Source organism: Carassius carassius, chromosome 27 (genome assembly GCF_963082965.1).
Source record: "Carassius carassius chromosome 27, fCarCar2.1, whole genome shotgun sequence".
Classification (NCBI taxonomy): Eukaryota; Metazoa; Chordata; class Actinopteri; order Cypriniformes; family Cyprinidae; genus Carassius; species Carassius carassius.
Window position 1 is genome coordinate 29,057,238 of NC_081781.1, and position 144,179 is coordinate 29,201,416.

A 144,179-nucleotide genomic window follows, 5' to 3' on the forward strand; every position below is an offset into this window, starting at 1 on the left:
CAGGGTCTTATTTTGGCACTAACACCACCAAACAACACTGGCCAAAAGTGATGTGTGGATTTTTATTTACCCCACATTTTATAACCCCACATTTCACTTAAACCATTAAAATACAAAAGAAAAAAAAAATTAGTGACAAAACACTAAATTGCCACACTGACTACAACATACTTTATTTACATGCATACATTAGTCCTCTTGTTTTTGCACGTGTTCATAATTTCTTTGTATTATTGTAAAATGATGACAATTTGGCATGTTTTATTGCATTATTATCACAAATAAAACAACTGATTAAGCAAGCAGTTGTGCAATTTGCTTATTAAATCTTGCAAATTTTGTATTTATTTTTTTAATTAAGGATGAATATGTCAAATTTCATAGGCCAGACATCACTTTTGGCCACTATTATATGACAGTTTATTGACTTTCCAACTGATTGCCAAACCATGCTGCAAAAACAAGCCACTTTTGTGAGGATTGTGGGCTTTCCTGGAGTTGTTGATGTTCACATCATTGATCCAACTGTAAACGAGGACACATACCACTAGAAAACAATGCATCACTAATAATTTGTGATAGTTTTGCACAATGCAAAGCATAAAAAAATACAATTAAATATAAAATATTTCAGTGTCTTAATTAAATGATTTTATTGTAGTTAAATTAAATGATTGGTGTTGTGCTGCTGTGACTTTACATGAATTCATGACACTTGAGTCAACACTTAAGAATCTATCTCACACTTTACTGAAGTTGTGTTTAGCTTCTTTATAAGGGTGTACTCACACTAGGCACGGTTGCCATGAACCGGGCCCGAGTACGATTCTCCCCACTCCCCCTCTGGCCTGCACTCACATAGGAGGGTTTCAGCATTCGTGCCGGAGCACGCTTACGTCATTATGGTGCGCGACGGTTTCGGGATAAACAGGAAGAGCGGCGCTCTCTGAACACAATGGAGTCCATCGCTGTTTTCTTTGTGGATAATTTTGTGTCGTTTGGTCCACGGTGGTCCACAGCCCTCTCACAGCCTGTTGTTAAACAGATGTGTCGCATTAGTGGCGCGAAAATTTTCACGTAATCGTGCTGCTCACACTGCATGCGAACCGCGCCCGAGTCCAACTGAACCGTGCTCTGGCCCACCTCTTCCAAGCGGGCCAGGGCCGGCCAATCGAGCCGCGCCCGGGCACGGTACGGAGCACTCACACTAGTCAAACGAACCGCGCTTTGGTGGTCAAACGCACTCGGGCACGGTTCAAACTGGCTAGTGTGAGTACACCCTAAAAGTGTCCTACTCTTAGAAAAGTCCTACTTTTTACTAAGAATTTTTTGACGCTTAAGTAAAAGCTTAAGACTATTCTTAAGAGCATTTCTGAGAGGTTTTCAACATACGGGCCCTAATCTTCAACAGAAATGCAGACATTAGCTAGGGCTTGGTTGAGATAAAGGTAGTCTAAGACTTTTCAGTGATAAACATGAGCTTTTAAATTGCCATTCAAGGTGTTAAAAAGACAAGTTAAGAGCTGTCTATGGTAATGAAGGATTAGATGTATGATGTGACAACAGAACCAGCTAGTTTGGTGAAACTGAAAAAAATGCTGAGGTCTGAGTACAGAGACCTGTGGAACTCAACACAGTCATTAAAAGGTGTTAAAAAATGAGGAATCAAATTTTCCTTGATCATTTTCAAAGAGGAAAATTCTGTCATTAATTATTCACCCTCATGTCGTGCCAAACCCTTAATTTCATCCCTATTTCATCTTCGGAAAGCAAATTAAGATATTTTTGATGAAATTCAAAAGCTCTCTGACCCTCCATCGACAGCAGCACAACTGACATGTTCAAGATCCAGAAAGATAGTAAGGACATCGCTAAAATAGTCCATGTGACATCAGTGGTTCAACCATAATTTTATGAAGCTATGAGAATATTTTAGTTATCTTTGTGCACAAAAAGCAAATACTTTATTTAGCAGTTTCTTCTCTGACAACCACATAACAACACTGAAATAATGCACAGTTTACCTGTCATTTATCTGTTACCCAAAGTCCATTTTCTATCAGAATCATCATTGGCCAGTTGAAGGAAAGACAGAGCACATAACATTTTTTCAAACTTTGCAGTGTTCACATAGCGCAGTTGACACATTGAGGCTCTCCACAGCGCAAACACAAATAAACATGGAGCATTTGCCAAATCTGCTTTGCCACTATCCTATTATTTGAGCTTCAACTGAGGGAGTCTTAGCCTATGACTGCTGTTATTAATGTATCAGTAACACTTCAGTGTGGTTGCACATTAACATTACACAGTGGTTACTATGAACTAGTGAACAACAGCATTTTTAAATCTGGGTTCATACATATATTTGTTTTGTTTTAAAATAAAATAAGAGTATTAGTATGAACTACCATTATCTAAAATTAATACATTTAAATAAATATAAATGTATTAATGTACATGTTAATTATTAGTATCTTTTGAAAGTGTACTGCCCCAGTGACAGATTTGTACCTTTTATTCTGAGAGTGAACAGCCCATAGGTCACAATGGGATGATGATAACAAGGTAAAATTAGGGGACTATAGGATAGATGTGAGATCAACCACTGGATAAATTCAATGGTAAAAAAAAAAAAAGTTTTTCAAAAACTTTTGAAAAAGCTGCTGACTCATTGCATGGCCACTGCTGAAATTTCATGGGAACTTTTAGCGGTTTTTTTCTAAAAGTTAAAATATTGCACAATATCATGTTGCAGGAAAAATTTACTGGGTCTTAAGTCATAGTTGATACTGCTTTTTTTCTTTTTGTGCATGATAGCACATTACAGAAACAGAATGAAGATTATGTAACATTCCTGCTGTAAACAGGAGGAAGTAGGATAAACACTGCTATTGCTAAAAAAAACAGAAGCCCTAACCAAGAGTAAAATGCTTTCATTTCTGTGTGGAATGTTTTGTGGATGTATCACAGTGTAATGCAGCTTTGCACAGAGGCTGTTATGGACTAAAGGATGAGATTCTGTGCCTCGGCAAACTCCACTAATAAATATCCCATAAATATTTGTGCTTATTTGTGTTGGACTGAGTTATGTGCTGTGCATTGCCTTCACCACAGCAGAGAATGCATGGGCAGTGCTTGATCTTTTCTCTTACGTCTGAGCTGATCTCTGTATTGTGATGATCCTCACTTTCAAATGTGAGGGATACGTCAGTGCCACTGTTTGTCTTTCTCTTGGTCCTTATCAGTTTGTTCTGAAAAGACTCTTAAGGTGTGGCCATAGTTGAACAGACTGATCTTGAAACAGGTTCAGCAACCTCGTCATGAACATCCACAGCAGTTTTACAGACCAAAGACAAACACAGAAAAGATATCTGTATGGTTGATTCTCTATTCGCAGGAACTTTTGATTTCCTCAACGTTTGTAAAATGAAACATTTTAAATACTGGATGTTTATCTGTTATAACATGTATCATGTGTTCTGAAATGAACATGTGCTCATTGTCTTCGAAGTTTTGGAGTTTCATGAACTATGCACAATACACAATATATTGATAAAGAAGTCCTATGAATACAAATTATTGCTTTAAGAAAAATAACTTTTGATAAAATACATAACATAAAACAACTCTTTCTTTTTTCCCCTTTAACTGTCAACATTTCCTTTGCTTAACAGTCTGGCCCCGTAATTCCAGCGAGGGCAAATCTTCAGAGGTGGGTAGTAACGAGTTACATTTACTTCGTTACATTTACTTGAGTAATTTTTTGGGGTAACTTATACTTTTCGGAGTATATTTAAAGATGGGTACTTTATACTCTTACTTGAGAGTCAATTAAACCAATTGACAAACGAGTGAATTGGTTCATGAATCAGTTTGAATGAGTCGTTCAGTTCCCTGCCGCACACGCTGAGCGTCTGAAGCGGTTCACTCAGAGTCAGAGTTGTAACGTTTAAGAACAGAAAGAGCGTTGAAAACGTGGCTGGAACTGCACTGAATTGAAATCTGCAAAGGTTATTATTTGCTAGCGATGGAGATCCTTATTAGATGAACACCGCGTGTGCTGTCTACTGTTTAACAGGTAATAACTTGGGCTACATTCGATTACAGTACACGATACCACTGTGACATTAGTTTGTTGCACGTGTGTGGCTTATAACAGAGGGGAGTCAAGTTGAATGCAGCTTCCAAAAGACAAAAAATAGCCAATTAAGATTTTATTAATTTTAATACAACCACACCGGTGCAAGTACGTTCAGCGAGTCATATTATCAGCTGCTAAATTCAGATCTGTGATTGCTTGCTGGCGCTTAGCCAGAGATAGATGCGTTTATACAGCGCTGCGCATTATAACAAATCACACATGATTCTGTTGAGCTTATTAAAGCATTGGCCAATCAGAGGCGTTCAGATGAGTCATCGCTAAAATGCCGGTGCTTCCTTCACTCGCTCACTGACTGAATACCTCTTTCTGGCGAATTCTCTCGCAGGAACAACAAAGTGCAGATGTGTGTACGAATCTTTAATTAAGATATTGATTTCACAGTGTTAACAGTTTCAGTGATTTTAATGGGAGTTTCTGAGAGTGATTGAAATCTAGACTGTCAGTGAAAATGATCTTTAATAATGTAAATGTTATTTGCTCTCTTTCTGAACAATGAAAGATTTGTAGCAATAATGTTAAATTCACATTTAATATAAAGTCAGTCGTATTAAAAATGTTATGGAATGACACCTATATCTGTTACTTAAGTAAACAGACTGGGTTTTATAATAAATTACATAAATTGGAGTAAAGGCTGATGAAATATATACACACACACATACATTACATACATTTTATCTATATATCTAAATAAAAATAGGCTCAGTATATATGACCCAAAGTAACTAGTAACTAACTACTTGAGTAGATTTTTTATCCGATACTCTTTTACTCTTACTCAAGTAACTATTCAAGACTAGTACTTTTACTTTTACTTGAGTAAATATTTCTAGAAGTACTTTTACTTTTACTTGAGTACAGTATTTTGGTACTCTACCCACCTCTGCAAATCTTAAAGCTATGTCACCCGGTGACATATTGGAGAGGCTTTGCTTCTTCATAACAATGTCCCTGTGTCATCATCTAAAATGACAAACATGTTTTGAATGAGATGTGAAGGGTGCTACAGTAGGTCATTCTTCCATATGGTGGTTAAGTAAAAAGAATCCACTGCCATTGATATTCTGGTATCTAGATATGGCTTGGCACTGTGACTTTTACATCTGTTTCATGATCTGTGAGGTTAAACTTATTTTTATTGTATAGAATATATACAACCTCAAATGCAATAACTATACCAAAAACTAGTTTATTCGCTTTACTACACCTCTACATGCCAAGTTTCTCAAAGTATTGATTCAGTAGCAGCACAAAGGGCCCAGGCCTTTCCTGAGATTGAAAACAACGGCATAACAACATTGTTGTTGAAGTTGAAACGTCATGGGTGTAGAGGTCTCAGAAGGCCACATTATGAGTCACAGCACTGAGCATTGTTGTTGCGCTACTTGCAGACAATTTGTTCATTGAATTGTGTTTGAACTGTTTAAATCCAAGCGATTCTTTGTGTAGTATGTTGCTGATAAACAGGTTACGCACTGGCGTCTGACTACCTGTTTGGACTTAAGTTGTTGTTACCATCAAACTAATAGGATCAAATACTCTCTTTCTCAGTCTCTGAATATCTGACCTCTCTTTCTACTTTGTTGGAAAGGCAAAACAATAGTCATATTGTTCCAGAGCTGGGTGAAATGTGTTGAAGTTTATAGAGGCATATGGTTAGCAAAAAATGTACATTTTCCCATACCATATGTGCAACATTTAGTGCAAAATGAAAATTCTAATATTTAGTAGGGCTTTGCGATTAATCGAAATCATCATAAAATCACGATTTGAGTATATCTGAACATATCTGAACCAGTCAGAATGAAGTGCGCCTAAATGAAACACAAGAACAGAACAAACTGGGCATATGCCTACATAACACCAGGTTCAGACTAGGGCTGTAGCTATCGAATATTTTAGTAATCGAGTATTCAACCAAAAATTCCATCGATTAATCGAGTAATCAGATGAAATGTGTTTTTGCTTAATTAAAGTGCAATATTAATTATGCAAGATAAAATAAGACTCCTGGGTCTTGTGACGGTCACGGAGGGACCGTACGTTCAACATGGACGTTAATACGCACACATACGCACAAACACACACCGAGACTGTTTGGTGATACAAGAATTAATTGTAATTATTGATCAGAGAGTGAATGAAATACCTGTAAACTATGTGTATTGTTCCCGTGTAGCGTTTGTCCCAGCGTTAGATTTTTAGAGTCCTGGTAAGAAACAATGGCAGGAATTATTGGTTCCGCTTAGGGTGGGAATCTACCATGTATTAAATGAGCGTGGGGGTTTCAGGGGCAACTTGGCCGAGTTGTTGCTGTTATTTCCTGTTTAATGTGAACAAATTAATAACATCAAAGTAGATTTATAAAGTAGGACATCATGCCAATATGTTTCTTTCAGACTCTGTATATTTAAGGGAACATGTGTAAAGTGTTTTCTGTGAGTTTGTCCCTCCACATGTGGTAATTGTTGCTGTCCACCAGTATTAATGTGAATGTCATTGTAATGGAAGGTAGTCTGTGTTTGTTTCTGCAGTGTAGAGTGTGGCCTAAGGGTTGCAGGTATTTTATTCACTCTCTGCTCAATAATTACAATAAACTATTGTATCACCAAACAGTCTCTGTGTGTGTTTGTGCGTATTAACGTCCATGTTGAACGTGCGGTCCCTCTGTGACCGTCACAGGTCTCTTAAAATGAACAACTAAGTTTCCTTTTTTAGAATTTTTTATTTTTATTTTTTAAATGCATAGAATGCAATGCATACATCAAAAATAAACATTTATTACCCATTGTTTCTCTGTCTGTACTTGTACTGTAAACAATGACAATAAAGTTGTGCATTTAAGTGCCATTCAGTTGGGATTTTAAATAAAGCATTTTCTGAGATGCACATTATACACATAAAACATTAATTTAATTTATCTTTTAATTATTGAAAATTAACTTAACTTTTTGGTAAACAAAGGGGATTTACTATTAAAAATAAAACATGGAAGAAATGTTGTGAGATTAAGGCCCGGTTTCATAGACGGGGCTTAGCCTAAACCAGGATTAGGCCATAGTTCAATTAGGACATTTAAGTAATTTTTATAAACATTCCTTCGAAAAAAGTATTACTGGTGTGCATCTTAAGACAAAATAAAAGCACTGACATGTTTTAAGATCAGTCGGTGCAAGTTTCTTTTCTATAAAACAGCTCAGATTTACATTTTAGTCTAGACTAGGCTTAAGCCTTGTCTGTGAAACCGGGGGTAAGTCTTAAAAAAAATAATGTTTGATTTTTTTTTAGTAGTAGGCTATGTACATTCTGCTGAACAATAGTCTTTAACCGGACTTTTATTTTGACGGGTTGACAGCGCGTCCCTCCTTCTCCCGGGTTTTGGCACCACTGTAACGAATTAAACCTTCACAATCATCGGGAAGAAGGAGGCGGGAACCGGCGGACAATCAAATGATATTTTAATGATCAAAATAATCACAAAACAGCGCGTCAGCCCCTCACAGACTACTGACGCGCACAAATAAAAAGCAAACACAAAATAAAACCCAGGCCTGGTCCTCTCTCGTCCTTCACTGTCGTCGCTCCAGTTTTATATCCCTCCATCTCCTCCGTGGGACTCGACACCGGTGGGTCGAACAGGTGTCGCTCATCTCCAATCAGTCCACCGGCCTCACTCTGTTCCCACGTCTCTCGGCCACGCCCCACTCGTCACACAAACATACTGATAAACTAATATTAAATATAAAAATACTGCATTTAAAACAGCTAGTTCATATATAGTCGGATGCAACTGTCATATCGTGCATCCTGTGACAAATTTGCCGCATCTGCGCACAGCAGTTATCAGCCTGAATGTCAATGGTGAAAATCAATAGTATATTTAATTTAAAGTCCAACAGTTTAACACTAATATTGGACATAAACGAACACGTTAAATATAAAGTATTCAAAAGTTCAGTTGAACTGATGCCTTAAGCCTGTGTTATATTTTCCGCATGAACGATTCGGATGCGCTCATGGACAGCGTGAACGCGGACTTCTTCCAATTATACTTCTGAAAGGTAATGCTGATGGTGCGCTCTGCAACAAACATGTGAACATACAATTGCCCAGAATTATTGCACACGTCTTTATATTCTTTTATTGACAGATTGCACAGGTTCGAATAGCAATGGGCTTCTTCACACTGCCTGAACATGTGCAATTGTGCTTTTGAAGCCTACTGACCAGATGGACAAAAATGGGAGGCGTGTGGTCATCCACTCTCCGATGATGATTTTTACATCACGCCTACCTAGCGGTCCATAGCGGACTCGCGGATGCGGAAAGTATAAACAGAGGCTTTAGTCATACAGTGCGTGCGTGCGTGATACGCGGTGCTGAAGTGAAATAGCTGGGCAGTTTGAGAGCCGAATTATAATAGGCTGCCTAATAAAAATAATAATAGTCATTATTATAATTGAATACATTAATAGGAGAATGAGCCTAATATCATCTTGACTATCGACAGAGACATCTGCTATCATCGATATTTCTTACCATCATCGATACACGATACTATAGTCTATCAGCACAACCCTAGTTGTGATACGATATGTTTGCGATACTGTAAGCAAGGCGATATATTGGGATATTTCTTATTTTAGGAATAGTATATATTATAATGAAAGCTGTCATTAAAAACACACCACCATATGCAAACCTTAGCAATAAATACATAAATACATTTTTTAACCAGAACACAATGATATCTGCATTTGCAATAATCAGTCCCTGTAACATTCAACATTATTAAACCACTTTTTGAGCAGTTTGAGTATAGAAAGATAAATTAAAGTGCTTGCAGGATCCTTTAGTTAAATGTATAATACGTATAAAATGTATTTTTATAAAAAGACCACACATATATGTATATGGATATATGTATATTAGACCCTGCTTTAAAGGTTCACAGTTTCAGTGTACAATTGTGTCACAAAATTAATACAGATATTGAACCTTTCCACTTGGATTTTACAGGTTTACACATTTAGTCATTTAGCAGATGCTTTTATCCAAAGCGACTTACAAATGAGGACAATGGACGCAATCAAAATTAACAAAAGAGCAATAATATACAAGTGATATAACAAGTCTCAGCTTAATGCAGTACACATAGCAAGGGCTTTTGAATAATATAATAAATAAAAAGAAAACAGATAGAATAGAAAAAAGAACAGAGCAAGCTAGTGTTAGAGGTTTTTTTTTTAAGGATTGAATTAGAATAGTGAGTGCTAAAGTTATAGAGTCAAATACAGATGGAAGAGATGTGTTTTTAGCCAATTATTGAAGATGGCTATGGACTCAGTTGCTCGGATTGAGTTGGGGAGGTCATTCCACCAGAAGGGAACATTTCATTTAAAAGTCCGTAAAAGTGACTTTGTGCTGCTTTGGGATGGCACAATCAAGCAACGTTCACTTGCAGAATGTAAGCTTCTAGACGGCACAAAAGTCTGAAGTATTTCCATTTGTATTTATTTTCTGTGTTGCATCCCCGAAACCGCGACGCGAGCGCCACACAAACTGCACAAAGGGCCCCTAAAATGAGAGAAAGCTGCTGTTGCGGGGCGAGCACCATAGTCCCGCAGTGGACGTTACCACAAAAGCCTAAATGACGGCACACTTCAGCTTTGTACACTGAAACATCAACATTTCCTGTCACTCAGGATTTGTACAGAGATGTAGACTGCCATCTAGCTCTCGGGAAATAAACTCACAACGAAACTGCCATGAATCTTGTATTTTTTTTTTTTTTTTTTTTTTTATCGATAGTATCGATATTTTCTTACACCCCTAGTCATTTAGCAGTAGCTTTTATCCAAAGTGACTTACAAATGAGGACAATGGAAGAAATCTAAATCAACAAAGGAGCAATGATATACAAGTGATATAACAAGTCTCAGTTAGCTTAACTCAGCACACGTAGCTAAGGCTTAAATAATATAATGTCACAGTGTCTGGTCCGTGTATCCCTGGGTGTCCACTAGAGGTCTCAATTCCCCATATCGTCAACCCACTTCAGGAACTGCATTTCCCAAAAGCCTTTGTCTGGACTCATCACTGTTCACACAGCTGTCCCCACTTACATTGTTTGTACATGTTTATAAAAACCCGGTTTGTTTATTGTCATGGTTATGGAGTCCTTGTTTAATGTCACCCTGTTTTTCATGTTTCCTTGCCATTGTTCATGTTTCTTGTTTTTTGACTGCTTACCTGGATTTCGACCTTTGCCTGACTGGATTATTGATTTTGGATACCCTAATAAATACTGCATTTGGATCTACCTGTTTGTGTGCGTTTCATGACAGAAGGACTCCATCATGCTCAGATCCAGCGGTGTGGGATTTTGAATCCGTTCCCCAGCCACCATGGAGGAGCAGAGGGGGAGACTCCTGAATTTAACCACACTTCGTCAAAGGGGGTGTGAGGTGGGTGGTCTGGCTCAAGTGTTTTGAACCATGGCAGTAGGGCTGGGGTATAACGATGAGGCATTGAAGGACTTGTTTAATCAATGCCTTGATGACCCTCATTGGGAGCTGAAGGGGCTTGAAATCCTGGACTTCTGGGGTTTCACCAGATACCTACACCATTGTAAACAATGGGATACATCAGCCACACCCGTCTCTCCAGACACGATGGCCGACGACTATGCCTGTGTCTCCAGACAAGATGGCCGATTCTACGCCTGTGTCTCCACACAAGATGGCCGCCAGCCCAGCGCCACTGTACAAGATGGCTGCCAGCCCAGCTCCTCTGCACAAGATGGCCACCAATCCAGAGCCACAGCACAAGATGGCAGCCACAGTTGATCCTCCAGAGTCAAGTCAGGTCCCCGTTGACTCCCCAGAGTCAAGTCAGGTCCCCGTTGACTCCCCAGAGTCAAGTCAGGTCCCTGTTGATTAGGTCCCCATTGACTCCCCAGAGTCAAGTCAGGTCCCCGTTGATCAGGTCCCCGTTGACTCCCCAGAGTCAAGTCAAGTCACCGTTGATCTCCGTGAACAAGGTCAAGTCACAGTTGATCTTTATGTTCCCAGTCAAATCACTACCGTTCTTCCAGAACTTCATCACATCTCAGTAGATTTTCCAGAGCTTTGTCATACAACAACAGATCATCCAGAGCCTTGTCACGTCTCAGCTGAACTTCCAGAGCCTCGTCACATCCTGTCTGTTGCACCCAGCAATGTTCTCTCAGCCTGTTGTATTGCTGTCAAGGAGACTGTTACTGCTGCAGAACCTTGGGAGGGTTCAGTAGTTTCCTTCCATGAACTCATTGCCTGTCCTGTTATGGCCATAGAGGCCATCGGTGAACTAACCGCCTGCCCTGTCATGGCCATGGAGGCCATCTACCATCTCATCACAGCCACGGAGTCTTGCTGTCCTGTGCCATCGTCTCCACTGTGGTGGTCCTATGATCTGCCCTGGGGGGCTCCTGTCTTGTCTGCTCGGCTGTGGTGGTCCTCTGCTCTGCCCTGGTGGGCTTCTATCCTGTCTGCTAAGCTGTGGTGGTCCTCTGCTCTGCCCTGGTGGGCTTCTGTCTCATCTGCATGGCTGTGGTGGTCCTCTGCTCTGCCCTGGTGGGCTTCTGTCTCATCTGCATGGCTGTGGTGGTGCTCTGCTCCGCCCTGGTGGGCTTCTGTCTCGTCGGCTCGGCTGTGATGGTCCTCTACTCCGCCCTGGCGGGCTCCTGTTCCCCATGTTAGGTCCAAGAAGGGCTTCAGTTCCGCCTGCTCCACCCTGGCTTCCTGCTGTGCTGTCTCTGTCCTGGTTCCCGGCCACTCCACTTCCACACGGACCTGGCCCTCCGTCCCTCCCCCTGATCCTCCACCTTTCCACCACCCTCTCTGACTCTTTGGTTTGTTTTTTGTTGTTTTTTCAGAGGAGCATCTGGAAGCTGCTCCTTAGAGGGGGGGGGGGGTAGTGTCACAGTGTCTGGTCCGTGTATCCCTGGGTGTCCACTAGAGGTCTCACTTCCCCATATCGTCACCCCACTTTAGGAACTGCATTTCCCACAAACCTTTGTCTGGACTCATCACAGTTCATTGCACACAGCTTTCCCCACTTACATTGTTTGCACATGCCTATAAATACCCGGTTTCTTTCTGTCATGGTTATGGAGTCCTTGTTTAATGTCAACCTGTTTTTTGTGTTTCCTTGCCATTGTTCATGTTTCTTGTTTTTGGACTGCTTACCTGTATTTCGACCTTTGCCTGACTGGATTATTGATTTTGGATACCCTAATAAACACTGCATTTGGATCTACCTGTTTGTGTGCGTTTCGTGACATATAATAAATAAAAAGAAAACAGAATAGAAAAATAATAGAGCAAGCTAGTGTTAGAGGTCTTTTTTTTGCTTTTGTTAATTGTATAAGTGAAAAGAAAACGGATAGAATACAAAAAGATTAGAAAGCTAGTTTTATACACACACACACACACACACACACACATACATACATACATATATATATATATATATATATATATATGATACTCTCTTGGTCTCCAATTGATTTTACGCCACTCTATAACTTTCCACCTCATCCAGCATCCTTGTTGGGCTTTGGAGACTGCTCTAGCGCATCTAGCTGCTTCAACCTGATGGCGTACCTCCTCCATCACCAGGTGTCATTGTTCCTTTGTTGTTGCCTTTTGCTATTAAGGTGTTATTATTCCCAACCCAAGTTCCCCTCTACCATATTGGACTTGCCCCACCATATCCTGAGGGCTGAGGGATATGACGTTGTTAAAAAATAACATTATTTTATGTATTTGGTGTAATGCAATGTGTTTATGCATTTTAAGATTCAAAAAACATATTATTTTCCACATACTGTACATTATTGTTGTTCCTCTTTGCCCCCCCCTTCTGAAACGTGTCGATTTTTAAAAAGCTCATCGGTCTGAAATGCAAGGTGTACACTGATTGGCTAGCTATCCAGTGCATTTTGATTGGCCGAATAACTCAAGCATGTGATGGAATTGTCACACCCCTTAATATACTGTCATGTGTGTCCTGGTCAGAACACCGCTGCGATGAGACAAAAACAATAAAACCCATTACAAACGATGGCATTGTAGGCTACTTTCCCAGGTTCACGAAAACAGTCCTCCATAAAATGCACTGCACACACTTAAATATTTGGTTTGAGCTGTTCTGGAACAGTGTTGTAAATACAACTTAACCACTAATTTGTAGTTGTGTCCTCTTTATGAAGACCAAACAAAGTATTTTCATTTTCACAGCAAATCACACAGCGTCTACATAACATGCAACAGCGATAATAAAAGTCAAGCTTTCCTTCTTTGCGTCAACATTTGTGTGTTATGCAAATCTTCCCACACAGTGACGTAGAAGTGGGGGCATGTTTAAACTAGACGTTTAAGGAAGAGCTGTACCATTCTCTTGAGTCCACTGGCTGTCTATTGCCTGAGTTGTTCCACCTGTTTTGAGTTTGTAAGGTTTGCAGTGTACCAACGTCCAAGGCTTTTGATGGGCTTTTCCATGACCATTGGTATGGGTTCTCCTGCTATACAGAACCTGTCATTAGTAGTTCAGTAGTTGTGCCAACTTATATTTGAAAGTTAGACCTGATATAAGTTGGACGTGATTTGCTCACCCAAGGGCTCAATAAGCCAAGTTGGAGCTGTGAAACAAAGCACTGAGGTGGATGGTTGAATGTTCCAGGTTGTGCCCACAAGTCTGAATTTGTGTTATTTATGTGTTTTTGGAAAGACCTGCTAGTGTTTAATGTTCACAAGGGCTTTTGTTTACCACTGTGCTAAAGAGGGTTCATGGATAGGTTGTGGCCACATGAATGAAGTCAATATACTATATGTTACTTCACTCAGTAAGTAATTTCTGTGGTAATTCATAGTACAGTGGTAAGTAACGTCTTACTTTTTCATTATAAGCATGTACGATGCTAGCTACAAAAAACTGTGTATGCTAGTGTATAGTAACAAATTCGCTCTGAGTGTATAAAGTGTATAAAAACAAACAAAAGTTAATATCACTTAATTTCTGTAAGTGTTTACTTTTGTTATGAACTGACAAAATGTTTACCTGTTACAGAGTTGCCATATGGGCAGTTTGGGCACGGCAAAAATGGCGTTGTCATCACAGCACTGGAAGAAGTGCAGATTAACTTTGTTTCATGCAGTGGTGTGCAGATTTTTTGTAACTGGAGTAAATGGTGCAGGCAGAGTTGCATTCTTTGATTAAAGACTTTCACTTCCTTAAATGTTGCAGAAACATTTTGTAACAAATGGACACTGGGACAGAAGGTAAGAGCGTGTTAGTTTATTTGATGTTGTAATGGAGAGTACGGGAGAGATGCAGAGATTGAGGTTGGTTCCGGCAGGACAAACGGGATGGGGGAATCCACAGCTGTCAGTGGGGGGAACAGACACATTGCACACACCTCAGGGTTCACACAGGAGGGGAATCTTGGAGGATGGAGCACTGGAGACACATGGGAGAGACACTGGCGTAGTCCGGCGGCCGCACGCGCTCCCCTCTTCGGTCCGGGGCGCGAGGGGCGGCGGCGGCTTCCTCTAGCCGTTCCTCTCGTTGTCCACGGCGCTGGCAGGGGAAGGACGGCCCGGCATCCTGGCCCGACGGCCGTGTAAACGGGTGCAGTTCCCATCCGGATCGTGGGTCCGGCAGCTCACGTCTCTGGTGGCGCGGGAGTCCCTCAACGCACCCTTCCTGGACCCACGAGGACACCAGTGTGCATGCACGGAGAAGAGACCGGTCTTCCGAGGAGAGGCGCGTTGGGCTTTTAAACAGCGCCGGTGATGAGGCTCCATGGCTCCATTTCCTTCAGGTGTGCCCCATCACACACCGCCAGCCCTGACTCGTCCAGCGCCCCTCCTCTCACACACCCACTCCAGTCGGGAGCCTGGTGAAGGGGTGCGATTTAGGACGGGGTGCCGGTGACAATCAGGGAGGAGGCAGCTGACTCGTCACAATATATATATATATAGATAAGAAACGTAGACCAATCTGCAAAGTGGTACTTATTAAATGGAAACAAAACACTCTGGACCTTGGGATCACAGGAGAAATGCAGAAACATTGCAAGCCATAGGTGAGACTGGACAAAAGTGAACTGAAACACGGGTCTGTAGATACACCAAAGAAATGAGCAACTTAACACAGGTCAATGTAATCAGTAACTAAGGCAATCGACAAGAACACATTCAGAAACCTAGGAAATCATGAAGTAAACACATGAAAAGAGAAAACAAGAACAACGTAATGAAATAAACTTCGAAACAAGATCTTTAGGAAACAAAATCACAGTATTGTTCTAACTTTTTTGTTAATGGATTGTAGTTCCTCTGGAGCTACCTGCCTTGCTTTAGTGTTCAGTGGTGGTTGTTTACGAATCAACTCTTATGGGATTTGAACTTGCAGATATGCAGTAACCAGCCCAAATTCTGTAATCACTTGACCACACCATGTCATTTGATTGAGATACTTAACAAAGATTTTGACTTGTATTACAGTTGTTGTCAGAATTATTGGCCCTCTTGGTAAATATGAGCAAAGAAGATTAAAATTATTAGCACCCTAGAAAAAAATAAAAATAAAGTCTGTAATCTGTAACTTGGATTTCATTGAAATATTCTGCCTCAGATTTCATAGTCAAGTCAAGTCACCTTAATTTATTTAGTGCATTATACAATACAGATTATGTCAAAGGAGCTTTACAGTCTGTGTTTATAATGTAGGAGCTGTTATAATACTTCGTTGAAGTTAAACCGCTTTCTGTTTTCTCAAATATGTGCCAAGACAATTCAACAGTTTTATGGAAGTTTAAATGGAATTATATTGTATCACACTTTGGGTTTGTTTGACTAAGACAAAAAAAAAGAAAAAACACAATGACCTTTGTGTAAACAACAGAGTGACATTGTTTACACCTGGGATTAACATCCATCTCATGTGCTCCGATCACAAATGGACAAATAAGACAAATCACCTTGTCATGTTAATCTCAAATGTGCCTCCAGAAGGGAAGCGTTTCTGATTTCTACACCCATCCTGCACTCAAACACAGCCAGGTCACTATTATGCTTTTACACCTTTAGTTAGTCTGTAATGTTGCTGTTTGAGCATAAAAAAGATCTGCTAACTTACAAAGCTCAAAGTCCAATTTAAAAGGAGATATTTTATTTAACACAAATCACTTTTCAAAAACTACGATGAATGACTTCTTTGGACTACCAACGCATATTGTGATATCACAAATATTGATGAATGGCACGAGACCTGTTGAGCTGTTACAAATGTTATCACTATTTCAGAGACACGCTAGCTTTCCTGCAATATTAACACTGAAGCTCGCAGGCTGCTATGGTAAGGGGCATGACATTTCCTGACCAGGCGCAGAGTGGAGCCATTCACAACACACACTGGTCTAGCTAACCAATCACAGTACACACTGGCGTAGCTAACCAATCACAGTACACACTGGCCCGGCTAACCAATCACAGCACACACTGGCCCGGCTAACCAATCACAGTACACACTGGCCCGGCTAACCAATCACAGCACACACTGGCCCAGCTAACCAATCACAGTACACACTGGCCCAGCTAACCAATCACAACACACAATGGCCCAGCTAACCAATCACACCATACACTGGCCCAGCTAACCAATCACACCACACACTGGCCCAGCTAACCAATCACAACACACACTGGCCCAGCTAACCAATCACAACACACACTGGCCCAGTTAACCAATCACAACACACACAGTCACAACACACACTGGCCCAGCTAACCAATCACACCATACACTGGCCCAGCTCACCAATCACACCACACACTGGCCCAGCTAACCAATCACAACACACACTGGCCCAGCTAACCAATCACAACACACACTGGCCCAGTTAACCAATCACAACACACACAGTCACAACACACACTGGCCCAGCTAACCAATCACAGCACACACTGGCCCAGCTAACCAATCACACCACACACTGGCCCAGCTAACCAATCACAACACACACTGGCCCAGCTAACCAATCACAACACACACTGGCCCAGTTAACCAATCACAACACACACAGTCACAACATACACTGGCCCAGCTAACCAATCACAGCACACACTGGCCCAGCTAACCAATCACAACACACACTGGCCCAGCTAACCAATCACAACACACACTGGCCCAGTTAACCAATCACAACACACACAGTCACAACACACAATGGCCCAGCTAACCAATCACACCATACACTGGCCCAGCTAACCAATCACACCACACACTGGCCCAGCTAACCAATCACAACACACACTGGCCCAGCTAACCAATCACAACACACACTGGCCCAGTTAACCAATCACAACACACACAGTCACAACACACACTGGCCCAGCTAACCAATCACAGCACACACTAGCCCAGCTAACCAATCACAGCACACACTTGCTCAGCTAACCAATCACAGCCCATTTCGTATTTCAGAAGGCGGGCCTTCATTTGAAACACGAACTATTCGAGCTGTTCATGCCAGACTGGGGAGAGAGGTGCTGTAATAATGTAAAATATTTGAAAAAATATTGTGTTTTTTGAACAACCTAGTATGAGAGCCTGTTCTAGTACACCCACAAAACAAAATCAAGACTTTGTAGAAGAGCATAATAGAACCCCTTTAACACTGTAAATGTAAGCGTCACACACCTTTATGATTGAATGCTTCACTTGGTCACCACATATGTTTTGATTGATTGGACCAGAAGAGTTTGGGGGTTGCTTCCAGTTATTTCTAGCTGTACAAAACCACTCGTTTTAACTGGGAAATAAAAAGAAAAAAAATATTTGGTTTAATTTTTCCATTCTTGCATCTACACCATATGGTCTGAAAATTTAATTTAGATCAATGGACCAGAGACAAATATGTCTCTCTGTCTTCCTGCAGTTGCTGAGAGAGTTAAAGCATCCTAATGTCATCGCCCTGCAGAAAGTATTTCTCTCTCACAGTGACCGCAAAGTCTGGCTCCTCTTTGACTATGCTGAGCATGACCTGTGGGTAAGTACACACATGTCAAGTGTCTGTGTCAAGTTAAAGGAATTCAAAGACCCTGGCTTTGTTTTCTTCATTGCAATCATCATTGCATTTCTGCCATTTGCACGTAAACTGTACGACAGTATTGTATTGTATTGTATTTTAAAGATAAAATGTGTTGTGTAAATGGTAATCACTATGATGTTTTTTATGTATCATTAATGTTTAAAACACATTTTTAAATTGTTAAATAAATTAATTGTTAAATGTGTTTTCGTATGGTTGAGTTGAGTTGTGCATCACATTTCACTATCTGAACAAACATCGCCATGTTAAAAGTTAAAATTTTCTGATACATTAAGACACTTAGGGCCAGATTTATTAATAGCTTCGCCAGCGCGAACCTTCTTTTAGTGTTAAAAACGACTGTCAGGATTTACAGTTTCACCATTTAAGATGTGCAGTGAAAGTAGCAATGAAAAGTGTGAACGCAGTCATTTTTGTGGCTGATCTTCCTGCATAGGCATTTTGTAAGTGTTTCCCTTTGAGATGCTAAATTAAATGGAGAAGAGTATTTAAATGAACGATGCAGCGTGATTTACTATGGTTTGCACTAGTCTATTTACTGGTATTATAAGCCATTATTTACTGCCCAAATATAGCATGCACCATTAGCATTTGTTAGTAGATTGCATGCACCAAAATATCATCGAATCATCATTATTATGGAACTGATTAGGGTGCATCTGTTCATTTTGTGCGTTGTCAGTAAATCACCCGCAGAACTTTCCACTCCCATCTACACTGTTAAGGGATTATGCTGTAATGCTAATTTGCCCTGTTTAGTAAATCTGCTGGCCCTTATTGTCCTTGACACTTAGGATCTGCAGGGCCCTCTGTGTGATTAGCATTGTTTCTGAAATTTGATTGCTCTGATGGTTGCCACCTCATCAGTTGAAAAAGTTGAGAGTTCAGCAGAGATCTAGGGCCCTATCATACACCCGGCGCAATGTGACGCAACACTCAAAATTGGTCTAAAGTCTGGCGCAATGTTTTTTCTTTGTTATTTAAAGAGCGTATATATATAAATGTCTACATGTCATAATGGATAGTCATTGCATGTATCAGAATTAGGCTATTTGCTCGCACACGAGCAGCTCCGTTTCATCTCGCAGACGCATTCTGTCTTTGCACTTGCCAAATTCCACCATGTAAATAACAAATCTGTCATGGCACAAGCGCAACTGGCTCTTAAAGGGAATGGAAGATGAGACTCTGATTGGTTTATTGCACGTTACGCCCAAAAAACACCCATAACTTATTAAGAGAATAGGGACAACACATTTAGACCATGCGCCTGGGCGCGCCAACCGTTTTTCCGTCGTTAAAATAGCACGCGTCCTGAGTGCTCATGCGCCGTGCGCTTTACACTTTGCGTTTAGATCGTTAAAATAGGGACCCTAATGTTACTGATCTTAATTTGGTAGTGCGTGACCTTAGCAGCAAAAAATCTATAGGAAAGAGGTTTATAGAATGTGAATACACAAATTTCTTGCAACTTTAACCTTTTCTTATGTTGTAGCACATCATAAAATTTCATCGAGCATCAAAGGCCAACAAGAAACCCATGCAGCTACCGAGGGGGATGGTGAAGTCTCTTCTTTACCAAATCTTAGATGGCATCCATTACCTTCATGCCAACTGGGTCCTGCACAGAGATCTGGTGAGTACAGCCTGATCACACTGCAAGGCATGATGTTTAACTCTCATAATTATTTTTTCCATTCCCATTTATTCCAGCAGTACAAAGTAAAGAAATAAATCTATGCACTGCTGTGATTTTCAAATGAAAATGAATTACAGCAGTAAAAGAGAAAGTGTTGACAAGCATTTTGTCATTTGATGCTGGGGTGTAACACAAAGCACAGTGTTATGCATGCAGATTAATTTTTCAAATGTGAAAAAATATAAGTGTAATCGCATTGATATGTCTGCCACCAGTCTGTGAAAAGGCTCTCTGCACCTCCGTATCATCATGGTCTGTGTGAACATGACTTTTAAAAGTACAATATTAGGTTGTGATTATATTCTGCATTTTGTGAAGGTGTGTTTTAGCTTATTTAAATCACTGGCTACATTTTCCACCAATGCAAATAGTTTTATGTAAGAAACTATTTGACAGTCAAAGTAAGAAGAAAATAAAGTTGGCAGGCTGTAGCAGGCTCCCTCTCTCTTTTTTTTTCAGTAAATCAGTTTTTGCTTATATACCTGATCCAACAATGGATAATCCAGTCTTATCTTAACTAAACTAAACTATTTGTGCAATGTTCAGCTGGTATTACTGTTCGTCAAAAGCATCAGCACACAGACTGGGACTGATATGGATTGAATCCAGTGGAAAGAGTCACACACGGATTGTTTCTGCACCGTGATGTAATCCCATCAATCAATAGCCCACTCCATCATTAACCTAGTTGTATATAAGAGAAATAGAGATTGTTACAGTACTCAACAGCTTGTTTGACTTAGTCAACATCAAACAGCAACAGGAACAGCAGGGTATTCAGTGCTCTTGTATTTATTTGTTTATTACTGTTGTGTAAAAGTAAGTTCAAAAGGGAGAGGTCCCCCAGAAATGAAACTTCTGTCATTATTTACTTAACTTCACTGGTAAATCAGTTTTTGATCAGGAAACACTAGTGTCTTATTAGCATGGATATTACACACATATTAGCTGTTTATTAGTATTTATAAAGCACATATTAATGTCTTATTCTTCATGAACATATTTTAGCTCTAATCCTTTAATCCGACTCCATACCTAAACTTAACAACTACCTTACTAACTATTAATAAGCAGCAAATGAGGGGTTTGTTGAGGTAAAAACCCATAGTTGGTAGTGAATATGGGCTACATATTAAAGTGGTCATTCTAAACACATATGTTAGTATTTTTTTTCATGCAGCTCTTTTTCATACAGCAGAGGTTGTCATTAACTGTATGTCAAGCTTCATCCTGTCACTTTCTTTATAGTTATATGGAAAAGTGATGTTTGTTTTTCTCTGAAAATATAACAGCATATGGTTTACTAAAGAAATAAGCCCAAAGAAGCTGTGGAAAGGCATGAAACAAAGTGGAGCGATTAAAACCCTTTTAGCTGTTATTAAATTCCATATACGCAGTAAGGTTTCACAGAATAAAACTTAAAAAAAAAGTGTAATGACATTAATAAAACAGTATTCTTCCACCAAACAATGTAGTTCCTCAGAAACAGGTGTGCTTCTAACAAAGTGGTTGCCGAGCAACACACAGAAGTAAACAAAGGTGTGTGTTTGTAGAGTAATTTACAACAGCTTCGAACGCGGCTCAGCCAATCAGAATCAAGGACCAGAACTATACGTTTTATAAATAAAGGCAGGTAAATAATTACAGATTTGCTATTTTTGGATAAACTGTTCTACTAACAGAGGCAGCCAAGTTATTTTGGTAGAAACTACAAACTTGTTACATAACTCAACCTTTTGTGTGTGTATGCGCACGTGTGTGTGTTTGTGCATGTGTCACAGTCTTCAGCTGGTGTGCCCGGGAGGGCCACCAGATGACACTGTCTTTTTGTGAGAGTTGTGTTTCATTTGGTGCCATATGCTCTCTCCTGTCTATTTTCTGACCCCGCCCCTCTTGTTATCTCATTATTGTTTTAGTTGTTCCACCTGTGTTTCTCCCTTTCCTCTGGACTCCATTTCCTCTAAACTCCACTCACCTGTTCTCTCGTTACCTTATTCTTTGATTTAATTTGTCCCTGTGTTTTCTGTTCTGGGCTCGTTTGTCTCACGTACTGTATGTACTGGTTCATGTCTTTGATGTCTGGCTGTCCTGTGTTCAGTCTAGTATTAAGAATGAATGCTATTCTAGTGTTCCTGTAGCTCAGTTGGTAGAGCATTGTGCTATCAAGCGCAAGTTTGGGGCTTCGATTCCCCGGGAGCACATGATAAGTTAAAATTGATAGCCTGAATGCACTGTAAGTCGCTTTGGATAAAAGCGTCTGCTAAATGAATAAATTTAATTTTAATTTAATTTATTCTGTTTTTTCATTTCATTTTCATTTGTTTTTGTTTATTTTGGTAATTTATAAATAAATAATCCTCATCTGCCTGCACTTGAGTCTTCGCCTCTTACGATCCCTGACAGTATAAGTACGTGTGTGTGTGTGCATGTGTTCATGTTTTAGTTGCTCCTGTTGAAATGGAATATGGGTAAGGTTAGGGCAGGTTTTAAATCATAAAAACATTGTCTATTTTTGTGTTCAGAAGAAGAAAGAAACACAAAAAAGCTTGGAACGGCATAAGTATTTTCATTTTTTGGGTGAATTTTTTGGGTTTTGTCCCATATATATATATATATATGTAATGTTATATATCATTGCTCTTTTGTTGATAGCTTCCATTGTCCATTGCTTTGGATAAAAGCATCTGCTAAATGACTAAATATAAATGCAATGTGCTAGATAAACATTGTTTTAACATTATTGTAGAGGCATGACTAGTGTCTGCATTCAGTGATATTATCTTAACGTAAGCATAAATGGTAATTACTGAAATATTATTGCTTGCTTTTCAACATTGAGGCCTGCAGTTTTACAATACACATTTGTTGAAGTGAGTTATTGTGAATCATAATAGCAATTTTGAGATGGCAGTATTGTGGTGTGAATTACAGAAACCTTATGGTTGCTGTTCCCATAGCAACATTATCTCATTAAGGCTCATAGAAACTAAAGTGTCTCAGAATAATTAGAAGACATCATTACTTACTGAAGCAACAGCCAGTCACCCACGATCACATACAGATCCACAACGTCTCTGTGTTTCAGTCTGTCTGATCCATTTCGATGTCCCTTTATAAGCAACAACATTTAGTATAATGAAGATGCCATCTCCCATAAGTGTTGCAGTTAGAAGAGCGATAGCTCAGCACCTGCCACAGCTTCCCTGTGAAAGAATATTTCCATAAACAAAATGAGTGTCATGGATATGTGGTTCATGCAGGCAGGGGCGGACTGGGACCAAAAAGTGGCCCTGGACTTTCTGGCCCACAGCAGCCCACCACATCAAAACGCAAACGCCCCTGTTTTGATGTCATTTATTTATTTGATATTTAAGTATACTGTTTGGGGATTTTAACCAATAGGGCAACTGATCCTCCATTGAAAAAAAAAAAAAGAAAAAAAAGATAACCTGCGTGCTGCAGCTGTTCATTTAGCGACTCCTAGTGAGCGATACATGTTCATCACGAGACAAACATTCTCCTAGAACTCACACTTTGCATTCAGTTAACAGATGCATGAATATGCGGTAATATAAGTTCATGATCCGATTCGTGTAAAATCTTTTCTTTTTACGTTTTCTTGAGTAAATCTTTTAAAATAATCATTTATTTTGTTTAACGAAAACATTGTGGAAACCAGTGGTTCACAAACTGGATAGATCTGAGGTGCAGGGCTCGCAAAATCGCTAGCCCGACGTCCAGGGGCTATTGTGTTTTGCAGTCGGCCTCCAAAATGTATCACTGCTCTTCCCGACGGGCTATCGTGAATAGTGATTTAAAATTCGCGTTGTTCACTCGCTTGGAGGGGTGAAATGTATCGTAGTTGATCGTTTTCACTTGTTTCTAAATCTTGCTGATTCAACTTTTTTAAACAATTTGCGCGCGTTCGAAGCTTGCGTGCACTCGTTCAAAGCACGCGCTGTGAGCAGCATTTCAGACAATGCGCGTACAAAGAATTAATTCATCTTTTGGGTATCCTAACTTCTGAATGAACAAATACACACACAATTATTTCAAAATAATTGTCTCTGCAAGTATTCTCGTAAACACAGTCGGTTATGTTTTAAGTGAACGTATACAGTGGCCTGCTGCTCAGAGAAATTCGCTGTACCAGATGAATCTGTCTCTCTCTAAATTAGACAAAAACGCGCTTGTTGGCTGCGCGATCGACTCACTCATCCATTTGCGTAGAAAAGAGATGTAATATTATGATTTCCGTCAATTAAAAAAAAAAAAAATATATATATATTTGTGTACCGGGTGGGCCGGCCCACATTGGCTAGCGGCCCACCGGGAAAAGTCCCGGTGCTCCAGATGGCCAGTCCGCCCCTGCATGCAGGTGTGAACAGATAAACAATACTGCAGGCTTCAGTGTCACATGATCTTCAGAAATCATTCATATATGCTGCTCAAGAAACATTTCTGATTATTATCAATGTTGACAACCGTTGTGCTGCCCAATATTAATGAAGACACCCTGTTATACTACCATTCAAATGTGTTTGTGTGTCTTAATAGAAATTAACCCTATTATTAAGTAAACAGGCATTTAATTGATCAAAAGTGACTGTAAACACATTTATAATGTTGTGAAATCTCTTCTTTTGAACCTTCTATTCACCAAAGAAATCTGGAAAAAAAAAGTTTCCACAAAATATTAAGCAGCAAAAAAAAAAGTAAAAAAAAAAAAAAAAAAAAAATTTATGCATTTAGCAGACGCTTTTATCCAAAGCGACTTACAGTGCATTCAAGCTATCAATTTTTACCTATCATGTGTTCCCGGGGAATCGAACCCACAACCTTGCGCTTCATAGAGCAATGCTCTACCAATTCAGCTACAAGAACACTGCCATTGTTACCATTGATAATAAGAACCATTATTAATAACTGAGCAGCAATAATAAATGAGCAACAGATCAGTAGCATATTTTGATTAAAAAAATGCAGCCTTGGTGAACAGAAATGACTTCATTAAAAAGATTTAAAAAGTACTGTACAGAGGTGATGGTTAATCAAGTCTAAACTACTCTGATTTTAGTTAAACATCTGTACTGTTCTAGAATGATTCTGACAAGATTTTATTTAAAATTTTGCACATCCATTGGTTAAAGATGTTTTGTCGTAGCACCAAAGCATTACATATCATTCTGAGATCTTTGTCTTTCAGAAACCTGCCAATATCCTGGTCATGGGGGAAGGCCCAGAGCGAGGAAGAGTCAAAATTGGTAAAACATACTGACTTTGGCATAGGATTGCAACTGAAAATGTGTTTATTTAAGTTGCAAATTATAAATGAAGAAAATGAGATATAATGTAATTCTCCTGAAGCATTTTTGGTCTAATCGTTTTCTTTTTAGGTGATATTATCATGGTTTAGAGAGCTTAGGCAGCTGTAGGGCCAGTCTTAGCAAATGTGAAGCCATTGTCTTACATAAGAAACTATTCTGGGAACTATTCTGTTCAGGGCTGTCAACACTATTTTTACCAGCCTGTGGAATTTGGTATTGTGTTTAGTTACACTGTGGCTTTCAGTGTTATACTCATTTGAGTACTGGAGCCGCATCATGTACAGTAAGCAGAACAACTATTTCATCTTTCATGGGTTATGACAAAAAAAAGGAGGGCGTTTTGCTGTAACTGTGTAAGAGTAGCCCAATTCAAGAGGAAACCACAGACTTGGCAACACTGATGAAACACTGATGAAATGGTCTCTAGAATGTTCTCAATGCAAATGTTATGTTATGCATTATTTAAACACTATTTCAATAATACACTTATTATTATAATTATGATGCCACATCGTCACTTCATGACCCCTGAAACCCACCCGTTATTAATAATATTAAACAAAATGCATAGGTCACCTAGGGCTGAAATGATCTGTAAACATGATCGGAGTGGGCTGTTTATGGCTTTCTGTGTTTGTGTGTCTTAGCTGATATGGGTTTTGCCCGACTCTTTAACTCTCCACTGAAGCCGTTGGCCGATCTGGACCCAGTGGTCGTCACATTCTGGTACCGAGCCCCAGAACTACTGCTCGGGGCGAGACACTACACAAAAGCAATCGGCAAGTTGTGCACTGTGTGTATTCCAGGCTGTCTGTCTGTATTCTTTGATATCTCTACTAAATATTCTTTGACCTTTTTTTTCAGATATTTGGGCAATAGGCTGTATCTTTGCGGAGCTGTTGACGTCAGAACCAATCTTTCATTGCCGACAAGAAGACATAAAGACCAGCAATCCTTTCCATCACGACCAGTTAGATCGCATATTCAGCGTCATGGGCTTCCCAGCAGGTGACTGACCTTAACTTACAGTATCTTATGGCCACCTTTACTCTGCCTCGCTGAACTACTCTCAGGAATCCATTAGATTTAGAAACATTTTTACATCACTTGTGTTAGACTGATCAGTTGAGGTTAATATAAATCAGAATGACTGGTCGTGGCAGTTTCTGGAAAAATAAACTTACTAGATTTACAATTTATGACTTGCCTCTTGCATTTCCATTAAGTTTAAATATTGTATGTTTTTTTTTTTTTTACTTTCTATAAAGCCTGAATTATTTTGTCCTTCCCCCTTTGATATATTACTTGCATATATTAGTGTTACTGTTTTGAGTCATTTGTTTTAACTTAAGTGTTACATAATGTGAAGCTGTTTGCACAGTGATCATTGACTCATCATTGATGGTGCTGTTTTGTGGGTTTATATGAAATAGATTATACCACAATAATAGACCAGAAAATGATTGTACAGAACACAATAGAAAATATTAGACAATATAGATTGCCCATCCAAAAATGCTGATATTTCATAGACATAACTCAGAAAACAGAGCAACATATTCAGTTGGACTTCTGGATTGTCATGCTGGAGGTGTTGTGAGTGAAGCGCACGATGAAGGAGAATTTGCTATAACAGTCTTAAATATATAAAGCCACAAGAAAACTGCAGAATACTCGCTAACCACAAAGTATAGCTGAAAATGGACAAATACTAAAGGAAAACTGAGGTTTCATAAGCAGGAGCCAAACACATGGAAACTAATGTGATAATCATACAACAGGTAAACTGAATGATTAATTAAGCAGATTAGGGAAAACTAGGTCAAACAGAGCCAAAACAAAAACATAATGCCACAGAAAACAGAGCACATTTTACATGGATATGTAGGACCAGATTTTTCTAAAGAGGGTAAATTTAAATAATGCAATCTACCAGTGCAAATTAGCGAAAGAGCAGAGCCGATGATAACCAGAAATGTGTAATCTACTACAAACACAGGTGTAGTATGCTTTTTTGGGTGTGAAATAATGGCGCAAATACCAGTAAACTGGCTACAAAACCTCAGTAAATCACCTTACATGATTTATTTAAATACTATCTTCCCTTACACTTTGCATTTGAAAGAGAAACTTCTTCAAATGCATATGCAATAAGATAAGCCGCAAAAATAACTACCATGACTTTTGATCACTGATTTCTATCGCGTGAATATAGTTTTTTAACACTGGAAGCGTGTTTGCACCTAATTTGATGCCATGTGCTTCTGAAAAACTCTCATTGAATTTACATTTTCTGCTACTGAGGTTATGATACAGGTAGAGTTTTGTGTAATAATAACAGATGTTATTGTACAGTACATGCTCTTAGGGGTACTTACAGTGTACTCACTTTTGAAAGCACTAGGTAATATAAGGCAGTGGTTTTCAACCTGTGGGCGATGGTATTGCAGGTGGGCCGCCAATTACTATTAAAAGAAATAATAATATTGTTCATATATGTAAAAATGTCTAAGTCGTAACATAACATCATTTCATATATATAATTAACAAAAAATAAATATTAAACAGTAAAATATGCTTCCACTATTCAAGCTCGCTGATTGGTTTAAGAAGAAACCGTCAATTTATCTTAAATATTTTTGCTGCATATGCTACAGAACAACAGCAGTTGTGCCAAGCGGGGCCAGCCCGAGTTATTTTCTGTTTATTGCCAGTTCATTCAAGAAAGACAGTTAACAATCTACAACCCGAATCCCGGAAAAGTTGGGACGTTTTTTAAATTTTAATAAAATGAAAACTAAAAGACTTTCAAATCACATGAGCCAATATTTTATTCACAATAGAACATAGATAACATAGCAAATGTTTAAACTGAGAAAGTTTACAATTTTATGCACAAAATGAGCTCATTTCAATTTTGATTTCTGCTACAGGTCTCAAAATAGTTGGGACGGGGCATGTTTACCATGGTGTAGCATCTCCTTTTCTTTTCAAAACAGTTTGAAGACGTCTGGGCATTGAGGCTATGAGTTGCTGGAGTTTTGCTGTTGGAATTTGGTCCCATTCTTGCCTTATATAGATTTCCAGCTGCTGAAGAGTTCGTGGTCGTCTTTGACGTATTTTTCGTTTAATGATGCGCCAAATGTTCTCTATAGGTGAAAGATCTGGACTGCAGGCAGGCCAGGTTAGCACCCGGACTCTTCTACGACGAAGCCATGCTGTTGTTATAGCTGCAGTATGTGGTTTTGCATTGTCCTGCTGAAATAAACAAGGCCTTCCCTGAAATAGACGTTGTTTGGAGGGAAGCATATGTTGCTCTAAAACCTTTATATACCTTTCAGCATTCACAGAGCCTTCCAAAACATGCAAGCTGCCCATACCGTATGCACTTATGCACCCCCATACCATCAGAGATGCTGGCTTTTGAACTGAACGCTGATAACATGCTGGAAGGTCTCCCTCCTCTTTAGCCCGGAGGACACGGCGTCCGTGATTTCCAACAAGAATGTCAAATTTGGACTCGTCTGACCATAAAACACTATTCCACTTTGAAATAGTCCATTTTAAAATGAGCCTTGGCCCACAGGACACGACGGCGCTTCTGGACCATGTTCACATATGGCTTCCTTTTTGCATGATAGAGCTTTAGTTGGCATCTGCTGATGGCACGGCGGATTGTGTTTACCGACAGTGGTTTCTGAAAGTATTCCTGGGCCCATTTAGTAATGTCATTGACACAATCATGCCGATGAGTGATGCAGTGTCGTCTGAGAGCCCGAAGACCACGGGCATCCAATAAAGGTCTCCGGCCTTGTCCCTTACGCACAGAGATTTCTCCAGTTTCTCTGAATCTTTTGATGATGTTATGCACTGTAGATGATGAGATTTGCAAAGCCTTTGCAATTTGACGTTGAGGAACATTGTTTTTAAAGTTTTCCACAATTTTTTTACGCAGTCTTTCACAGATTGGAGAGCCTCTGCCCATCTTTACTTCTGAGAGACTCTGCTTCTCTAAGACAAAGCTTTTATAGCTAATTATGTTACAGACCTGATATCAATTAACTTAATTAATCACTAGATGTTCTCCCAGCTGAATCTTTTCAAAACTGCTTGCTTTTTTAGCCATTTGTTGCCCCCGTGCCAACTTTTTTGAGACCTGTAGCAGGCATTAAATTTTAAATGAGCTAATTAAGTGGATAAAAGTGTAAAATTTCTCAGTTTAAACATTTGCTACGTTATCTATGTTCTATTGTGAATAAAATATTGGCTCATGTGATTTGAAATTCCTTTAGTTTTCATTTTATTAAAATTTAAAAAAACGTCCCAACTTTTCCGGAATTCGGGTTGTAGTTTCTGAGTACTAAGTTATTAACCCTACAATAGCGGGGTCAGTTAATTTTTTTTTGCAGTGGGCCGCGCAAACATATGTGTTTGGTTGTGCGGGCCACGAGTTGAAAAAGGTTGGGAACCACTGGCATAAGGTATGGGAGTAGGATGAGGTTTAATATTTAGTTATTAACCCCTTTATTGTAATTACTATAATAAGAGCATGTACACGCAGGACTGTTCAGTAATCAAGAGCTAGCAGTAAGGGCAGATTTTTTAACTGTAAGTACAGTGCATCAAACACACAATAGTAGCAAATAATTGTATAAAGTGCATACATTTCAAAAGTAAATAGTAGTTAGAGACACATTACAAGTGAGTCCATGTGTTATCATTCGTCCTTATTTAGACTCGTAGCCTTGTTAAATGTCAGTGTGCACGATTATATTATGTTTATGTGTAATTCCTAGATAAAGACTGGGAAGATATCCGGAAAATGCCAGAATATCCAACTCTACAGAAAGATTTCAGAAGAACCACGTGAGTGCGGTGCTCTGTTCCAGAGTAACAGCAAATTTATTCTCAACAGCAAAAACAAAATAAGTGTTAATATGATGTCATGATTTGTATTCATATATGTGGGTGTTTAACTGATGTAAATCTTTCTAGCTGTATACACAAAAACAGCAAGACAGTGCATCCATTCAGTTCTGTATTTTTTAAACTTAGTATATGTGTTATTTTGTGTACAGACTAGAGTTGTATCACTGAGAGTATATATATATAATCATTCTTTGAATGTGTTTTGCAGATATGCCAACAGCAGTCTTATCAAATACATGGAGAAACATAAAGTCAAACCAGACAGCAAAGTGTTTCTACTGGTGAGTCTATTGTACACTTGTTTCAAACAATATGGAATCAACTAAAACTTATATAAAAGACACAGTACTGTGAAGATAATAAAAAAATCTTAGTTTTAAGGTGGTTACTTATGTAAATCATTTGGTTTATTGTTGCAGTAGGGCATTTACATTTTAGACATTCCTTTTGCAAATATTGCAATAATCCAGTAAAATTTGTGAACGAAGAACAGCTATTGGCATAGTCCACACAGAGATCTGATGCCACCATCACAGAGCCATTCTTGGATTACATGAAGATATATATGTATACAGTCAGGTCCGGAAGTATTGATTTTTCAAATGTCAATTTTTTATATTTTGTTGAGAATCCTTTGCAAGCACTGACTGCCCTCAGTCTGGACCTCATGGACATCAGCAGAGACTGGGTTTCCTACTTTGTGATGCTTTGCCAGGCTTTTACTGCAGCTGCTTCAGTTGTTGTTTGTTTTGGGGTCTTTCTGCCTTTAGTTTTGTTAGTTCATTGCAGAACGTGCCACCTTTTTACCTTCACAAACTTCTGGGTTGCTTTTGCTGTATGTTTTGGGTCATTGTCCATCATCCAGCACTGTTGTCCTCTAAGGATGTCCTGGCCTTTTTATGTTGCTGAGCTCACCATTGTGTTTTTTTTTCTCTCATAATGTACCAAACTGTTGATTTGGCCATATCTCTAATGGATTTGTTTAGTTTTTGAAGACTAACATTTGTCTTTTTCACTTGTATGAAGAGATACTTTGACTGCATGATGTGGTTCACAGCAACAGCTTCCAAATGCCAATGGCACACTTAGAGTCAACTCCAGACCTTTAACCTGCTTAATTGATGTAGAAATAATGAAGGAATAGCCCACATCTGTCCATGAAGTGGCTTTTAAGTCAGCTGTGCAATTACTTAAGATCCCTTGAAAAATGGGGAGGCACATATTAAAGAGCTGTAATTCCTTAACCTTTCCTTCGATTGTGATGAGAATACCTCCAAATTAAAGCACAAATTGTGCACTTTATGCCCATATTCTATGCATATTACACCACTCTAACTTGAATATGTTTTGGTCAGTAGCTAAAATAATACAAATTGTGCCTGTGTCCAAATAATATGTGGACTTGACCATATAAATAATTTTGTTATCCTGCTCTGTATTAGAGTGTTTCTTAAATATAAACTTCAGAAATAATTAGTTAATGTTCTATCTATCCTTTCTATAATATTTATCTATCTATTTGTTCAGTATTTTTTAGTTAGTCTATTAAATTGCCACACTTGTCCAATACATCCAGTTTGACCAAAAACATGCCCGATCATAGCTTCAATACCAACTAGTCAACTAATGATCTAATCTAGTTCATCCTTTCCAGAGTAATTAATCTAATCTAATCTAGCTCCAGAAGTTGCTGACTATGGATCCCACCAAAAGAATCACTTCTGAGCAGTCACTGCAGGACCCATATTTCCTGGAGGATCCATTACCTACGTCTGAGTAAGACTCATTCCACATGCACACACATTTAGACACATAGTAATCTCAGAGTAGAGAACTCAGTGACCAGAAGTGAGTGGACACCCAAACACCACACACATACAGTCATGCCCAAAAATATGGACACCCTTGGTAAATATGATCAAAGAAGGCTGTGAAAATTAATCTGCATTGTTAATCCTTTTGATCTTTTATTTTTTAAAAATCACAAAAATCTAACCTTTCATTGGATAATAAGAATTTAAAATGGGGAAAATATCATTAACATATATGTTTTTCTCTAGTACACATTGGCCACAATTAAGGACACCCTTTTATTTAATTCCTTTTTTTAAACCTCCATTTGCCAGTTTAACAGGTCTAAATTTTCTCCTATAATGCCTGATGAGGTTAGAGAACACCACATAAGAGATCAGAGACCATTTCTTCATCCAGAATTACTTCAGACCCTTTAGGATCACAGGTCCATGTTGGTGCTTCTCCTCTTCAGTTCACTCCTCTCATTTCCTATAGGGTTCAGGTCAGAGGAGTGGAATGGCTATAGCAGAAGCTTGGTTTGTGCTCAGTGACCCATTTATGTGTTGTTTTTGAGGTTTGTGTTTGGATTATTGTATGGTTGGATGATCCAAACATGGTACATTATAAGATTTCTAACAGAGTCAGTCACTTTTTGATTTTTTATTCTGTTGGTATTTGATAGAATCCATGATGCCATGTATCTAAATATAGGCTCACAACATCAAAAATACAGCAGTATATTTCATTGTACACATGGGGTACTTTTATCCCTGTTTTCACCAAACCCATCTTGAGTGTTTGCTGCTAAAAGCTCATTTTTTTGTTTCATCTGACCATAGAAGCCAGACCCATTTGAAGTTCCAGTCATGTGAATATGCTGGAGTTTGTTTTTTGGATGAGCCCACGTTTTGGACAGCACAAGATGGCCGCCAGCCCAGCGTCACGACGCAAGATGGCCGCCATCCCAGCACAACAGCACAAGATGGCCGCCAGCCCAGCACTACTGCCCAAGATGGCCGTCAGCTCATCGCCACTGCCCAAGATGGCTGCCGGCCCAACGCCACTGCCCAAGATGGCCGCCAGCTCATCGCCACTGCCCAAGATGGCCGCCGACCCATCGCCACTGCCCAAGATGACTTCCGGTCCAATGCCACTGCTCAAGTCGAGTCAGGTGCTCGTGGACCATCCAGAGTAAGGGTTAGTCACCGTTGACCTTCCAGAGTCAAGTCACCATTGACCTTCCAGAGTCAGGGCTAGTCACCGTTGACCTTCCAGAGTCAGGGCTAGTCACCATTGACCTTCCAGAGTCAGGGCTAGTCACCGTTGACCTTCCAGAGTCAGGGCTAGTCACCATTGACCTTCCAGAGTCAGGGCTAGTCACCGTTGACCTTCCAGAGTCAGGGCTAGTCACCGTTGACCTTCCAGAGTCAGAGCTAGTCATCGTTGACCCTCCAGAGTCAGGGCTAGTCACCGTTGACCCTCCAGAGTCAGGGCTAGTCACCGTTGACCTTCCAGAGTCAGGGCTAGTCATCGTTGACCCTCCAGAGTCAGGGCTAGTCACCGTTGACCTTCCAGAGTCAAGTCAAGTCACCGGTGATCTTCAAGAACAGAGTCAAGTCACCGGTGATCTTCAAGGACAGAGTCAAGTCACTGGTGATCTTCAAGGACAGAGTCAAGTCACTGGTGATCTTCAAGGACAGAGTCAAGTCACTGGCGATCTTCAAGGACAGAGTAAAGTCGCTGGCGATCTTCAAGGACAGAGTCAAGTCACTGGTGATCTTCAAGGACAGAGTCAAGTCAAGTTCCCTCTAAGGACCTGGCTCTCCGTCCCTCCCCTTGATCCTCTGCCGGTCCACCTCCCTCCTGGACTACTTGTTTTGTGTTGCACTTCTCTTGTCTCTGTTTCCCCATTTTACCTGGTCCTCTTGCCTCTGTTTTTCTCCATTTTACCTGGCCCTCCATCCCTCCCCCTGGTCCTCCGCCGCTCCACCTCCCTCCTGGTCTCTTTGGTCTTCCCTTGGGTTCGGGTGGAGCATCTGGCAGCTGCTCCGTGGAGGAGGGGGTAATGTCACGCTGTCTAGTCTCTGTTTCCCTGGGTGTCCACTAGTGGGCTCACTTCCCCTTAGGCACTTCACCGTAGGCACTAGAATTCCAATAGTCTTGTCCTTTCATCACAGTAATTGCACTCCTGCTAATTGCACCAGGTGCCTTCACTTAATTGTCATTAGCCTCCCTATATTTACCAGTCTTTTCATGTTGTCTGTATGGAGTCCTTTCCTTTCGTATCCCAGTCTTCTCGTCCTCCGAGATTCTTCGTTAGTCTTCTCGTCCTCCGAGACCCCTCGTTTTCCGAGTTCCCGTTCCATTTCCTTTTCTGTTCCTTCCTTTGTTTGTTTGTTTTTGGACTGCTTTCTGGTTTTGACCCTGGCTTGTTTTCATTACATTTTGGGTTACCCCAATAATAAATCATACCTGCAATTGGATCTATCTCTCTCCCTGTGTCTTACTGGAACGCGATCGTCACATGTAGGTGCTGTTTGACAATATATATTTTTTTAGGTTTTCTGACCCCGAGACTCAACTATTTTCTGCAGTTCTCCAGCTTTTGTCCTTGGAGAGTCTTTAGCCACTCAAACTCTCCTCCTCACAATGCATTAGGATGATATAGACACGTCCTCTTCCAGGCTCTTCTGTTGATTGGAAATTCTTAACTATTGCCCTGATGGTGGAAATGGGAATTTTCACTGCTCTAGCTCTTTTCTTATAGCCACTTCACTAATTTGTGACGCTCAAATATCTTTTGCTGCACATCAGAAATATTTTCTTTGGTTTTTCTCATTGTGTTGGATGATTAAAGACATTTGGGCTTTGTTTTCCCCCCTATTTCTATTTCTGTGAAACAGGAAGCAATGGCTGGATAATTTCATGTTCATAATCACCCTGGAGTACTCAAAATTGTGAATATGAATGGGAATATACTTCAGAGTTTTTTTTACTCATAAGGATTTCTAGGGATGTCCTTAATTGTGGCCAATGTGTATTAGAGAAAAACATTTATTTCATAATGATATTTCCCCCAATTTAAATTCTTATTATCCAGTGAAAGGGTAGATTTTTGTGTTTGGAATCAATAGATAATATATATATATATTTTTATTTATTTATGGAACTCAATTCATGGTTAAAGAGAAAAGGACCTAATTCTCTAGAGTGTCGTTCTGTGCCATTGCAATAAGATTTGCTTTCACTGGAACTTTAAACCCTTAAATTAGAAGCGGGTGTCTGCTTTCTTTTCACTATGTAGTATAGCATACCACAAATATTTCCTGTTTTTCCTCTTTCAAACAGCTTCTATAGCAGCTTAAACAAGAGCCATAATTGTTTACCTGCAATTAATTTACCAGATTTGTATAATAAACAGTTGTACTTCCTATAAAAACTGCTTTAAATGTTTTCTTTGTGTGCATTTGTGTGTTTTTAGTGTATTTGCTGGATGTCAGATTCCCTACCCCAAACGAGAGTTTCTATCTGAGGATGAACCAGAGGAGAAAACAGAGAAGGTAACAATGGCTGATTTAAAATCTTAAATTTTCTCACCACATCCGGTTCTGATTTGCTTTTTAGATCTTGTTTTGATGTTTGGATATGTTGTCGATATCCTATCTACATTGGTTGCAACGACAAAAAACATAAGAAGTAGACTAGTATAGTAATGTTTATATCTCTAATACGATCTTTCATATAACATCGTATTGTGATAAAACTTGATTGTATTTGCATGTGCTGTGCAAGAACCATTCACTCATTCACCATTCAATACAATAGTGAATGTCACATGAATGTAAATGTTATTTAGATCTTCTGGACTCTAATTCTTCAGTTACTGATCCTACTTATGAGCAAGCTAACTCTTTGGATCTGTATCTCTAGGACTTCTGAGCTAATAATACTGACATTATTAATAATCGTTTATCTGATCATATACCTGTTATGTTTAATGTTTTCTATCCATGTAAACCCTCCACTCTTCAGCCTGTTTTGATCTGTTCCCATGTTATTATTTCATCCACAGCACTGGATTTCACAGAAGTTTATATAGCCACCTCATTTTTTAGTTTTATTAGGTCTGCCCACCTTCTGTTGCTCCAGAGGAGTTAGTCACAGTTTAACTGTGTTTGTACAGACATCGTTGACTCCATATAAAGTCAGGAAATATAAAATTCATTCAGAACCATGGCTTCAAGAATCAAACTTGCATCCTAGAACGCTGAATAGAAATTAAATAAGAAAGAGTTACAAGTCTCTTTAATGTTTTAAGGAGAAGAATTTGATGGAGAGCTGTGTAGGTTTAGATATTTTTTTGCACTTTTAATGCACCTAGAATTTTGTTTTCAACCATAAATAGATTATTCATTTCAGATGGAGGGCTGCATTTAAGTCCATCCTCATATTCCTCATGTTCCTGGAATAAATGTTGGAAAAATGAATGGGATTAGACTTAATTATTAGCTTACTTTTTGTTTTTGAGATGTGACTCCGTATTCCACTGGACTAGAGTTCAAGGGACAAGGGTAGGATTTTTTCTCTCTCTTTTAAAAAAGATTATGGTCCTTACTATCTATTACTTTTGGGGTCCCTCAAGGATCTGTTATAGGACTTATGCTATTTTCTTTGTAAATGTTTTCTCTGGCCTTCATTTTTTTAAAATTTAATTATGGTTTAGATAATGTGTGGGCTATACTTGCTTTTCAGACTACCAACGACTGAACTTGTTTGATTTCATTTTGTGGCCTGTCTGAACAGCCATAGGTGGTTAGTTAATACAGTGGTTATTCTAAGTATGAGCAGTTTTGAAGCCAACATTAGCAAAGTTGTAGGTCTAAAAACTTCATAGGACATTGCACTTTGGTAGATTGTCCCTGTAAAATGTGTACTGCAGACTACTTTTGATAAAAGCATCTGTAAAAATGGCTGCTTTCTTATAGTCTCTAATGCTAATTTGTAATGTTACTCATTCCAGTGGAACTAAGTGGAAAGCTGAGAGTAGGTGCAGAAAAGAGAGAGCAGCAGAGCAAGAACTCAGATAGCACTGTTGTTAAGCTGTGCACTCGGTCCCTGAAGGATGAAATGTATCTAAGCAAAAGGCAAACAAACAAACACACATACAGCATAAAATAACCATCTCACGTATGCAGTGCTGGAGTGAGCCAATATTTACTTGTACATTTAGGGGCTTTGGCCACACTATATAATGTCCATGTAGCTGCTGCTTTTCTTTGTAGCACAGTTTCAGTATGGCTGCGAGTGTTTTAAAGGCAATTCATCTTGCAAACATATCCAAACCATGCATTCATTATCACAGAGACCTACAGACATGGATTGGGTTCCTACCACACAAAGTTACAAAAGGTTTGCATTTACAAAAAATATGCACACTTGACATCACACAAAAAAGCTGCATCTAATAACACTAGTCTACTTAAGATTGCACCTTTTACTCTCTTGTGCCATTTTCAGTGGGTTTCCCTTGATGAATTTGGTAATTTGGAACATTTTCTCATTCATACACAAAACACAAGACACTGTCATTGCATATGCATTGCATTCATGCAAAGGCTTTGACGATCTCAAACTGTTGCTGCCCAGAATGTCAACAATCATCTTAGGTGACATCCGAATTGTACAAACAGAGTAATTTAGAGAATGCCAATAATTTGAAAAATGCCAAAATTTGTCAACATTTTAGACACAGAATAAAACTTAAGGTGTTCGATACAAGCAAAAACTTAAATTGTAATAATTTTTTTTACCTAATGTAGAGCGTAAACATTTAAAGAATTTAAGATTTTTTTTTTACACAGTCATGTATGTTGCAATTATACATTTATAAGAATGACATCTTTTATTTTTACCAATTTAATTTAGTCTCCATGTTTTAATCTAAATAAAGTTGGCCGTCTCTCTTATTAGTTGACACAAGCATGAATGTTTTCTTTTTAATGACCTCTCTTTTATACATTCTTGTTTTCATGTCTTTATAGCCATTCCTTTTTTGTCATCTCTCTATATATACTTAGTTAATCCTGATGTTATTTAATATATCAATCAAATACCAATCCCTTCTCTCTTCATATATGCTGGCATAAGACAAGTGTGAATAGTGAAACTTGACAGCAACTAAAGGGAAAGGGCTAAATGGAAGAGTAGTTCTTCAACAAAGAGGATGCATTTGAATATAAAGTGGAGTTGTATCAATCCATGATACAAATTATATTTGTAAAAAAATAAATAAAAAAGAAACTATATTCACTAGTATATTGCACACTGAAAGAAAACTGTTATCTATGTACACTCTGTCACTGTAATGTTCTTGTTCAATGTGGTCTTACAAAATTTTAGTGTTTGTTATTGCAAAATAATAATATTCTGAAATTAATAATGAACGTTTTTGTTAGGGAAAGCATCCAGTAACATCAATTTGTTATAAAGTTTCTTAGAGACACAGACTAAGCCAGAAGGATTTAAATTATTATTATTATTATTTTTATTTTTAAGATCCAATATCTCCTGATTCACACTCCAGCCCAGTCTGTGGCGGTAATGCACCGTTAAATTGGTTTGCCAACCGCCATAAAAAACAAAAGAAGAAGAAAAGAAGAAGAATGAACGTTAAAATGGCAGTCTTGCTTTCAATGCCAAATAATCAAAGGTAGCATTCAAAGCGATGAGATATGTTGTGTTGTTTGTATGTGGTCATCTGTAGAACCAGACGCAGCAGCACCAGCAGACGGCTGCACAGACGCAGACACAAACGCAGACACAGCAGGCTCCAACCCAACAAAGCTCAGCGCAGACAAACGGCACATCAGGCACTGCAGGGGCCAACACGGGCCCCTCCATACAGCATGGACAGGAACAGGGGCCACCAAACAAAAAACCTCGCACCTCAGGAACCAGTGTTCTTCAAACAGACTACCAGGTGAAAGAAGTGCATCAAGGGGGTGCTGGGGGGCAGAGATCTAAATTCTCCATTCATCTGCATTTCAGATTAAAAAAAAAAAATGTGTATGGTAAACGAGCATATTAGTGGTTAAATAGATCATAGTTGATCCGTTATCTGTACGGACCAAGCCCAAAAGTTCTGCATTTATTGCAAAATTTAACCATAATATAGTAGAATTTGTTTGTATTTACACAAGCAAGCGCATTTGAAACAATTCCAGAGAGAAAAGGCCGAAAAGGAAATTGATTCATTACTCGCACGTTGTTCACAGCAGCACACACGAAGTGTGCACTTGCGTTTTTAATGGTGCATGAACATTCATCCGAATCCTCTGATCGGACGAATACACATACAATTATGAGAAAATACTAATCTCTACAATAATTGAGATAAACACAGTCAGTTTTGTGTCAAGTGAATGAAAACACCTCAGAAATGGGATGTGATATGTTTCATTATATGGGATCTGTGCTTCAGATCTTAAAGGGACAGAGGTCTATAAATACTGCTGCTGTCATTAATGATCATCAAACAACAAAACTTAATTGATACAGTGAACAGTCTGCAGTGTTATTTCACCCCAATTATTACATTTCTATTTTTTAATGCCAACCTTATTTTATTCATAACATATTCTTTTGTATTTTTCTATGCTTGAAATTTGTGTATTTGTTCTTATTTTTACTGGCTGTTCTCTTTAATCATGTTTAAACTTTCTTAGTTAATCTAGCAGTATTTGCTGTGGTATCAAAGAAGTACTTCACTTTAATTAACAAATGGAAAGCAAGTTAAGTCATTTCTTGCGGAGTCAAAAAATGATCTGATCCATGGGTCAAAAGACATAATGTGATCCGAACCATGACATTTGTGACCCATTGAACCACTAAAGCATAGCATCTCATTATCCTCCAGAAAACGGTTCAAATCAGCTTGCTGCACAGTATTTTTGTGGAAACCAAGAAACTTTTTTATAGGATTCTTTGATGAATAGAAGAAAGAACAGCATTTTTTAAAAATAAATATATTTTCACAAAAGATAGTGCTTCATTCAGATCATTAGGTCATTAAGTGTTCATTTTGTTAATGAAGACTATGACGAAAAATGTTAGTTGACGAGATTTTCTTCCATGATAAGAAAAAATTAGACGAGACTTAAATATATTCAAAAAGCTAAAAACTTTACCTAAAAAAACTATTTTTATTCTCATTTAAATAGGAGAAAATGTTATTGCGGACAGCTCTAAACTCCTCTTCTACGAGAGCTTTCATAAGAGCGGTTGCTAGAAATCACGAGTATTAATCTTTGAATCAGAGCTTCTCTGGTACAGTGATACATTATGTGCCCGGTGTGTTTTGTTTATTTCAGGCAATCTGGCAACCAATGCGCTCAGTCCTCATTGCGATGAGCGACAAACCAGCGACAAACCTGCTGGAGTTTAGCATCTATATAAAAGAGTCATTCAGCCGGTCTGTGTTCTGTCATAAGACCTCTCTATATTATTTGCGAATGTGATCGCTGTATAAATGCACTTACTCAATCGCTGTAGTTTTAATAGAGAAATTGACACTTGCAGTTTTGGAATTAGTGAAATCACTAGGAATTTCACTGTTATAATATTTTTTGTTTGTTTCATATGTTTTCATAATATAGACAGAGAGATTGCATAAGTTTTTGGTATTCATCTCTATAATAAAAAGCCCATAATGAATCAGTACACTAGAAGAGGTAAAATACACTGAGTCCACATTCTACTGATTTCTGCTTACTGGAGAAAGTGCAATATCTGAAAAGCAAAAGTCAGTTTCTCAAATGACAACAATCATTATGATTATAATTTTATGGGGAAAAAAAAAAATCATAGACCAAAACCTGACTAAAATGCTCATACATTTAATTGAATAAACAAAAACTGGACAAGTTTGTCTAAAATTTACATTTGATTAATAATGGCTGCCAAAATTAATACTGCTGTATGGTTAATTAATAATAATCTTATTGCTAAAATGGGACTAAAACTAAATAGGATAAGGTTGACTAAATATGATAAAACCTAACAAGGACATTTAACATGAGACTAAGACTAAAATGAAAATAGCTGTCAAAATTAACACTTAAGCAAACACTTAAAAAACTTACACTTAGAGATTTAACATAAAAAAATGTTAATAGACCTTAGTCAGAATAGAGCCATATTTCTTTGATGGCAGGAATAAAAACAAGACTGTGAAAAATTACAGTGTGTTTAATGGACTGTAACAACATACTGATAGTTCAGATAATGAAATGCCTTTCTGATGTGCAATTAAAGCCAAAAACTTTATAAAATGATATATGATACTTATTAGCCAGTTATTAGTTCAGGGACCAATTCTCTCTATTAACTAGTTGCTTATTAGCATGCATATTACTGGCATATTGTCATATTTGTTGCCTTATTCTGCATGAGCACATTATAGGTTCCTTAATCCACCCCATTGCTAACCTTAACAACTACCTTACTATTAATAAGCAGTAAATTAGCAGTTTATTGAGAGAAAACTGCTTTGCAGTGCCAAACATGTAACGTGGCAAACAGTGCGGTGTGGGTATTTTTCAGCTGAATGATTAGAAGACACCCAGCAGACAGCTGAACAGTGTGAGCCTCATATCACAAGCTTTATGGTCAGAGTTTCATCTTCAACCTAAGATAAAGCTCCACATTGCACCACAGTGGTAACTCAGTGCAACTGAAATGGTTCTGTATCCTAACATCCTGGACATTAAAACCATGTCAACCCTCTCACTTGACAGCAGCAGTTCATATGCTAATATCCTAACACAGAGAATAGCCCTAAATAATGCAGTTCCTCAGTCTTTCTTCTTCAGACACCCTCCTGAAAGCACTGCACGTGTGTCCTAGCACAGCCTAGCGTTCAGCCAGCGATAGCACCAGTGTAATGGGCGTTAACAACTGAAACTTGTCAAGTCTCAATCTGAGTACTTATAACACAAAAATCTGAACTTTACATTTTTATTAAAAGCATTGAGTAATCATTTATAATGTAAGCAGGATTGTGTAAGTGTATTTAGTATCTAGATATCATAGATATTCCTCCATCAAATGTTTCCTTTACTTGTTTGTAAGACTGATGTTATACCTGACATTGAGAGAGAATTCTTTATTATAACATAATGCAATCCAAACTCTATTTAATGGAGTCACCAACACTTGAAACTCTGTCAGTTTGTTGATTTAAAACTGTTTTGATAAGATATCTTGTTTTATTCACATGTGTCATATTTGTAAATGGTGATGTTATTACTATTTTGACCACCCAACAAAAAAGGCATATAAAATAATCAGAAACACATGTAGGCCCATGTTATTGTATTTTTATGCATATATTTACTTTTACCACATTGTAAGGATGCTTCACAATATTATTATTATTATTATATTATAAAAATGTACACCACTGCCTGTTATGATTATTTTATCCCACACAATGCAGTTTCGGATTTAAAAATAAATAAAAACATTAAAATTGCTAAATAAAAGAACCACCAAATCAAGATGTGTAATCAAGAAAAAAACTATTTGACGAAATTACAAACATAAAAATGAATGATATTTAACACATCTCTCATCAGAGTAGTCAGAGACAAACTCCTGAGTCACTTGAAACACATCCGGTGTGTAAATTAAATAATATTTATTATGTAACAATGTACAAGTTAGTTGTGTTCAGTTAGGGCTCATCTCAGTATTACAAAAATCTCGGTCAATGCCAGATACTTGATAATTTTAAGAATTGATTTTCTTTCTTGATTGCAGCACTCCAGCTCGCGGCTCAGCTACCAGAGCAATGTCCAAGGCTCTACCCAGTCGCAAAGCACTATGGGATACTCATCCTCATCTCAGCACTCTCATCAGTCTCATCGATACTGAGACTCAAAATCCTACTTAAGCACTTAAAATAAATATTAACCACAAGCATTAAGCCAGGCAAGTCAGAGTTGTGATTCAAATGAATTGCTGGCCCCATAATATGGCCCCAACATAAACATAAAACCCAAGTGTATTCTCTTACAAAGCTATCTGTCATCCCACAACTCTCAGCAAGTGCTACTCCAACCAAAGCACAACTTTACAATCCCTTTATTTCGCTCCTCAAGAGAACCAGAGCCATAATTGGGTATTTTCCTCAATATCTCAACAGTTTTTCAATTTATTGTAATAAAACTTCCACCAGCTCCAGCTCCAAAACCAACCAAACCTAATAGTCTGCTGACTGTTTAGCATCTTTATGCATTCTCAATTCATTTTACCATGGTTAGACCCAAACAGTCTCAAAATGATCAGGCAAATGCTATTGGGGTCATAGCTACAGATAGAAGTGACATGAGGCTTGTTACAATGGGGTCATTAAACTGGCGTCCCACTGGTCGACTCCAAAAAACTAGCATTTCATCAGAGCAATCATAGCTACCAAATCTGACCATTTACAGTGTTCCAGTGACAAGTAATTTTCTCTATCATCACTGCTTCAAGATGTGTCCCAGATATTTGATGCAGAGTCATGAGGAAACGGGACTGTCATGGCTGAGACTGGTTAGAATACGAATCTCAGATTAACTTGAAAGAGAAGTCACACAAATGAGATCTGAGTTTGCATTGTTATGACATTGTGTTAGGATGCAGTTAATGGAATAATTTGGCCCTATGAATGCGTGAGATGGTGTATCTGTTCATTTGGGTCTGATATGTTCATACAACTGAAAATTGACTAGTGGGACACCAGTCTAATATATATAGTCAGTTACACAATCCAAACTTTGCAGCTATTGCGTTTATTTATTTATTTATTTTTGACTTTACCACCCATTATTATAGTGGGTTTGTCATCTCGAGGTTTTGTGAGATTCCTCCGTTTGACAACCCTGAGACAAATCAAATAGAGACATCTGCGGTATATAAGCAATTGTACATAGGAAGCAAAATCCCCTTTTATCTCTCTCCCAGTGAAGGGAGCAGCCTGCATGTACAGACTGGATTTGTGTAACGTGTGCATATTTTAAAGACTGAACAAAGAGCATCTCTCATAGCTATCATGCACCACTGTATTACTACACAAATCTTATTTTGTTGTGTAAGAGATTGTTTGATTTTTTGTAAAATATACACTGATATACTTTTCATCCCTTTTTTGCATTAGTTACAACAGGAACAACCAATAAAAGTAACATCAGTTATAAAAGTACATGGACATGGTTTACTCTTTCTCTTTGTTGTTGTTTTTTTTTTTTTTGCAGAAGAACATGTTTTAGGATTTTGGTCTGGACTAAAATTTCTAAATCTGTGTGAATGTGTGTGTGTGTGTGTGTGCGCGCATGCGTGTGTGGATATACTTGCATGTGTATGATTTTCCGGGGCAGCTAGCATTTGAAATGCTTCTGTGACTGTTATTTCTTGTCTCCTCTTTGTGTTTCATATGCTTTTATAATCTGTTTATTGTTTCAAAATGCAGTTATTTCTTTGTGTTATTTGAGCTCAGTTTGTGGACTGGAAGTGAGAGGTTTTTTTTTTGCGCTGAATCAAACAAAGGGCAACTGATTCGCTCCTCTGACAAACAATTGGATATCTCATCAGGCAAAGCTGGGGACAGCTGTGTGTATTACAAGTCTGTCCAAGCCGTGTTTGAAACACTCAATAACTTGATGGAATATATGAGCTCAAACAGGATTCAACAGAAATCTTTTAACATCTCTTGTTTTAAGCTTTATGGAGGAGAGTCAGGTGAAAGACCCTGAAGGATAATGTTACATGTGAGCGGATTGCAGTCACCCAGCGTGAACTGAGACTGACAGATTTCAGCCAAAATGTTTGCAGAGCAAGTGTAGTGCCATCATTCTTCTTGGGTTTCTCTTCTGTCCCATCTTAAGATTGCTTGTTTTTCTGTAATGTGCTGTGTATTTCTGGTAAAAGCAGTCAAAAAACAAGTGTTATTTCACAATTTTTCCACCCTTGTGAGTTGTACAATTGAGGTCGAAATGTTTTTAACTTATATAAACAAAGATTTATGATTTAAAAAATGAGGTTATGACATATGTACCTCAGGATTCTTCAGTCGCTGGGGTATATTTGTAGCAATAGCCAAACATTTTTTATTTTTATTTTATGCCAAAAATCATTAGGATATGAAGTAAAGATCATGTGCCATGAAGATATTTTGTAAATTTCGTAAATATATAAAAAACTTCAATTTCTTATTAGTAATATGCATTGCTAAGAACTTAATTTGGACAACTTTAAAGACTATTTTCTCAATATTTTAAAATTTTTTGCACCTGCAGATTCCAGATTTTCAAATAGTTGTATATCTCCCAAATAAAGCTTATTTATTCAGATGATGTATAAATCTCAGTTTTGAAAAATTTGCCCTTTTAAAAATTAACTGTTTTTGTTGCCCATGGTCACATATAAAGCATAAATATTTCAGATTCGCTTAATGAAATTTAACCAGATTTGTCATTTTATGTTAATTAATTAAATCCAAATGTTAATTACATTCTACAAAAGTCTTGCTTGCTTTCTTTCAAGATGTATCTTGTCAGATGACATGACAAGGGAAGTGTGTGTGCTGCATATCAAAAGAAATGTGTGTACTTTGTTTTTCTATTGTACTTTTTAATGTAAATTGTTATGCTAATTATATCATATATGAAGACAACTTTTTTATTTTTATTAGAATAGATTTTAAAAGAAGAAGAAAAAAATGTCATTGTCAATAGGGTTCTCAGACTTTTGGACACTGCTGTACAGGTTTATAGAATGTTCTGATATTTGTAAGTCTATGATACACAGGGGGTGGATTTCTGTGAAGCATTACCTGCCACCATTGACTGAAATGACGGAATAACATTAGCTTCATATTATGTTTATTATTTTAGCAAAAGAAGAGGAACTGTTGTACAACGTAGTTGGTGCATATCATATTTGTTTCTTTAGTTTCAATAATGTTTCAACCTCTCTCCTGTTTTATTCATTTTTTCAAAATTTTCAGCAGAATAAGCTGAGAATGCAAATAACAAAATAAATAGTGACGAACATATTATGTAGATTGTGACATTTACATGTGTATTTACAGTGGTGATAAATTTACTGATTACAACATCTTTTGTATTGATTGAGATATGTTCAAAGAGGGGAATGAGTTCCAGTCATTAAAACCACCATCTCCTTCTTAAAGCTATCAAACAGCTACAGAAGACCTAGAGGAGTCATTTGTAGTACTTATACTAGAATAAATCTAGAATGAAAATATTAGCAAATCATTTTTCATGAATTAATCAGATTGCATTGTCATCATGAACCACAAACAATAACACATTGGGAAAGGGACACATATCATGAGACTGAGACTGTCCCGGATAAATCATGACATCTGGTCAACCAAATTACACTACATTGCTCCCACTATGCAAGGGACAGCAACTTTCATGCCCACTATAAAAACCTGGTTAAACAGCCTACTCTCATTTCCTGGTATTACAAGCTAGTGTCTCGCAGTCTGATCAGCTAAAAAGTGCCCAAAACTCCCCAAATCCAGCCAAGAGACTGTGCTGTGTCACCAGTTAAAACCAATTTATACTACACTGAACAAAATTATAAACGCAACACTTTTGTTTTTGCCCACATTTTTCATGAGCTGAACTCAAAGATCTAAGACTTTTTCTATGTACACAAAAGGCCTATTTCTCTCAAATATTGTTCACAAGTCTGTCTAAATCTGTGTTAGTGAGCACTTCTCCTTTGCTGAGATAATCCATCCACCTCAGGTGTGGCATATCAAGATGCTGATTAGACGAGCATGATTATTGCACAGGTGTGCCTTAGGCTGGCCACAATAAAAGGCCACTCTAAAATGTGCATAATGTAAATGTGGATGGATTATCTCAGCAAAGGAGAAGTGTGTACTAACACAGATTTAGTCAGATTTGTGAACAATATTTGAGAGAAATAGGCCCTTTGTGTACATAGAAAAAGTCTTAGATCTTTGAGTTCAGCTCATGAAAAATGGGTGCATTTATAACTTTGTTCAGTGTATTTACAATCTTTTATGCAACAAAAAAAGAAAGAAAAGAAAACATGTAATTGTGCTTATGGATGTCCAGATCCGATCACGGGATCGAAAATTGGGCCCGATCACGTGGTTTCAAACTCGATTGGAATCGGACGTTACCTCCCGATCAGGACACGAATATATATAATAAAGGTGTGAATAAAAATAGATTTAAACTCAAAGAGACAGGATAGTCTGCGCATGATCTGATGTTTTATTAGGACCCAGAATAAGGCGAGATGAATATCACGCAGCGCTAACCTCTCCTGCAGTGTGTGTTTCATTCATACTCGACGCCAGAGGGCACTCTCGCGCAGAAAGTCATATTTGGCCAAAATCTCAGTCTGATTCACTGTTGGGTGGCTATATAGGCACAAAAGTTGAGAATTGTCCAACCTGAAGAAATCAACACAGGTTTCCCAGATATATGGGTCTGCTTAAAAATGTACTGATATTGGTTGGTTAAAACAGTGATTCTCAACTTGTTTTGCTTGAGAATCCATTTTTACAATACACATCAAGTATGGAAAATGGCCATATTTATTAATTTATTTTATGTAGATCTGAGATTTGTTTTTCCCTGCTATTTGCGGCTCCGACCCAGCAGTCAAGAACACATTGGTTCAGAGGTTTGGCTTGTCCCATTAGAAGCTGCTTTCAGTTTGTGTAAAATGAGATTTTAGAAATAAGCGCATCTCTGTAAACATTTAATCTTGCATCATGTATATGATTATTTTTGGCCCAATTAATTTTGGTATCATTTTAAGTACATCTGTTTTTTTTTAATTTGATTTATGATTGATTTATAAGACAGAAATCAGCTTGATGATTTGCAGTCATAATCTGATTGCCTTGAAGAAGCCATACATATATTATTGTCCTATTCTTCCTCTTACAGTGATAATGTTTTCTGAAAAAGGCTTTGATGAATATTTGTTTATACAAGTTTATACAGCATTTAAAATTAGTTCTATGTTATTATATGTTGCACTGTCATTGATGAATTATTTAGAGGTAAAGTATTCATTATGAAACGGTTCAAGGAACTAAAACGAACAAACTTTTGATAGGAACAGAACCAGAAACTAAATGAAATTTTATAGTTCCGAACAGAATCAAAAATTTGAAATGGCCATTTACCGGTTAATAACGTTATTTTATTGTTCCATTTAATATTTGAAATTTGCTGTCAACCAATCACGAATTCCAGTAGTTCAGCATATGCAAATGTGACGCTGAAGCAGGGCCGGCGCCATGGGGTTCGTGAGTCACTTGCATTTCCCGCCCCCTCACCCAAGATGAGTGTGAAAATTTATTTTAATTGAAATGAAATATAATGGTTTATTCAAAGAATAGGCTATAGTTGCCAAATGCATAGGCTTTCTAGCATTATGATGCTATACTATAACAAAAATTTAGGACAATAAGTTTCACAAGGTCACATTTGTGCCCTTCATTCTCCCAGTGTGAAATTTGTTTAACAACCCCACCCAGTGGCCAGAGTCTTACCCGGACATTTACTTGTACCTCATCGAGTCACCAGGTAAGCCAGTGAATGATTTACTTCGTATTTAAATGTAAACATCTTTAAATGTATATATTATGTATTTATATTTAGAGTACTGAGTGCACTTTTCTGTCCAGCCATACAACTAGCCTGGCTTAGTTTTCGTTTAGCATCATACGTAATTTATAATATTTCCATAATAGCAAGATGTGGATGTGTAACAACTGGCTGAAGGAGTGACAGGAAGCAAGTGCGAGATTAATGTTCAAAAAAGTTCAAAACAAAGCAGTTTGTGATATCCGGTTCATGAACGAATCATTCGAAATATCACATTAGAATATTTGACCTCACAAAAAACGAATATTCGAATATTCGTTTATTTAAATTAAGTTTAAAGAGACAGACGTTATTTTTCAGCAACATTTATTGTTTCCGTCATTTTGAACAAGCTTACACAAAATAAGCTTGAACATTACACATTGTGTTTTGTAGCTGAAAACCTTTAACAATGTGTGCAAACAAACAAAAGTACAGATTAAAAGCAAAAAAAAAAAAAGTGAACAAGAAAAAACGTAAAGCAGCCTGCAGCAATTAGGCTATTGCAGAACGTATTTAAAAAAAAAAAAAAAAAAACTTTCTCGGCTATGCTTCAAGCACTGCAGGCCTTTTCTTAGACACTTAATATATTTTTTGTATTACAAATGTCGGTTTATATATATCTTTTTTCTGTTGTAATTGCAATTTAACTTGATTGGTCATGTAATTAATCATGGATGTATGTGATCATGTGATCATGCATGGCTGTATATATGGAGGTGTGTCTCCCCACTTGTTTTCATGTCTGATGAAGGGCTTGTGCCCGAAACGTTACACGTGGTGAGCAACCATTACATTTCTAAGGAGCATTTTCTGGTGTGCGGACTCACTGTTTACTATTGCAGAACATAGCCTACACTTAACTTTGAAACTTTTAAACTGTAAGCAAATCTTTTTTGCTTTTTTTCTATTGTTTTACATGTTCTTGTTAAGAAATACGGGCATGTAAATATGATTGGGGGAAAGTCGGCTCCTTAGTCTGTTAACAATAAGGCCAACCACGAAGAAAACGCGCTCTGATGGCACAGACGTTGTCGGGACTCACAAATAATGGTGTGCTAAGCAAATAAGTTTTGTGAAGCGCTTCGTGTTTTCGTTTCACCACTGAATGGGATCCTCATCTGGTGGAATACATGGCTCCAGCAAGAACTGTTCCCACTCGTCTCGGCTGGACTCTCTGTAATCATCGCTGAAGAACTGGCTCAGCCTTTTCTGATGACGTGCAAGGAGAGAGTCTATGAAATTACCCCAGTCCAGAAGGGCGTGACAGTCGTGAGTGTGGTTCTCCCACCGCAGTTTCACCGGAAGGAGAGTCGATGATGTGGTTGAGGACTTCCCGATGGAGATCCCACCCGATAGTAGCCTCAAACTTACTACCGGGCTGGCTCTTTTACCGGGCATGAATGGATGGAATGCTCCGAGCCACCGCAATATAAACACAGTCCTTGGGACCTCCGCCGCTCTCTCTACCTCCTGGAAAGCTGAGCTCTACCCACCTGCATGGGTTCATGATTGTAGACGGGACCGACCATGTTCTCTCGACTCGAGCGGCCCCTTTCCGGAGAGACATAATGCCGTGTAGGACTGACTTGTCTACACAGGCGGTTAATCCGAGCGTCCACCCGAAGGGCCAGGTCGATTAGGCCGTTGAGCGTTGGGGGCAGCTCGAGGAAGTAGATCTCCTTCTGAACACGGTCGGCCAGCCCATGCAGGAATCGATCCCACTGCGCCACCTCGTTCCACTGGCACATGGTCGCAAGGGTGCGAAACTGAATGGAATAGTCCGCAACCGATGATTTTCCTTGTTTCAGGTCCGAGAGCTGGTGAGCGGCCTCCCTGCCGGCCGCGGCTCGATCGAAGACCCATTGCATCTCTTCGGAGAGGGAGTGAAACGAGGCGCAACACGGATGTTGATTCTCCCACACTGCCGTCCCCCATAAGGCGGCCCTGCCAGAGAGTAGGGTAAGAGAAAACGCAACCTTGGACTCCTCTGTCGTGAAGGTGCGGGGCTGCAATGCAAAATGCATGGAACATTTGTTAAGGAAAGTCTTGCAAAAGTTTGGCTCACCGGAGTAACTCTCTGGCGCCGGAAGTCGCGGCTCTGGCCGGAAGTGGTCCTGGGAGGTCTCCCGGGGGACGGGTGGCACAGGCGGTGCAGTGGGCACAGTGGGAGAGGTGAGTTGATGAACCTGCTGGGTGAGCTCGGACACCTGTGTCACCAGCGCTTGGATCGCGCGTCCGGTGTTCACAATGCTCTCCTGCTGCTGATCCATGCGGTTGATGCTGTGGTGAATGAATTCAGACAGTGAAGTGGTACTCATTAAATAACACAGTTGCAACTTTAGATTTTAACACTGTGTTATTAAATTGGAATTATATTGGAATACCTAAGATCAATGAATGTTCAGAAGAAACTTTCATTGGCAGCTTGTTAACTAATGAAGCCCTAATGTAAAGTGTAAATGAACAACAAAGAATCAAAACACTTTCAAACAATATCTAGGGCATGTTGCAGTCCAGATTAAAATGTAAAAAAAAGTTTGAAAATGAATAGCCTATTAAGTCTAAATATTTAAGTATTTGGTGCTGTGATGAACACCATAGCGAATGCACAAATATAAATAGTAATGGAAATCTAGTTAAATGCGTTTTTTGAATGAAGGAGTGGATGCCGAGTTGCCATATCCTTCATACTGATATTAATTATATTATTACATGATTTCTTGTTTGACTATTAATCAAGTTATGGCAAGAGTGAAATGTGTAACCTTATGTGCGCTTATGAGATATTAAAGAATCCTGTTCTACCCTGTATTTATTTTCCTCAAGATTAATTTCCACATATTAAGTGTGTATCCAACCGTAATGATAAGACACTCGCCAGTGCTAGAAAGCCTTGAATTTTAGATAAGTTTTCTGTGTATGTGTTTTAGTATCTGTCTGTACAGTGAGAAGCTCATACAGTCCCAGGACAAACGATCAACTGCCAGTGTCCAGCGTATCAGATATACGTCTTTGGAGAGTTTATCTAGGTTTTGGAACCAATCAGAATTTTGTTGACTTATGTATTGACGCAATTAGTATCCTCTGTCAGGATATAACTGTGGTTGATTTTGAGTTGTACGGGGGCGGCCTACGAACTCCGTCGAGAGTATTGAAGCTGACTTCTGCTGATAAAACTGCAAACTATTTTCTTCAGTAAAATTATTATTATTTATTGAACTCATCTCTGACTCCTGGTCTTCATTGCGACATATCTGGTCCTTGGGTTTTAACTGTTAAATTACCCCAACATGAAAGTAGTGCAGCTGCCATCTGCTGTCAGAGTGAATGTGCTTTCCTTCAGCGCATCACTCGAGTGTTCCTCATGTGCTTCTCATGTGTGCTTGTTTACATCAGAGCACACACATACAGTGGTGTTGTGCATTTGGACCAGTTGATGGGAAAAGTATTCTTAAAATGCATTCCAAATTCTGAATAATCTGTAATATAATTATTCACAGTATTTAGAAGTGCCCATGATAACAATACCGTGCATATTAATTACTGTGATATATCGCATTACCGAATACTGGCACAAGTCTAGTCATGAGACAGTGAGTGTCATCCAAACAAATTTTTAAAGATATTTTTTAAGATTGACCCAGAATAATAGTAAATAATCTTTTATAGTTATGTATATTAGGGGTGTAACAGTACGCAAAAATCATGGTTCGGTACGTACCTCGGTTTTAAAGTCACGGTTCGGTTCATTTTCGGTACAGTAAGGGAAAGAAATGCAAACATTAAACTGCAGATTGTTTATTACTATAAACTTTTTTTAACAACAATTTTTTTTATACTTTTTAATAAAATATATATAAAATTAAAAAAGAATAAGAAATAAAATACTGCTGCAAAGTTCTCCACTAAATAAAATACTCTTAGTCTCAAACCAATATCATATAATAAAATATGAAAAATATAAATAAATAACTATGATTACAGTGCAGCATTACCAATCCCAGCTTGTAGGCCTGCTCATATTTAAAATATATATATAACTTTTCCAAAGTGTAAAGTCTGTTTAAATGCCGACGGGAGCTGCGTTTGAATTACAATCGTTTTTTCCTAGTTGTAGTGATGTTCACACTCGCGTGATGCCTTTTGAAAACCTTAGGCCGGTGACACACTGGCATATTGCACCTGTCACACATAGTCTATTTTGCCGTCAATACTGTTGACGGTGTCCTTTATCAGTAGGCTTTATATTTATGCTCAACATGAAGTATAGATATTGTTGTCATGAAGACAAGATCCTGGTCTGTCGACGGCCTCCCTCTGTCACCTACAGTAGCAGCAGCGCGCCAGCGCCGCGTCAGGCACGATTCTGGTGTGTAAAGACACAGAAAACGCGAAGCAGCCGTCACGCAACTGACACGCAGCAGAAACGGCATGCTCACGCCATGCAGCCAATGTGTCACCGTCCTTAGAATCAGCTGCAGGGCGGGATTTACGCTGAACGCGGAGACTTCCGCCACTTAATATGTTCGTTTGGAAACATGAAAAAGTACCTATGTATCGCAATCAAAATCAAAAGTCATTCGGTACACACGTGCACCGTACCGAAAGCCCTGTCCCGAAACAGTCCGGTACGAATACATGTACCGTTACACCCCTAATGTATATACAAAATTGTTTCTGCTACCAAGATATGATGTGTAACGGATATGCAGTTCATCGATTCATGGGTTCTGAACTAATGAATCACGGTTCGTTGAATCTAAAACAATGCAAACCCAAAGCTTGTAGATTTTGAATTCAGGCATATAAACCCAACTCTCTGTAAACTAAATGCCTGGCCTGGCGCCAGCTGGATTTAAATTATTTACGACACTCTGGACGAGAAATTCCAAAGTCACATGAGCAGCCTCAAAGGAGAAACGAAACACATTCCACAACACACACACACATAAGCACACACACACAAACAAACTTTTCTTTACACTCTTTATGTAAGTCCTTAATAATATGTATTTTGAATATGTTTGTGTGTTGCATAAAATGGTTAATCCTTGTTATGCGAGGATTATAAGTTGCTGACTTGTAAATTGGAAATGTTTCTCCTAATTTTAATGTTCTCAAATAGAATCATGAGTTGTAAACCTACCCCCCTGACCAGGTCATAAAACTTTATGACCTAACAAACAGGACAGGAAAGCTAACTCTTAGAAAAGAGAATAGTACCCTTTTATTTTCTCAATGTATTCTAAATGTATTGATTATTGCCTTTTTGTGCAGTAGATGTTTCCCCATATAAATTGGAGTATCTGCAGTTTCATCATGTGTTAATCAAACTTTAAATGTGTGTAATTCTGCATATGAATGTAACGTCGTGTTTCTATCAGTTATATATGTCATTTTTGGTGTCTGTGGAATCATCATGTTGTGACCAAACTATCCACCTAAAGGAAATTAATGAAAAATTTATTAATCTGGAATTACGAACTTGCTAGAATATCACTGCTGAAATCTGATAAGCCATAACTTATTAGAGTGGGTGGTTCCCCAGAGACAAAGGAACAATTTCAGCTTCAGATCGCGGACGTTCATTGGTTGTTCACACAAACAGAGGCGTGAACCAGGCAAGCCATAAGAACTGACCCAGGAAGTTCCTCCCTGTCTTCTGTTTGTTCTTCTTGCTCTTCTTCGCGCTCTTGGGCCGCTCTTCTATCTCCGTTGATCTCAGCACGGCGGCTGAGAGAACAGCCTGTTCTCATGGCTCCCTCCACCTTTTCAAGGTGATTTGATTCGTTGTTGTCTTTCAAGGGTTACTGTCTGTGAGTTTGCATAACTGAGCGCGTAATTCTGTGATAACGTCTATTCTCTCACCTCTCTCTCTCATCCTCTCTCACTCATTCTCTCTCTCTCTCACCTCTCTGTCATCCTCTCTCACTCATTCTCTCTCTCACTCATTCTCTCTCACTCATTCTCTCTCACTCATTCTCTCTCACTCATTCTCTCTCTCACTCATTCTCTCTCACTCATTCTCTCTCACTCATTCTCTCTCACTCATTCTCTCTCTCACTCATTCTCTCTCTCACTCATTCTCTCTCACTCATTCTCTCTCACTCATTCTCTCTCACTCACGCTCATTTGGATTCCGTTATGTCTTGTACAAAGTTACTGTCTGTATTGTCGTACGCGTATTTACTCTGTGTGATTTGTAGTTTGATGTATTATTAGTTCAATTATTCAAAACCAATATATATTCATGATTGCCTCTGTCTGAAACGCTCACTTCACGAGTCGATGAAATGTCTGATCTTTAGCTACAAGCTCTTTACTTTTTAGTAACCGAAATTACATAATGATAGGATAATGTTTTCATGGCCAGATAATATTTTTCCTTGAATTATCAGAAGTGATAACTTTTTTGAAAGTTGATAAGTTAATCTTACGACCGTTTGCTGGACAAACCACTGTTTGATTTGCGGTAATTTACAGTAAGAGATATCACTATAATTGATATGAAGAATGGAATATTGACATATTAATGAGTAAATTACAGTGCCCTGTAATGAGTTATTGATATATACAATTGACCTATTTTTCATCTTCAATAAATTTAATGTAACTGTCATATGAGATATATATATTAATCATATTCCTGATTAATTATTAAAATTCCCTATATATCATTTGAGATAATTATAATGTATAACCCAGTGCGACTACAATGGTTTAAGTGGTGGAGTTTGAATCCAGTGGTGCCTTGTTCATTTGTTTTCCTTTAATCATCCAAAGGACTTAGTGACCAATAAATAGAAACAGGATAAAAACTACTTTAAAACAATTAACAAATATTAGTCAAAATTCTAGCCATAATATAATTGTTTCATTGACTAAAAAATAAAGGAGGGGCCGTTTCTCTCCATGAATGTTCTTTCTCCATCTTTTGCCTAAACTGACTCTAAAAAGAAGATTATGGGAAGAGCAATTCTCATTAATATTCATTAACTCATTAGCATACCTCTTCTTAGTTAAAATATTATTTAAAATACCAGTAATTCTATTTTCACTAGTTGCATGGCCAATTCCTGATAACAACTTCAACGCAACTGTAATGTTCCCAGGTCCAGAAACGTAGTAAGGACATCAATAAAACAGTCCATGTGACATCAGTGGCTCAACTTCAGTTTTACGAAGGTACAAGATTACTTTTTGAGCACAAAGAAAACAAACAAAAATAATTTATTTCAACTGCTATTCTTCCCGAGTTACGTCTTCTGCAATTTTGGAGAGTACCCAAGAGCGTAATCAATGTAATCAGCACATGAACATGCATAATTAGCATTTGTGTCAGCGTGCGTATGTAAGAATTGTTGAATACATTGTTATTTTTGTTTTCTTTGCACTCAAAATGTATTCTCGTAGCTTTGCAAAACTGAAGTTGAGCCACTGATGCCACATGGACTGTTTTACCCATGTCCTTACTGCGTTTCTGGATCTGCATTACAGTTGCGTTGTTGTCTACGGGAGGGTCAGAGAGCTGTCAGATTTCATCGAAAAATCTTAATTTGTGTTTTGAAAATAGAAATGACATCGAGGGTGAGTAATTAATGACAGATTTAAAATTTTTGGGTGAACTATCCCTTTAAAAATGTGAATTCCTGATATCAAAAAATCAATTATGATGAAACTGGCAAATCAGAGATGCAGGATGCTAGTATTTATTTATGTAAGAATTATCTCTTTAATGTCTTCATTAAGACATTACTAACATGCTGCATGATGTTGTTGTAATTGATCTAAACCCAAATACTGAGTGGTCTTTTAAAATATATACTTACAAAGTCAAAGACGTTCTCAAGATGTGGCTCTTAAAAGAGCCGTTGTGGTGTATGTAGCTGCTGTAGACAAACAAAAAAAGGGAGAAAAAGAAGAACGCATATGAGTTAGATATGTCTGTACACATTAAAATGTTTTCACTTTCACCAGTGATTATTGATTAGGCATGTTGTGATAAATCTGGCAAATAAGATGTAGCCGCACTGGGTTGTACATAATAATTAACTCAAATGATATATAGGGAATTTGAATAATTAATCAGGAATATGATTAATATATATATCATATTACAGTTGCATTAAAATTATTGAAGATGAAAAATAGGTCAATTGTATATATTAATAACTCATCACAAGGCACTGTAATCTACTCATTAATATTTCAATATTCTATTCTTCATATCAATTATTGTGATATATTTTACTAGAAATTAATGTAAATCAAACGTGGTTCGTCCAGCAAACGGCCGTAAGATTAACTTATTAATTCTCAGTAACGCAATCACTTCTTATAATTCCAGGACAAATAGTTTCTGGCCATGAAACCATTCTCCTGTCCTTATAAAATTTAGATTACTTAAAAGTAACAAATAAGCTTTGTCGTTTTTGACGTTTCATTGACTTTGTAACATGAGCAACTTAGACAGACAATCTGGAGTATATGGAATTTATTAATTGAACAAATGATACATCAAACGATTTATACAGAGTAAATACGCGTACGACAATATAGACAGTAAACTTTGTACAAGACAACAGAATCCAAATGAGGGAGAGGGAGAGAGAGAGAGAGAGAGAGAGAGAGAGAGAGAGAATGAGTGAGAGCGGATGAATGAGAGAATAGGCGTGATTACAGAATCACGCGCTAAGTTATGCAAACTCACAGAGAGTAACCCTTGAAAGACAACAAGAATCAAATCATAGACGAACTTTAAGCAGCATTTAAATCTCCATAGAGAATGATACTTGCAAGTGTCTCTGTGTCTCTTTGTGTGCTGGAGCAGCGTGAGCGTGGTCCCGTAGCTAGGCGTGTTCTTTCTGTTTTCCGGGCTGCTGCGGAATCGCGCGATATTTGAAAAAAAGGTCCAACAAAGCAATGTTTAAGAGTTCGTCTTCCTCGTGTGGATAGGCGAATAGGTGAATAAACTTAGTAAAGAAAAGAAACGAAAACAAAAGAAATAAACGCTCCCGGAGGAGCCATGAAAAAGGCTGTCCTCTCAGCCGCCGTGCTGAGAGGGACGTCGATAGTAGAGCGGACCGAGGCCGCGAAGAAGGACCAGCAGGGGCAGAGAAAAAGGGCAAGAGCGAAGAGAGCGAGGAACTTCATGGGTCAGCTCTTATGGCTTGAAATGGTTCACGCCTCTGAACAACCAATGAATGTCCGCGATCTGAAGCGGGAAAAAGTTCCTTTGTCTCTGGGGAAACACCCACCCTAATAAATTAGGGCTTATCAGATTTCAACAGTGATATTCTAGTGATATTCAAGTTCGTAATTCCAGATTAATACATTTTTCATTAATTTCCTTTATATAAGTGAGTCCGTCAAAGCATGACGATTAAACAGATACCAAAAATAACATATATAAATGATCAAAACATCAAGTTACATTCAAATGCAGAATTACACACATTTAAAGTTTGATTAACACACGATAAAACTGCAGATGCTCCAATTTATATGGAGAACATCTAATGCACCAAAAAGCAATACTTAATACATTTAGAATTCATTGAAAAAAGGTAATAGTTTAGGATACATTGAGAAAAAGGTACCGGTGAACTAGCTTTTTTTCCTGTCCTGTTTCCCAGTGGGGTCATAAAGTTTTATGAGCTGGTCAGGGGTAGGGTTACAGAATCATGACTCTTATTTGAGAACATTAGAATTAGGATAAACACTTCCAATTAATAAGTTAGCACTTATACTCTTCACATAACAAGGATTAACCATTTATGCAACACACAAACATACTCAAAATACATATTATTAAGGACTTACATAAAGAGCTTAAATAAAAGTTTGTGTGTGTGTGAATAGGAATGTGGGGGGGGGGGGGGGGGGTTTCGTTTCTCCTTTGAGGCTGCTCACGTGACTTTGGCATGTCTCATCCTGTGTCGTAAATAATTTAAATCCAGCCAGGCTGGCGCCAGGCCAGGCATTTAGTGTAAAAAGGTTTCATTTTATATGCCTGAAATCAAAATCTAAAAGTGTTAGGTTTGCATTGTTTTAGATTCAACGAACCGTGATTCATTAGTTCAGAACCCATGAATCGATGACCTGCATATCCGTTATATCCCCCCTTTCCGTCGGATGAAGTCCCTGTGTGGACATCATCGGACGGCAATCATCAGGATGGGCAGATGACAGGTGAATCATGATGGTCGTGTAGCAGGTGGATCGTGATGTCAGGTGGTTCATGATGGCAGGTGGTTCCTGGAGCTGACGATTCAGCTTGATGAGGTTCGGTGGTGTCTTTGACTTGGCACCCCGTTTCCGGGGATTCCATCGGAGATCCTGTATAGGATGAAGGTCACGCCAAGGGTCAGGGTGTGACCAATGACAGTGGAGATACACCGTGCAGTGTCGGCAGCAGTCCAGGTACGGACCGCAGATGACGGGTTCAGAACGGGCTGTCGAGACTTGGAGGGCTTGGAGGGCTGTGTCGACGGGAGTAATGTCAATGTGTTGGGTGGCACCTTTCAGTACTTGGTCGAGCAAGTTGACACGGGTGGCAGTGTCATGCTGGTCGTAGGTCAGTGTAGCTGTGAGGACAGGAGTGTTAACGAGCCATCTGTCACCTACAATCTCTGCTTGCGTTTCTGTGACTTGTGTACGTGGCTTGGCTTCAGCAGGGCAGCGTGTGTCGCTGACCAGGGGTTGCAACCCGCAGATTCCTTCAGCGTTGTGTCTGAGGAAGGGTTTGCTAAGGCAGAGATAATGAATGTCTTTGGTCAAAGTACACATGTGCAGGTTTGGGGCCAGGTACAGCTGTGTGTAGCTGTCGTGGTAGGCCACCACATCTGGAATGTGTTTCTTGGTGTGGGTGTTGCTTTCCCACAACCTGACACTGACAATGTCTTTAGGTCTGTAGACTTGGCTTGACTCGCTGATGGGTTGGTTCAGGAGCACATTCACTTCTCTCTGTTTGGGGTTGACGTGCAGTAGGATGGTGCTATCCAGAGAGTTGGCTAGGTGTATTTGTAGCAGGTCAGCTGGCGTGGTGATGGCGTAAGCCAGCACAGTTAGCACAAGGCTTAAGGGTATCATGTATGGTGGGGTTTTACCCGTGGTTAGGCTGTCACTGGAGGAGCTATCCTCCCACAGCAGGTCTGTTGCAGCAGGTCACTGTTGTGAGTCTGGGTAAAGTCATTATGGAAGACAGTAAACAGCGGTTTCGTGGAGTTTACGGTCTGGTTCGCTGCATTGACACTGGACATACCAATGTTAAACGTTCTGGCGGCAGCAGCGGCTCTGTGCAAAGCTCCCGGGAACTGTTTGGAGCGGTGGTGGTGTCCACCTAACTCCATTTGTGTAACAGTCACTTTCTCATGTTGGCTGAACATGTGTTTGACATCGGCCTCATTGTGAGTGAGGGATTCCTCTCTCCATCGGACACCTGTCCAGCTGTATTGGGTTACGGTGCTGGGGTAGTGTGCTCTGTCGTCGGTGATCAGGAGTCTCAGTGGTTCTCTCGGTGGCAGCTATCCTCTCTTTGGCTGACAGCACAGCACGGCAAACCACAGCAGCATCCTGGTACAGATAACAGGGAGAGAGAGAGAGAAAGAGGAGGAAGAAACAAGCGAGGGCTGTCTTTGGTTGGACAGGGCAGTCTCTTTGCTTCGTGGGCGGCAACTGGGTTTAGCTCACCCTGGCTCATGTTTTGCCACATTTTGCTGCTGGCATGACGCTTGCTTCAGTGTCTTGTCAGTGGCTCTGGTGCTGCGTGGTGCAGCACATGATGCGTCATGGAAATATATTGGCATTTTCCCCCTTTTGCTCCGTGGCATTACAAGCCCTGGCATTGTGATGTCAGACGGTGCACAACCCACAATGTTTTTCTGTGCACGCAGCATGTCCGTTGTATCATGCTGTTGCCTGGGGCGTTGGTTGACAGTGACTGTAGACTGGTTGCCAGGGTGGATGGAGGGGTCTGAGATGTGGTAAAGCAAAGTCGTTATGGAGGTTTCAGAAGCTCGCATGTCCGCTATGTTGGTCTGTGTAGACAACGGAGCCAGCGTAAGCGTTTCTGAGGTAGGTAGTTTAGCTAGTAGTTCTTATGCTGTGTGTAATCAGTTCAACCCTGAATGTGGGTGGGTGGGTTGGGAGTGACCACAGCCTGTTGTTTAGTGTGCCAGTTTTGGCAAGGGTGTCAGTTTGATCTTTTAAGTTCTTGTCTAGACCTGGTAGCTTCGAGTGTCCTTTTACCTTCTTCCAGTACACAGTCACCTTGTGTGTTTTTGTGATGTTATCACATTGCTGGAAGGTGTTTGTGTTTGACTGGCTTGTTGTTTGCAGTTTTGAAACCATTCTGTTTACAGCATGGAAGATGGCACACAAAACTGAGTCTAGCATAGTTAGAGTCTGTACAGGCTTTGTTCAAACAGATGTTGAATTCAGCTGGTGAGTCGGCATAGTCGAACAGACACCTGTTGAAGGTGAACTGACGGTCGCCAAGTGTTAATGCCAGTTTGTGTTGGTTTTCCGGGTGCACCGGAATGGTCCAGAATCCAGAGGCCACATCAAGTGTAGGGAGGATTGTGGCTCCTCTGATTCGGGGCATTTCTTGTTCCAGCTGTGTCTTGTGCCATTGTGACAGCGGCACCTGTTGATTCAGTTTCCTGTAGTCAATGGTGGTCGCCCCTCGCAGTTAGTTTTGAGGGCGGGCCAGATGAGGGCTGAGTAGGTGCTGTTGCATGGATAGATGACACCTTTCTCCAGCATAGATTCGATGATCTCCTGCACTGGTTTGTGTGAGGCGATGGGAATCTTGTACTGTTTGACAGAAGTGGGAGGAGCATCAGGGTGCGTAGGTATGCGCACCGTGTGTAGGTTGGTAAGACAACAGTCTAAAAAGTCTTTGGCACAGGATTCTTTGAGCTTATAAAGAACTTGTATGAGTCTTTGGCGATCCGTATCACTCTGAAGTGCATGAGCATCTCGTAGAATTTGCTGCACTTGAGATTGAAAACCTGTGTAAGGCTCCTCCGTCAGTGTGTCATCAGTCAGTTTGGTATTGAGAGGTGTAGCAGCTTCATCAGTCTCACTGACGTTTTGGTGGGAGACTGTGTATACTGCGACGTGTTGGTCATCTGTCAGATCCATTCTGCACACCTGGTCTTTGCTCACCGACGTGACAGATGTGATGGCGACGAATTTGAAGGGTGCAGTGAACAATGTGTTGTTTGTACTCCCTTCGGGTATCAGTGAAGGTAGAATGGGCTCAATGACAGGTAAGTACAAGTTCAAAGTCATTAAAGTCATGGCTCACTTGCCATCCCAGCCGGTAGGCCTTGGGAATGTTGATGTCAGTTGCCGTGCAGTTGTTGCACAGGATGTAGACAATACAAGATGACACTTCAGTGAGGGGTGTGGCTTCAAATGTGAGTCCGAGTTCCACACATTCAGGTGAGGATTGGAAGAAACCCAGCGTGTGGTTTAAGGTTTGACCACATTGCAGGTTGAGCCGAACAGCAACCCCTTTGGTGTAAGCTGGTACCACCGTACCCTGTTCGTTGACTAGGGTGCAGAGGCTTGAACTTGAGCTTGAGCTTTTGTCTGTCGTAGGGGCTGTGTACCCATGGCTGGCTGCTGGGGTTCCCGTGACCTCTGTGACCTGGCAGTCTGGCTCTGTGGGAGTTCCCGTGACCTCAGTGACCTGACAGTCTGGCTCTGGCAACCTTTGTGGCTGGAGGGAAAGAGGTTCTCGCACTTGAGCAAAGTCTTTTAGCTGTTTGAAGTTCAGTAAAGGGTCAAAGTGGTCTAGCAGGTCTTTGCCGATGAGAAATGCATGAGTGTTCATTGGAGAGACATAAATAGGATGTACTAGACCCATTGGACCAGTTGTCAGGTAAATGGAAGCAACCTGTTCAAACTGGATGTCATTCTGGCTGTACGACTGTACATTCAGTTCGCAAGTTCGCAAATTGGAGTCTTTTGAAAAGGTGAAATACGATCACCATAAGGTTTAATCCTGTGTCGATCAGGTCTTCCATGCTCACTCCTTTTTGGCCCACCCCCTTTTCGACAAGGCTGCCAAGGAATGTTGGCATCAGGGCAGGTGTGACGATCGATGGGTGGTTAGGACCTGTCTCGTGTAGCTCGCTGCGAAGGCAGGTAGTCAAAGCAGCATTTTCTGGTACCTTGTGTTTGTGGTACCTGGTGTGAGGACCTGTGCTGTCTCGTTCAGGGTGTGCAGCTGTCAGCTGTGGAGCTTGGGTGATGCTGTCACCTTGTGATGTGACAGTTAGCTCTGTGGTCTGTGGAGGACGAGCAGTGTTCTGGGTGCTTGGCTCATACAGATGGTAGTTAGACAGGGTGTTGGTTTCAGTTCTTATGCTTAGACATAAGATGTCTGGTTCATCTTCCTTGTCTTCCTTGCAAGGTTTCATGTAAAGAAGCTCTTTCAGCACGCTCAGGATCTCTGCTGTCTCAGACGTGGCTGCCCTGTGTTTTTCTGATGTGGGCTCAGGATTGAGCTTACCAGTGTCATGTCGAGAGTGGTTCCACTGCCGGCTGTCGGGGCTTTGTGTCCTGGACGGTGGGGATCGGCTCTTTTTGGGTCGCCGGTCCCAGAATCTTTCAGAGCGCTCGCTCTGGTGCTTTGGACGAGCACCACCACGATTGTGTTGCCCTCTGCTGGCTTGGAACGGTATTGACTCTCTGTAAAAATGTCTGTGACTTTGGTGTTGTAGGGCGCCCTCTAGGGTTAACTCCAAGCAGTGCTCAGAGACAGAGATTTTGGGGTTTTTCACAGTCTTTTCATAAATAGTCTTGCTTGGTGCAAGCTTTGTGGGCTAAGTTCTGTAACTCTTGTGTAGTCATGTTACGCAGACACGCTGGGACTCTGAGATGAAAACTCCAACTGGCATGTAGGTTTCGGAGGAACAGAGTTTTTAAGTCGACATCTTGTTCCATACCTGGTTCGTTGCATGCTCCGAAGTAGTCTTTTCTTAGCTGACTATAGAAAGTCTGTGGGTTTTCAAGTCAGCCCTGTTTGAGGTCCATAGCAATAAGGAGCCCATGGTCTGAGTCTGGATCAGAGAATTCAAGAATCAAAGTTTGTAGCAGTTGCTGGTAGTCTGCTTTGACAGTCTATGGTTGACGATCCAGAAAACTATGCAGATCACGGCTCGGCGTGATTTTTAACAGGTACAATGTGTTCACATCTGTCACGTTGGTGACAGTTTGCAAGTGAAAGTCAATGTCTTGTAAATAAGCGTGAACGTCATGTCCTCCTGCAGGATCTGGATTGCATGTAGGGATGTTTCTGGCTAGCTTGTCAAGTTCTCTGTGAGCCGTGCAGGGTTTAGTGGCATGCTTTCTCTGGAAGGGTTCTCCCCCCTCCATTGTTGACAGGTGTTCTTGTAAGCTGGCTGGTGATTTCTTGAGCCGTGGGCTTACACCCCCTTTTTCAGCTCTGGGTTCTTGGCTGAAAGGGTTGGAGTGGCGGGCCGTGAGAAACTCTGTGGTGTGCGTTTCCACTGATCCAGCCACTCTGTAATCTGTCAGAATGTTTCAGTTCTGTGTGAACAGTGTCAAGTCTCTCTGCAGAGTAAGCTCGTTGATTTTAGCTCGGGCCGCTTGCAAGTGTGTTTTGCAGGCCCAGGTTTTATAGTCTTTTTCTTTCAGTTCAGTGTCTGCTCTTTTTAGGAGAGCGTCACTTTGCTGGAGTTTTTTGTTGAGTTCTTTTCTGGCTTCTCTCTCCAGCTGTTTTCTTTGATCTGTGTCAAGGCGAAGATCTTGCAGGGCATTGTGAAGTCTTTCTACTTCTTTCTGCAGCTCTGGATCTGTGTCGTCCTCTTTCTTGCGCTGGTTTTGGGTCTCGAGGAGGAGCTGATCAAGGCGACTCTGGGTTCGGGCCTGGTCCGTCCAGGCCTCCTCCGCTTGAAACTTAAGCGTTGCTGCTTGTTGTCCAAGGTCGATGTTGCTCCGTTCGCTGAGCCGTGCCTGGGCGACGAGAATGTGAACTAGGCTTCCGAGGATCCTGGCGAGTTCTTTGTAGTAGTCGCTTTGGGTTGGATCGTGTGCCATCAGTTCATCTAGCTCGGTGTCTAGTTGCTCTGGGTGCTGCAGGTTACTGGCGTCCTTGGGCAGGAAGGGGGTCGTCACTGCTTTCAACCATGTCGAGAGGTGGCCCCCGTGGACTGCTGGACTGGATGGCTGGAACATCCTGACTCCCTGTCGGTGAGAGAAGCACAGCACACACACACACAAAAAGACCAATGCAAGTTCGTTCTACGGTTAACGAGCTATATTCATACGGGCTGTGCCATTTATGAGAATTTTGGGGCTAACTGAGCAAACAGTCAGACAGTTCAGTAGCCAATTTACTTGGGTCAACGAAGGACCTGAAATGGAGATTTGACAGGCAGTAGCCTAGCGGGTCGCGTGATGACACCGGCTGCTGGTTGTCGCTCTACTATTTAGCTTCTTTGGTGGCTCTCACAGGTTACTGTCTCTATGTGAAATGAAAGAAACAAATCACAACAGAACAGAGGATAGAAAAAGATCAAAGTGAACCAAAACTTGAAATGAGATTAAAACAATAGTAACACAATGTGTTAGTGAGAATAAGGAGGCCTAAGCCTACTACTAGATTTTAAGATAGGGCCAACAGGTGAGTGGGGCTATCTGAGTAGGAAACCTAGAAAGATGGTGTGGCTTGAAGAAGCAATGGGTCAAACACTTAAAATATATCCAGGGGAATATCTAATATTCTGTGGCTTATAATAAGTGGATGGGTTTTATCACATTGGGTTCACCTGGGTGAATTGAAGCCATTCAGGTGGAAACCAGTGGCTTGGTCAACCTCTCCGGCGCTCCCCAAACACTCAACCGCAGTGACCCCGGCCCTCCGTTACTCTGGCCTTGCGCCCTCTCAAACAGCTTGTGACTTTTAACACAACCTGGCAACACCAAGATGTCAACCGCCAGACACCACTACAAAATTGGGCTGTTCCCTAGAACCCTCTCTTAAAAAGAGAGTGGCCCCGCTTTAGGCCCCGGTTTAGGTACTGGTCCCAGAGATTGCGTCGTGTGTTGGCTGGACTGATTGACTACCGTTGGAGTGCCAAATTGCTGATGTCTCCGCTGCGTGCCACAATGGACAGAGATAAGAGGAACCGAGTTTCACTCACAGCCAGTGTCGGTAACGCTGGTCGGCTCCCTTGCTCACTGGAGACCTGAGATGACTGTCCAATCACCAAGGGAGTTCTACAATCAAATACACAAAGGATGAACAAAAGAAACTTAAAGTTAATTAAGGTTTGGTTTGTTTAACATCAACTGAGTAAATATATATGTAGAAATGAGAGGTAACAGTTTTACCTAATAATGATAAAACAAAAAGGGAATTATGATAAGATGGTAATTATCAAAAATAACCTAAGCCAAAGGAGAGAAGAAAAGGAATAAAAATCAAAAATAACAAAAGACTGGAATGAAACACGGGAGAAGTAGTAGCTGGTTTTCACCACAAGGGAGTTTCACCGTTTCGGTTCCTTGCCGCTGTCGCCTCTGGCTTGCTTAGTTGGGGACACTTCATCTACAGCGATATCGTTGACTTGATTGCAAATAAATGCACAGACACTATTTAACTGAACAGAGATGACATAACTGAATCCAATGATGAACTGCCTTTAACTATCATTTTTGCATTATTGACACTGTTTTCCTAATGAATGTTGTTCAGTTGCTTTGACGCAATGTATTTTGTTTAAAGCGCTATATAAATAAAGGTGACATTGACATTGACAAGGGGGCGTACTCACTCTCTGGGCTTAACCTGGTGAGCAGAAAACTTAATTCAAATTAAAAATTCAAAACTGGTTTAAATTGAAATTTAAAATAAGCATGTAAGAAAGAATTAAAATGAAAATCTGAATAATATCCTATAATAACCAATGATAACAGTAAGGTATCATTAATAATTATGAAATTAATCAAAAAGGGGTCAAAGTAGACATGCAATTCAAAACAGAATTGAAAAGAGAGCAAAGAGCTGAGAGCCGATTTAACAGGAGACTGCCACTAGATGGCTTACCTTCTAAGTGGGTCAATCAGTTTCCACTATTACACAATTACATTTTAATTCAAATCATGTTTGAACCAAACTCAAAGTAAATGTAAACAGTCTGAAATTGTCTAACCTGGAATAATATTCGCATGAGCAAGGCTGTAAATGCAAATAATTATTGAGAATTTAGACATCTAATTCAATTAATCACAAGGGAAATAGAGATTAGCAATTAGAGCGCATTATCTTAAACGACCACGAGATGGCGCATACTTGCACTCATGCAAGCTGGAATCAGAAGGCAGTTTAGTAAGCGGAATTACAGCTGACTTCAATGTGATCTAACTCTGATCATTTGTCAGGCTGATTCGAAACTAACAAACAGACAAAGGTTTTACCTCTGCGGTGCTATATTAAACAGAGCGTGAAGGAAGGATCCGTTCACTGCCAAACACACAACTGTTAACAACAGGAATTTTCCATCTGTTGACTCCCATAAACATTTATCAAAATAGCACTTATGATTTAAATGTTTTAGGTTTAAAATCGGGTAGCTAAGCCAATTTTAGACCAGGAGTTTTTATATCGTTTATTTTTGAATATCACTGTGGTTCACCACCAATTCAATAACGATATTTAATAAGCAAGGCCTTTTTAAACTGAATCAGAGGAACGTCGCTCATGTTCAGATTTACATGTTGCAACTAATAAAAGATTTCTTTATCTTTTAATTATTCATATTAAAATGTTCTCACTGCAGAGAGATCTTGGTCTTTCTTAACAGTATACTTTTAACATTATACTGCAGTGACTATACTGTTAAGTTTCTATAAATACCTAACGTGCTGACTGATCAGCTTTTGCCTCAGTCAGTTAGGAGTGAGTTCGCGTCTTGCGACTTCTCACAAGTACAAATTTCATAGCGCGCGTGCAGAAATTATTAATAACCATATACACAGATTGAACTGGATTGCTCACAAAACGAAGTTTGAAATGCCCGCATTCTCCACCAAATATATGAAGCCGCACTGGGTTGTACATAATAATTAACTCAAATAATATATAGGGAATTTGAATAATTAATCAGGAATATGATTAATATATATATCATATTACAGTTGCATTAAAATTATTGAAGATGAAAAATAGCTCAATCGTATATAGTAATAACTCATCACAAGGCACTGTAATTTACTCATTAATATTTCAATATTCTATTCTTCATATCAATTATTGTGATATCTTTTACTAGAAATTAATGTAAATCAAACGTGGTTCGTCCAGCAAACGGCCGTAAGATTAACTTATTAATTCTCAGTAACGCTATCACTTCTTATAATTCCAGGACAAATAGTTTCTGGCCATGAAACCATTCTCCTGTCCTTATAAAATTTAGATTACTTAAAAGTAACAAATAAGCTTTGTAACTAAGATCGACATTTCATTGACTTCGTAACATGAGCAACTTAGACAGACAATCTGGAGTATATAGAATTTAATAATTGAACGAATGATACATCAAACTACGATTTATACAGAGTAAATACGCGTACGTATAAACCCATGTGACCTCTGTGCATCTCTGATTGCCAGATTCATCATAACACGCATAAATATAAAGAAAAAAAACTCAAGATATAGCTCTTAAAAGAACCTTTGTGTGTGATAATGTCATATAGTTAGAAATTGCTTTGATTTATAGGGGTTTAACTAATAAAATTCTTTAGTGACTTTGCACTGTAAATGAACATCCTTAAAACAAATGGTAATCTATTCTGCTTACCCGACTCATGCAGACTTCTGTCCTGATGTTTGGCTGTAGTCCCTCCATCATCCACTCTTCTGCAACCGGTCTATTTATGGAGACCACCATGATCTAATCTATACAGATCTAGTTGTCTCTTCTCCCACAAACTCCTCTTTCAGGCATGTTTGTTCTTTGTTGTTGTTTGTTGTTGTTTCAACAACGTTGACTGTATTTTTGTATACCAAAACAACTAGGGGGTGTCGACAAACTTCCATTGAGTACCATTAGACCACTCAAGAAGAATTACCTCATATAACCTAGATTTAATGTTGTATCTCCTTCATTCTGCCGCCAGCTCACCAGAACCTCAGGGTGCACCAGCTGTGGATATTACAGGCCAAACTTTGGGTGAGGATCTTTCTCCCACTGTTCACCACCAAACCTCTTCCTATATGTAAACAGTTGTTTAGCACACTGTTGTCTATATTTGAATGGTGAATTTTTAGGCTGCAACCATTATCTTAATCAAATAAAGTTTTAGATTAATTTGATAAAAAGCCACATTTTATTTTTTTTCATATATTAAAAAGGCAAGTTATTCCACAACATTTCCAGTCTTCAGAGAATGCAAATTGAAGAACAGATATGTTTGGAATGTATGATATGTGATACACCATGAAAAAAATAAAATATAAATTATAAAATAAAGTTTGTCCGGAGTTGAAAAGCAGAAGCCAGTTTAACCCAATTAATTATTTTTTTAAAAAGTAAAGAAAAACAAAAGGACAAACTTTTACTACTCATAGTAGGCTATGTCTCTACTCAAGAGTCTCAATGTTCTCTACACACAACTTAACAAGTAACTAAAGTCAAGCAGTATTTAAATTGTATTTATTTACAGAGGTATATGAAGTCACACTTGTCTGTGTGTGAAGATGGTGTGCAGCGCAGATCCATGAATGAATGTTCTGAAGTGAGGTAAACTTCAACAGATATCCCCTGCTCAGGGAGTAGGGAGCAATGAACACTGTGTAGGGACCATGTCAATGGAAACACAGGTTATGCACGAGCTCTCTTCTAACAAGCTGATTATCTGAATCAAAAAGAGAGACTTACAAAATATGTGGAGCTGGTGGGCACGAGGACTGGAATTGAGAACCACTGCTCTAATTAAAGCAAAGTAGTATAGTAAAGTATTATCAAAGATGGCGACATACATACAACTAAAAGTCTTATCACAGTTGATAAGAAAATGCTTCAGTAAAGAAATATTGTTTGCAGTTTTCTCTGACAGATGCTTTGACAGATGTGTGTGGACCTGAGTCATGTTTCTCCAGAGCACAACTTACATTTGATGGTAGAGTCCTTGTCTAATTTTGGAAATAACTGAAGAGAATAGGAGTGCAATGATTCTGACTAAAATTTACATTATACTAAAATATTTATTTATATATATTTATGAGAGCATTAAATGTAAATGGGTATACATGTAATTACTACAGTTACTACACATAAAACAATTGCTATGTTAATTTACTATATTCAGAATATACGTGTATATTTATGTGAATACATGTTCCCCATAACAGTTAACATTTAATGGGTGTTTTGTTTTTAGGATTTTTTATATATTTTATGTTTTAAAATGGCAAGCAAAGAGTTGTTTTGTTTTACAATGTCATGTTTGTATTTTAACCCTTTTTTTGGCTAATGTGTAGCACAACTTACATAAATACATTCACTATATTTGTTTTCTTTGACTTCAGTTTTCACATTGTTTGGAGGACATAATTGGGCAGGATGTAGGGGCCCACAGTTTGGGCACACATACACAGTTCAGCTTTGGGTTTGTTGCTCTGTGCTGTTTAATGTATGGTAGTGAGAACTTGGTTCAGTTTTATTCATTACTGTCAGCTTTCACAGCAATACTGCTAAATGAGCAATTATCTCTATCAAACATGGACCTTAAAGGGATGGTTCACCCAAAAATATTATTCAAGTAAATATTGTGACAATCATGTTCATGAGTCTGATTTCAGTGGCACAGCTGTGTAGTATCTAGTACAGAGGTTGTTGACAGTATTGTGCGCATTGTACATGATGTTCACTGCCCAGTATTGTATTATTGTTTACACAGTAAGTTTTCAGTAACATTATTTCCATATAAAATGCTCTAACATTTTTTTCCTCTTCTTTTCTCCACCAGACACCCTAGGACAACATCCTTAGCACAGATCTACCTATAGCCCTCCATCATTCCCACATCCATCTTGCAACAGTTTCATGAAGTGCAGTCCATAACCAGTTACGGTCTATACCTTGTCCATTGCAAATGTTATAGATTATTCTAATAGAGATCTTTCTATTATTTTTTGAGACTGTTATTATGTACTCTATGTTGTGAATAAAGTCAATAGCCCCTCACCCCGATGCTTTCAGCAGTTAATACATTTAAGTGTGTCCTCAATGTTTTATTATTTAAAGATTGTTTTAAAGTTTATTACAGGCTCAGTGAATTTTTTTTTTTTTTTTCAATAGAAAATAAAGTGTAGTATTAACTGTCATAATCAAGTATGAGACTTTTGTCAGCATCATTAATTCTGTGAGGCAATATGAATCAAATTAACATTTGTATAGTGTTTTCATCCGAAGGCTTCTTCCTCATTCAGTTAAACATCAACGATTTTCTTTGCCTTTGTCACCTTTAACTTTCTCATCGGAGATTGTGAGCATCATTATTTGGAAGAAAATAAGTGATATAAAAACAGCTTTGGATTTCAATATATTGCATGGAATCAAAGAACCACACAAACCTTTGACCTTCATACAGACATGGTATAAATCAAAGTGTTACTCAAATTATCAAGCTTGTAATGTTAATACTAGAAATTCTAAACAGCAGTCAAGTGTGGTAGGCTACAAAGGCTTTAATTTATGCTTTCTACAAGATGACAGACAAGTAATATTAACCAATGATAACGCAAGTAAAATTACAGTTATCTTGAAACGAGTCAAAATGTTTAGTGATAACATTGTTAGAACATCATTCCCTAACATTCTTACAAAGTTTTTAGCAGGTAGTTTTATTTTTGTTCCCAGGACATTCTCTCAAAAGTTAGGATAACATTCTCTAAAAACATTCTGAAAATGTTTAGTGATAACATTGTTAGAACATCAATCCATAACATTCTTACAAAGTTTTTAGCAGGTAGTTTTATTTTTGTTCCCAGGACATTCTCTCAAAAGTTAGGATAACATTCTCTAAAAACATTCTAAAAATGTTTAGTGATAACATTGTTAAAACAGTATGCTGTAACATTCTTACAATGTTTTTAGCAGGTAGTTTTATTTTTGTTCCCAGAACATTTTCCTATAAGATATGATAACATTCTCTAAAATAATTCTAAAAATCTTTAGTGACAACATTGTTAAAACAGTATGCTGTAACATTCTTACAATGTTTTAGCGGGTAGTTTTGTTTTTGTTCCCAGAACATTCTCTCAAAAGATAGTTTAACATTCTTTAAAAACATTCTAAAAATGTTTAGTGATAACATTGTTAGAACATAATTCCCTAACATTCTTTAAAAAAAAAAAAAAAAAAAACACTCAAAATTCTTAAATTCTTAGCTATTACATTCTTAAAACATATAATTTTATTAACCTGAAAAAAAAAAAAAATCAAAATCTAACTCAGCATCACATTTTGTAGAACTCAGTAAAGTGCAGTGCATAATTAAGCGTCTGACTGTTGTTTGCACAGAGTGCTCATCGTCTTTGCTTGTTGTGGTTCTTGCAGAAAAATAATACAGTTGTCTGTATGTTCAAATGTTCTCCTCCTCCAGTTTTCCAGCTATTCTCCCAGTTAGCAGCACTGAGCTCTATTCACTGTGTGCATGATAGAGTTCTTCCTCATGGCCTATAACAGAGGAGCATACAACAGTGTAAACAGAAAGAATACAAATAATTATTACATCTTAAAATCACAAACAATATTGAAAACTTTCTGAACTACCCAGCCTAATTAGTCTTCACAAACTATGAAAAGACTAATTTATTGAAAGTATGCATATGACACCTTATGAGTATATATACTGCTTCAATAAATTTAATTCAATCAATTAAACATGAATACAACAACTTGACATTGGCTTGAAAAGCCCGAACCTTGAGCCGAGACTTGAACTTTTTTTTTAGTTTTTTTTAAATATATTTACTCCAGGATTTTATTTACTTTAATAAAGGCCAATATCTTTTTAATCATATTAAAATGAATGCATCATCTTTAAAGTCAAATTATTAGTTAACAAAAAAAAAAAAGAGAAAAAAAAATGCACTATAGGGCTGTTACCAATCAAATTAAATTTACAGTGCCAAATTACAACTGCAATACATTTTTAATAGGCCTGTAAAAAAAATTTAAAAAAATATATGCGGAGGAAAAAAGAATTTTTAAAATACATTAAACCACCAGTAGAAGATGGGAATTCACTGATTGGTTGGATCAAAACACAGTAATGAGAAATACTTCTGCTGTCATCTTCCTTTGGAACTATTTTCATTGGTGAAACAGAACAAAACAGTCAATATTTTGTCTAAAATTTTCTTGTTTGTTGAACTAAAATCAAGGTAATATTTGCACTCGTAGAAATATTCAGCAAAATAGCTCCCTTGTCATTGTATGTTACTTAAATGCATCATGTTAGAAATAAACTAAACATATTTAATTTTTACCTCAATATGTTTCTATGTTTCTGTGAATTTCTTTATGAGTGGCCTTACACATTTCATTTCTCCATGAAAGTCTCTTCATGAAACAGTTCATGAAACAGCCAGGCAGCACAAGCAGCTGTTTGTGCAGAATGTAAAAAAAAAAAAGGAAAATCAAAAAAGATTCATTTTAACCCACGGCCACCAATGAAATCCCAGAACTCTCTGACCCTCCATAGACAGCAACTGTACTACCACCACGCTCAAGGCACACAAACATAGTAAGGACGTTGTTAAAATGGTCCAGGTTCAATCATAAATTTACGAAGCTAAGAGAATACTTTTTGTGCACAAAAAAAAAATAAAAAGCCACTTTCTTCAACAATTCTTTGCCTCCGCATGTGTTCTGAAGATGAATGAAGTTACGGGTTTGGAACGAAATTAGGATGAGTAATTAATGACTGAATTTTCATTTTTGGGTGAAGCTAAATACAAGTAGAAACAGCGCATCCTTGTGGCGCAGAGGACACAAAAGAGCATACAGTGATCTGGAGTGACACAGAGGAGACGATTGACAAAGGAACTGCTGAATAAAGTCATTTTTGTTTTCTTCGCTTACAAAAAGTATTCTTGTCGCTTCATATAACTCAGATTGCACTTCTGATGGCAGATGGAGTATTCTGAAGACACATTTCATAACTTTTATGGACCTTGACATGGTTATTTACTTGGCAGTCTATGGGACAGTCTCAAGCCTCCAGGTTTTCATCCAAAATATCTTAAATTGTGTTCTGAAGACAACTGGAGCTTTTACGAGTTTGGAACGACATGGGGTAAGTGATTAATTACAAAAAGTTCATTTTAGGGTGGAGTATCCCTTAAAATAATAATGAACAACTAGGAGTGTGCGATATGACAATTTTGGATCGTGGATGATAAAAATGTCTCCACGATCTGCTTTTGAAGAAATATCGTAGTATCGTGCTACAGTGCACATTCTATCAGCTGCAGTTCTGGAGCCTCCGTCATATCGGCTGTACAATGCCACATGCATTCACAGCAGTGTTAACTCAGCAGGAAAGTTACTCATGTGCTAAGCGTGTTCTTTTAAATGTTTCATTCACGTGCTGGTCTGACCTGTGCTTTTTCTGAGCGCCGCATACACCCAAAGGGCATGCGCTAAAGCCTGTCAAATAAAACAATAAAATAAAACAAAACACAAAGAGAAAAACATAAATAAAATCACTCACTGCTCTTGACTGGAGAAATTGAATACAGTTGCTTTAGGAATCGGTTCATATAGTATTTTATTTTTATATTTGTTCATTTAATTTCTTGAATGGTCCTGCTAAATGCACCTATTGCACCTGAAAATAAAGCACTTTGTTTTATTTGTATGTCATGTGTAGTTGTAATTTATATCTTTGTCATTCTTTTATCCTTGTTATTAAAAAATAACAAAATTAATTATCCTCGCCCTCCTTGGCCTAAATATCTGCCATTCTTTTTTTTCTGTTACCTTGAAAGGATTTGTCTTTATATAAGGAAATTTGTTTGGATGTAATTCTCAGACAACTTGCAAAATAGTAAATCCAGCATGACAAAGAATTGTGATATAATTTCCATATCGCCCACCCCTATGAACAACCAATATACAGGTGCTTCTCAATAAATTAGAATGTCGAGTATTAAAATTAATCTGTTGTACACAGACTGAAGTAGTTTAAGTCTGTGGTTCTTTTAATTTTGATGATTTTGGTTCACATTTAACAAAAACCCACCAATTCACGATCTCAACAAATTAGAATATGAAGACGATGAAGATGTATTATTGACAATATTGTATAACCGGGTACCTCAACAACATCCTCAAAACATCCCTAAAATTTTGCAGGTAAAATGTTCTAGATTTGTTATTATGTCACATTACAAGAAAGTTTGATAAAATAATAATAATAACAATAATACACTATTTTCCAAAACATTCTAATTTGAGATGCAACATGTATAACAATAAAACATTGTTATACATGTTGCATCTCAAATTAGAATGTTTTGGAAAAGTTCATTTATTTCAGTATTTCATCCCAAATTGTGAAACTTGTGTATTAAATAAATTCAATGCACACAGACTGAAGCAGTCTAAAGGCCAATTTATACTTCTGCGTCGAGGGTACGCCGTAGTGTACGTCGTAGGCTACGCACGTAGGTGACGCCGTCGTGAGCATTTATACTTCTGCGTTATGTCTGCGTTGCTCTGCAGTTGCACCGCCGAAACGCTAGTTGGCGGGGGCGGGTTTTAATGTTCCACTGTGTTTAGATTCCTCGCGGGTGTTTTGAGTTTAGGCTACTACAACAAGCAATGGCGACTGAAAGAGAGCGGATCATGTTGGAGTTGGAGCTTATTGAGTTTGAAAAACAGTTAATTTTAGTGAAATTACTCAAATTAAAAGGCAGAAACGAGGGAAGGCGTCGGAGGAGATGGTACGTGCGACCCGTGAACCTGATGAGGCAGAAGGAGGGTGAATTTTCTGTGCTTGTCCGGCCACTGAGAGACATGGACGAGGAAATGCACTTCAGATATTTCCGAATATTTCCGTGGTCAACTTGGTCAGTAAATTGTACTGGTGTAAAATATATACACCAATAAATGACATGCAACCATGTAAATAAAGACCAGTTTTAACTGTTCACGTTGTTTCTTCTTTAATTACAGTAACCTGCACAATACAATGTGCAAACTATGTATAAAATAATGTAACATGTAAAGGTGGTCTAGAATTGTTTATATTAAATATAGATGCAAAAGAGCAAACTATACACAAATAAATACTGTTATTGATCTTAATTTGCTGTAACCTGAACCATACAATATGCATACAGCAGGAAATGACATAATTGGTTTCAAACTATATATACAAATAGGTTAAAATATGTAAAAGTGCAATGTATAAAGGTGCAATGGTCTAGAATTGTAGATTAAAAATAGATGCTAAAGAGCAAACACACACAAACGGGTAAACTATACATTAATCTTTATTTGCAGTAACCTGCACAAAACAATGTGCAAACAGCAGGAACAGGCAATTTTTTTGTATGCAAACTATATACACAAACGGGCATACTATGTACAAGTTAGTACAAAGTATTAAGGTGCAATGATACACTATTAACAATAAAAATGCACGAGAAAACTGTACACAAAAGCTACAAACTATATAGTATAACCTGCACAAATAGGTGCAAACAGACAAAATTATTAAAAAACAAAATGCTAAAGTGCATACTATTTACAAAAATGTGCAAACAATAAAACCTGCACAAATAAGTGCAAACAAGCAAAATATGAATAAATGCAAAAGTGCAAACTATATACACAAATGTGCTAACAGACAACTTACTAAAAGATGCAAAAGTGCAAACTATATAAAGATAGTGCACAGAATTAAAAGGTGCAATGTTGTACTGAGGACTGAGATGTCTGGGGGGACTGAAGCGATGTCTGGGGGGGCTGAAGCGATGTCTGGGGGGGCTGAAGCGATGTCTGGGGGGACTGAAGCGATGTCTGGGGGGGCTGAAGCGATGTCTGGGGGGACTGAAGCGATGTCTGGGGGGGCTGAAGCGATGTCTGGGGGGGCTGAAGAGATGTCTGGGGGGACTGAAGCGATGTCTGGGGGGACTGAAGCGATGTCTGGGGGGGCTGAAGCGATGTCTGGGGGGGCTGAAGAGATGTCTGGGGGGACTGAAGCGATGTCTGGGGGGGCTGAAGCGATGTCTCGGGGGGCTGAAGAGATGTCTGGGGGGACTGAAGCGATGTCTGGGGGGGCTGAAGAGATGTCTGGGGGGACTGAAGCGATGTCTGGGGGGACTGAAGAGATGTCTGGGGGGACTGAAGCGATGTCTGGGGGGACTGAAGCGATGTCTGGGGGGACTGAAGAGATGTCTGGGGGGACTGAAGAGATGTCTGGGGGGACTGAAGCGATGTCTGGGGGGGCTGAAGCGATGTCTGGGGGGGCTGAAGAGATGGCTGGGGGGACTGAAGAGATGGCTGGGGGGACTGAAGAGATGGCTGGGGGCACTGAAGAGATGGCTGGGGGGGCTGAAGAGATGTCTGGGGGGACTGAAGAGATGTCTGGGGGGACTGAAGCGATGTCTGGGGGGACTGAAGAGATGTCTGGGGGGACTGAAGAGATGTCTGGGGGGACTGAAGCGATGTCTGGGGGGACTGAAGCGATGTCGGGGGGCTGAAGAGATGTCTGGGGGGACTGAAGCGATGTCTGGGGGGGCTGAAGCGATGTCTGGGGGGACTGAAGCGATGTCTGGGGGGACTGAAGCGATGTCTGGGGGGACTGAAGCGATGTCTGGGGGGACTGAAGAGATGGCTGGGGGGACTGAAGAGATGGCTGGGGGGACTGAAGAGATGGCTGGGGGGACGGTGGACATGCTAGTTGGTCGTTATTGGCTGAAGGTCTCACAACAGCCGAACCATTGGAGTTTGAGCTTGAATCGCTCCCATCCTGTGATTATGAAAGAAATAGCAAATAGTGTAAGTTAGTCTTTTATATATAAAAGCTGATGCATCCAGTGTTAATTCACAGATAAACAGAGCTATGAATACTGCATATTCCTACATTGCAAATGCTACGTTGTTGCGTTTGTATTATCTGCAAGCCCAATATAATAACAATCTATTACATATAATATAAATACAATATAATTAAAACCCATTACACATGCTTTTTGTTTCCCAGGTATATTATTTTTGCACTAATCAATAACGTTACGGCGTGGTAGCATTGCTAGTTAAGTTAGCTAACCTAAAAACAACAGAGGTTCATAAAGGACGTGCATTATTTACCTTATCGTCAAAGTTTGACTCCGTAAGCCGGTGTTTCACATGAGGTGCCAGCCAAGACAGGAATAAATAAAACGCTGGGACTTTTTTCCCTCCTGGATCCCCGCTCCTTGTGGCGAGCTTTTTACGGAGGCGAACGTACTTGTCTCGACAGTTCTTCCATCTCTTCATACAATCCGCTAAATCCAAACCGACGTTGGAGGAAATCTCTCTCCACGAATTCGCTGCCATCTGGCAGTCTTTGTATTCTGCAGAAGACGAGTCATACAGATGGCTGTATTTCCGCACTTCTTCAACTAATCGCTCGGTCACTTGGTCCATTTCCATTTTCTTCACTGAACTTTCACCTGAACTTCTGAATTTAAAAATGGCGGGCGGTGCAGAAGAACACGCCGGAAATGCGTAGCCGGAAATGCGATGCTACCAAGCCGACCAATCACAGATCTTGCGGTCCGCGTCGCCGCGACGCGTAGTTACATTTTTGAGGAGTGGTCTCTCAGTTTGGTTCACTAGGCTACACAATCATGGGGAAGACTGCTGATCTGACAGTTGTCCAGAAGACAATCATTGACACCCTTCACAAGGAGTGTAAATCACAAAAATCAATTGCCAATAAGCTGGCTGTTCACAGAGTGCTGTATCCAAGCGTGTTAATCGAAAGTTGAGTGGAACAAAAAAGTGTGGGGAAAAAAAGATGCACAAGCAACCGAGAGAACCGCGGCCTTATGAGGACTGTCAAGCAAACTGGATTCAAGAATTTTAGAGAATTTCACAAGGAATGGACTGAGGCTGGGGTCAAGGCATCAAGAGCCACCACACACAGAAGTGTCAAGGAATTTGGCTACAGCTGTCGTATTCCTCTTTTTAAGCCACTCCTGAACCACAGACAATGTCAGAGGCATCTTACCTGGGCTAAAGATAAGAAGAACTGGACTGTTGCTCAGTGGTCCAAAGTCCTCTTTTCAGATGAGAGCAAGTTTTATATTTTTTTTCGGAAACCAATGTCCTAGAGTCTGGAGGAAGGCTGGGGAAGCTCATAGCCCAAGCTGCTTGAAGTCCAGTGTTAAGTTTTCACAGTCTGAGATGATTTGGGGTGCAATGTCATCTGCTGGTGTTAGTCCATTGTGTTTTTTTGAAAACCAAAGTCACTGCACCTGTTTACCAAGAAATCTTGTAGCACTTCATGCTTCCTTCTGCTGACCAGCTTTTTGAAGATGACGATTTCATTTTCCAACAGGATTTGGCTCCTGCTCACACTGCCAAAAGCACCAAAAGTTGTGTTGGTGTGCTTGACCAGAGAACTCACCAGACCTGAACCCCAGAGAGAATCTATGGGCTATTGTCAAGAAGAAGATGAGAAACAAGAGACCAAAAAATGCAGATGAGCTGAAGGCCACTATCAAAGAAACCTGGGCTTCCATACCACCTCAGCAGTGCCACAAACTGATCACCTCCATGCCACACTGAAATGAGGCAGTAATTAAAGGAAAAGAAGCCCCTACCAAGTATTGAGTACATGTACAGTAAATGAACACTTTCCAGAAGGCCAACAATTGACTAGATTTTTTTTTATTTATTATTATTGGTTTTATGAAGTATTCTAATTTGCGGAGACAGTGAATTGGTGGGTTTTTAGTAAATGTGAGCCAAAATCATCACAATTAAAAGAACCAAAGACGTAGTCTACTGCAGTCTGTGTGCATTGAATTTATTTAATACACGAGTTGAATTACTGAAATAAATGTACTTTTCCTTGACATTCTAATTTATTTAGATGCACCTGTACTATTAATATGCAAGCTAATAAGCAAAAAGTTAAAAGTGAGAGCTGAACTCTAAAATAAAATGTTACCAATATTAACGTTACCTAGAAAGTAGAAACTAATTTACGTTACAGTACCTTTGTTGTAAATGAAGACTTTTATTGCATCATCCGTGTTCATCTTCAAGCAGGCAGTTTGGGTTCTGGATGAAAACAAATCTAGCTGTTATTAAAAAGAAGCATCCAAAATTAATGCAACGGTCATATAATTCCAAGAAAGTAAGTTCAAGCCCCAATACTTAAAGATATCTAACGCTATAACAAATGTGCATGAGAAACACTAAAAGTATATATATAAAAAAAAAAGATGAAGAAGAATCGTGTCATCCTAGATTGAAACTGATTTTTGTGTATGCAAATACGCAAAGGATAAAAAGAAATATGTAAACTGAAAAAGCCATAAAGAAATGTAACGTTACAGGTAATTATTGTGAAAGGGAGAGTTCCGCTGACCTGACCTGGACACAGGTTTGTTGTTAAGGTCACGCACTGTACCCTCGAGTAAAGCATCCTCCAGCACCTCTGTACCCGATTCCGCCGCGTTTGAAGTGTGCAAAAACTCCGTCTGTACTCAATTAAGTTCCGTCAAATAAGACGATTCCGACCACGCACACTGTACATCAATATCTTCAACAACCGTTCGGTGTTCGCGCGTTTCGTCGATTTCAAATTACCTTACGTCACGAGAAAAGTATGCAGTGATTGGTGGATTTAAACATGGCCCAATCAGCGCTTGTCGTCTCCTGTAACACGTTCGGCAACAGATAGTCTATCAAATGCATTTTGTAATCGAGACCCTGGAATTTAGCTGACTTACCACTCAAGGCAGCCATTTTAGTAATGTTTTAGCTGTATTTTAACTTGTCACATTACTATAAAGTTATTTTTTTTCAAGAACATTTTGTCATCTCAGTCCTCAAAACGATATCCTCATAGCATTTTCCTTATGTGGCTGAAAGAAAGTTCTTCCTTATTATTGTGGAACATAATGCCAATATTTTATTGAAAACATTGTATAATCTGTTTTTTCAACAACATCCTCCAAAGTTTCCCTGGTAAAATGTTCTAAACAGTACCAAATTGGGTTCTTCGAGTTTTAAAAATAGCAGAACCATTTTTTTTTCTTTTTTTTTCTAAATAGAAACCTTTATAAATAAGGTTCCATAAAGAACTGTTACAGTTTATTTTCAATTAATATCAGTAGCCTAAATATTTGTGTAATTATTAGTATTAATATTATTTTTTATGTATTAATAAATTATTTATACATAATTTATTAATAATATTATTATTTTATTATCTGTGTTTTTGTTCTATCGCTGTCACTCTGTTGCACTGCGGAAGCTTCTGCCATAAAAACAAATTCCTCATATAAACATACATAAAGCTCATTCTTCTTCTTCTGTTAATATTAATTGTCATTCCTCTATCTACCTGATTTTATAATATATTGTGGCTTCTATTTAGGTTTAACATAAACAAATAAACAAACAAACAGCATATGATAATTATGTACTTTTTTATTGACATGGCAAAGTGTAGAAAAAATTACAGGGCTCAAACAGATGTTATTAGCTGAAAACATCAATAAATATAAGTTGACACTGAACATGGAATTAATGAAGACAAGGTTCTGGTGAAATATCTTCTCAATGTCTTTATGTCCATCTTTATGTTTCTAATTGCTGATGATGAGGTGGTGGGATGTGACAGCTTCTGAAATACACAGTTAAGTTTAGTTACAAGGTGAGCAGTTATTTATGTAAAACAATCAGAAAAAGAATGGACAGTATGTGAGCCCTTTATAATGTTAAAAAAGAGAGATATAACGTCATGGGATAAATGTAATGTTATTCATGGCTGGGTTTTTATGCATAAATTAATAAAAAATAATAATAATTGAATCATGGATCATTATTTCAACATTTATGTTAGGCCTACTAAGTGAAGAGAAAGTTAGTATCCTTGAACAGAGTTGGTCACATGCATTTTCTGTGAAACTAAAAAGAGAAAAAGACATGATTGGCATGAAACTAGTAACCATTTTTAAAAGTTAAATTTATAGAAATTTTAAGAAATGAATCATTTACCTCTTAAGAGTCTGTTGAAAGTCTGTCTTGAGCTCCAGAAAACCAGTAATGATGCGACTTTGATAATTACAGATTTGGGAAAAAAAAGGCGGGGAAAAAGATTACACGTGTAATTACATGTAAAGAATCTTTAAAGAGCCATCTTTATTTAGAGTGTATGTTACTATAACGTTCTCCTAATGTGGCTGAGAAAATGTTTTTACTTTGTTATCTTGAAACATTGTAATAATATTTTATTGAGAATATTACATAATCTGTTTCCTCGACAACATCCACAAAACATCCTCAAAATGCTGCAGATAAAATGTTCTAGCTTTGTTATTAAGTCACATTACAAGAACGTTTTATAAAAACATTACACAATCTCAGGCCTCAATTACATCCTTAAAACATTCTCCTAATGTGGCTGAGAGAATGTTCTTCCTTTGTTATTTTAAACAATTTTGAATTGTTTAATTGTTTGCCAAAACGCAGAGTACTAACCACTATACGATCACAGCGTGCCACTGGGCTGCAGCTGCAAAATAGTCCTGCGGTATATTTGTCCATTGCTGAGGAGAATGACGTCCCAGTTTCTTATCGCAAAAGACTGCCATAACCCCAATTTGAACAGTGGTTGCAGCCACAATGCAGGGTACTAACCCCTATAAGAGCACAGCGTGCCACTGGGCCGCAGCTGCAAAATAGTCCAGCAGCATATTTGTCCATTGCAGAGGACGCACATAAATGCTTGTTAGGGATGTTCAGGTGAACAAATTATTCAGCAGGACTCAAACCTGTGTGGGGAGACCCCAATGGATTTCGAGTCCGTCGCCGTAACCTCTCGGCCACAACTACGTATAGCTGCAGCCAGACAGCTCCCTTGACTGCAGGCAGGGAAGCAAGGATGCCAACAAGATTGAGACACAAAATCCAGTTGAAGGATGAGGTGGCTAAAGGTATGGAGGACCAGGAGTGCCACTTAAAAATAAAATGAAGAATCAATTTATCAATTTAATAATTCAAACATAAAAATGTATATAAATAAATCACTTTTAAATGGTCAAATTAATAGACATTTTTAAAGTTGTTTATTTTATTCATGTTTTAAAATGTATTTTAATAATACCATAAAACAATAAATTTAAAAAAACAGTTTAAATGTATGAATAAATAGACACATTTAAACTGTTTATTTAATTCATGTTTTTAAACGTGGATTAATAAAACAATAAAAAGTACATTAATAAATAATTTAAATGCACAAGTTAAATTGCTTTTTTTTAAAAAGCATTTGGCGAACCTTTTCTCTCTCTATTTGCCAGATGCTTTTCTTTGCCGTTTTGCCAAATGCTTTTCTTTATCCATTTGTCAATCGAGTTAAAATATCCCATTGGACAGTACACACTTGGGAGAAACCAATCAACTGTCGCCTCAATTTGAAGCGCCAAACTGTCATTGGACAGTTCGAGATCAAGGCTTTATCCCACTTTCTGTGGGCTTCGGAGGCGCCATTCTTGAACGTTATAATTGTTGTGCAAAGATGTCTGGTGGATCTGATCGTGTTTGGAGAGGGATTGTGGATGATTTGCTAGCTTTAGCTGATTTCTGCGAAAGAAATTCTCCTCTAGATTATCATTTTGTATATAGGAGAGTTTCACAGTTGAGGGAAGATGTTGTAAACGCAGCGGATAATTGTGGCTGTACAATAAATGGAAGGATTTGGGCCACGTTTGATGAGGCACAGAGGGCCCTATCTTGCACCCAGCGCAATTGACTTTGTACACCGACGCATGTGTCATTGCTATTTTGCACCCGGGCAAAGCGCGCTTTTCCCTCCAAAGAAGCACGTCGCTAAGCTAGGGAATGAACTTTTGCTCCCTGGGCGGTTCAGCGCAAAAAAGGAGGCGTGTTCCGGCGCAAACGTTCCTTCATGCTATTTTGCAGGTTTAGAAAACAATTGCGCCACTAACCAGGAAAAAATAGTTTAAAGTCAGTGGCGCGTTGTGCATGTTATTCATATGCTATTTTAAGGGCGCATGCTTGGCCATAATCAATGTAGCGTGTGCACAACGCGCACGATTCTCTCATCTACACAGAAGCAGCAGTTATCATTTTTGCAAATCATACATTATTATGATAGATAGATAGATAGATAGATAGATAGATAGATAGATAGATAGATAGATAGATAGATAGATAGATAGACAATTTATTATAAAAGCATACATCTAGCTTACACATTTACCCAAATTATAATACGCCTTTTTAACCGAAGTTATTTTGGGTGGGTTTCTCCATCCCCAACGTCCCTGACGAGAGCGTTGCTCTCCTTGGCTGTGAACCGCTCCTGGCGGGCGTCTGGCAAATCCGCCGTTAAAATAGGAATCCGCTTTAGAACAAGCGCGCCTGCTCTTAAAGGGAATGTGAGATGATGCTCTGATTGGGAAATTTCACGTAACGCCCAAACCACACCTATGAATAATGAAGCTACTTCAGACCAACCCATTTTAGATTTGCGCCTGGCGCAAGAGCCGTTTATCCCGCCGGGAAAATAGCAACAGCGCCGAGACCCGCCCACAAAGTTACTTGCGCTTTGCGCTTTGACACTTGCGTTTCAGATTGTTAAAATAGGGCCCAGAATGTCATTCAACGACTGAGTCCCTCGGACTGTAGCAGCCGTCACGCTATTGCAGTTCCAAGCATTCTTGAACAACACCAGTCGTTGGATGTACCAGCAGAAGAAACGGCAAGATGTATCGGTGTGTTGCTAAGGACAGTCCGACGAAAACTTGCACGTGATGGCTTAAGGTATGTAACTTAAAAGAAAATGTTGTATCAATGTTGTTTCCAGAAATAATATGCCTGCTCGCGTTTAACTACAGCGGTCAATCGCATGACTGACTTTATGTAAGGGATACAATCGTTTTTAAATCAATAAACTCCCTTTTAAATCAATATTTTGTGTCAAATTGTGAATACAACCCCTTCAGTCTGATTCAAGACCCCTCCGCTTTCGCTATAACAACCGCCTCGCTGTATATTATCCCTTACATAAAATGTTACAGCATTACAACAAACATTAGGCTGGATATTTACTAGTGATGTGTCGTTCTTGAACGATTCGTTCATTTTGAACGAATCTTTAATGTGACTCTGGAAGAACGAGTCGTCTCGGGGAGTGATTCGTTCAGTCGCACATGCCCATTATTCTATAGGTTCTGTTCTAGTAGTAGTGATTCACCTGTCAGTCAATGTAGTCTTGAGCCGGAAAGAGAATTGATTAGTTCATAGTTCGGGTCTATCAGGTTTTTGACTCGTTCCTTAATCACGTGACAGCCCCATACGCTTACCCAATGCAGTCTCAGCCGGAAAGAGAATTGATTAGTTCATAGTTCGGGTCTATATGTTTGGGTATTAAAGGCATAATTGATTCTTTTAAAAAAAATACTAATATTTCTCATACCTTAAACTGGAAATTGTTTAAATATGAGTGTCGAAAGTTCTCTATAAAATTTAGTAAAGATCTTTTAAAGTCAAAAGGATTACAATTTGAATTTATATTGAAAGAATTTAACCGCATTACTTGTCTTGCCAATCCAAATGATGCAGAGAAAGAAAGTTTATACCTATTACGAGAAAAACTAGACTCCTTTTATATAGAAAAGGCTAAAGGTGCCTTCATTAGATCTAGGGCCAAATGGCTAGAAGCCGGAGAAAAAAACTCTGCATACTTTTTCAATTTGGAAAAAAAACGAGCCGATTGTTTTAAATACAGTCTAATTACACTTCATCTGCATGTATCTGATGTACTTGAACATAGATAGCCATCACTACGCAAGAAATAACAATGTGCCACTAGTTCATTTGAGTCAGATTTAAATTATGTAAAACTTGCTAAAAAAAAGGCATCCAAAATGTGCAGTTTCTCTTAAAAAAATGCAAGATCTAACATATGAATATTATTGTTATAATCTGTTGCAGAACACAGGGTTTTAGCATCATTAAGAAGAGTAGATCCGGAAGGAATTGAACTGCGCATGTTACGTCTTAGGATGGCCAAACGTTACAGTGTACCAGCTCCCAACAGTGTGTGGCACATTGATGGGAATCATAAACTTATTCGGTTGGTTAAGCATTTCTTTGGTAAAGTTAATGGATAATGTTGCTAATGTCTAGGGTCACACATAATCTGCTCTCTTACACACCTAAATATAATCCTTTACATATGTCTACAAAATAAAATTCCCTTCAGTCACAAAGTTTTATTTATCAAATATTTTGTTTTGTTTTATGTTTTCAGCTACCAATTATAGTGTAATAGTCTTGTATTCTTTCAGATTATCAGAATATATGCAAAAAAGTCTGCATGCTTGATCTTGCCCTACTTGTTATATGTTATGATTTCATGGTATGCTTTTATTGACATAAGTGAATATGTGGTGTAGGAAGAAAGCCATTCCTTAAAACCTTTCCTGTACTATTGGACACAAAAGCATGTTCAATGTTGTAGCCATTGCATATAGTTTTTGTGTGCTTGTGTAGGACAAGTTATTTTTTAATACATGTTGTATTCTTAAATGAGTAACTTTAAATACTTAAATTTGCAGATGGAGAATTGTTATCCATGGGGGAATTGATGGCTTTTCCCGGCTTGTGGCGTACTTAAAAGTTGCCACAAACAACAAGGCTCAAACAGTGCTGCAAAGCTTCCTGTCTGCTGTACAAATATATGGTGTTCCCTCTAGAGTGCGTTCTGACAAGGGGGGAGAAAATGTAATGGTTGCCTGCTTCATGATAAGAACCAGAGGAGCAAACAGACAAGTCGTACATCACAGGAGGAAGTGTGCACAACCAGAGGTAGGCTTGTTACCTTGTAGCCACATGAATAGCGTTTTCCTTCACTGAACTTTTTTAAACTGAAGTTAGTTTGTTTTTATGTAAGAATTGAGCAGTTGTGGAGAGATGTCTTTGACCAAGTAACAGACCTCTTCTACACCACCTTTCGTCGGTTGGAAGATGAAGGATGGCATAATCCGGACCAGGAAGTGGATTTGTTTGCCTTGCACTGGTCTTACATACCACAAATTCAGAGGCATCTACAAGAATTTCAGAGTGCCTGGAATAGTCACAGTCTAAGATCTGCTGGCAACAGAACTCCGCTGCAGCTTTGGTCAAATCATGAGAAGGAAGGCTCAAATCAGGTAATTATGCAGTGGGTTTAGTTAAAGGTGCCTTATGCAACTTGTTCCATAATAAAATATCCAATAATAACCCTTATATGTCATCAGCTAACGTTAAAACATAGTATCTGGCAGAGTGTCAGAACTGACATCCCCCCCCCTGCCTTGGTAGCCAGCATATATTGGAGTCTGGACGTTTTGGGGCGTGTACATTTGTAAGGGTGTGTGTGAGGTGATAGCCAATGACAGGCTTTGAGGGCAGGAACACAAGAGTTACAAGCACGCCCAATATTTTGTTAAAGTAATGGCGGATGAAAGCCCTACTAGCGACGGAGCTTGCCAAAAAAAAAGAAAATATAGCAATGCAAAGAGAGCATCGGATAAAGCCCGGAGTAAAACCAGAGTAAATCTGGGTTTGGCGTTTGTCAGATGGCAGCAGATGAGGTTTGCATTTGGATTGAAGAGCGATGCAGAGTTGGCCACGTTTCTATTGGACAGGTACAGTAATGTAATACCCCATTTAAACTCCACCCTAATGAAATTTACCCCATAATTTACTCACCCTCATGCCATCCTAGGTGTACGATGTCTTCATTTCTTCAGCCAAACACAATTGGAGAAATAATAAATAAAATTCTGACTTTTCATAGCTTTGTTATGGCATTGTTGTGATAAACAATTCAATATGAACTGCTAGGATTTTGTTAAATGTTACTCCACATGTCTTTGGCTGAAGAAAGGAAGATGTTGTACATCTAGGATGGCATGAGGGTGAGTAAATTATGGTGTAAATTTCATTCATGGTTTAACTATACTTTTAAAGGGATACTCCACTTTGAAATGAAAATTCTGTCATCATATACTCACCCTCATGTTGTTTCAAACCTGTAAGAATTTCTTTCTTCTGCTGAACAGAAAGGAAGATATTTAGAAGAATATCAGTAACCAGACAGTTTCTGGTATCATTGACTTCCATTGTAGGAAAACATATATACTATGGATTTACTTACCCTAGGGGCCCAAGAAAATACTCACGAACCAGTCACCACTGTTCTACAATAAGAAAAATACAACAAATACAACAACAAACAACTTTACACCCTTGTCTCAACCTTTGACCACACAACCGAAATCCTGCCGACTACGACAGATGTGGCGACCGAGCTCTTAGAACAGGAACACAAAATAAATAGACCAACTACGCCACCCTGGGGGCTTTTTACCAGGGAATCGCCCTTAACCTATTAGGAGCACACAAGGCTCACAGGCTCGTATCAGCTGGAGTCAGGCATGAGACATGGGTGAGGTACAAACAGTAAAATCACTTTTATTGATTAAAATGATCCAAACAATCACAAAGAAAGAAAACCACCATCAACAAAAAGGATATACAAAATTAGACGCTCCTGGCGACGGAAATTGGGGACGGCAGCCAAGTCCCTCAACCCAAGGGGCCTCTCTATTCTCCTAAAAAGAAAGAAACAAAGAAAACCACAAACACACGTGCACTCACACTGCACTCAGTCACACACACCTCCGGGTGGCACAGCAATCACTCCAAAATACCACCACCAAGATGAGGAGGGCTGCCGCCCTTAGTTTCCTTGCCGCCCAGGCCTACAATAAAGAACACACATCAGACTCATACACCAGGAAAACCAGAAAAAGAAATACACAAAAACCACTGTTTGACCCAAATGCACAATGTTCGTCTCAAACCAGTATGATAACAGGCATCCTCGTCATAGACAGATACATTCCAGATGATCGTCACCTCACAACATTGTTGAATTTTACACGTTCACCACTTAAATCATGGTACTCTCATGAGAACAATTGGATAACTAGATATCCTAGACAGCCTCAGGAAAATACAGACCAGGTGTTAGTTTAACTCGTACCGGGCCACAAAGACCGCACTTGGGCAAAAAAAACACACCACACATTCACATAATAATAAATAGACAAAAAAAATGGAAAAAAGAAAGGGAAGCTTAAATCAAAACAACAATGAACAGTGATGACTAAGAATAATGAGCATCAAAAGCCACTTTAAATACAGCTCTTTACATTCTGAGCACCCAAAATCGAATCCCAGGTAATGAAAACATCCACACCAATTCTCATAGAATGAAAGAGAAAAGTTAACGTTATTGGTGCCATCGATGTCGGAGATGTCGCAATGACGCTAGTCAATAGGGCTACACAGTAGAGCAGCACGTGGGCTAGTAAGTTTGTGGTCGCTCAGCGTTCGTATATCCGTGAAGTTAAGCAAAACAGCAGCATGCAGTAAGTTTGTAGTCACTCAGCAGTCGTAGGTTAAACCGGACTTCTGATTAAAGCGTTCAGTAAACGACAATGACGACGAACAACACACCATAACCTTAAACAGGCATATGAAACACACCTGAACAGCACGTCATTAAAGAACCACGAAACTCATCCGCTTCTCTAGAAGTTCGCACAACAACGAGTGCCGCCAAGTATATGACGATTAGTTCCAGTGTCCACTACAACAAAAAAGAAAAGTCCACATCACCCAGTGCCACAGGAATCATTTGTAACAGAGTCTATAACCAGCAGATCTTACCTCTCCAGCTCTTGCACACCGTGCCGGAACAACATGACATCACGTGCAATTCCCTCACAGGTGACGTACACCAACCGCATTTATAGTCCTCCTAACTAGAGCTAAATCGCCATACAGCCGAGCGTTAATAGGCACAACTAATGCCTACTGCTACAGTCTACCCCCCAACTTCTCATCGTTGTCCCGACGGTGAAACAAATACCGGAGTTACTAAGCATGGGTGACTTAATGCCACGGTCTAAACAAAACCACAACAGACTGAGACCCTTGCACTGGAGAATAAGCCACTCCAGGGTCTACCCTTCCAACTGCTCGTGGAAGGTGGTGCATATTTTAATGTTCTCCAGCCCCCCGACATCTTGTTCGACGTGAAACTACAGTCAAATCGGATGACCCCGGGGATATAGCCGGCAGCACAGATAATCGACTCGTATCTCGGCCACCACTAACCTCAAGCGGCATAATGGGGGTGTTGTCGGGTGGGGTAGCAGCAGTCACCACTCCCAACAATGGGGTACCTGCAGTAATCCTTCCACGGGCCACTTGGGGAACCCCAGGCAACACATAACCCAAATCAACATCCTCCAACTCTTCCTCCGCCACTGATTGAACTGGCGACGATCAAAAGGTCAGGTAATTCCTCAGACACCTCGTCACAGATTTGGGGCTTCAACAGTGACCGATGGACATGACGGATTTTACTTAGATCCTCCACCGGAGCCACTGTGTACACAGCACCCCCAGTTTCTCGGAGTACCCTTATGACTTGATAGATAGTCGAACTCCATAAATCCTGAATCTTATGGCGACCCCATACTGAATGGTCACGAAGGTACACCCGTCGCCCCTCCTGCAACGGTAACTCCCTTACCCGCTGATCATGTGTCACTTTACGCCGAGTGGCCGCAACCTTCAGACGTTCCAGAGCACTCGCAAAGGCCACCTGTAACCGAGCCTGATGCTCCTCGACCCAATGATGCACCCCACCCGCAGCTGGTTCCTGTATTATAACAGAACAGAACCTGTGATAAACAGGATGCCCAATCTCTCTTCTTCCTAGTATGCAGAGTTCATAGCAGATTATGTAAAGTACGATTAAATCGTTCACACTGGCCATTACCTGCCGGGTGGTACGGAGTGCTGCGAGACTTGGTCACTTGGTAAAGACTGCACAACTGTTGGATTAAAACGGCTTCAAAGTTGCGGCCCTGGTCGGAATGAATCCGCCCAGGAACCCCAAACTTGAAAAAACACTCTTCCACCAGGACTCGGGCAACAGTCTCTGCCCTCTGGTCAGAAGTCGGAATAGCCACAGTGAACTTACTGAATACATCAGTTAATACCAATACGTTCTCCTGCCCTGAAAGTGACAGCTCTAAGACAGTGAAATCCATAGCCATGATTTCATTGGGCCTGGACGCCAAAAGGTGCCCCATGAAACTTCGAGCAATAGGGGGAGCCGCCTTGGCCAACTGACACCGCTCACACCACTGAACCCAGTGCGCAACCTCAGCGGCCATGCCCGGCCAGTAGCATCGCTGTCGCACCAATTCCAGAGTGCGTTCGATGCCCTGGTGCCCATGCTGTTGATGGAGCTGTGTCAGTACCTCTGATCTCAAAACTCTTGGCAACACCAGCTGTAGTACCTCCTCTCCGCCATCCGGACGGAACACTCTTCGATACAAGAGGCCCTTTTCCTCCACCAAGCGGTCCCATTGCTGGAGAAAAGTCAACGCGGACTTAGACAAACGTTGTCTCTCTATAGGCCCTGGACGTCGTTGCTGTCGCCACAGACTCCACACCTGCTCGATGTCTGGATCAGCCTCCTGCAGTGAGCTTATATCTGCACCAGAACGGCTAGGCAAGTCCTGAACAGCCCCAGACTGGATCATCCCTATAGGTTCCGACTGTACAGCTCGCCTCAACAGCTCTGGTACTATCAGACCTGGAGACCAGCTGTTTCCTTCCTCCCGGGCAGCAGCATTCTGGCGAGACAATGCATCTGTGTTCTGATTGGTTCGGCCAGATCGATACTGGACCTCAAAATCGAACACCGCTAATTCAGCTGCCCATCGCTGTTCAGTAGCGCCAAGCTTAGCAGTGGCCAAGTGGCTCAGTGGGTTGTTATCGGTTTGTACATTTATTACCTAAAAGGTACTCGCGAAACTTTTCAGCCATAGCCCATTTAAGGGCCAAAAATTCTAATCGCATTGTGCTATACGTGGCTGTATTACGCTCCGCAGGCCTAAGAATACGGCTCGCATAGGCAACGGGACGAACTTTGCCATCGACTTCTTGCGAGAGTATCGCGCCCAATCCCACATAGCTGGCATCCACCTCCACGATACATGGTTTCGTAAAATCAGCATACGCCAGAACAAGTGCCGTCGTAAGCCGGTGCTTAATCTTCTTGGCGCCACGGTCGAGTTTACTCGACAAGATGCGGCACTGAATAAAACGGCCGATTTTGTCAAATAGGGTGTCAAATTTCATGCAACCTCCCCTGCACCAGATAGCAGACATGTAATACTTCATCTCTGACTCAAAAAACGTCATGCTCTTATACAAAATCTTCGAGCTAGAGCGTATTTATTCAGTGCGAAAAAAAAGCGCAGCTAGTGTGAGACTGAGCCATTTTATCTGACAAATATTGTCAACGTCAGCGAGTATTGGCATTAGATTATTATTATAATAATTATTATTATTATCTAATGGCATCAATAAAGCTTCAATAAAGCCGCAATGAGGTGTTGGGACTTCTATTCGCGGACACTGATTCTGAAGGGGAATAGCTGCATTCAGAAGATGACGATGATACTGAAAGTGAAAGTATAGCCCTTCACCAAGCACAAACGGTGAATCCTTTGCCTAATGTAAATGGTCCTTTGCCAAATGTCAGAGGTGTGAACAATGTTTGCCGGGGTCAGAGTGTTCATCGCGAAATTAGCAGGCGTGTTATTGTTGCGGGGACGAGGCGGGAGATTTTTACCGCGCTAGACATGTATATTTGTCTTCTGACCGCGCCTCTCCGCAATCGCGGCGACAGTATTGTAGTGGAGACTTTGTCTAATGCCATTGGGTATGTTAGACGAGGTCGAAGTATTCATAGGACAGTTAGGAAGTAAAGTGGGGAGTCGCAATGACACTGACAGTAGTCCGAGCTGTGCACACTCGGCGCGTGCTCGAGGCAGATCTGGCCGCGCTGCTCATTGCAGAAGCAGAGGCGATGTGACACGGGGCATAGCTTTTGAACCAAACAGGTCTTGTCTACTTGTGTTTGTGTGTCATATGAATAATATATATGTGCCCCATACATGGAATCAGAGTGCCTGCTGCATGTAGTAAATTGAAAATCCCAACTGCTAAATGCATTCGGTTTGTTTCTACCATTTATTAGTGATGATTTACACAGTTTGTTTACTACTTACTATTTACCTGAGCATTCAGTACTGTGCAATATAGCACACAGAAGGCGAGGGACATTTTTTGGGGGAAAGAAGTGCTGCATTTTATTATTTAAACATGTGACTTTTCATGAAAATTCTATAATTCAAGATGACCACCCCGATATGACGTCATAATATGCAAATTAGATGGGAAAATAAAATCCCTACATAAACATTGGGTCATCCTTAATATTTTTATAATTGACAGAAAGTCTCTATCTTTTATAAATTTTAAGATATAGCCTTCTGAAATTAAGATGTCAAAATCGAACGTTTTAGGAAAAAACCTCTGGCGCCTAAAGGGTTAAGGGTCCCAAACGCCTCCACGCACTGCGCAGACCACACCTCAATAAACCCTTGCTTATATTTCTTACCAGACTTCCCTCCAGTCGATCCAGCTACCAATTTGTGCAATGGAGCAGCCAGCTTCGCGAACCCTTCTACGAACCGCCTATAGTAGCTTACGAAGCCCAAAAAGGTCCGTAGCTCTGACACATTGGATGGACGAGGCCATCGAGCTACAGCCTCAATCTTACCCGGGTCCGTCGCCACCCCCTGGGCAGAAATGACATGCCCCAGATACTTAACTTCTTCCCGAAAGAACGCACACTTGTCCAATTTGGCCTTCAAATTCTCAGCCCGTAGGCGACTCAGCACTACTCTCAACCGCTGCAGATGTTGCTGCACTGATGAAGAAAACACAATTATATCATCAAGATACAATAAAACGGTTTGATGTCTCTGATCCCCAAAAAGTCGCTCCATCAATCGCTGAAATGTACTGAACCGAATGGAGTACAAAAAGCGGTCTTTGGTCGGTCGGATTCAGAGACAGGGACCTGATTGTACCCGCTGGCTTAGTCCAATGTGGAAAACCAGCGAGCCCCTGTCAATGAATCCAACGTCTCGTCGATCCTTGGTAGTGGAAAAGCATCCTTACGAGTCTTCGAGTTAAGTTGTCGATAATCGACGCACATGCGAAGGCTGCCATCCTTCTTTTTAACTAACACAATGGGTGACGCGTAAGGACTACAACTCTCTTGGATGATTTGGGAGTCCATCAACTGGTTAATATGGGTTTTTACCAACTCATACTCCGAAGGTGGAATTCGCCTATAGCGCTGTCGGACGGGAACGTCATCAGTTAGTGGGATCTCATGGGACAACAATCTAGTACAACCCAAATCTCCCTCATGCATTGAAAACACACTCTGGTATTCTAGGAGTAGGGCCTTAACTTGTGACTTTTCCTCTGCCAATAACCCCCCTAAATCAACAGATTCAATTTGGTCGAGTACAGGAGTACAGTCATGGCCAAAAGTTTTGAGAATTACATAAATATTAGTTTTCAAAAGGTTTGCTGCTAAACTGCTTTTAGATCTTTGTTTTAGTTGTTTCTGTGATGTACTGAAATATAATTACAAGCACTTCATACATTCCAAAGGCTTTTATCGACAATTACATGACATTTATGCAAAGAGTCAGTATTTGCAGTGTTGGCCCTTCTTTTTCAGGACCTCTGCAATTCGACTGGGCATGCTCTCAATCAACTTCTGGGCCAAATCCTGACTGATAGCAACCCATTCTTTCATAATCACTTCTTGGAGTTTGTCAGAATTTGTGGATTTTTGTTTGTCCACCCGCCTCTTGAGGACTGACCACAAGTTCTCAATGGGATTAAGATCTTAGGAGTTTCAAGGCTATGGACCCAAATTTTCAACATTCTGGTCCCCGAGCCACTTAGTTATCACTTTAGCCTTATGGCACGGTGCTCCATCGTGCTGGAAAATGCATTGTTCTTCACCAAACTGTTGTTGGATTGTTGGAAGAAGTTGCTGTTGGAGGGTGTTTTGGTACCATTCTTTATTCATGGCTGTGTTTTTGGGCAGAATTGTGAGTGGGCCCACTCCCTTGGATTGAAAAGCAACCCCACACATGAATGGTGTCAGGATGCTTTACTGTTGGCATGACTCAGGACTGATGGTAGCGCTCACCTTTTCTTCTCCGGACAAGCCTTTTTCCAGATGCCCCAAACAATCGGAAAGGGGCTTCATCTGAGAATATGACTTTGCCCCAGTCCTCAGCAGTCCATTCACTATACTTTCTGCAGTAGATCAATCTGTCCCTGATGTTTTTTTTTTGGAGAGAAGTGGCTTCTTTGCTGCCCTTCTTGACACCAGGCCATCTTCCAAAAGTCTTGGCCTCACTGTGCGTGCAGATGCGCTCACACCTGCATGCTGCCATTCCTGAGCAAGCTCTGCACTGGTGGCACTCCGATCCCGCAGCTGAATCCTCTTTAGGAGACGATCCTGGCGCTTGCTGGACTTTCTTGGAGCCCTGAAGCCTCCTTTACCAGAATTGAACCTCTTTCCTTGAAGTTCTTGAAGATCCTATAAATTGTTGATTTAGGTGCAATCTTAGTAGCCACAATATCCTTTTCTATTTCTATGCAGGTCACCATGGTTAACAATGGAAGAACAATGATTTCAAGTATCACCCTCCTTTTAACATGTCAAGTCTGCCATTCTAACCCAATCAGCCTGACATAATGATCTCCAGCCTTGTGCTCGTCAACATTCTCACCTGAGTTAACAAGACGATTACTGAAATGATCTCAGCAGGTCATTTAATGACAGCAATGAAATGCCGTGGAAAGGTTTTTTGGGGATTAAGTTCATTTTCATGGCAAAGAAGGACTATGCAATTCATCTGATCACTCTTCATAACATTCTGGAGTATATGCAAATTGCTATTATAAAAACTTAAGCAGCAACTTTTCCAATTTCCAATATTTATGTAATTTTCAAAACTCTTGGCCACGACTGTACTTGAAACACCACCAGCAGCAACCTGTGCGACCACTGATGGAACCTCAGCCACTCCAACAGGCAAGTCCGTCACATACACCTCCCTCAACTCACCTATAACTGTGGTGGGGTAAAGCACCACATCTGCAATGCCCACATTGACCAGAGGCACATAAACCGTACCTCCGACAACCGGTACCAATGCAGGAGAGGCCAATAGGCCCGCAGGAAGACCAGTCTCTGGGGGCTCGAACAACACAGTCCTACCCATATACGACGCCGAACAAGTCGCTGCAACTAGCTTCATGGTGCCCCCTGGAATGCGACACACCTTACGCCCCCGAACCCTTACATCACCCCCCCGGTTGGAAACTCGAGTTGCCCTTTGGCAGTCCTGAAATGCCTGCGTAATACTAGGGTCACGTGTCACAAACGGTAATTCAAACAAGGCGGATCCGTGTTGCCCGAAAAGCTCCCTATAGCAGCGACTGAGTACATTCATCCCCAAAATACCAGGAACGTCAGCACTCCAGTCACCAGGAGGATTCCGGACCACCAGCACCCCGCAGTTAGAGAGTACCTTACCGCAAAACTCAATGTCCAATTCCATATAACCGATATATGGAATTTCAAGCCCATTAGCCGCTCGGAGCTGTAGCCAACGGCACGATTGCAAGTGATCCTGGCCCCATGGTTCGAACTGTTGCTGAAAACACTCGGAAGCCGAAGGGACAGCAGAAGACCTAGGTGGAGGGCAAGGGGGGCGGCGTTCCCCATTGCACTCCCGAGCAAAATGGCCCGGTTGCTGACAACGCCTGCAAATCAACTGATCTGAACGAGAGTATTGATGGTGAAAACGGGGTGATTGGTTATGGGCAAGGGCTTGCGTGAGCTGATTTATCTGCTGTTGTTGATGCTGCAACAATTCCCGTAGCTCCCTCAACTCAACTGATTGGTTCCCATGACTCGAACCTGAACTAGCCCCCCCTTGTAATTGCCTCCCCCCGAACCTCCAACAATGTCATGGTGGGCTGTCGTCGAATAAGCTGCTTGAGCTCTCTACGAAGAGCATTATCTGACACGTACTCGACAAATTGATCCCGTACGACAACATCAGCGTTGGTAATAGCGTGTGGCGACCGATCTTTCACTTTCTCTAGTAGGCTCATCAGGGCTAGGGAAAATTCTAGCAATGTCTCACCTGTCTGCTGCTTCCGAGAAAAAAAGGCTTCTTGTAAAGCAACGTACGACTCGGAACATCCGTACACTTCACGCATTGCTGAAATAAATTTTAATAGGATAATTTTTCTCAATTTCTGGCCAATACTTTATCTCTTCACGAGCTTCGCCTTCAAGACGGTCAAACAGAAAGAAAGCTTGATCTACAAGATAAATATTACGTACGCGCATACATACTTAGGCTTCTTCTACCCACTCATTAATACGGACACCACCGGTACAACTAAATTTAGGACAGCGTCTGTCTCGTGGTATAAACACCAGTCTCTCAGTCACCGCAGCACCAGCTCCGACTAACTGTGGTATAATTGGTGGTACTATGCTAGAAGAGGCTGTTCCAGGATCAGACAACCCAACTGGTTGCCGCTCCTGCAACAGTCTCTCATTATCGGCCTTCAATTTGGCTATTAAATCCCTCATTACTTGTAACTCATCCTTCATAATTTAGCAGAGGATTTACTTACCCTAGGGGCCCAAGAAAATACTCATGAACCGGTCACCACCGTTATACAAAAAGAAAAATACAACAACAAACAACTTTACACCCTTGTCTCAACCTTTGACCACACAACCGAAACCCTGCCGACTATGCCAGATGTGGCGACCGAGCTCTTAGAACAGGAACACAAAATAAATAGACCAACTACGCCACCCTGGGGGCTTTTTACCAGGGAATCGCCCTTAACCTATTAGGAGCACACAAGGCTCACAGGCTCGTATCAGCTGGAGTCAGGCATGAGACATGGGTGAGGTACAAACAGTAAAATCACTTTTATTGATTAAAATGATCCAAACAATCACAAAGAAAGAAAACCACCATCAACAAAAAGGATATACAAAATTAGACGCTCCTGGCGACGGAAATTGGGGACGGCAGCCAAGTCCCTCAACCCAAGGGGCCTCTCTATTCTCCTAAAAAGAAAGAAACAAAGAAAACCACAAACACACGTGCACTCACACTGCACTCAGTCACACACACCTCCGGGTGGCACAGCAATCACTCCAAAATACCACCACCAAGATGAGGAGGGCTGCCGCCCTTAGTTTCCTTGCCGCCCAGGCCTACAATAAAGAACACACATCAGACTCATACACCACGAAAACCAGAAAAAGAAATACACAAAAACCACTGTTTGACCCAAATGCACAATGTTCGTCTCAAACCAGTATGATAACAGGCATCCTCGTCATAGACAGATACATTCCAGATGATCGGCACCTCACAACATTGTTGAATTTTACACGTTCACCACTTAAATCAAGGTACTCTCATGAGAACAATTGGATAACTAGATATCCTAGACAGCCTCAGGAAAATACAGACCAGGTGTTAGTTTAACTCGTACCGGGCCACAAAGACCGCACTTGAGCTAAAAAGAATTAAAAAAAAAAACCACACACATTCATATAATAATAAATAGACAAAAAAAAAAAGAAAGGGAAGCTTAAATCAAAACAACAATGAACAGTGATGACTAAGAATAATGAGCATCAAAAGCCACTTTAAATACAGCTCTTTACATTCTGAGCACCCAAAATCAAATCCCGGGTAATGAAAACATCCACACCAATTCTCATAGAATGAAAGAGAAAGGTTAACGTTATTGGTGCCTTCGAGGTCGGAGATGTCGCAATGACGCTAGTCAATAAGGCTACACAGTAGAGCAGCACGTGGGCTAGTAAGTTTGTGGTCACTCAGCGTTCGTATATCCGTGAAGTTAAGCAAAACAGCAGCATGCAGTAAGTTTGTAGTCACTCAGCAGTCGTAGGTTAAACCGGACTTCTGATTAAAGCGTTCAGTGAACGACAATGACGACGAACAACCCACCATAACCTTAAACAGGCATTAAACACACCTGAACAACACGTCATTAAAGAACCACGAAACTCATCCGCTTCTCTAGAAGTTCGCACAACAACGAGCGCTGCCGAGTATATGCAGATTAGTTCCGCTGTCCACTACAACAAAAAAAGAAAAGTCCACATCACCCAGTGCCACAGGAATCATTTGCAACAGAGTCGCTAACCAGCAGATCTTACCTCTCCAGCTCTTGCACACCACGCCGGAACAACAACAATGACATGACATCATGTGCAATGCCCTCACAGGTGACGTACACCAACCGCATTTATAGTCCTCATAACTAGAGCTAAATCGCAATCCAGCCGAGCGTTAATAGGCACAACTAATGCCTACAGCTACAAAAAAAGATCTGTAGGCCTATCTCTGCTAGTTTATTTATTTGTATTTTTTTTTTTTTTTGGTTCTTTTTATTTAAACTATATTGTTTCTAAATGTGAAAATGTGTTACAGTTATGTGTCAAGGACTTGATATTGAATTCTGTAATTTAAAAAAAAATCTAGGCCTATGAAAAAAATAAAAATCAATAAAAAAAGTAAAAAAAAGAACCATTGCGCATTTTACAGCAAAAAAAGTTTTAATATGTGTTTTTGTCACCAGCAATACAGTATGTTGCTCAGTTCTGTTACAGTAAGTTAAGCTCAGATTTTTTTTTAAGTTTCAGTGAGTTTCTTCTGTTGTCCTGTGGAAAAAAAATAAAATAATAATTAATCAGAAAATATCGTGCTGATGCACGAAAGATGCCTCCAACTGAAATGCATTAGTTTAAAAAACGTGCTGCAATCACGAAATAAACGTGTCCCTGCCACGAATAAATAGATTAAATTACGTGACCAAATCCAAACTGCCGTGAGACTGGGTTGCCGTGTGTGGACCACGGAAGATGAGTGCCATTGACTTGCGTTAGAGTTATCCGTGATCTCAGCACAGACTCACTCCGTGCTCCTATCACAGATTTTAGTTCTGACTATAGCCAAAATGTGTGTAAAACGCCATCAAACTGGATTTTATGATGACAGGACGAGAAAAAATGTCAAGTTAATTACATGCCATTGCAACAGAGTCGACCAAAAGCTTATAAGTTCCTAAACAAGCCAGCAACGTTACAACATCCAGTGAGTGAGGTCAGGTTGTTGAGGTCCGTGGTGCTATCACGGGACTTTGGTTAGGCTAACTGAAACAAACGGATTTTTTATGATGACAGGACAATGCAATAACTACAATAACTGTCTTGTTAACGTCATTATGGCATTTGATGTTGGAAAAGAAACAAATACTTCAAATGTTGCATTTCCAAATGAGAAAGCACGTCCGTTGAGCGAGTTCTGTACTCCGTCATTAAAACGGGTATCCGTGTGTGGACCATGGGAGGTCAGTGTCATTGACTTGCGTTGGAGATATATCCGTGGCCGCGTCACGGAATTTGGGGTAATTCAGTGATGGTTTTACGGATTTTGAGTTAAGGGCTCGTGGACATTTCACGGAATTCTGTGAGACCAGGTTGCTTCCAGCATAACTTCCAAATTTTGCTCACTGCAGTTTGAGAAAAATACTTACTTTGCAAAGCATTTCTTTAAAGGTCTCATCATCTACTTCATCCAAGGTTGCAGGACGGGTGGGTTTACCACAAACTTGGAGAAAGAGCTTTTTTGAAAAGAAATGTGGCCCCATTCCTCCATGAATTATACAAACTGATATCATTTGAGATATCTGCCTGTAGAGACCTTTGTGCAAAGCTGTAAAGAAAATTACCAAAATATTTTAATTAACTACAATGACTTAATGTTATGAAATCATTTCAAATAAGACCTTTAGTTCATATGCTTACCTTCACTGTGAAGCCGCAACCTCTAACTATTTTCAAGGCCCACAAATATGCTAAACTGTTGGACATCCTCAAGGAGCAATCTGAGGTACTCTCTAGTTGGACCACCACCGTCCACAGCCCCCTCTGCCGCTTTTGTATCATCAACAAAAATCACATCCAGTCGAGCTCCGAAGGTTAAATCGTCGCCGACTAAAAGCCTGAACAGTGCTTCTCAGTATGTTGTGGGTATTGCCTTTATAATCCCTTACAACATTGATCTGATTACTAGTGGGACTATCATCATCTATCTTGGCTGAAAGGAGACTCAGTATTGTTTGAAGGTTGGTCCTGGAAAAGAATATTATTATGAATTCTAATGATAACATTGTATATCAAATGGGATACAGGTATAGAGGGGACTATGGGTTAACTGGTACTATATCATTTTAATTCACACTTCTGGACAGTCTCTTCCTGCTCTGAATGAGGGGAGAATGATGCCAGATGCTCATTAGAGGTGCTAGGTTGATCCAATGGGCTGACAGTCCCAGAATTATAATCATCTTTATTATGGTTGTCATTACCATCAGGTGCAAGAATGGTCTGCATAAACTGATGAATTACATAAAACAGTAAATGACAAGCTTTGAAAGATTTGAAAAAAGAAAAAAAAGAAACGCTTTGTAAATCTACCTCTGCGTCTTCGGAGGCAATCCACTGGACAAAAAGTGTGGTTGGCCCTCTGATATTTCTTTAAAAAATGGTTCTACATAGGTCATTTCTAAGTGGTGGTGATAAGGCTTCCTGAATATGGAACCATTCTGTAGCGTCCTCCACCTCTCCAACGAAGTCAAACAGTGCCTAGACATTTGGATTATTTCACATTTAAACACAGAAGACTTTGCACACCAAAAAAAAAACAACAACTATAAAATAAAATAAACCTTACCAACCTTAATTGATTCACTTAAAATAAATTTCCTGGTCCTCATTAAGCCACTTGGATATTTTACTTTTAGTGGCACACCATGAGCAAGTTCAGGTAAACTTGCGATTCGCGCTCGTCTCTCATCTATAGCCTAAAATAATGCAGGCAAGTTTCAAAATCAAACTGTAATAGTAAACAAAACACAAGTCTTTTTTTATCTTTTTTTGTCTCGGTGTGCGGTGCCTTGTAGCACTGTCACAACGTGTAATAAAATCAATTACCAGGACTTTTAATCACTCCCTTTCCCTCAATGCCTAAATGATCTTTTAATAACTATCCAAAGAGCTCAAAAACATGGAATAAGGAAAAACAGCAACAATGTTTTGCACATGTGCATGTCTGTCCAAGTTTAATCTATATTTTTTCTGACTAACCTATTAACTCTGAATTAAAGCCCTAGTATTATTTTCTCTATGATGATACTTTTGTAGAATTCTTCAGCTTGTAATTTGCTTTGATATCTTCTAAGCATCTGCTACGCAAATACACAAAAGTCATTACAAGTAAATATATAATGTCTTAAAAAGGCAGCAACATCCTGATTTCCTCAACTTCGACTTACCTTTCTGCGTCTATTCTCAGATTCTTCGCTCTTCATCTTCTGCAGTTCCTGAAACAAATTAAAATTCATATTGTAATGCAGACAGAAAGATTACAAAATGTCATCAGAGGATGTCTGTTATAAAGTTTACCCTACATACTTTGGCTTTATCTGCTATCAAAGACTGATTAGATTCATCATTCTGCTCCTCACGCATCCTCCGCCATTCACTTAAAGATTCCTGGCAATATTTTGGAATTAAGAAATATTAAAGACACTACTAAGAGCATCTACCATAAAACCTGTACCAAATAAATGTGGATGATCCACAAAACCACTCTCTTCTTCAGTTCGATGAACATTATATACAACAAGAAGCAAATTTTTTTTTTTTTTTTTTTAGAAAAATAAGAAGCGTTTTGAAATGCTAATATTGTGAACCTACAAACTGAAATTATGGCAGAAGAAAATGTTTGATTGTAGCACAAGCTCTTAACAATGCAAACTTGAAATTTACCATGTCCGTTTTTTCATCTGTTAAATCGATGAACAGTTGGTCAGTATTTTCCTCAGTGGGTGACTGGTTGATGAGTGAATCACTGTCTGAAGTCTGTGCATTTAGGTGTTCGTTCTCTAATGTTGGTGGCAGGTGATTGGAACATTAAGTCATAGGCCTTCAAAAACATGAAATTAAATTTTGTTTCCCTAATAAGAAACGGAATATTAAATCAAGATTATGACCAGTCAATGTTCTCCATACCTGCAGCTCTCAATGTGAACCTTAAGTTCTACCAGAAAGACTTGGGAGATAAAACGTACGAAGCATACATTTATTGACAACTCAGCAAGCATAATTATAAACTTCTTTGGCGGAAGGCCCCATCCATGGTTTGCAATCCGAGGGTAGCGGACCTGCATTTCCTGCCTGAAGACGAAGGCAGGGGCGCAGCAGACCCCCCAAAATAGGTGGATTATGAAACCACCAGACGGGGCCTGCCTTTCCCCCAAAATAAATAGATGAAAGTATACAAACCAGTTGTGAATACTAAGGTTCCTGGAAGATATAAAGAGAGCGTTAGCATGATCAGTATGATAACGTTAGATTAAACCTCATATGCCTATGTTTAAATGATTTTTTTTTTATTGTATAAATAAGTTTTATTTCAGACATGTACAGGCCTTGATATACCATACAGAAATAGCCACGATAGGCAGACACAGACAGGTCTCGATAGACCGTACAGAAATAGCCACGATAGGCCAGATGCAGACAGCCACAATAGGCAGACACAGACAGGCCTTGATAGATCGTACAAAAAAAATAGCCATGATAGCCAGACATGGACAGGCCTCGATAGACCATACAGAAATAGCAACGATAGGCCAGACGCAGACAGGCCTCAATAGACCATACAGATAGTTTTTTTTTTTTTTTTATATACCGCTAGTAACACCACCACCAGTAATTGCATGAATTTACCTGATTTGTTACAGGAGAGCTTGCTGAGCTTCGAGAGTGGTCAGGTCTGATGTATGATTCGAACACTGAGGAAGACCATCTGCCCATGATCTTAATAGCTGACGTAGAGATTCCTCGTTCAGCTGCTGAAGTAGCTGGCCCAATTCTGAATAATGGCTGGTATAGAGAGAGGGGGGATAGACTGCAGCTTTGAGAACAGCGGTTAAGTGAGTTCTAAAACAGGCCTTGGAAAGGGGTGCTCCGTTAGGTAAAGTAAAGAGCGGTGTGTTTTTTGGAAGTTCTAGGTCGGATTTTGAGGAATTTCACCGTGGCTGAGAAGGGACAGAAATTATTGATTTTTAAATTGTTAAGGTAGCACCAGAACCTTGCGCATCGGTTTGGAGTGCTTAAGGAAGAGTGTGAAGAATTTAGGTCCGAATCGTAGATCTGAAAAGGAAATGCCACGAGCAGGATCAAATTTATTAGTTTCTGAAGTGAATTCCCCTGGACGCATAAACCCGTACAAGGCAGATAAAACACTGCCTCGAGAAGAATATTGAGGTACTTAGAAAGAAGGCCGTAGCGGACGGAAGTAATTAATTTTTGCAATATGGGCAGGGTAATAGGCAGACGTTGGCTTTAATTTTGTTGGGAGATTTAGCTAACCCCTTAAGTAGTAATCGAACGGAATATTCAGAAAAAGGCTTTGAAAATTAGGATTATAAAATTTAGCGTAGAATTGGATGCCGGCAAGGAGTCTGCGAATAGAGAAATTTTAAGACTGCGATTTTTCAAATTAAAGACGAGAAAGGAGCAAACGGTCGAAATTAGAATAGGTAAAACAGAAATTTGGAAGGAAAAACATTAGAAAGCGGACCATGCAGACGTGTAGGCTTTGAGTGTAGTCGTTTAGTTAGTATTATGTCTGCTAACAGAGGGCAGATTGAAGGATCCGGGTAAGTCGATGGTATGAGAGACAGAATGAACCAACGCCAGTAGATGCGCGAAATAAACAAGCCTAGATTGCAGCTTAAAGTCCGCATAAAATCGAAATTGACTTAAACTTACTAGCACAGGTTGCTAATCTTGATGTAAACAATAAATCATTGTTTGTCTTCGTAATCTTTATCGAAATCTGGACATTCCACTCTGTAATGCATAGTTTTTCTGATGACGTCAGTTTGACAGCATGTGCAGAACATTCCTTAACACACCCCTCCAGCCATTAGTTTGCAATGAGTGAGACGGAGACCAGGAGCGCAAACAAACCATGCCTGCTATTAATATTCGGTTTAAACTGGAGATATGTCACTACTCTGAAATAAAGTCAGCAGCAACTTCCGTGTCACATGGACTTAAGATGCCTACTGAGCACTGAATCTTACCTACGACTCAAATGAAAGGGTCCATATACACATCAGCTTGATAGATCCAGTGTTCATAATGGCGCTAGTCCAAGAGTAAGCCGTGTAAAGATGAGGTGAGAGCAGCGGTTCTCTGCATCTGCAGCCATAGAATCCCATTCCAGAACGAAGCATTCAGGAATAGACGAAAATGAAACAATGACTGAATAAACAAAGATAGCATAGGATTAAAACAACAAATCTTAAGTGTGCTAGACGAAGCATATTTTTACAGAAATGCGAACGATCCTTATCAGTATAAAAGATTGTAGCTTTTATTACAAGCCTTAAAATGTCTCATTACGAAGGAGTTATTCAAAACATTGCATGCACTATGATCAACATTATGCAGTGCGAGTCTGCTAGATAAACAAGCACAAAACGCCCAGTGCTTTATCTTGAACGTGTGAGTATAAAGCCTTGCAGAGAATAAAATTAATGCCCAAATGCCACAAGTGCATAGAACAAAAACGATACTTATAATGCTGTAGACTGATGAAGTGATGGAGGCGAGATGCCGAAAGAGACCGGCAGCCTTGATTCTGTCTGCTGGTCCGGAGTGACTTCATTCGTGCAGATGAAATATTTGTTGCTTGAGACCAAAGTCCTTTCAGGTGTTGAGACCCAAGCAGCACTGACGCGACATCTCGGAAAGCACCGGCGTTGCCAAGACCTTTTTTTTTTTTTTTTTTTTTTGCTGCGGGTTGCTATTCCTGTCCGGGGTTTGAGGTGACCCCAATAATGTCAAACATAGCCCCTAGAATGTGAATTCTTCCGAGAAACCCCCTTTTTGAAACGCGACACAAACTTAACTATAGCGAGTAAATCAATAAACGCGACAGCTTGAGCAAGGAACAATCGCGTCGGAATCTGTGGTTGTTATCGCGTCTGCATCTGCGAACTCAAACATGTGTAAGTACGATCTTTTATACCAAAGTATAAAGACGTGATTGGATAATGATGAAGGTAATTAGTGACAAAGTAATTGAGTCTTCCTGGCAGAACTTAGGCCCTGTCCACACGGACACGGTTATTTTTATAACCGTGACTTTTTTTATGCGGTTCGGCCTTTCGTCCACACGAAAACGCAGTTTCAGGGCACCGAAACCGAACATTTTTGAAAACTACGGCCAGGGTGAGCATTTTCAGAAACGCCGGTTGCAGTGTTGTCGTGTGGACAGTAAAACCGGGGATTTTGCCTTGCGACGTAAGAGTGTGCGCCGTTATCCGTTGTGTTTGACGTCAGATTGTGCGCTGCTGACTGCTTCTGATTGGCCAAGGTGACTTTACAATTTGGGTTATATCGCCGCCTGCTGGTGTGGCATGCTCTTGACAGCGCTTGATAGCATGTTTTGGCGTTTTCGTGTGGACGGAATTTTTTTTTTAAACGCAGGAGGAAAAACTCCGGTTATAAAAATACCCGTGTCCGTGTGGACTAGGCCTTAGGCTAAAACTTTCATTTCATTGAAATTGAACTGTTTTTCACAGGTAATAAATCTCTCCATTGGCCCAAGCATGGGAGATTCACAGACAACCTTAAATTAAAAAGCAATCTCAGAATTTTAGAAAACTGTAAATGAAAGTAATAAAACAAATAAACTTAGTACATTATGATAAAAACATGTTGCCTAAAATGTAATAAGCATAGAATTTAGCAAATAAGTAATTTACTGTAGTAAAAAAAAAAAAAAAAAAAACTTACAGAACTGGACAGTTCTATGTCTTTTTGCATAGGACATTTGTAGATGACAGCATGTCCCATATTTTCTTTTAGAGTCTTAATTGTGTACCCTGTGTTTAGGCAAGGCAACACCACCAGATTCCTAGATCGAGTCATGCCTGATGTTTTTAAAATCTCAAATCCCCCACAGTCACCAAGTTTTGGATATGTTGCTAGAATGTAGTTTTTTAAATCTTCTGCATTGTTTTCATCACCTGTAAAAAGGAAAAGATAAAGCAACATTTTTAGAGGCAAAACTTTTGTTTAAAAACTTTTGTCTATAAACAAAAACTTACACAATACCCACCAAAAAATGTAACCTTTTTCTCTCCAAGTCCCTTTCCTCCCTTTCAAACTTTGTTGGTGCAACACTTTGTGTCATTCTACTTAAGCAGCAGAAAACTCTTGTGAAGCTACTGCGAGGTCTTGTAGAATGACTACGACGACTTAAAGGTCTCATGCTGGCTTCTGCTCCATAGCTTGCGAAAAGTCTATTTACTTCAACTGTAAATTTGAAAACAATGTCCATGTAAACAACCCATAACAATGAGATTTTAAAAATGCTTTGTTTAAACTGCAGCTATTTTAAAAAATAAAGTTGAAAAAACATGACAGAAGTTTTTGTACTGTATAGACCTTAATAGACCAACATAGATATCCCACAGGAATTTGTGAGACTACAACTGCGTCTGAAACTACTCCCCATCTCCTATATCAGTGTTTCAGTATAAGCGACTCTATCAGGTAGCCTGACTACGTCAGACTTCATACTTCCGCTCAATTTCATTTCGCTTCTGTACTCAGTCTGAGAAAGCATCATAGCTTTCCGTTTTCCTTCGGCCTGAAAACAGCCGGCCAATCAACGAACAGAGGGCGGGCTGAGAGCCGTGATGGGATTATGTGATTGGCTTACGGGTAACCAATGATTTTAAACTTCAGACAAGCGCCCTGAAAGAAAGCGCACCGCGAGAAAGAAAACGTTTTTCAATTATGATATGCCAGACACTGTCTACGAAGCAAAGAGAAGTAGCAGAGTTTGGTATTACCAGGCTATCTATCAGGTACTGTGCAAGTAAATATCACCTGCAAAGACGATTGTGCTTCAGTTTGATGATGACTGAGGTCATGTTGGGCAAAAAACAAAAAAGCTTCTTCAAATGTACAGTGTGCAAAACTGATTTTTGACCTTATTTTGACCTTATCTGTGAAACCACGTCTGTATTAACCAATCTGAACATACGGAACATATTTTTCATGTAGTTTTTTTGCCTATGAAAAACAATACAGGATCAGCTGTTAAAGAAAGTGGTGGTTGCTGATGCTCATTTAAAGGTGATCTAAGCGATGTTGGGTGACGTCACTTCTTGTTGACGTTCAAAGTATTGTCAAACAAAACTCTAGCTAGACCCTCCCCTCCTCCTCATCCATGCACTAACCCCCCAAACCCCACCCTTAAATCCTTCTTGTCGGTTATTGGCTGGAACAGTTTGCTATGTTTCGTGCTGCGGATTAGCCCAGTTTGTTTTGTTTTTCTTGCCCCTTGTGGAGCATGGGCTGTCAACTGTTTTTTTACAGTGTGTTCAGGGGACAGGCAGCTAGCAAATAGTGAGAAGTTTGCTGTGACAAAATGTTTTGGCCTAAAAACGCGTGATATCGCTTAGAGCTCCTTTAATTTACAGTACATATTGTAAAGGATAGTCCAGGACTTCTGTGTTTTTTAAAAAAAATATTTTATACATAAGTGTAGTTTTCTTAAATCCCCTTCTTTATTACATTTAGAAGGGTGTCAGGTGATAATATTCGTGACGTCATTCTTCTCTCTAAATTGTCACATACTATATTTAATAATAAACTGAATCCCCAATAAAGGCATTTTTGATTTTCTGTTTTAACAGAACAATATAAATAGTGAATAAACGCGACCCATTATACCAGCAATCACTTTCACTGACCTGCTAAAATCATGATTTATAACTGTGACATGATCTGACAAAAATCACCATACACCAAGGTTAAAGAGCGGCTATATAATTTTGTAAATTTTAAAGCAGAGCGCAGCATCGAAACAAACGACAAACGAATCAGCTGCGGGCAATGTACAGCTTCTCCCGGCCAAAACACCGACGAGATGATCAACACAGAGACGATCCTGTACTGGGAGAGCAAGACCGATATTGGCGATATTTTTCATCTGGATGTAAAGCTAAGGCTTACGCAAAAAGCGCAAAAAATAAAGTGACAAAGGTGCTTCGTTAGCAACATTGGTTTTATGCGCGCCTGTGTGTGTGAGACTAGGCCAGGATGAGGCGGGTGTCTGACTAAAACAATACCTAAGTTACACCGTACGCGTCGCGACAAATGCCTCGTTTTAAATGGGTAATGTGATTTATCACGTCAAATTATATGTAATAATATTTGCATAAGTCATATGTGTACAAACACATGAGCATACAGACGAACTACAAAATTTAAGAAAAGAGATAAGCAACTTTTCTTACCGTCCACGGCGTTATATGTCCTCCTGGAGTTGGTCGGTCTGGGGCATGAGAATTTGAACCACTATCCACATCATTGACTAGTTTTCTTAAAAAATTTGCAATGTCTGCCATTTGTACAGTAGGTGGCCATCCTATCTGGGGCTTACCGCGGCGGTAATTCACTCGCGTGTTAAAATCATTCGCGAAACTACCGCCAGGTGGCGCAAAGGGACGGATTGCGAAATGAATGTAATTGTAAAATGAGATAAAAGAAGGAAGTAAAACAACAATAACATTATGATATAACATTGTAACATTTAAAAAAAAAACATAATTTTTTTTTACAATTTGTTAATTTTTTAAATATAGGATAGTCTTAGGCTACAGTCTACTAAACAAAAATTAAAAGAAGACCTTAACACAAAGGATCATATGCATGCTATTTTTATTAAACAGTAAATAAATATAAGGCCTATATATATATATATATATATATATATATATATAAGCTAAATGTTTTAATTTCATTTTCATTTCGGTTCATTCTTGGTTTAAAAAAATCTTCAGGTTCCATATGCAGAGCGAAATGGGAACGGTCCCGCATTTAGCAATAATTAGTATTAACTGATTATTCTTGATTTTTCAAACTACCAGCATTTTTGAATTATGCCTTAGGTGTGATCAAAAATTAAGTATTATTTGTTTCAGCTGTTTGAGCGTGCTGGTGCCTCGCGCACATATTCACTGGAAACAGCAGTGGTTCACCAGACATTCGGCGTGAGCACTTTGACATATTGTTAATTATGATTTTTTTTTTGCTCGATACTGAAACGCACACAGCCTATTTACCTCATGAATAAAAGTTAAGCTTCAAATGGGCAACATCACAAATATGGAAACGTTTGATTTCTCCCGATTGAGAACGCCAAACCTTACCTTATGCTTAGCTTTAAATTATTATTATTTTTTGCTTTTTTTGTTTTATTACTAAACCTATATTATTATATACTGCAATTATATTTATCCATTAGAATTATATATTTTTAATTATTGTTTTGTTCTGATAAATTTGTTAAATTTAAAGGATTTGTTGTAAAATATTTTCTAATAGCCTATTTCTTTCCTCTCACAAACTCTTTAAAAACGTAAAAAAAAAAAAACATGCAGCAAACGAAAATAGGTGATTGATCCGTTAAAATGAAACCTATACACGACTCATAGCCTATATTTTTTTCCTCTGACAAACTTAATTGATTTTTTAGCGTGTTTAAAAAATAAAAAATAAAGAAAACATTCAGCAAATGAAAATAGGCGATTAATCCGTTAAAATGTGTTACTCTTGGTAAACAGTAATTATAATTATTTTACTTCAGAACAGAGCCAGGGACTAATCTAGGTTATCCATGGGTTTTTTTTTTTTTTCATTGCATCTGAAAATGACTTTGTTCATTACATTCACTTCACGCGATCTGGCGCAGATCAGCCTCCCACAAAGCTCAGTTGTGGACGATTTAAAAATGTTTGATATAAAGCAGTGGTTCTCAACCCGCAGCCCGTCACGAATTCAAATGCGGCTCGCACCACATGCTGAATAATAGTATTTAAAGGGGAGAGAGAGAGAGAGAGAGAGAGAATTATTAATTTATTTGTTTGTTTCACATTAGGTATAAATAAAATAAAAGCTATAAATAAATAAAAAAACTTTACATTTCGAATAAAAATTCCCGCACGGCAGCGCCCTATTAGTAGGTCTATATGCATGCAAAATACTTTAATGTATATTCAAAAATGTCAAACCGAATAAATTTATCTGTTCATGAGTAGCCTAATCGCCTCCGTGGAAGAGCGCTTTTCGCTGCTTAGAGACCATGGGCGCATATTTGGATTTTTATATGATCTCTCAAAGAAAAGGAGAATAGAATAGCCTAATTCTTCAGGATTGCTTAGGACTGGAAAAGGCCCTGACTCATGGAGACTCGCGGGATGTTGATGGGCATGAATTGTTTGAAGAGCTGACTGCTTTGGGCAGACGCCTGGTTGCTGGATCTAAACCACTGGATGCGCTTAAATTCATCTGTGAAAAAGGGATGGAAAACAATTTTCCAAATGTTATTGTAGCATTGAGAGTGCTTCTCACTCTCCCTGTCACTATGAGCTATGGAGAATGCAGTTTCCCAAAGCTTAAACTGATAAAAATGATCTCCGAAGTACAAGTTAAACTCGAGGACGCAATCAAAGTGTTTGCCGCTGCGAAAGCCGACACGCACGCTTCTGAAATGTAGGTGTGTGAATGTGTGTATCAGTCAAGAAAACAATCGAAAACTCCAGTTTTGTGAGCTAAAAAAAATGTGTGCATATGTTTAGTTTTATTCTGTACACTATCTATTAGCCTATAAAACAGAATTTATACTTAGCTGTTGCATTGTGTACCCTTTTCACCTTTTTGCAGAATGAAAAAATTAAAAACTCTGAAAACATGCTTGCACGTTTTTATTTTAGTGTAATTTCATAGATTAAAAAAAAAAATTGTTTACATGCATCTTAAGGATCCCTAATTGTGAATGTGAGGGGGGCGGCACGATCATGCTCTGCCTAGAGCGGCATTTGAGCTTGTGCTGGCCCTGGGCTCATGGTCAATAAGTTTTATTCGCCTCTATCTGATTCAGTAAAGTCAAACCGCAGACAGTGAAGCCTCGAGACCCGTGCGCTGTGAGGCAGGAACAGAGGATTCAGCTTGGTCTTAAAGCCTCCCGCAAACATCCACGATCACAAATAACAATGATTTTCGTAAAATAATGATTAATTATTAATTGATGATCTGTTATTATCATTATGGTCTTGTGAAAATAATAATATGGGCTGCAAGAAAATTATGAATACAAAGAGTACTGCTGAGTGCAAGCATGTTTCAGCCCAGCATGGGGCTGGTATTGTCGGATATATATCTCAGCGAAGCAGGGGACCCCAGGTTAAATATTTGAAAATTGGTCTAGATGTTTCATTACTTAACATATTATTAAATTGTACTTACTCTGTACTTATATACACACACACACACACACACATAATAAGTATATAATGCATATATATATTTAAAGTGAAACGTATCGTAAATATATATATCATATAATAAAAAATCCTTTAAATATTGGTGAACCAAGGAAATAGAACCAATTGTAGTTCATGAGGCTAGATATGGAATGAAAAATTAGCTAGTAAGTTAAATAAGGAAATAGTCCTATGTGTAGTTTATTAGACTAGAAAATGAATGGGAAATAGACTGGTAAGGGACCAAGGTAATATACAGTTTATTAGACTAAATGTGGAATGAGAAATAGACTGGTAAGTGACCAAGGAAATAGTTCCAATTGTAGTTTCTTAGACTAGAGGTGGTATGAAAAATAGACTGGTAACTGAATCAAGGAAATAGTCATATTTGTAGTTTATTAGACTAGAAAATGAATGAAAAATAGACTGGTGAGTGAATCAAAGAAATAGTCAAATTTGTAGTTTATTAAACTAGAAGTGTAATGAGAAATAGACTGCAAACTGTGCTCTCTAACGTATTAGACTCAAAGTTTGATTAACAGACTACAAATGGGACAAACTAAAAAGTTATAAGTAACCAATGCATGGGCAGTGTCCCTGGGATTCATCCTCTTGCTAACAAGTTCTTTAGTGTTTTAACAAAAGCAGATATGGCTTTGGACGACTGTCCCTTGTGCTTTCACGGCTATAATCAGCTAAGCCAACACCTTCGTGTCTTTCACAAGGTGCGGAATGTGAAGGAGCGCAAGCTTCTCCTATCCATTGCTTCTGGGAGAGTTAATGTGCGGAAAGGCGTCTGCCCTGTCCCAGGGTGCAGGAAGTCGACTACCCGCATGGACCGCCACCTTAACAACCACACTGAGCTGACCAAGGTGGCTCGGCGTGAATATATGCAGGCTTGCAAAAGGAAAAAAATACTGGAAGATCTAGCGAGCTTGAGGGCCTCCAACCCGGAGGAACCAATGGTTTCAACCTTGGACCTTGACGAGGCCCAGGATGTCTTGGACAGTCCTCCAGTCCCGGAGGAGGAATGTGACAAGCCTAACTGTAAGGCAAAGATTAAGAACCTGCAGGACCAGGTGGCTGACCTAAATAAGCAAGTTGACACCCTGACCAGCACTCTCAGTGATGTCTCAGGGCGGTACCGGCAGCTGAGGAAGCGGTCAAATCCCACCCCCTCTAGGCAGGTTGCACGGGCAACACGTAGTCTGCTATCGGCCCTCAACAGCCCTGGGGAGGAGGAGTGCTCAGAGTCGCAGGTTGACAGACTAAATGAAGAGCCAGCCACCAGGCCTGAGGCAGGGCCAGCCACAGGACCCGAGGAGGAGGTCGCCGGGCCTTCAAAGAATGCCCACTCCTCCGATGCACCATACCCCTTTCCGGACCACGTGCCAGCCCTAAGTGAGTATGACACTTGCCACTTTGATAACACCATACAATAACTTTCATTAATAAATCTCCTATTTGTAGATTATTAGACTAGAAGTTGCCTGAGAAATAGACTGGTAAGTGAACCAAGGAAATAATCTCATTTGTTGTTTTATTAGACTACAAGACTAGAATATATATATATATATATATATATATATATATATATATATATATATATATATATATATTGTATATTTTATTATATATTTAATTTAATTTAATTACTCTTTAGCCCGGAGGACACGGCGTCCGTGATTTCCAACAAGAATTTCAAATTTGGACTCGTCTGACCATAAAACACTATTCCACTTTGAAATAGTCCATTTTAAATGAGCCCTGGCCCACAGGACACGACGGCGCTTCTGGACCATGTTCACAAATGGCTTCCTTTTTGCATGATAGAGCTTTAGTGAAGTGACATTCAGCCAAGTATGGTGACCCATACTCAGAATTTGTGCTCTGCATTTAACCCATCCGAAATGCACACACACAGAGCAGTGAACACACACACACACTGTGAACACACACCCGGAGCAGTGGGCAGCCATTTATGCTGCGGCGCCCGGGGAGCAGTTGGGGCTCGATGCCTTGCTCAAGGGCACCTAAGTCGTGGTATTGAAGGTGGAGAGAGAACTGTACATGCACTCTCCCCACCCACAATTCCTGCCGGCCCGAGACTCGAACTCACAACCTTTCGATTGGGAGTCCGACTCTCTAACCATTAGGCCATGACTTCCCAAAGTTGGCATCTGCTGATGGCACGGCGGATTGTGTTTACCGACAGTGGTTTCTGAAAGTTTTCCTGGGCCCATTTAGTAATGTCATTGACACAATCATGCCGATGAGTGATGCAGTGTCGTCTGAGAGCCCGAAGACCACGGGCATCCAATAAAGGTCTCCGGCCTTGTCCCTTACGCACAGAGATTTCTCCAGTTTCTCTGAATCTTTTGATGATGTTATGCACTGTAGATGATGAGATTTGCAAAGCCTTTGCAATTTGACGTTGAGGAACATTGTTTTCCACAATTTTTTTACGCAGTCTTTCACAGATTGGAGAGCCTCTGCCCATCTTTACTTCTGAGAGACTCTGCTTCTCTAAGACAAAGCTTTTATAGCTAATCATGTTACAGACCTGATATCAATTAACTTAATTAATCACTAGATGTTCTCCCAGCTGAATCTTTTCAAAACCGCTTGCTTTTTTAGCCATTTGTTGCCCCCGTGCCAACTTTTTTGAGACCTGTAGCAGGCATTAAATTTTAAATGAGCTAATTAAGTGGATAAAAGTGTAAAATTTCTCAGTTTAAACATTTGCTACGTTATCTATGTTCTATTGTGAATAAAATATTGGCTCATGTGATTTGAAATTCCTTTAGTTTTCATTTTATTAAAATTTAAAAAACGTCCCAACTTTTCCGGAATTCGGGTTGTATATATATATATATATATATATATATATATATATTGTATAATTTATTATATATTTAATTTAATTTAATATAATAATAATAATGTTTGTTAGTGTTTACCTCTGTGCTATCGACCTGACTCACCTGGTCCTTCTCTTGTGCTTTCTTTTTGTTGATCAGCTCATTGAGGAGTCCCGGGCCCACTGGGAGGGCATCAACCCACCTTAAATCACCACAGGAAATAGCATCTAAAAAGCTGGTGGAGTGAGCAAAAAAGAGACTGGAGAGATTTAAAAATAAAATCCCCATAAATAATTTATTTAGCTATTTAAATTGTTTGTTTTGATATTTTATGATAATTGTTCTACTCCTTTTATTTCTAAGATAAACAAGTAAGGTTATCTTTTTATTTGTTTTGATAGCCTGTTCCATTTTTCTTTTTTCTTTTTTTTGTAAATAGTTATAGTTAAGATCAATGTCAGTTTGCTCTGAATCTTTCTGAACATGTTCATTTATTTATTTTATTTTTCTTATATAATGCATGTTTCCTATTATACTTTTTATATATTGTGTTTTTTTGTACAGAACTTTGAGGCATTTTTGACTTTACAATGTCTGCAAAACAAGAAGTTCAATAAATATTTGAAATTGAATTAAGGTGTCATTACTTTACACACACACACACACACACACAAATATATATTACATGTAATAAAAATAATTTAAACATATTTATATATTGTGTGTGTAAATAAAAAAGTATATGTAATAAATACATAATAAATATATAGTATTTCTATACATAAAATGTTTAATAAAAACATATTTTACTATATTTTGAATAACTTGAAATTAGGATGTTTTCACATAAATACGCTTCTATTTCAAATTTATTCAGGCCGATCATCATAACCAGTTAAACTGATTATTAGACTAGAAGTTGAATGAGAAATAGACTGAAATAGTGAAATGTATTTTTATTAGACTAGAAAAGGAATGAGAAATAGACTGGTAAGTGACCAAGGAAATAGTACTTTTTGTAGTTTATTAGACTAAAAGTTTTGAATAAGAAATAGACTGGCAAGTGATCAAGGAAATAGTGCCATATGTAGTTTATTAAGCTATAAGTGGAATAAGAAATAGACTGGTAAGTGACCAAGGAAATATTACCATTTGTAGTTTATAAGACTACAAATTGAATGAGAAATAGACTGTCAAGTGATCAATGAAATAGTGCCATATGTAGTTTATTAGACTGTAAAATGAATGAGAAATAGACTGGCAAGTGATCCATGAAACAGTGCCATATGTTTTCACATTAATAAACTTCCATTTCAAATGTATTCAGGCCGATCATCACCAGTTAAACTAATTATTAGACTTGAAATTGAATGATAAATAGACTGAAATAGTCAAATTTGTTGTTTATTAGTCTAGAAAAGTAATGAGAAATAGACTGGTAAGTGACCAAGGAAATAGTACTTTTTGTAGTTTATTAGGCTAAAAGTTTTGAATGAGAAATAGACTGGCAAGTGATCAAGGAAATAGTGCCATATGTAGTTTATTAGACTGTAAAATGAATGAGAAATAGACTGGCAAGTGATCCATGAAATAGTGCCATATGTTTTCACATTAATAAACTTCCATTTCAAATGTATTCAGGCCGATCATCACCAGTTAAACTAATTATTAGACTTGAAATTGAATGATAAATAGACTGAAATAGTCAAATTTGTTGTTTATTAGTCTAGAAAAGGAATGAGAAATAGACTGGTAAGTGACCAAGGAAATAGTACTTTTTGTAGTTTATTAGGCTAAAAGTTTTGAATGAGAAATAGACTGGCAAGTGATCAAGGAAATAGTGCCATATGTAGTTTATTAAGCTATAAGTGGAATAAGAAATAGACTGGTAAGTGACCAAGGAAATAGTCCCATTTGAAGTTGTTTGGACTAAAAGTGGAATGAGAAATAGACTGCAAAGTGTGCACTCTTGTTTTATAAAACGTATTTTACACACATAATAAGCAGAGGTGGAAAGAGTACAAAAATATTCTACTCAAGTAAAAGTACCATTACATTAATGAAATTTTACTTAAGTACAAGTAAAAGTACCAGTCTAAAAATCTACTCAAGTAAAAGTAAAAAGTAGCTCATTTAAACTTTACTCAGAGTAAAAATTACTTAGTTACATTTTAACAGTGGGAGGGAGTCAAAATGGGACAGGCCAAGGGTGTCAAACTCAGTTCCTGGAGGGCCACAGTCCTGCACAGTTTAGATCTAACCCTAATTAAACACACCTGATCCAGCTAATCTAATCATTTAGGTTTATTTGAAAACTACATGATATGTGTGCTGGAGCAGGGTTAGAACTAAACTCTGCAGGGCTACGGCCCTCCAGGAACTGAGTTTGACACCCCTGGGATAGGTCTAGTAATCTCAAACTAGTTGTTTTTAATGAAAGGAATCAGTTATTTAGAATAATAAAACATTTGGGCTGTTACCAGGCAAATCAGTATCAACAAACTCATCTTTTAATGCAGAGGAAATGCAGAAGATTCATTGGAAGTGGCATTTAGATGTATTACACTGTTTAAGGCAGGACAAGAATGCATTTAACCTGCAGTTACAAATGCATGAATAATGTTTTGATATACAAGACATAAAATGTTGAATACTCATTTGAAATGATAAGAAATTAATTATTAAAAAAAAAAATCAAAAGATACTTTAAATGTGAAATTAAAATGGCCAATATGTGTCAGCAAGTCACTGTTAATAAGTGAGTCATTGCGATTGAACCGAATCATTTAAACGATTGATTCATTCAGGAACGAAACACTGTCACGTTGCTCAGAGACGCAAAACTGTGCTTTGGTGGCTGTGTTTGGAATTATTTTCTGTTGTAGAAATAGAGCTAAAAAAGGCAATATGGTGTCTAAAACGCAAATCTCTTAATTAACTTGTTTACTGAACTGAACACACTATAAATGCGCGCGCATATCATTAAAACAAAAATTATGATATTATCACAGACGATATATATAGCACACTCCTCACCACTGTCTTTTTGGCTAATTTGTGCAAAACCTCTTGCTAACATGTCAAAGCTTTATTTTAACCACCAATGCAACGATGCAATTATTTAGCTTACCTCTACATTCTTGCGAAGGGTTGATGTCTTGTCGAGATTTTATAAGCTGCTAGTTTGGTCTTCCTAGGCAAGTACAGCTTACACTGCATAATAGAGCATACATATGGCCAGGGGTTCACTTCATTTCCTTCGGGTTCAACTTCAGAATATGACGGGGTTTCGTTTTCAGCGGTGTCTGCACCACTACGTCTGCATCTTTCTTGTGATTTTAGCGCCAGTTTGCCCTCCTGCTCATTATTTACTGACGTAGTTTCCAGGGAGCGATTTTTTTTTTTTTTTACTCAGTAATTAATGTGTTTTAAAATGTAGCGAAGTACAATACTTTAAACAAAATATACTTAAGTAAAAGTAAAATTAAAGATTTAAAAAATTACTTTAAAAAGTATTAGTACACAAAAAAGCTACTCAATTACAGTAACACGAGTAAATGTAATTCGTTACTTTCCACCTCTGATAATAAGTATATAATGCATATATATATTTAAAGTGAAACGTATCGTAAATATATATATCATATAATAAAAAATCCTTTAAATATTGGTGAACCAAGGAAATAGTACCAATTGTAGTTCATGAGGCTAGATATGGAATGAAAAATTAGCTAGTAAGTTAAATAAGGAAATAGTCCTATGTGTAGTTTATTAGACTAGAAAATGAATGGGAAATAGACTGGTAAGGGACCAAGGTAATATACAGTTTATTAGACTAAATGTGGAATGAGAAATAGACTGGTAAGTGACCAAGGAAATAGTTCCAATTGTAGTTTCTTAGACTAGAGGTGGTATGAAAAATAGACTGGTAACTGAATCAAGGAAATAGTCATATTTGTAGTTTATTAGACTAGAAGTTGAATGAGAAATAGACTGGTGAGTGAATCAAATAAATAGTCAAATTTGTAGTTTATTAAACTAGAAGTGTAATGAGAAATAGACTGCAAACTGTGCTCTCTAACGTATTAGACTCAAAGTTTGATTAACAGACTACAAATGGGACAAACTAAAAAGTTATAAGTAACCAATGCATGGGCAGTGTCCCTGGGATTCATCCTCTTGCTAACAAGTTCTTTAGTGTTTTAACAAAAGCAGATATGGCTTTGGACGACTGTCCCTTGTGCTTTCACGGCTATAATCAGCTAAGCCAACACCTTCGTGTCTTTCACAAGGTGCGGAATGTGAAGGAGCGCAAGCTTCTCCTATCCATTGCTTCTGGGAGAGTTAATGTGCGGAAAGGCATCTGCCCTGTCCCAGGGTGCAGGAAGTCGACTACCCGCATGGACCGCCACCTTAACAACCACACTGAGCTGACCAAGGTGGCTCGCCGTGAATATATGCAGGCTTGCAAAAGGAAAAAAATACTGGAAGATCTAGCGAGCTTGAGGGCCTCCAACCCGGAGGAACCAATGGTTTCAACCTTGGACCTTGACGAGGCCCAGGATGTCTTGGACAGTCCTCCAGTCCCGGAGGAGGAATGTGACAAGCCTAACTGTAAGGCAAAGATTAAGAACCTGCAGGACCAGGTGGCTGACCTAAATAAGCAAGTTGACACCCTGACCAGCACTCTCAGTGATGTCTCAGGGAGGTACCGGCAGCTGAGGAAACGGTCAAATCCCACCCCCTCTAGGCAGGTTGCACGGGCAACACGTAGTCTGCTATCGGCCCTCAACAGCCCTGGGGAGGAGGAGTGCTCAGAGTCGCAGGTTGACAGACTAAATGAAGAGCCAGCCACCAGGCCTGAGGCAGAGCCAGCCACAGGACCCGAGGAGGAGGTCGCCGGGCCTTCAAAGTATGCCCACTCCTCCGATGCACCATACCCCTTTCCGGACCACGTGCCAGCCCTAAGTGAGTATGACACTTGCCACTTTGATAACACCGTACAATAACTTTCATTAATAATTAATAAATTAGACTAGAAGTTGCCTGAGGAATAGACTGGTAAGTGAACCAAGGAAATAATCTCATTTGTTGTTTATTAGACTAGAAGACTAGAATATATATATATATATATATATATATATATATATATATATATATATATATATATATATATATATATATATATATATATATATATATATATATATATATATATATATATACATATATATATATATATATATATATACATATATACATTGTATAATTTATTATATATTTAATTTAATTTAATATAATAATAATAATGTTTGTTAGTGTTTACCTCTGTGCTATCGACCTGACTCACCTGGTCCTTCTCTTGTGCTTTCTTTTTGTTGATCAGCTCATTGAGGAGTCCCGGGCCCACTGGGAGGGCATCAACCCACCTTAAATCACCACAGGAAATAGCATCTAAAAAGCTGGTGGAGTGAGCAAAAAAGAGACTGGAGAGATTTAAAAATAAAATCCCCATAAATAATTTATTTAGCTATTTAAATTGTTTGTTTTGATATTTTATGATAATTGTTCTACTCCTTTTATTTCTAAGATAAACAAGTAAGGTTATCTTTTTATTTGTTTTGATAGCCTGTTCCATTTTTCTTTTTTCTTTTTTTTGTAAATAGTTATAGTTAAGATCAATGTCAGTTTGCTCTGAATCTTTCTGAACATGTTCATTTATTTATTTTATTTTTCTTATATAATGCATGTTTCCTATTATACTTTTTATATATTGTGTTTTTTTGTACAGAACTTTGAGGCGTTTTTGACTTTACAATGTCTGCAAAACAAGAAGTTCAATAAATATTTGAAATTGAATTAAGGTGTCATTACTTTACACACACACACACACACACACAAATATATATTACATGTAATAAAAATAATTTAAACATATTTATATATTGTGTGTGTAAATAAAAAAGTATATGTAATAAATACATAATAAATATATAATATTTCTATACATAAAATGTTTAATAAAAACATATTTTACTATATTTTGAATAACTTGAAATTAGGATGTTTTCACATAAATACGCTTCTATTTCAAATTTATTCAGGCCGATCATCATAACCAGTTAAACTGATTATTAGACTAGAAGTTGAATGAGAAATAGACTGAAATAGTGAAATGTATTGTTTATTAGACCAGAAAAGGAATGAGAAATAGACTGGTAAGTGACCAAGGAAATAGTACTTTTTGTAGTTTATTAGACTAAAAGTTTTGAATAAGAAATAGACTGGCAAGTGATCAAGGAAATAGTGCCATATGTAGTTTATTAAGCTATAAGTGGAATAAGAAATAGACTGGTAAGTGACCAAGGAAATATTACCATTTGTAGTTTATAAGACTACAAATTGAATGAGAAATAGACTGTCAAGTGATCAATGAAATATTACCATATGTAGTTTATTAGACTGTAAAATGAATGAGAAATAGACTGGCAAGTGATCCATGAAATAGTGCCATATGTTTTCACATTAATAAACTTCCATTTCAAATGTATTCAGGCCGATCATCACCAGTTAAACTAATTATTAGACTTGAAATTGAATGATAAATAGACTGAAATAGTCAAATTTGTTGTTTATTAGTCTAGAAAAGGAATGAGAAATAGACTGGTAAGTGACCAAGGAAATAGTACTTTTTGTAGTTTATTAGGCTAAAAGTTTTGAATGAGAAATAGACTGGCAAGTGATCAAGGAAATAGTGCCATATGTAGTTTATTAAGCTATAAGTGGAATAAGAAATAGACTGGTAAGTGACCAAGGAAATAGTCCCATTTGAAGTTGTTTGGACTAAAAGTGGAATGAGAAATAGACTGCAAAGTGTGCACTCTTGTTTTATAAAACGTATTTTACACACATAATAAGCAGAGGTGGAAAGAGTACAAAAATATTCTACTCAAGTAAAAGTACCATTACATTAATGAAATTTTACTTAAGTACAAGTAAAAGTACCAGTCTAAAAATCTACTCAAGTAAAAGTAAAAAGTAGCTCATTTAAAATTTACTCAGAGTAAAAATTACTTAGTTACATTTTAACAGTGGGAGGGAGTCAAAATGGGACAGGCCAAGGGTGTCAAACTCTTGCGTGCGCATATCATTAAAACAAAAATTATGATATTATCACAGACGATATATATAGCACACTCCTCACCACTGTCTTTTTGGCTAATTTGTGCAAAACCTCTTGCTAACATGTCAAAGCTTTATTTTAACCACCAATGCAACGATGCAATTATTTAGCTTACCTCTACATTCTTGCGAAGGGTTGATGTCTTGTCGAGATTTTATAAGCTGCTAGTTTGGTCTTCCTAGGCAAGTACAGCTTACACTGCATAATAGAGCATACATATGGCCAGGGGTTCACTTCATTTCCTTCGGGTTCAACTTCAGAATATGACGGGGTTTCGTTTTCAGCGGTGTCTGCACCACTACGTCTGCATCTTTCTTGTGATTTTAGCGCCAGTTTGCCCTCCTGCTCATTATTTACTGACGTAGTTTCCAGGGAGCGATTTTTTTTTTTTTTACTCAGTAATTAATGTGTTTTAAAATGTAGCGAAGTACAATACTTTAAACAAAATATACTTAAGTAAAAGTAAAATTAAAGATTTAAAAAATTACTTTAAAAAGTATTAGTACACAAAAAAGCTACTCAATTACAGTAACACGAGTAAATGTAATTCGTTACTTTCCACCTCTGATAATAAGTATATAATGCATATATATATTTAAAGTGAAACGTATCGTAAATATATATATCATATAATAAAAATCATTTAAATATTGGTGAACCAAGGAAATAGTACCAATTGTAGTTCATGAGGCTAGATATGGAATGAAAAATTAGCTAGTAAGTTAAATAAGGAAATAGTCCTATGTGTAGTTTATTAGACTAGAAAATGAATGGGAAATAGACTGGTAAGGGACCAAGGTAATATACAGTTTATTAGACTAAATGTGGAATGAGAAATAGACTGGTGAGTGAATCAAAGAAATAGTCAAATTTGTAGTTTATTAAACTAGAAGTGTAATGAGAAATAGACTGCAAACTGTCCTCTCTATAGTATTAGACTCAAAGTTTGATTAACAGACTACAAATGGGACAAACTAAAAAGTTATAAGTAACCAATGCATGGGCAGTGTCCCTGGGATTCATCCTCTTGCTAACAAGTTCTTTAGTGTTTTAACAAAAGCAGATATGGCTTTGGACGACTGTCCCTTGTGCTTTCACGGCTATAATCAGCTAAGCCAACACCTTCGTGTCTTTCACAAGGTGCGGAATGTGAAGGAGCGCAAGCTTCTCCTATCCATTGCTTCTGGGAGAGTTAATGTGCGGAAAGGCGTCTGCCCTGTCCCAGGGTGCAGGAAGTCGACTACCCGCATGGACCGCCACCTTAACAACCACACTGAGCTGACCAAGGTGGCTCGCCGTGAATATATGCAGGCTTGCAAAAGGAAAAAAATACTGGAAGATCTAGCGAGCTTGAGGGCCTCCAACCCGGAGGAACCAATGGTTTCAACCTTGGACCTTGACGAGGCCCAGGATGTCTTGGACAGTCCTCCAGTCCCGGAGGAGGAATGTGACAAGCCTAACTGTAAGGCAAAGATTAAGAACCTGCAGGACCAGGTGGCTGACCTAAATAAGCAAGTTGACACCCTGACCAGCACTCTCAGTGATGTCTCAGGGAGGTACCGGCAGCTGAGGAAGCGGTCAAATCCCACCCCCTCTAGGCAGGTTGCACGGGCAACACGTAGTCTGCTATCGGCCCTCAACAGCCCTGGGGAGGAGGAGTGCTCAGAGTCGCAGGTTGACAGACTAAATGAAGAGCCAGCCACCAGGCCTGAGGCAGAGCCAGCCACAGGACCCGAGGAGGAGGTCGCCGGGCCTTCAAAGTATGCCCACTCCTCCGATGCACCATACCCCTTTCCGGACCACGTGCCAGCCCTAAGTGAGTATGACACTTGCCACTTTGATAACACCGTACAATAACTTTCATTAATAATTAATAAATTAGACTAGAAGTTGCCTGAGGAATAGACTGGTAAGTGAACCAAGGAAATAATCTCATTTGTTGTTTATTAGACTAGAAGACTAGAATATATATATATATATATATATATATATATATATATATATATATATATATATATATATATATATATATATACATATATATATTGTATAATTTATTATATATTTAATTTAATTTAATATAATAATAATAATGTTTGTTAGTGTTTACCTCTGTGCTATCGACCTGACTCACCTGGTCCTTCTCTTGTGCTTTCTTTTTGTTGATCAGCTCATTGAGGAGTCCCGGGCCCACTGGGAGGGCATCAACCCACCTTAAATCACCACAGGAAATAGCATCTAAAAAGCTGGTGGAGTGAGCAAAAAAGAGGCTGGAGAGATTTAAAAATAAAATCCCCATAAATAATTTATTTAGCTATTTAAATTGTTTGTTTTGATATTTTATGATAATTGTTCTACTCCTTTTATTTCTAAGATAAACAAGTAAGGTTATCTTTTTATTTGTTTTGATAGCCTGTTCCATTTTTCTTTTTTCTTTTTTTTGTAAATAGTTATAGTTAAGATCAATGTCAGTTTGCTCTGAATCTTTCTGAACATGTTCATTTATGTATTTTATTTTTCTTATATAATGCATGTTTCCTATTATACTTTTTATATATTGTGTTTTTTTGTACAGAACTTTGAGGCATTTTTGACTTTACAATGTCTGCAAAACAAGAAGTTCAATAAATATTTGAAATTGAATTAAGGTGTCATTACTTTACACACACACACACACAAATATATATTACATGTAATAAAAATAATTTTAACATATTTATATATTGTGTGTGTAAATAAAAAGTATATGTAATAAATACATAATAAATATATAATATTTCTATACATAAAATGTTTAATAAAAACATATTTTACTATATTTTGAATAACTTGAAATTAGGATGTTTTCACATAAATACGCTTCTATTTCAAATTTATTCAGGCCGATCATCATAACCAGTTAAACTGATTATTAGACTAGAAGTTGAATGAGAAATAGACTGAAATAGTGAAATGTATTTTTTATTAGACCAGAAAAGGAATGAGAAATAGACTGGTAAGTGACCAAGGAAATAGTACTTTTTGTAGTTTATTAGACTAAAAGTTTTGAATAAGAAATAGACTGGCAAGTGATCAAGGAAATAGTGCCATATGTAGTTTATTAAGCTATAAGTGGAATAAGAAATAGACTGGTAAGTGACCAAGGAAATATTACCATTTGTAGTTTATAAGACTACAAATTGAATGAGAAATAGACTGTCAAGTGATCCATGAAATAGTGCCATATGTAGTTTATTAGACTGTAAAATGAATGAGAAATAGACTGGCAAGTGATCCATGAAACAGTGCCATATGTTTTCACATTAAAAAACTTCCATTTCAAATGTATTCAGGCCGATCATCACCAGTTAAACTAATTATTAGACTTGAAATTGAATGAGAAATAGACTGAAATAGTCAAATTTGTTGTTTATTAGACTAGAAAAGTGGATGGTACAATTTTTTTGCTAATATCTCCGCGATGCGGTGGACCCCAGGGCTGAAATTCGGGGGATCCCTAGAGGGTCGAGGGGCCTACCGTATGCGACCACCCACAAGTTCCTGGGAGGACCGTTTCCTGAGTTATAACGGTTCAAATTCTAAATTTTGGGAGTCCGTAACTCGGACCCCCGGGGTCATAGAGACATGGGGCTGGTGTCGTCGGATAGAGATCATGGTCAATAAGTTTTATTCGCCTCTATCTGATTCAGTAAAGTCAAACCGCAGACAGTGATGCCTCGAGACCCGTGCGCTGTGAGGCAGGAACAGAGGATTCAGCTTGGTCTTAAAGCCTCCCGCAAACATCCACGATCACAAATAACAATGATTTTCGTAAAATGATTAATTATTAATTGATGATTTGTTATTATCATTATGGTCTTGTGAAAATAATAATATGTGCTGGGAGAAAATTATGAATACAAAGAGTACTGCTGAGTGCAAGCATGTTTCAGCCCAGCATGGGGCTGGTATTGTCGGATATATATCTCAGCGAAGCAGGGGACCCCAGGTTAAATATTTGAAAATTGGTCTAGATGTTTCATTACTTAACATATTATTAAATACTCTGTACTTATACACACACACACACATAATAAGTATATAATGCATATATATATTTAAAGTGAAACGTATCGTAAATATATATATCATATAATAAAAAATCCTTTAAATATTGGTGAACCAAGGAAATAGAACCAATTGTAGTTCATGAGGCTAGATATGGAATGAAAAATTAGCTAGTAAGTTAAATAAGGAAATAGTCCTATGTGTAGTTTATTAGACTAGAAAATGAATGGGAAATAGACTGGTAAGGGACCAAGGTAATATACAGTTTATTAGACTAAATGTGGAATGAGAAATAGACTGGTAAGTGACCAAGGAAATAGTTCCAATTGTAGTTTCTTAGACTAGAGGTGGTATGAAAAATAGACTGGTAACTGAATCAAGGAAATAGTCATATTTGTAGTTTATTAGACTAGAAGTTGAATGAAAAATAGACTGGTGAGTGAATCAAAGAAATAGTCAAATTTGTAGTTTATTAAACTAGAAGTGTAATGAGAAATAGACTGCAAACTGTGCTCTCTAACGTATTAGACTCAAAGTTTGATTAACAGACTACAAATGGGACAAACTAAAAAGTTATAAGTAACCAATGCATGGGCAGTGTCCCTGGGATTCATCCTCTTGCTAACAAGTTCTTTAGTGTTTTAACAAAAGCAGATATGGCTTTGGACGACTGTCCCTTGTGCTTTCACGGCTATAATCAGCTAAGCCAACACCTTCGTGTCTTTCACAAGGTGCGGAATGTGAAGGAGCGCAAGCTTCTCCTATCCATTGCTTCTGGGAGAGTTAATGTGCGGAAAGGCATCTGCCCTGTCCCAGGGTGCAGGAAGTCGACTACCCGCATGGACCGCCACCTTAACAACCACACTGAGCTGACCAAGGTGGCTCGCCGTGAATATATGCAGGCTTGCAAAAGGAAAAAAATACTGGAAGATCTAGCGAGCTTGAGGGCCTCCAACCCGGAGGAACCAATGGTTTCAACCTTGGACCTTGACGAGGCCCAGGATGTCTTGGACAGTCCTCCAGTCCCGGAGGAGGAATGTGACAAGCCTAACTGTAAGGCAAAGATTAAGAACCTGCAGGACCAGGTGGCTGACCTAAATAAGCAAGTTGACACCCTGACCAGCACTCTCAGTGATGTCTCAGGGAGGTACCGGCAGCTGAGGAAGCGGTCAAATCCCACCCCCTCTAGGCAGGTTGCACGGGCAACACGTAGTCTGCTATCGGCCCTCAACAGCCCTGGGGAGGAGGAGTGCTCAGAGTCGCAGGTTGACAGACTAAATGAAGAGCCAGCCACCAGGCCTGAGGCAGGGCCAGCCACAGGACCCGAGGAGGAGGTCGCCGGGCCTTCAAAGTATGCCCACTCCTCCGATGCACCATACCCCTTTCCGGACCACGTGCCAGCCCTAAGTGAGTATGACACTTGCCACTTTGATAACACCATACAATAACTTTCATTAATAAATCTCCTATTTGTAGATTATTAGACTAGAAGTTGCCTGAGAAATAGACTGGTAAGTGAACCAAGGAAATAATCTCATTTGTTGTTTATTAGACTACAAGACTAGAATATATATATATATATATATATATATATATATATATATATATATATATATATATATATATATATATATATTGTATAATTTATTATATATTTAATTTAATTTAATATAATAATAATAATAATAATGTTTGTTAGTGTTTACCTCTGTGCTATCGACCTGACTCACCTGGTCCTTCTCTTGTGCTTTCTTTTTGTTGATCAGCTCATTGAGGAGTCCCGGGCCCACTGGGAGGGCATCAACCCACCTTAAATCACCACAGGAAATAGCATCTAAAAAGCTGGTGGAGTGAGCAAAAAAGAGACTGGAGAGATTTAAAAATAAAATCCCCATAAATAATTTATTTAGCTATTTAAATTGTTTGTTTTGATATTTTATGATAATTGTTCTACTCCTTTTATTTCTAAGATAAACAAGTAAGGTTATCTTTTTATTTGTTTTGATAGCCTGTTCCATTTTTCTTTTTTCTTTTTTTTGTAAATAGTTATAGTTAAGATCAATGTCAGTTTGCTCTGAATCTTTCTGAACATGTTCATTTATTTATTTTATTTTTCTTATATAATGCATGTTTCCTATTATACTTTTTATATATTGTGTTTTTTTGTACAGAACTTTGAGGCGTTTTTGACTTTACAATGTCTGCAAAACAAAAAGTTCAATAAATATTTGAAATTGAATTAAGGTGTCATTACTTTACACACACACACACACACACACAAATATATATTACATGTAATAAAAATAATTTTAACATATTTATATATTGTGTGTGTAAATAAAAAAGTATATGTAATAAATACATAATAAATATATAGTATTTCTATACATAAAATGTTTAATAAAAACATATTTTACTATATTTTGAATAACTTGAAATTAGGATGTTTTCACATAAATACGCTTCTATTTCAAATTTATTCAGGCCGATCATCATAACCAGTTAAACGGATTATTAGACTAGAAGTTGAATGAGAAATAGACTGAAATAGTGAAATGTATTTTTATTAGACCAGAAAAGGAATGAGAAATAGACTGGTAAGTGACCAAGGAAATAGTACTTTTTGTAGTTTATTAGACTAAAAGTTTTGAATAAGAAATAGACTGGCAAGTGATCAAGGAAATAGTGCCATATGTAGTTTATTAAGCTATAAGTGGAATAAGAAATAGACTGGTAAGTGACCAAGGAAATATTACCATTTGTAGTTTATAAGACTACAAATTGAATGAGAAATAGACTGGCAAGTGATCCATGAAATAGTGCCATATGTAGTTTATTAGACTGTAAAATGAATGAGAAATAGACTGGCAAGTGATCCATGAAACAGTGCCATATGTTTTCACATTAATAAACTTCCATTTCAAATGTATTCAGGCCGATCATCACCAGTTAAACTAATTATTAGACTTGAAATTGAATGAGAAATAGACTGAAATAGTCAAATTTGTTGTTTATTAGACCAGAAAAGTGGATGGTACTATTTTTTTGCTAATATCTCCGCGATGCGGTGGACCCTGGGGCTGAAATTCGGGGGATCCCTAGAGGGTCGAGGGGCCTACCGTATGCGACCACCCACGAGTTCCTGGGAGGACCGTTTCCTGAGTTATAACGGTTCAAATTCTAAATTTTGGGAGTCCGTAACTCGGACCCCTGGGGTCATAGGTACATGGGGCTGGTGTCGTCGGATAGAGGGCCCCGTGGTTTGACTTTGACTCGATTTTGGTGCAGTTTGGCCCAGTTTTGGCGAAGTTACAGCTTGGAAAAATTTGTAACATTTTGGTTAACATTCACCACATTTTTCTATGCATATTTCTACAGTATTATGGGATGAAACTTACAAAAATGGATTCCTCTGAGTGCCCTGAGTACGGTACAAGTGTTTTCTCTAGGCATCATAATAAAATTTTTCTTCCGACTTCCACCCCCTCGAGCTGCCTTCTCTAGCCGGGGCGGGTGCACCCTGTCCGGCATGGATGAGTAGGTGCGAGTGGGGGGTTGGATGGTACTATTTTTTGCTAATATCTCCGCGAAGCGGTGGACCCCGGGGCTGAAATTCGGGGGATCCCTAGAGGGTCGAGGGGCCTACCGTATGCGACCACCCTCGAGTTCGTGGGTGGTCCGGTTCCTGAGTTATAATGGATCAAATTCCACATTTTGGGGGGCCGTAACTTGGACCCCCGGGGTCATAGAGACATGGGGCTGGTGTCGTCGGATAGAGATCATGGTCAATAAGTTTTATTCGCCTCTATCTGATTCAGTAAAGTCAAACCGCAGACAGTGAAGCCTCGAGACCCGTGCGCTGTGAGGCAGGAACAGAGGATTCAGCTTGGTCTTAAAGCCTCCCGCAAACATCCACGATCACAAATAACAATGATTTTCGTAAAATAATGATTAATTATTAATTGATGATTTGTTATTATCATTATGGTCTTGTGAAAATAATAATATGGGCTGCAAGAAAATTACGAATACAAAGAGTACTGCTGAGTGCAAGCATGTTTCAGCCCAGCATGGGGCTGGTATTGTCGGATATATATCTCAGCGAAGCAGGGGACCCCAGGTTAAATATTTGAAAATTGGTCTAGATGTTTCATTACTTAACATATTATTAAATTGTACTTACTCTGTACTTATACACACATAATAAGTGTATAATGCATATACATATTTAAAGTGAAACGTATCGTAAATATATATTACATATAATAAAAAATCATTTAAATATTGGTGAACCAAGGAAATAGTACCAATTGTAGTTCATGAGGCTAGATATGGAATGAAAAATTAGCTAGTAAGTTAAATAAGGAAATAGTCCTATGTGTAGTTTATTAGACTAGAAAATGAATGGGAAATAGACTGGTAAGGGACCAAGGTAATATACAGTTTATTAGACTAAATGTGGAATGAGAAATAGACTGGTAAGTGACCAAGGAAATAGTTCCAATTGTAGTTTCTTAGACTAGAGGTGGTATGAAAAATAGACTGGTAACTGAATCAAGGAAATAGTCATATTTGTAGTTTATTAGACTAGAAGTTGAATGAGAAATAGACTGGTGAGTGAATCAAAGAAATAGTCAAATTTGTAGTTTATTAAACTAGAAGTGTAATGAGAAATAGACTGCAAACTGTGCTCTCTAACGTATTAGACTCAAAGTTTGATTAACAGACTACAAATGGGACAAACTAAAAAGTTATAAGTAACCAATGCATGGGCAGTGTCCCTGGGATTCATCCTCTTGCTAACAAGTTCTTTAGTGTTTTAACAAAAGCAGATATGGCTTTGGACGACTGTCCCTTGTGCTTTCATGGCTATAATCAGCTAAGCCAACACCTTCGTGTCTTTCACAAGGTGCGGAATGTGAAGGAGCGCAAGCTTCTCCTATCCATTGCTTCTGGGAGAGTTAATGTGCGGAAAGGCATCTGCCCTGTCCCAGGGTGCAGGAAGTCGACTACCCGCATGGACCGCCACCTTAACAACCACACTGAGCTGACCAAGGTGGCTCGCCGTGAATATATGCAGGCTTGCAAAAGGAAAAAAATACTGGAAGATCTAGCGAGCTTGAGGGCCTCCAACCCGGAGGAACCAATGGTTTCAACCTTGGACCTTGACGAGGCCCAGGATGTCTTGGACAGTCCTCCAGTCCCGGAGGAGGAATGTGACAAGCCTAACTGTAAGGCAAAGATTAAGAACCTGCAGGACCAGGTGGCTGACCTAAATAAGCAAGTTGACACCCTGACCAGCACTCTCAGTGATGTCTCAGGGCGGTACCGGCAGCTGAGGAAGCGGTCAAATCCCACCCCCTCTAGGCAGGTTGCACGGGCAACACGTAGTCTGCTATCGGCCCTCAACAGCCCTGGGGAGGAGGAGTGCTCAGAGTCGCAGGTTGACAGACTAGATGAAGAGCCAGCCACCAGGCCTGAGGCAGGGCCAGCCACAGGACCCGAGGAGGAGGTCGCCGGGCCTTCAAAGAATGCCCACTCCTCCGATGCACCATACCCCTTTCCGGACCACGTGCCAGCCCTAAGTGAGTATGACACTTGCCACTTTGATAACACCATACAATAACTTTCATTAATAATTAATAAATTAGACTAGAAGTTGCCTGAGAAATAGACTGGTAAGTGAACCAAGGAAATAATCTCATTTGTTGTTTTATTAGACTACAAGACTAGAATATATATATATATATATATATATATATATATATATATATATATATATACAACCCGAATTCCGGAAAAGTTGGGACGTTTTTTAAATTTTAATAAAATGAAAACTAAAAGACTTTCAAATCACATGAGCCAATATTTTATTCACAATAGAACATAGATAACATAGCAAATGTTTAAACTGAGAAAGTTTACAATTTTATGCACAAAATGAGCTCATTTCAATTTTGATTTCTGCTACAGGTCTCAAAATAGTTGGGACGGGGCATGTTTACCATGGTGTAGCATCTCCTTTTCTTTTCAAAACAGTTTGAAGACGTCTGGCATTGAGGCTATGAGTTGCTGGAGTTTTGCTGTTGGAATTTGGTCCCTTTCTTGCCTTATATAGATTTCCAGCTGCTGAAGAGTTTGTGGTCGTCTTTGACGTATTTTTCGTTTAATGATGCACCAAATGTTCTCTATAGGTGAAAGATCTGGACTGCAGGCAGGCCAGGTTAGCACCCGGACTCTTCTACGACGAAGCCATGCTGTTGTTATAGCTGCAGTATGTGGTTTTGCATTGTCCTGCTGAAATAAACAAGGCCTTCCCTGAAATAGACGTTGTTTGGAGGGAAGCATATGTTGCTCTAAAACCTTTATATACCTTTCAGCATTCACAGAGCCTTCCAAAACATGCAAGCTGCCCATACCGTATGCACTTATGCACCCCCATACCATCAGAGATGCTGGCTTTTGAACTGAACGCTGATAACATGCTGGAAGGTCTCCCTCCTCTTTAGCCCGGAGGACACGGCGTCCGTGATTTCCAACAAGAATTTCAAATTTGGACTCGTCTGACCATAAAACACTATTCCACTTTGAAATAGTCCATTTTAAATGAGCCCTGGCCCACAGGACACGACGGCGCTTCTGGACCATGTTCACAAATGGCTTCCTTTTTGCATGATAGAGCTTTAGTGAAGTGACATTCAGCCAAGTATGGTGACCCATACTCAGAATTTGTGCTCTGCATTTAACCCATCCGAAATGCACACACACAGAGCAGTGAACACACACACACACTGTGAACACACACCCGGAGCAGTGGGCAGCCATTTATGCTGCGGCGCCCGGGGAGCAGTTGGGGCTCGATGCCTTGCTCAAGGGCACCTAAGTCGTGGTATTGAAGGTGGAGAGAGAACTGTACATGCACTCTCCCCACCCACAATTCCTGCCGGCCCGAGACTCGAACTCACAACCTTTCGATTGGGAGTCCGACTCTCTAACCATTAGGCCATGACTTCCCAAAGTTGGCATCTGCTGATGGCACGGCGGATTGTGTTTACCGACAGTGGTTTCTGAAAGTATTCCTGGGCCCATTTAGTAATGTCATTGACACAATCATGCCGATGAGTGATGCAGTGTCGTCTGAGAGCCCGAAGACCACGGGCATCCAATAAAGGTCTCCGGCCTTGTCCCTTACGCACAGAGATTTCTCCAGTTTCTCTGAATCTTTTGATGATGTTATGCACTGTAGATGATGAGATTTGCAAAGCCTTTGCAATTTGACGTTGAGGAACATTGTTTTCCACAATTTTTTTACGCAGTCTTTCACAGATTGGAGAGCCTCTGCCCATCTTTACTTCTGAGAGACTCTGCTTCTCTAAGACAAAGCTTTTATAGCTAATCATGTTACAGACCTGATATCAATTAACTTAATTAATCACTAGATGTTCTCCCAGCTGAATCTTTTCAAAACCGCTTGCTTTTTTAGCCATTTGTTGCCCCCGTGCCAACTTTTTTGAGACCTGTAGCAGGCATTAAATTTTAAATGAGCTAATTAAGTGGATAAAAGTGTAAAATTTCTCAGTTTAAACATTTGCTACGTTATCTATGTTCTATTGTGAATAAAATATTGGCTCATGTGATTTGAAATTCCTTTAGTTTTCATTTTATTAAAATTTAAAAAACGTCCCAACTTTTCCGGAATTCGGGTTGTATATATATATATATATATATATATATATATATATATATATATATATATATATTGTATAATTTATTATATATTTAATTTAATTTAATATAATAATAATAATGTTTGTTAGTGTTTACCTCTGTGCTATCGACCTGACTCACCTGGTCCTTCTCTTGTGCTTTCTTTTTGTTGATCAGCTCATTGAGGAGTCCCGGGCCCACTGGGAGGGCATCAACCCACCTTAAATCACCACAGGAAATAGCATCTAAAAAGCTGGTGGAGTGAGCAAAAAAGAGACTGGAGAGATTTAAAAATAAAATCCCCATAAATAATTTATTTAGCTATTTAAATTGTTTGTTTTGATATTTTATGATAATTGTTCTACTCCTTTTATTTCTAAGATAAACAAGTAAGGTTATCTTTTTATTTGTTTTGATAGCCTGTTCCATTTTTCTTTTTTCTTTTTTTTGTAAATAGTTATAGTTAAGATCAATGTCAGTTTGCTCTGAATCTTTCTGAACATGTTCATTTATTTATTTTATTTTTCTTATATAATGCATGTTTCCTATTATACTTTTTATATATTGTGTTTTTTTGTACAGAACTTTGAGGCATTTTTGACTTTACAATGTCTGCAAAACAAAAAGTTCAATAAATATTTGAAATTGAATTAAGGTGTCATTACTTTACACACACACACACACACACACACACAAATATATATTACATGTAATAAAAATAATTTTAACATATTTATATATTGTGTGTGTAAATAAAAAAGTATATGTAATAAATACATAATAAATATATAGTATTTCTATACATAAAATGTTTAATAAAAACATATTTTACTATATTTTGAATAACTTGAAATTAGGATGTTTTCACATAAATACGCTTCTATTTCAAATTTATTCAGGCCGATCATCATAACCAGTTAAACTGATTATTAGACTAGAAGTTGAATGAGAAATAGACTGAAATAGTGAAATGTATTTTTATTAGACTAGAAAAGGAATGAGAAATAGACTGGTAAGTGACCAAGGAAATAGTACTTTTTGTAGTTTATTAGACTAAAAGTTTTGAATAAGAAATAGACTGGCAAGTGATCAAGGAAATAGTGCCATATGTAGTTTATTAAGCTATAAGTGGAATAAGAAATAGACTGGTAAGTGACCAAGGAAATATTACCATTTGTAGTTTATAAGACTACAAATTGAATGAGAAATAGACTGTCAAGTGATCAATGAAATAGTGCCATATGTAGTTTATTAGACTGTAAAATGAATGAGAAATAGACTGGCAAGTGATCCATGAAATAGTGCCATATGTAGTTTATTAGACTGTAAAATGAATGAGAAATAGACTGGCAAGTGATCCATGAAATAGTGCCATATGTTTTCACATTAATAAACTTCCATTTCAAATGTATTCAGGCCGATCATCACCAGTTAAACTAATTATTAGACTTGAAATTGAATGATAAATAGACTGAAATAGTCAAATTTGTTGTTTATTAGTCTAGAAAAGGAATGAGAAATAGACTGGTAAGTGACCAAGGAAATAGTACTTTTTGTAGTTTATTAGGCTAAAAGTTTTGAATGAGAAATAGACTGGCAAGTGATCAAGGAAATAGTGCCATATGTAGTTTATTAAGCTATAAGTGGAATAAGAAATAGACTGGTAAGTGACCAAGGAAATAGTCCCATTTGAAGTTGTTTGGACTAAAAGTGGAATGAGAAATAGACTGCAAAGTGTGCACTCTTGTTTTATAAAACGTATTTTACACACATAATAAGCAGAGGTGGAAAGAGTACAAAAATATTCTACTCAAGTAAAAGTACCATTACATTAATGAAATTTTACTTAAGTACAAGTAAAAGTACCAGTCTAAAAATCTACTCAAGTAAAAGTAAAAAGTAGCTCATTTAAAATTTACTCAGAGTAAAAATTACTTAGTTACATTTTAACAGTGGGAGGGAGTCAAAATGGGACAGGCCAAGGGTGTCAAACTCAGTTCCTGGAGGGCCACAGTCCTGCAAAGTTTAGATATAACCCTAATTAAACACACCTGATCCAGCTAATCTAATCATTTAGGTTTATTTGAAAACTACATGATATGTGTGCTGGAGCAGGGTTAGAACTAAACTCTGCAGGGCTACGGCCCTCCAGGAACTGAGTTTGACACCCCTGGGATAGGTCTATTAATCTCAAACTAGTTGTTTTTAATGAAAGGAATCAGTTATTTAGAATAATAAAACATTTGGGCTGTTACCAGGCAAATCAGTATCAACAAACTCATCTTTTAATGCAGAGGAAATGCAGAAGATTCATTGGAAGTGGCATTTAGATGTATTACACTGTTTAAGGCAGGACAAGAATGCATTTAACCTGCAGTTACAAATGCATGAATAATGTTTTGATATACAAGACATAAAATGTTGAATACTCATTTGAAATGATAAGAAATTAATTATTAAAAAAAAAAATCAAAAGATACTTTAAATGTGAAATTAAAATGGCCAATATGTGTCAGCAAGTCACTGTTAATAAGTGAGTCATTGCGATTGAACCGAATCATTTAAACGATTGATTCATTCAGGAACGAAACACTGTCACGTTGCTCAGAGACGCAAAACTGTGCTTTGGTGGCTGTGTTTGGAATTATTTTCTGTTGTAGAAATAGAGCTAAAAAAGGCAATATGGTGTCTAAAACGCAAATCTCTTAATTAACTTGTTTACTGAACTGTTATATATATGTATGTATGTATGTATATATTCATGATGATTTTTGGAGGAAAAGACGGCCTTCTTTGTGTGATTTTGATTTAATATATGAAGTTATATAAATATGTGAATTTTCTGCCCCTATATCTTCAATTTTGTGATCATTCTAAATGCATTTTAGGAGACTGAATCACACAGTGAAAGAACGCACTATAAATGCGCGCGCATATCATTAAAACAAAAATTATGATATTATCACAGACGATATATATAGCACACTCCTCACCACTGTCTTTTTGGCTAATTTGTGCAAAACCTCTTGCTAACATGTCAAAGCTTTATTTTAACCACCAATGCAACGATGCAATTATTTAGCTTACCTCTACATTCTTGCGAAGGGTTGATGTCTTGTCGAGATTTTATAAGCTGCTAGTTTGGTCTTCCTAGGCAAGTACAGCTTACACTGCATAATAGAGCATACATATGGCCAGGGGTTCACTTCATTTCCTTCGAGTTCAACTTCAGAATATGACGGGGTTTCGTTTTCAGCGGTGTCTGCACCACTACGTCTGCATCTTTCTTGTGATTTTAGCGCCAGTTTGCCCTCCTGCTCATTATTTACTGACGTAGTTTCCAGGGAGCGATTTTTTTTTTTTTACTCAGTAATTAATGTGTTTTAAAATGTAGCGAAGTACAATACTTTAAACAAAATATACTTAAGTAAAAGTAAAATTAAAGATTTAAAAAATTACTTTAAAAAGTATTAGTACACAAAAAAGCTACTCAATTACAGTAACACGAGTAAATGTAATTCGTTACTTTCCACCTCTGATAATAAGTATATAATGCATATATATATTTAAAGTGAAACGTATCGTAAATATATATATCATATAATAAAAAATCCTTTAAATATTGGTGAACCAAGGAAATAGTACCAATTGTAGTTCATGAGGCTAGATATGGAATGAAAAATTAGCTAGTAAGTTAAATAAGGAAATAGTCCTATGTGTAGTTTATTAGACTAGAAAATGAATGGGAAATAGACTGGTAAGGGACCAAGGTAATATACAGTTTATTAGACTAAATGTGGAATGAGAAATAGACTGGTAAGTGACCAAGGAAATAGTTCCAATTGTAGTTTCTTAGACTAGAGGTGGTATGAAAAATAGACTGGTAACTGAATCAAGGAAATAGTCATATTTGTAGTTTATTAGACTAGAAGTTGAATGAGAAATAGACTGGTGAGTGAATCAAAGAAATAGTCAAATTTGTAGTTTATTAAACTAGAAGTGTAATGAGAAATAGACTGCAAACTGTGCTCTCTATAGTATTAGACTCAAAGTTTGATTAACAGACTACAAATGGGACAAACTAAAAAGTTATAAGTAACCAATGCATGGGCAGTGTCCCTGGGATTCATCCTCTTGCTAACAAGTTCTTTAGTGTTTTAACAAAAGCAGATATGGCTTTGGACGACTGTCCCTTGTGCTTTCACGGCTATAATCAGCTAAGCCAACACCTTCGTGTCTTTCACAAGGTGCGGAATGTGAAGGAGCGCAAGCTTCTCCTATCCATTGCTTCTGGGAGAGTTAATGTGCGGAAAGGCGTCTGCCCTGTCCCAGGGTGCAGGAAGTCGACTACCCGCATGGACCGCCACCTTAACAACCACACTGAGCTGACCAAGGTGGCTCGGAGTGAATATATGCAGGCTTGCAAAAGGAAAAAAATACTGGAAGATCTAGCGAGCTTGAGGGCCTCCAACCCGGAGGAACCAATGGTTTCAACCTTGGACCTTGACGAGGCCCAGGATGTCTTGGACAGTCCTCCAGTCCCGGAGGAGGAATGTGACAAGCCTAACTGTAAGGCAAAGATTAAGAACCTGCAGGACCAGGTGGCTGACCTAAATAAGCAAGTTGACACCCTGACCAGCACTCTCAGTGATGTCTCAGGGCGGTACCGGCAGCTGAGGAAGCGGTCAAATCCCACCCCCTCTAGGCAGGTTGCACGGGCAACACGTAGTCTGCTATCGGCCCTCAACAGCCCTGGGGAGGAGGAGTGCTCAGAGTCGCAGGTTGACAGACTAGATGAAGAGCCAGCCACCAGGCCTGATGCAGAGCCAGCCACAGGACCCGAGGAGGAGGTCGCCGGGCCTTCAAAGTATGCCCACTCCTCCGATGCACCATACCCCTTTCCGGACCACGTGCCAGCCCTAAGTGAGTATGACACTTGCCACTTTGATAACACCATACAATAACTTTCATTAATAAATCTCCTATTTGTAGATTATTAGACTAGAAGTTGCCTGAGAAATAGACTGGTAAGTGAACCAAGGAAATAATCTCATTTGTTGTTTATTAGACTACAAGACTAGAATATATATATATATATATATATATATATATATATTGTATAATTTATTATATATTTAATTTAATTTAATATAATAATAATAATAATAATGTTTGTTAGTGTTTACCTCTGTGCTATCGACCTGACTCACCTGGTCCTTCTCTTGTGCTTTCTTTTTGTTGATCAGCTCATTGAGGAGTCCCGGGCCCACTGGGAGGGCATCAACCCACCTTAAATCACCACAGGAAATAGCATCTAAAAAGCTGGTGGAGTGAGCAAAAAAGAGACTGGAGAGATTTAAAAATAAAATCCCCATAAATAATTTATTTAGCTATTTAAATTGTTTGTTTTGATATTTTATGATAATTGTTCTACTCCTTTTATTTCTAAGATAAACAAGTAAGGTTATCTTTTTATTTGTTTTGATAGCCTGTTCCATTTTTCTTTTTTCTTTTTTTTGTAAATAGTTATAGTTAAGATCAATGTCAGTTTGCTCTGAATCTTTCTGAACATGTTCATTTATTTATTTTATTTTTCTTATATAATGCATGTTTCCTATTATACTTTTTATATATTGTGTTTTTTTGTACAGAACTTTGAGGCATTTTTGACTTTACAATGTCTGCAAAACAAAAAGTTCAATAAATATTTGAAATTGAATTAAGGTGTCATTACTTTACACACACACACACACACACACACACACACACAAATATATATTACATGTAATAAAAATAATTTTAACATATTTATATATTGTGTGTGTAAATAAAAAAGTATATGTAATAAATACATAATAAATATATAATATTTCTATACATAAAATGTTTAATAAAAACATATTTTACTATATTTTGAATAACTTGAAATTAGGATGTTTTCACATAAATACGCTTCTATTTCAAATTTATTCAGGCCGATCATCATAACCAGTTAAACTGATTATTAGACTAGAAGTTGAATGAGAAATAGACTGAAATAGTGAAATGTATTTTTATTAGACTAGAAAAGGAATGAGAAATAGACTGGTAAGTGACCAAGGAAATAGTACTTTTTGTAGTTTATTAGACTAAAAGTTTTGAATAAGAAATAGACTGGCAAGTGATCAAGGAAATAGTGCCATATGTAGTTTATTAAGCTATAAGTGGAATAAGAAATAGACTGGTAAGTGACCAAGGAAATATTACCATTTGTAGTTTATAAGACTACAAATTGAATGAGAAATAGACTGGCAAGTGATCCATGAAATAGTGCCATATGTAGTTTATTAGACTGTAAAATGAATGAGAAATAGACTGGCAAGTGATCCATGAAACAGTGCCATATGTTTTCACATTAATAAACTTCCATTTCAAATGTATTCAGGCCGATCATCACCAGTTAAACTAATTATTAGACTTGAAATTTAATGAGAAATAAACTGAAATAGTCAAATTTGTTGTTTATTAGACCAGAAAAGTGGATGGTACTATTTTTTTGCTAATATCTCCGCGATGCGGTGGACCCTGGGGCTGAAATTCGGGGGATCCCTAGAGGGTCGAGGGGCCTACCGTATGCGACCACCCACGAGTTCCTGGGAGGACCGTTTCCTGAGTTATAACGGTTCAAATTCTAAATTTTGGGAGTCCGTAACTCGGACCCCTGGGGTCATAGGTACATGGGGCTGGTGTCGTCGGATAGAGGGCCCTGTGGTTTGACTTTGACTCGATTTTGGTGCAGTTTGGCCCCGTTTTGGCGAAGTTACAGCTTGGAAAAATTTGTAACATTTTGGTTAACATTCACCACATTTTTCTATGCATATTTCTACAGTATTATGGGATGAAACTTACAAAAATGGATTCCTCTGAGTGCCCTGAGTACGGTACAAGTGTTTTCTCTAGGCATCATAATACAATTTTTCTTCCGACTTCCACCCCCTCGAGCTGCCTTCTCTAGCCGGGGCGGGTGCACCCTGGCCGGCATGGATGAGTAGGTGCGAGTGGGGGGTTGGATGGTACTATTTTTTGCTAATATCTCCGCGAAGCGGTGGACCCCGGGGCTGAAATTCGGGGGATCCCTAGAGGGTCGAGGGGCCTACCGTATGCGACCACCCTCGAGTTCGTGGGTGGTCCGGTTCCTGAGTTATAATGGATCAAATTCCACATTTTGGGGGGCCGTAACTTGGACCCCCGGGGTCATAGAGACATGGGGCTGGTGTCGTCGGATAGAGATCATGGTCAATAAGTTTTATTCGCCTCTATCTGATTCAGTAAAGTCAAACCGCAGACAGTGAAGCCTCGAGACCCATGCGCTGTGAGGCAGGAACAGAGGATTCAGCTTGGTCTTAAAGCCTCCCGCAAACATCCACGATCACAAATAACAATGATTTTCGTAAAATAATGATTAATTATTAATTGATGATTTGTTATTATCATTATGGTCTTGTGAAAATAATAATATGGGCTGCAAGAAAATTACGAATACAAAGAGTACTGCTGAGTGCAAGCATGTTTCAGCCCAGCATGGGGCTGGTATTGTCGGATATATATCTCAGCGAAGCAGGGGACCCCAGGTTAAATATTTGAAAATTGGTCTAGATGTTTCATTACTTAACATATTATTAAATTGTACTTACTCTGTACTTATACACACATAATAAGTGTATAATGCATATACATATTTAAAGTGAAACGTATCGTAAATATATATTACATATAATAAAAAATCATTTAAATATTGGTGAACCAAGGAAATAGTACCAATTGTAGTTCATGAGGCTAGATATGGAATGAAAAATTAGCTAGTAAGTTAAATAAGGAAATAGTCCTATGTGTAGTTTATTAGACTAGAAAATGAATGGGAAATAGACTGGTAAGGGACCAAGGTAATATACAGTTTATTAGACTAAATGTGGAATGAGAAATAGACTGGTAAGTGACCAAGGAAATAGTTCCAATTGTAGTTTCTTAGACTAGAGGTGGTATGAAAAATAGACTGGTAACTGAATCAAGGAAATAGTCATATTTGTAGTTTATTAGACTAGAAGTTGAATGAGAAATAGACTGGTGAGTGAATCAAAGAAATAGTCAAATTTGTAGTTTATTAAACTAGAAGTGTAATGAGAAATAGACTGCAAACTGTGCTCTCTAACGTATTAGACTCAAAGTTTGATTAACAGACTACAAATGGGACAAACTAAAAAGTTATAAGTAACCAATGCATGGGCAGTGTCCCTGGGATTCATCCTCTTGCTAACAAGTTCTTTAGTGTTTTAACAAAAGCAGATATGGCTTTGGACGACTGTCCCTTGTGCTTTCATGGCTATAATCAGCTAAGCCAACACCTTCGTGTCTTTCACAAGGTGCGGAATGTGAAGGAGCGCAAGCTTCTCCTATCCATTGCTTCTGGGAGAGTTAATGTGCGGAAAGGCATCTGCCCTGTCCCAGGGTGCAGGAAGTCGACTACCCGCATGGACCGCCACCTTAACAACCACACTGAGCTGACCAAGGTGGCTCGCCGTGAATATATGCAGGCTTGCAAAAGGAAAAAAATACTGGAAGATCTAGCGAGCTTGAGGGCCTCCAACCCGGAGGAACCAATGGTTTCAACCTTGGACCTTGACGAGGCCCAGGATGTCTTGGACAGTCCTCCAGTCCCGGAGGAGGAATGTGACAAGCCTAACTGTAAGGCAAAGATTAAGAACCTGCAGGACCAGGTGGCTGACCTAAATAAGCAAGTTGACACCCTGACCAGCACTCTCAGTGATGTCTCAGGGCGGTACCGGCAGCTGAGGAAGCGGTCAAATCCCACCCCCTCTAGGCAGGTTGCACGGGCAACACGTAGTCTGCTATCGGCCCTCAACAGCCCTGGGGAGGAGGAGTGCTCAGAGTCGCAGGTTGACAGACTAGATGAAGAGCCAGCCACCAGGCCTGAGGCAGGGCCAGCCACAGGACCCGAGGAGGAGGTCGCCGGGCCTTCAAAGAATGCCCACTCCTCCGATGCACCATACCCCTTTCCGGACCACGTGCCAGCCCTAAGTGAGTATGACACTTGCCACTTTGATAACACCATACAATAACTTTCATTAATAATTAATAAATTAGACTAGAAGTTGCCTGAGAAATAGACTGGTAAGTGAACCAAGGAAATAATCTCATTTGTTGTTTTATTAGACTACAAGACTAGAATATATATATATATATATATATATATATATATATATATATATATATATATATACAACCCGAATTCCGGAAAAGTTGGGACGTTTTTTAAATTTTAATAAAATGAAAACTAAAAGACTTTCAAATCACATGAGCCAATATTTTATTCACAATAGAACATAGATAACATAGCAAATGTTTAAACTGAGAAAGTTTACAATTTTATGCACAAAATGAGCTCATTTCAATTTTGATTTCTGCTACAGGTCTCAAAATAGTTGGGACGGGGCATGTTTACCATGGTGTAGCATCTCCTTTTCTTTTCAAAACAGTTTGAAGACGTCTGGCATTGAGGCTATGAGTTGCTGGAGTTTTGCTGTTGGAATTTGGTCCCTTTCTTGCCTTATATAGATTTCCAGCTGCTGAAGAGTTTGTGGTCGTCTTTGACGTATTTTTCGTTTAATGATGCACCAAATGTTCTCTATAGGTGAAAGATCTGGACTGCAGGCAGGCCAGGTTAGCACCCGGACTCTTCTACGACGAAGCCATGCTGTTGTTATAGCTGC

General features: G+C 38.9%; 2 protein-coding genes and 4 long non-coding RNA genes across 8 annotated transcripts in view; 2 read left to right on the forward strand and 4 right to left on the reverse strand.

Annotated features, from left to right (window-relative positions):
* Nucleotides 1-44,316, forward strand: part of LOC132107135 (cyclin-dependent kinase 19-like) — a 51,447-nt gene extending 7,131 nt beyond the window's left edge. Inside the window, exons 3-13 of the mRNA XM_059513347.1 lie at nt 18,150-18,260; nt 19,819-19,959; nt 25,229-25,286; nt 25,997-26,128; nt 26,214-26,357; nt 30,146-30,215; nt 30,487-30,559; nt 31,957-32,054; nt 35,554-35,632; nt 38,836-39,051; nt 42,891-44,316. Of these exons, the coding sequence (XP_059369330.1) occupies nt 18,150-18,260; nt 19,819-19,959; nt 25,229-25,286; nt 25,997-26,128; nt 26,214-26,357; nt 30,146-30,215; nt 30,487-30,559; nt 31,957-32,054; nt 35,554-35,632; nt 38,836-39,051; nt 42,891-43,004 (1,236 nt within the window). The 3' untranslated portion in view covers nt 43,005-44,316. The remainder of the gene's footprint in view (nt 1-18,149; nt 18,261-19,818; nt 19,960-25,228; nt 25,287-25,996; nt 26,129-26,213; nt 26,358-30,145; nt 30,216-30,486; nt 30,560-31,956; nt 32,055-35,553; nt 35,633-38,835; nt 39,052-42,890) is intronic.
* An 11,357-nt stretch (nt 44,317-55,673) lies between these two features.
* Nucleotides 55,674-69,097, forward strand: LOC132107351 (uncharacterized). Its single transcript, XR_009424285.1, has 3 exons — nt 55,674-55,969; nt 68,639-68,772; nt 68,945-69,097. It is a non-coding gene; the product is annotated as an uncharacterized LOC132107351 (long non-coding RNA).
* LOC132107350 (uncharacterized) lies at nt 64,100-65,654 on the reverse strand. 2 transcript variants are annotated; one of them, XM_059513579.1, is made up of 3 exons: nt 65,590-65,654; nt 65,176-65,283; nt 64,100-65,005 (listed from the first exon to the last, which is right to left on the reverse strand). In XM_059513579.1, the coding sequence occupies exon 3, from the start codon at nt 64,994-64,996 to the stop codon at nt 64,343-64,345; it is 654 nt and encodes a 217-aa protein (XP_059369562.1). In that variant the 5' UTR covers nt 64,997-65,005; nt 65,176-65,283; nt 65,590-65,654; the 3' UTR covers nt 64,100-64,342. The 2 variants fall into 2 exon arrangements, with proteins under 2 accessions (XP_059369562.1, XP_059369561.1); XM_059513578.1 differs by lacking the exon at nt 65,590-65,654 and having other exon boundaries at nt 65,176-65,414.
* A 3,116-nt stretch (nt 69,098-72,213) lies between the features above and the next one.
* LOC132107352 (uncharacterized) lies at nt 72,214-80,535 on the reverse strand. 2 transcript variants are annotated; one of them, XR_009424287.1, is made up of 4 exons: nt 80,429-80,535; nt 80,054-80,118; nt 73,060-73,132; nt 72,214-72,507 (listed from the first exon to the last, which is right to left on the reverse strand). It is a non-coding gene; the product is annotated as an uncharacterized LOC132107352 (long non-coding RNA). The 2 variants fall into 2 exon arrangements; XR_009424286.1 differs by having other exon boundaries at nt 80,434-80,533.
* Nucleotides 80,536-101,477: 20,942 nt separating this feature from the next.
* LOC132107353 (uncharacterized) lies at nt 101,478-103,293 on the reverse strand. Its single transcript, XR_009424288.1, has 6 exons — nt 103,268-103,293; nt 103,025-103,181; nt 102,529-102,576; nt 101,932-102,057; nt 101,672-101,839; nt 101,478-101,590 (listed from the first exon to the last, which is right to left on the reverse strand). It is a non-coding gene; the product is annotated as an uncharacterized LOC132107353 (long non-coding RNA).
* A 3,527-nt stretch (nt 103,294-106,820) lies between these two features.
* Nucleotides 106,821-109,656, reverse strand: LOC132107354 (uncharacterized). Its single transcript, XR_009424289.1, has 4 exons — nt 109,588-109,656; nt 107,397-107,593; nt 107,072-107,304; nt 106,821-106,904 (listed from the first exon to the last, which is right to left on the reverse strand). It is a non-coding gene; the product is annotated as an uncharacterized LOC132107354 (long non-coding RNA).
* Between the last annotated feature and the right edge of the window lie 34,523 nt (nt 109,657-144,179).

Coding starts and splice junctions, on each gene's coding strand:
- LOC132107350 (XM_059513579.1), bottom strand. CDS start 64,996: ATGTTCCAGCCATCCAGTCCAGCAGTCCACGGGGGCCACCTCTCGACA.